This window comes from Scyliorhinus canicula, chromosome 10 (assembly GCF_902713615.1).
Source record: "Scyliorhinus canicula chromosome 10, sScyCan1.1, whole genome shotgun sequence".
NCBI lineage: Eukaryota > Metazoa > Chordata > Chondrichthyes > Carcharhiniformes > Scyliorhinidae > Scyliorhinus > Scyliorhinus canicula.
In genome coordinates this window covers 122,908,876-123,053,054 of record NC_052155.1, presented here as the reverse complement: position 1 = coordinate 123,053,054, position 144,179 = coordinate 122,908,876, and the positions used below count along the sequence as shown (strand labels likewise).

General features: G+C 45.6%; 1 protein-coding gene across 1 annotated transcript; it reads right to left on the bottom strand.

The window, feature by feature from the left end:
* Positions 1–44,721: 44,721 nt before the first annotated feature.
* On the bottom strand, positions 44,722–112,549 carry stmn2b (stathmin 2b). Its single transcript, XM_038809671.1, has 5 exons — positions 112,344–112,549; positions 60,169–60,264; positions 59,469–59,644; positions 55,114–55,305; positions 44,722–45,551 (listed from the first exon to the last, which is right to left on the bottom strand). Exons 1-5 carry the CDS (start codon positions 112,360–112,362, stop codon positions 45,492–45,494), a joined length of 543 nt encoding a protein of 180 aa, XP_038665599.1. The 5' UTR covers positions 112,363–112,549; the 3' UTR covers positions 44,722–45,491.
* Positions 112,550–144,179: the final 31,630 nt, after the last annotated feature.

Below are 144,179 nucleotides of genomic sequence, written 5' to 3'. Positions count from 1 at the left end.
TTGGAGGGCGGGTTGGCTGCAACGTGGCTAGTGATGGTGGCTTGGATCTACAACACCTGACAAAGTGATTTAATTTGCCACAGTTGTTGCAATGTTTATTAAATGTAAAGCACATGCACCTATTTGTGGATGCTAGCCACTTCAGTTCGGGCAGGATGTGTTCTGTACTGATAAAACTTCCGATTCTCTCCTCCTCTCTGACTGCTCATTTAGCATGATGATACTAATCATAGAATCATATAATTTACAGTGCAGAAGGAGGCCATTCAGCCCATCAGGTCTGCACGGCCCTTGGAAAGAGCACCCTACTTAAGCTCACACCTCCACCCTATCCCCGTAACCCTGTAACCCCACCTAACCTTTTTGGACACTAAGGGAAATTTAGCATGGCCAATCCACCTAACCTGCACCCGGAGGAAACCCACGCAGACACGGGGACAAATTTCACCTCTAATATGCACAGTCACCCAGGGCTGGAATTGAACCTGGGTCCTTGGAGCTGTGAGGTAGCAGTGCTAACCACTGTGCCACAGATTCTAACATGAGTTTTTTTTTCCCCTCTGAGAAACTACTTGCGCACAGAATTGCTGTGTATTCCACACACTATACGGTCTCTTAGGATTCCATCAGTGAGAGTACTGAACACTTCTCTGCCAGAATTTTCTAAATCACGGTATGTGATTATACCGATTAATCAGGTTTCTGGTTAGTGCAACTAAAAAAATGCCCGTCCGAGATGAGATTTTTTGACCAGTGTGCATATCTGTTTGAATTATTTTCACAGGGTCCTCTTGGTCTTGCTCCTTGTGCAAGACAAAGGATTCAATTTTTTGACCACCTCCGGGCCCGCGAGGTTCAGCAGCATGTATGCTTGCACCTTCTTCACTTTATCAGAGAGACTGGATAACAGTAGATGCCCCATTCTTTTCCAAACATCTTCCAGTTGTCGCCGATATTTTCGGCGTAGATGACAGGGTGGATGCAACAAAGCCCTTGTGCTGTCTCAGCCAACTCCTGACACCATGTAAACCTGCTGGGTTGTATGGAAATGATGACAAAGGACTAACAACTTAAATGGTTTACTCAGAGTTTGTTAGCAGCTCTTACAAACTGAGTGTGTGGCCATACCGGGTGAAGAACTCCCATGCTACCGACACAGCACTTCCCAATGTACACATAACCACTCAGTCTACATGCGTCATCAAACCATTTTTAAAGTTCAGAAAAGAAGGATGCCATCCAGTCTTGCAGGAAGGCAACTGGAAGTGCTATTGAATGAAACGAGGCAGTGGAAGTACAATCCAGGCTTCTGCAGTCTCTCAATTGCATCTTTGCCAGTCTCCATTGGAAGTCTGCCAGTGTGTTGGATGGGAAAACTGGCTTGCTGCAGTTTTTCACTGCAGTAGAATAAGACCTTCCAAAAAGGGGAAAGTCTCAGAATTGCAAAGACAGGAAAACTGATATATAGATCTCCTGGAATCCTCGTGCAAATAGTAATTGAGAGAAGGTTGGGAAGCAGCAGGAATAATCAGCAAATGCAAAACACAGCACAATGCCATCAGAAAGTGTCTATCATTCATATCCCCACCCACCATTGCAAAGCAAGTCTGAATACATCCTCGGTACCGGCACCTCAGGAGGTGGAGCTCAGCCGCCCATTCAAGTACATGGGGTGTGGGAGAAAATCCTGCCTTCCTTCTGTCATTTGCATGAAATAGGGCAAGCATGTGATACAGTGTGAACTGCTTCCTAGGTAAGGCTGGTGAACAGAAAAAATGATACAAGCCCATTTTCTGGCAATGACCACCGCCCAGTGCATTCAGGAAAGGAAGACGGAAAGGGAGAGAAGAGTAGAAACAATAAAGGGGAAGTTGAGAGGATAGACCAACCGTGTAGATCCATCTGTTCTGCAGTAAACATCCTTTCAGCATGTAACAGAGCTCTGATGGTGGTAGCTGGGGTGTCCTAATTGCTAAAGTCCATAGCAAGGTCTTGGAAAAGTCATGTGAGGAGAGAGACCTTCTGTTGCATTGAATAAAGCAAATAAGCCGTGGTAGTTTTATGATGCTATAACATCCCTTGTATTAACATTTTATAGGTTAAGGCTATCTGGCTTGTCATAACATATGCAGCGTGCAAAACAATTTGGAAAACCTAACTAGAGAATAGCAGGTCAATTTGGTAGATGAATACATTCAAAATAACCCATTAAAATGAACAGCAACCCTAAGACTTTAAAGCAAGTTAATACTTTAAAAGACTGATCCCATTTTCCCGCACTATTAGGGAGTAGAGATGTTTATAGAGAATGTAAGGCCCAAAACTGATAATTTTGTTGTCCATTGAGAAATGGATAGAAAGACTTGACCTGTTGATGTACTGCCATGCACTTCCTGTGGTGCAGACACTTCACACTGAGAACGCAGGAGCACAATTATCTCTTAAATGTAGAAATTTGAATCCGAGCTAAGGCAAAAGACTTGCACTGCAATCAGATTTTATTTAATCCAATAAGGCAAACTACACCAACTATTGCCAATGTTTTTGGACAATACTGGACTTTTGGTGGTGGCTATGAGGTGAGCAGTCACACAGGAGGTTACTCCCACCCAGGGACAGACCTTGTGTTCAACTCCAAGTTGCGGGGTGGCGGCGGCCATTTTGTTTTTGGCCCTTTCTGCCTGTGATTTTTTGTCCTGTGATTTTTAGGAAGAAATTGGTGCAGTGTGACAGAATTAGGTTCCCTCTGTCGGGTGATGTCTAAGCGGTGAAATACAAGGCACAAATCTTGCAAGGGATCTTCATCTGATTTGGAGGTTTCTTGAGCCTCAGAAGAGGAGAAACGGTGGAGGTCTCTGTGGCATCGCTGCCCCCTCAGTGGATGACTGAGAAATTGGTGGACCTCTTGTCGAGTGAATTTAAGAAACAGCGACAAGCGGTTGCTGAGGATCTGATGGAGGTGACCGTGGCACCTATTCGTGTGACCTTGGACAGGTTGGACCAGCGGGTGGAAGTACAGGGGACGATGATTAAGAAGGTGGAGGAGGTACTCAATGATCAAAGTGTTCAGGTGGAACATCAAGGGGTAAAATAGGTCGATTAAGAGGGTTTTTGCGCACCTGAGGGGTTTGAAGGCAGAGGTGATCTTTTTACAGGAGGCGCACCTCCGGATGAAGGACCAGGTTAGGTTGAGGAAGGGATGGGTGGGACAAATATTTCACCTTATGTTAGACTCCAAGTTGCGGGAGGGTGGCCATTTTGTTGAACAATAGAACGGGGATTTGTGGGGGCCAAAGAAGTGTGGGGGCCAAGGAAGTGTGGGACCTGGGGGGAAGATGTGATAGTGAGAGGGGTGCTTGAGAGGTTGCTGGTGGTGCTAGTTAATGTATATGCACCGAACTGGGATGATATGGGGTTTGTGAGGGGTTTGCTGTGAGAAATCCTAGACCTGTATAAGCAGCCATTGATTATGGATGGAGATTTTAACTGTGTGATGAAACCGAGGGTGGACAGATCGAGCCCCATGTCGATGGGAAGGGTGAGGATGGTGAAGGAGTTGGGAGGGTTTATGAAGCGTATGAGAATGGAAGATCCGTGGATGTTTAAGAACCGGTTGGGGGGGGGGGGGCAGTGGAGTACTCCTTCTCGCACGTGTATAAGATGTACTCGAGAATTGATTTCTTTGTGGTGAGTCGGGCAGTGTTGTTTGGGTGGATGGGCAGAGTATGCGGGTATTGTGATAGCCGACCGTGCGCCACATTGGCTGGAGGTGAGGCTTAGCGCGGGGCAGGTGCAGAGACCGGGATGGAGGTTAGATTTGGGTCTGTTGGTGGATAAGGGGTTTTGTGAAAAGGTGAGGTCAGTGATTGGGGAGTACGTGGAGATTAATCAGAACGGGGAGGTGTCCGCTGCCACATTCTGGGAGGCATTGAAGGTGATGGTCTGAGGGGAGATTATCTCATTCAAGGCACACAGGGACAGGAGGAGGAGGGAGGAATATGGATGGTTGTTGGATGAGATAGTTGTGGTGGACAGGAGATACACGGGGGCCCCACCAAAGAGTTGTTGGCAGAGAGGAAGAGTTTGCAGGGGCAGTTCAATAGGTTGATGGGAAGGGTGGTGGGGCGGCTATGGAGGGTGAGGGGAGTGCAATATGAATATGGAGAGAAGGTAAGCCCCATGTTGGCGCACCAGCTGTGGAGGCAGGCTGCGTCCAGGGAAATCTTAAAGGCGTGAACAGAGAAGAGGGAGGTAGTGTCAGAGCTGGGGAGGATAAATTAGGTCTTTAGGGGGTACTACGAAAAGCTGAACAGGGCAGAGCCAGGTGGAGAGGAAAGGTATATGGGACGGTTCGTGGATGGATTGGAGTTTCCAAGGTTGGAGGAAGAGAGGAGGCAGGCTTTAGAGGAGCCTTTGGGGCTGAGGGAGGTGATTTACAGCATTCAGGGTATAAAGTCAGGGAAGACTCCAGGGTCGTATGGTTTTCCGGTGGAGTTTATAAGGAGGTCGCGACAGAATTAGCGCCGCATTTGTTGGGGATGTTTAGTGAGGTGATGGAGAAGGGGGAGCTGCCAGAGACACTGCTGCAGGTGTCGACCACGCTAATCCCGAAGAAGAGAACGATCCACTGGAGTGTGGGTCATATAGGCCCATTTCGCTGTTGTGGGACCAAATTGGAAATGCTGCCATTTAAAGTAACTGGGGAAAGGTTCAGGTACTTGGGGATTCAGGTGACGAAGGGATGGACTATGATGCGTAGGTGGAATTTAACAATGTTGGTGGAGGAGATTAGGGGGGATTTTAACAGATGGGATACATTATAATAGCGACATGGTAGCACAGTGGTTAGCACTGTTGCTTCACAGCTCCAGGATCCCAGGTTCGATTCCTGGCTTGGGTCACTGTCTGCGGAGTCTGCACGTTCTCCCGGTATCTGTGTGGGTTTCCACCGGGTGCTCCGGTTTCCTCCCACAGTCCAAAGATGTGCAGATTAGGTGAATTGGCCGTGCTAAATTGCCCTTGGTGGGTTATGGGAATGCGGGTGGAGGTGTGGGCTTGGGTAGGGTGCTCTTTCCAAGGACTGGTGCAGACTTGATGGGCCGAATGGCCTCCTTCTGCACTGTAAATTCTGTGATCTGTGATTATACCTGACACTGGCAGGGAAGGTGCAGATTGTAAAAGTGAATATGCTGCCAAGGTTCCTGTTTGTTTTCCAGACGCTCCTGATTTTTCTCCCGAAGATCTCCTTCCAGATATTGGAGGCAGTGACTTTGGAGTTTATATGGCGGGGAAGGTGGCAAGGGTAAAGTGGACTCAGCTACAGAGGCAGACGCAGATAGTGGGGTTGGCACTCACGAACCTGCTGCACTACTATTGGGTAGCGAATGTGGAGAAGGCGAGGTGATGGTGGGGGGAGAGGGGATGGAGTGGGTCAAGGTGGAGGAGGAGTCCTGTAGGGGATCCAATCTGAGGGCGCTGGTGAAAACTCTGCTGCCATTAGCTCCGGGGAAGTAGATGCAGAGCCCAGTTGACGGTCAGGGTATGGAATCAGCTGCGGAGACTTTAAGTTGGAAGGGACACCACTGTGTGGGAAGCACAGGTTTAAGCCTGTGGGACATGGCTTAAGATGGATGGGACATACGGGAAGTAGAGGGAGGCGGGATTGGTGAGGGTGACGGACTTGTATCTGGAAGAGCAGTTTGGGGGTCTGGATGAGCTGCGGGAGAGGTTTGAGTTGCTGAAGAGGAATGAATTTAGATACATGCAGGCAAGGGACTTTGCACGAAAGGGGTGGAGGACATTTCCCAAGTTGCTGGGATACACCCAGTTGGAGCAACTGCTGCTCCCGGATGAGTCAGGAGAGGGTAGGATTGGGGACATATATGAGTGGTTAGGGGAGCAGGGGGTGGGAGGGATGCAAGTGGCGAGGATCAAGAACAAATGAGAAGAGGAGTTGGGGGGGGGGGAATAAACTGGGGACTGTGATGCGAGGCAATGGCGAGGATGAATTCAACCTCGTCCTGCACGAGGATAAGCTTGATTCAGTTCAGGGTGGTGTACAAGGTACATATGACTCAGGCGAGGATGAGTGGGTTCTTCCAGGGGATGGCCGATGAGTGCGAGAAGCGTGGGCGAAGGCCGGTGAATCATGCGCATATGTTCTGGAGTTGTTGGAAGCTGGAGAGTTACTGGGAAGGGGTGTTTGGGACGTTATCTAAAATTGTGGGTTGGAAGTCAGGCCGGGCCCAATGGTGGTGATCTTTCGGGTATCGGAAATGCCGGAGCTGCTGGACTGGGAAGGGGGCCGATGTTGTGGCCTTCACCTCTGTAATTGCCCGGCGAAGGATCTTGCTAAATTTGAGGTTGGATGTGCTGGCAGGAGTGGTGGTCTGGCTGGGGGACTTGTATGACTTTCTAAGGTTAGGAAAGATCAAAATAGAGTTCAGGGGGTCAGCCTAGGGCTTTGAGACGCAGTGGGGGTTGTTCATGACTATGTTTGAGCAATTATTCGGCGTGGGGGTTGGGGAGGGGGGGGGAGGGTAGGGGGTCAAAGAGAAAAAAATTAACAAACTGTGAACTGTGAGATTGTGGAGTGTGTTGTTGCATATGTTACTTTTTTTTTAACACATATTTCGAATACAATACATTTTATAAAATGATCACAGTAATCGGATTGTCTTTTTGGAGGCAGAGATGGTGTTTTTGATGGAGGAGTGAAAGGCGTTAAAGGCTAAAGTCGATTGTCTGGAAAATCGCTCCGAGCAACAGAATTTAAAGATTGCTGGGCTGCCGGAGAGCCTGGAAGGTTCAAGCGCCACTCACTATGTTTCTAAGATATTTGGGACGTTGGTGGGGGAGGGGCTCTTTTTGACTCCTCCTGAATTGGACCTGGCCTATTGGTCTCTGAGACAGAAGTCCAGAACGGGGGAGTCACCACAGGCGATTATTGTCCCGTTCCACAGGGACCTGGATAATGGGTGAATCCTGAGATGGGCGAGAGTGCAGATGGGAGGGTCATCTCATCAGAATTTATCAGACCATCGGGGCAGAGTTGGCAAGAAGGCGTGCAATGTTTAATAAGGCTAGGGTGGTGCTCTACAGGAGCAATGTGCATTTTGGGATGGTGTCCCTGGCTCATCTTCGTGTTACTTTCAGAGACTGATTATTATTTTCACGTCGGAGGAAGCGAATGACTTTGTTAATAAACATGGACTGGGGGGAACTGAAGCCATTGAGGACTATGATCCTTTTTTCTTTTGAACATTCTTTTGTTCTTCTGTATTTGTAATTTGGTTGCAAAGTGGGGAGGGCACGTTGCTGCAATGGGGCTTGTTGCTGGGTGTTGTTTCCTGTATTTTTGGGACTATTGGAGGGAGTGGTTTGGGTGCGGTTTTCTGTTTTCTTCCTATGTTTGATATCAAAGTTGGGTATGGGTGGAGGGCTGTTTATGGACCCATGGTGCAAAAGGTTTTGGGCTGGATTCACCATCATGGGATCCTCCATTTTGCTGGCAGCACATCCACGCCTGCGGGTTTCCTGATGGCGTGGGGATGCCCACAGTAGGAAACCCCATTGGCTGCTGCCAGGACAGAGAATCGGGCTGCCGGCGGGATCGTGCCTCGCCAGAAAATAGGGATGGCGGGACAGAGAACCTCGCCCTTTGTGTTTTACCCAAGGTGGGGTTCATCCTGCTAGCAGGTTTGCTAGTTAATTGAAGGGAGTGGGGGGGGGGGGGGGGGGGAGGGGGGCGGGGGTGGTTTGCTGCAGCTGGTTACCTGTGGGGGATTTTTCTTTCGTTTCTTCAGGTAAAGAATTTAGATTTTAGGAGTTTGTTTTGCTGGGGATGGGGAGGAGGGGGATTTTCGTTTCCAGTGGGTTGGGGGGGGGGGGGGTTAAATGTGCAAGTTGAAAGATCCCAGATATTTGCGCAGTTGAAAGGTCCTAGGGCTGTGGTTTTTCTACAGGTGGCCCATTTGAGGGTTAGGAATCAAACAAGGTGAGTCTTGCTTGGGTGTAAGTCCCCAGAGCTGCCTAAAGCTTCAGTTTGGTTCGGGGACCTGTGGATTTTCTGCACCTGGAGAACATAAAATATGCTGTGAGAGGGTCGGTGGTTGGGTTTCACTCAAAGTGGCAGCAGTTCATTACCTTGTTTTAGGAGCTGGTTAATGTCAGCTGTTGGAGGGAATGGATGGAGGGGGTGGGGGGTTGGTCAAATTGATAGGGCTTTCTGTGAGGAGGGATGCGGGGCCATTGGGAAATGAAAATGAAAATGAAATGAAATGAAAATTGCTTATTGTCACGAGTAGGCTTCAATGAAGTTACTGTGAAAAGCCCCTAGTTGCCACATTCCGGCGCCTGTCCGGGGAGGCTGGTACAGGAATCGAACCATGCTGCTGGCCTGCTTGGTCTGCTTTAAAAGCCAGTGATTTAGCCTGGTGAGCTAAGCCAAGAAGCTTTAATCTTGGTACAATGCTGGGTTAGGATGAATAGTGTTGTATTGGGGATATTTTGTTTTTGTAATAATGTAAAGTTTGTTTGAATGGTTTGAATATTTTGTATCTTATAAATGAAATTTTTTTAATTAAAATATTTATAAAAACAATTTTTGACGACATAAATAAAATGTTTCGTCCACAATGGCTGAGCGGGAGAAGGGTGATGATCTGAATGGCTTTTTCCTTTTCTCGGTTAAAAACGTCTCTAGAGCAGTCATTATAACAGGGAATCAATCAACTTCAGCTTGTAGTCCACAGCATGCTGTGGGAAAGGATTATAACGCTCAATCTTTGTGATCCTAGTTTGCTATAGGATGCTAACTATAATGGCGCAGGAATCATAATGCGCTGTTGTGAGAAGATCCTAAACTGTCTGGAGTCTCTGCAAGTAGCACAATGGTTAGCACTGTTGTTTCACAGCACCAGAGACTCTGGTTCGATTCCCAGCTTGAGTCATTCTACCCGAACAGGCGCCGTAGTGTGGCAACTAATGTAAGCCTACTTGTGACACTAATAACGATTGTTATTGAGTAAAAGCGAGGTCAGGTTATTTAAAAAAAAGTGAAATTTAGGTTAAACCAGAAAGGGACTGACAAAATAGGACTGAAAGTGCTAAAACTGCCTCGACTATAAAGGAGCCAATTTAAGGTGTTCAGGCACCAAGGCTGGCATTCTCTGACCTGGAGCCGGCCTCCCTATTCTCCGGCGCCGATTTTCGGGCGCCCACGGGATCACCACCACGTCGATCGGCCCCCCTGGGCAATTCTCCGCGTTTGGCCGAGTCCGCCGCCGTGGATTACTCAGCTCCCACACAGCGGGACATGGAAGGTGGGTATGCGGGGACTGTCCTGGGGGGGGGTGCGGGGGCCTGGCCCGTAATCGGGGCATACTGATTGGCAGGCGGGCTGGTTCCGTGGGGGCCTACTTTACTCCATGCTGGGCCCCTGTAGGGCTCCGCCATATTGCCCGGGGGCCGGCACGGAGAAGGGAATCCCTGCGGAAATACGCCGGCCGTTCCACGCATGTGTGAATTCGTGTGGGCTGTTCTGCGCCGGCTGGAGCTGCGGGGACGACTCCAGCGGCAACCTAGCCCCCTAGGAAGGGGAGAATTCTTCACTTTCAGGGGCCGTTGACACCGGAGTGGGTGGCACCGGTTTTCACACCGGCGTGGGGACATAGCCCCATTATTAGAGAATCCCGCCCCATTTGTCTGGAGTGTATTGTGCCATCACTCCTCCCCTGCAAGTATGATTTCCATTTCCCCTTTGTATTGGAGTCTTGCATCTTGGCTGTGCCCAATAAGATCCACACTTAGGACAAGGAAGCAGCAGGAAATCTGCTGAATGACTCAATCCTGCCATCCTTGGCTGGTTTAGCACACTGGGCTAAATCACTGTCTTTTAAAGCAGACCAAGCAGGCCAGCAGCACGGTTCAATTCCCGTACCAGCCTCCCCGAACAGGTGCCGGAATGTGGCGACTAGGGGCTTTTCACAGTAACTTCATTGAAGCCTACTCGTGACAATAATAATTTTCATTTTTTCATTTCATCTCAGTTCCATTTTTGATTGACGGATGACCAGACAGATATTGCTCCTTGCTGCTTTCCCCACCAGAAACCTGCATTGCCAGATGTTGCTGAGAATCAGAAAAGTATTGGCGCCCACGTTTTTACAAGAAGAACGGCCCCGATGCCTCGGTGGGTAGGTTTATTACCCGGTATGCAATTGAAACATTCAGGCTAGGAAGGTCTAATGTTTGATCTGTATTGAGCCAACCACACTTGGGTAGTTCCTTAATGACAGCACCATAATTTTTTTTATTCGTTCATTGGACGTGGTCATCGCAGGCTGTGCCAGCATTTATTGCCCATTCCCTAATTGCCCTTGAGGGGCAGTTAAGAGTCAACCACATTGCTGTGGATCTGGAGTCACATGTAGGCCAGACCAGCTAAGGACGGCAGATTTCCTTCCCTAAAGGACTGAGTGAACCAGATGGGTTTTAACGACAATCGACAATGGTTTCATTAGGCCATTATTAGACTTTTAATTCCAGATTTTAATTGAATTCAAATTTCACCACTGAACCTGGGTCCCCAGAGCATTACTCCAGGTCTCTGGTTTACTAATTCAGTGACAATACCACTAGGCCACTGAGTATTGGGCAACAATAACATTGGTTATGGTTTCCACTCCTGATTGTTGCTCAGTGACCTCTGCTGGAAAGTACATGAGTTAACGTGAGAGCCAACTGGATCAGATCTGCTTGTGGAATTCTCTGTCACTGAATAGACTGCTGTAATCACGTTATAAATCCCGTACCAGTGGGTAGGATATTAGAGGTTTGCTAGACCTCAACAGAGAAACAGTGGGAGGAATGTCGGGGGACAAATTGTTTATACAAATTGTTGTAAACATCTCTGCTTCAATTCTCAGGACAAGGTTGTTGAGCCAGGAAAAGTGACGGGACAAGAGGTGACCTTTGTATTTTGTTTGCTGTTCACCAGCACTTCTTCCATTATGTTATGACTGAAATAATAACTACCAATAGGAGTTTTGTAAGTGAATAGGTTACCGTTCCTTGGAACTAGGTTTAAAAAAAGGTGAAACACAATTAAGCAGAAAATATAAAATGGAAATACAATTTAAAGGAAGTGACAGGGGTGTGGGAACGTGTGAATGCCTGGTTCATGTAAACAGTCTCAGATTGTAACAGGAAGTTTAGTCCACTCCTGAATGTATTGTCTTCAATCTTTACAGTACGGTGCAGTGTACAACTCACAGCATTATTTTGTAGACCTTAACAAACGTCTAGATCTACACAAATGAAATGTTAGAACCTAAATTAAAAATGAAAAGAATAAACTTTCCCTTTGCCTGATACCTCCCTCGATGGGTGATTATGCTGCTAGGTTTCATGTTGAGCTATTTAGATCAGGGAAGTTTGGTCTCTGTTGACTTAGCTGATCTTGGCTCAGGTGCCAGTGGTCAGGTTACATTGGTGAGGAAGTGGCAGGGATTCTGGCATTTGATCATGGACCAGTAAGTCACAATGGAAAGGTATGTGTGTCCGTGTGTAGGAAAAGGACAGGATAGCAGTCAGGCCGTCTATGATCATTTATGTTGTCAAAACAGTCTGCACTTGTGCACAATGGGCAGCTGTGTGTATGAGGTACTGGATGGGGGCCACTGCTTCAGGCTAAACCAGATTGTTTGCAATTCTAACCTTCCACTTGACTGAGCTCAGCTTCAGAACTCATATTCTTATCATCACAAAGACCATTTCCACCTCCTTGAAATCATCCACTGCTGTTCTACCTCAGGCTATTTGCTACTGAATTCCTAATCTATGCCATTGTCACTGTCAGACTTGACTATTCCGATGCTTTCCTGGCCAGTGAACGTCCTCCATTCTCTGTAAATTTAAGATCCAAGTTCTATTCTTTGAATCTTACCCTACACTAAGTCCTGCTAAACCATCATCTCTGTTCTTGCTGATCTGTACTAGTTCTGTACCGGCAGCGCCAATTGTTTGAGAGCCTGCTCGACGAGGCATGCCATCGAAGCCTGCGGCTGAGCAGCGGAATATTGCGACGTATGTGCCAGATCACGGAGCACCTTGCACAACGGGGGTATAGGAGAGGACACCCGCTCCCGGTGGCCATTGAGGTGATGGTCTCCCTGAACCGTTACACCACGGAGTCCTGTCCGGAATCTTACAGACCTCGAGGCTCAGGTACATCCACGTCATAATGGAGGCCCTATATGCCCAGGCAGCTTAATACATCTATTTCAATGTGGACCCAGCCCACCAGAATGCCCAAGGTGAGTGTCGCTGGCATGGTGGAGGGTGCTAGAGACAGCTGTGACAGGAAGTCAATGTTGTCTCCGGACTGGTGCTCCGGGGTGCCTCGGGCTGTGGGACGAGGCTCTCATCGGTGTCCATGTCCTCCTCCTCCTACTTGCTCTCCTCCTTGGGTTGTGGTTGGTGTTGGGGACGGGGTGGGGGGGGGGGGGGGGGGACCAGAAGGGCCCACGTCATTGTCAGGCGATCCTGTAAGATACACAACAAGGTGCATGATTGGATTGCAGGTTGGGGTGGTGGGTGATGGAGGGGGCAGTGTGTGTGTGGGGGGATGTAGGGGTAGTGGGAGGATGTATGGGGGGGTGGAGGGGTGGTGATGTCTGTGGGTATGAGGGTGGAGACACAAGTGCCACGTGGAACCGCAACTCAGCGGGGTCTCACCCAATGCCAACGCTGCCTCAGTAACTGCCCTCTCCCCAGGCCCACTGATCAGGTTCAATGCCCGCTGCTCAGCTGTGGTGTGGGGCCCCTTGACTGGCGGCCCCCCCTCCGGTTTTCTCCCTCTCACGGCAGTTGAGGGCCAACTTCTCCTGGTGGGGTGGAGGAGAGCAGAAAACACACAGTGTTAGACAGTCAGTCGCATGCAGCACAGGGGGTGCGTTGCTGGTGGCCTTCGCGGCCAGGGTACCTGGCCATGCGGCTGGTATGCGTGATGACACGTGGAGCAGGGTGGGGGGTAAGTCGCTCCCATTGGGTGGGGAGAGGGTTAGTGCCAGGGGCACAGTGCTGCATACTCACACTGGCTGTCCTGAGGAGGTCACAGTAAGAAGTCTTACAACACCAGGTTAAAGTCCAACAGGTTTGTTTCAAACACTAGCTTTCGGAGCACAGCTCCTTCCTCAGGTGAATGAAGAGGTGGATTCCAGAAACATATATATCGACAAAGCCAAAAATGCAAGATGATACTTGGAATGCGAGCATTTGCAGGTAATTAAGTCTTTACAGATCCAGAGAGAGGGGTAACCCCAGGTTAAAGAGGTGTGAATTGTCTCAAGCCAGGACGGTTGGTAGGATTTTGCAAGCCCAGGCCAGATGGTGGGGGGTGAATGTAATGCGACATGAATCCCAGGTCTCAGTTGAGGCCGTACTCATATGTGCGGAACTTGGCTATAAGTTTCTCTCGGCGATTCTCCGTTGTCACGCGTCCTGAAGGCCGCCTTGGAGAACGCTTACCCGGAGATCAGAGGCTGAATGCCTTTGACTGCTGAAGTGTTCCCCGACTGGAAGGGAACATTCCTGCCTGACGATTGTCGCGCGATATCCGTTCATTCGTTGTCACAGCGTCTGCATGGTCTTGCCAATGTACCATGCTTCAGGACATCCTTTCCTGCAGCGTATGAGGTAGACAACATTGGCCGAGTCAAACGAGTATGTACCGCGTACCTGGTGGGTGATGTTCTGACTTGTAATGGTGGTATCCATGTCGATGATCTGGCACGTCTTGCAGAGATTGCCACGGCAGCATTGTGTGGTGTCGTGGTCTCTGTTCTGAAGGCTGGGTAGTTTGCTGCAAACAATGGTTTGTTTGAGGTTGCGCGGTTGTTTGAAGGCAAGTAGTGGGGGTGTGGGGATGACCTTGGCAAAGAGAGCTCTGAGAATGCCACCATTATAGTTGCGGAACAGCTGTCATCCCCACCAGCGCAGATACATGCACATCGGTGGGACATGTTAGTGGACAGGCTTTGGGCACAATCTGGTGAGCACCACACTGCTGCTGATTTATGGAAGGAGGAACCCCAGGCGAGAGAGTATCAGAGGGTTGCTGGATCCCAGGACCCAGCTGGGTCGCAGCCTAATGCTGAGCCTGTGGTACAGAGTTACCCGGGGCTGACAGAGATGATAAGGAGCAGCGGGGTGATGTCAGCGTCACTACGGCAGATCCATAGCTGCTTGGAGGAGTCCCAGAGGCTACGGGCACAGAGATGGTGCAGGCAATGCGTGCACCGAGGCCAACACTGCTCAGGCAGTGACCGTGATGGAGAGTCTGGATCACAATGTCGGCATGATGAAGGTGTCCAAGGCGTCACGCAGTCGGTGACGGCCATGGCTGAGGGTCTTGGCAGAATGTCTGCCTCACTGAGGGATGTCACCCAGTGCCAGGCTGACCTTGATGAGGTGCTGCAGGACAAATCCCACTCTGAGGCACTGCAGAGCATGTCCCAGTTACTGAAGAGCTTCACTGAGGGCGTTGACACGATGGTGCGGACCATAGGGAACTGCCAGTGCTGGCAGAGCCAGATGATGCAGGGGCAGCCGGGGTCCGGACCAGCTGCCCTTCCATCCCAAAGTAAACCCAAGGGCCCTATGGGCACCAAGTGGGAGGAGGGATAGGTGCTTTCTTCACCTGAGGAAGGAGCAGTGCTCCGAAAGCTAGTGATTCGAAACAAACCTGTTGGACTTTAACCTGGTGTTGTCAGACTTCTTACTGTGCTCACCCCAGTCCAACGCCGGCATCTCCACATCATCACAACCATTATGACGCCTCTGTCATTTTCTTCAATTTTCTTGTCAATGCGCGCTGACCTCCGATCTTTTGGCCCATCTGTCCAGGCATCTCCCCCTCCCCGTCATGCTCACCCACTCTCCAGCTTTGGCCATATCCCCGGAGTTGTGTGCCATCCCCTGGGTGTTCATATGTTGGCTGCTACGTGTGTTCTGTTACCTCCTGCAGTGTTCAAGCACATTGTCCAGGCATCAAGGTGTGATTCGAATGCTAAGCAATGAGGCCCACGTACAACATGGCCCACCCATCCACGGGAATCCACTTGGTTTGTGCAAAGTGAAATGAAATGAAATGAAAATCGCTTATTGTCACGAGTAGGCTTCAAATAAAGTTACTGTGAAAAGCCCCTAGTTACCACATTCCATCGCCTGTTCGGGGAGGCTGGTAAGGGAATTGAATTGTGCTGCTGGCCTGTCTTGGTCTGCTTTAAAAGCCAGCTATTTAGCCCAATGTTCTAAACCAGCCTCTAGAAGTCCTTACTGAACCACAATTGCCAATTCCCGATTCGCAATAGCGTTCAGCCGCATGGCCAGAGGCCTCGAGAGTCGACCGGGGTTATGGATGGTCATTGAAGCAGACTGGCAGAGACATGGGTTGCCCCCTGAATGGGTAACCACGATCCAGGGGTTGGCATGGTGGTTCTGCGAGTGGTTGTCCCCTGGTTTCCCCCCCCCCCCCAACGCCTCCCACGTACCCTCCTATGGCGGCTCACTGAAGAGGTTCTCCCACCCCCAGCTAAGGGTCCCCCACCCCCGGGCTATTTGGCTGTGATCAAAGATGGCTACTCACCCCCTCAGCTCCCCACAGAAGCTCTTCCGCCAGGTTGACGTTTTTCAAAAGGAGTACTAATAGGCACTAGCGTGACCACTTGCTGGGGAGGCCGCTGAATGAAAGAAGGCCGTTGAATCTGGGGTCGCTCTTGTTAATTGTATGAAAATAAGGTTTAAGTGGTGGTAATTGGTTTATCGCCACGTTACAGTGAGATCCCGATTTTGCCAAGGGGAATGGGCAGGTTACATTGCATACTGTTTGGCGCTTGCCGCGGTTCCCGTTTTTGGCCTTGCTATTCACTGGCCTCGCTTCGCTTGAGGGAGAGCGTAATGAGGCCGGAGAATCGCACCCCTAGTGTTAGAAATTTTAAGTAAAAGGCTTTTCGACCTCAAAAGCACCATCAACTTACAAAGGTGCCATATAAATGCAAATGATTGTTGTTGAAATGAACTACGAAGATTTCAGATGGTCTCTTTTTGTTTGGCAGTAGTTTGTTTCCTGCTACCCATCTTGCTACATGTTGCTGTTTCTCAGAAATCATTGAATGCTCCAGCACAGGAGATTTAATCCATCATTTGGTCCATCGACTCTGTGCATTTCTCTTTTCAAGCCACTATCTCATTTCTTTTAAAATAATTGATGGATTCTGCTTTTAACCTGAACCAGATGTTGTGGTATTTGCTTTCAGACCAAAACAGAAAGCATGACTGGCCTGGTCTCTGTGGTGACTGGGTAATTGTTAGTCTTGTTGCACGCTATGCCAGTTACAGAATGAAGAAATAGAGCTTGATTTGATAAAAGGAAGCCTTGATACGCAAATAAAACCCAACCAGCAGCGACGGTCTCCATTTGTCAGTGTCAATGCCAGCCATCTTCATATCTTACTTGCAGGTGTCCTTGTGTCGGGGGTAAGAACACCCAGGAGGTCGTGATCCTGTGGCCAATTCACCGTACAGAAGTTTTTGGGTCCACGGCCATTATCATTGTGATGAATGTGGCTGAACCAGTGCCGACATTGGCCAGAATTCTCCCATCGTTGTGATTTAATTTTCCTGCTGGCAGTACACACCCCCCAGTGGGTTTGACGATGGTGTGGGGTGTTTACAATCGGAACTCCCTTTGACTAGCGGCGGGAATATAGAATCCCGTCACCAGCGAACGACACGCGGCCGAGAAACAAGCAGCTGGTGGATTGAAGAATCCCGCCCACTGTTAGCTTCGCAATGAGTGTATGCTGATGGAATCTACATGCACTGCGCCCTCTGAGTTGATGACTTTGTCCTGCTAAGAGGTGCCACTAATATGCCAGTAATAGTGAAGGTGGAAATTGTTCAGCTTTTATCCTGCCTAGCAAATGTTGTTCAGATATCACCAAGTGTGCTGAGATAGAATCACAGTTTAGTGTTCTCTGTCCGGTTGCTGTTCAACACTCTCTTGCTCAGCTTGGACATAACAACTGCAGTTTTGTGATGCGTGTATTGATTTCAGCTTCAAATGACAGATTGCTGGTAAATGTAAAGCCTTGCTGTTGAAGCTATCAACAACCTCCAGTGTCACATTGTCAATGCTGATGCATAGTTTTATGGCAACATCCTGGACCATGACATTCGTCTTCCTGATGCTGATGATCAAACCAAACTCTTTACAGAGCTGAGAGAATCTGTCCATTTTGCTGTTGCAGGTGTTCCTCAGTATGGAATGTTAGTGCAGCATTGTCAGCATAGCGCAACTGATGAGGACTTGGTGGATTCTTGTACCCAGGCGAGACAGGGTGAACAGCTTCCTATCAGTTCTAGTATGAAAGTCGACTCCCACTGTAGATGACTTGGAAGGCAGCAAAGTCTATAACTTGCTCTTGTGTTTCCTCTGAATTCTTCCCCTGTTATATGAATGTGTAATGTTTCTCTTAGTGACCTGCTCTTGGCGAGCTTGAGCTCTTGTAGGGAAGCTATGCCAATGTTCATTCAGCCGATCAACTTCCATGTCGATCACAGCTGTTTTGTGTGCATCATCAACCAGCTGCAAGTCATCTATCATTCCAATACACATGGTCGTGTCGTTCCAGCTTGCCAATCGAAGAGTTTGGCATCGTTTTTCTTTCTACTTGTTTTGCTTGCTTGCCCTGTCTGATGGATTACCTCAGCACCTTACTAGAAAGGGGTCTGCCTGGCTTGAAGTGAATTCTGGCTGAGCAGTGGGACATGATGATCCCTCCCACCATCACAGGTACCCTGTGTCACCCATTCTCTACACCAATCGATTTGGATTTATCGCTCATAACGTCTTTCTAATGTGAACTACTGTATGCCTCTTGAAGCTGTCACTCCACCTTGGAAAGTGCCTGTCAAAGTGAGATTATTTTCTCCCTCCCAACAGGTGGTCTATTTGTGTGGCTACAAGTGGGGGTTCCTGAACACTTTATATAAACGTCCCTGACCTCAAGAATTTGACTGGTGTCAGGATTGTCTTGGGCTAATGAATCAAATTTACACTCACCCATCTCTCCAACTGTTTATTGCAGTCTGCTATCGTTTTGATCCTTTCATGCATTTCCCACGTCAAAGGACATCTGGATATTTTGGCACCAGTTGTAACTAGTCATCATTGGTGCACCACCTATCAGTTTGGCGAACTTTACTTCAAGTGGCTGTTAGTGCATTCAGAGTCTTTTTACTCTGATCTCGCTTGTATTCAATGAGGTCAAATTGCTTGACTTCAATGACAGATTCCATCACAATGATATTAGCCTTGAACCATGAGCATTTTTCAGCTCTTGTTCCTCGTCTGTTGAAAGTGCAGTACTGTATTGAGATGCTGTCTCAAAGTATGATCCATTTCATTTCTGCACTCTGTGTGGGAGAGAGCATCTGTTCAGTTGAAGATAGGAACTATGGGTGGTTATCTGGACAAGCCGTAAGGCTAATGTTGATCTGAGGTTGGCACTTCTGCTTTGAATGAAAAATTTTCAAGGGCCGCATCCTCACCCTGGTGCACTCCAGGGAGTGATCTGTGTCACAGTCAGCGCGATGGTACTGCATGTGTTGTGAATGCTGCTCAGAGAGTCACACCTGGTGACGATCAGATCCAGTTCGTGCCAATGCCCTGATCCTGCACATCTCCAGGACACCTTGTGGCATGGTTAGTTCTGAACAAGGTGTTAGTTACAAAAGCTCATAGTAGCAGCAAAACACAAGTAGTCTCAGTCTTCGCTCATTTATCTTTCCAGGCCATGTTGTCTGAGGCAGGAGGTCTCGGGGATCACACCCATTCTTTCATTGAAATTTCTCAGTTGGTAAAGATATTTTAACTTAGGAATTTTGTTGATAGTGTCAAGCTCCTAACAAAATTGGTCTTTCGCCTCTGTAGTGGAGCACAGGGTTGGAGCATAGATACTCATGAGGTTAACTGACCCTTTATGAGTTCAGATGGAAAGTGTGGTGAACGTATTATGGTAACCATTCACCACTGTATTACATTGTACTACAGTGTTGTTGCCCTTGTGGGCTCCACCTATGGACCATTGTACTGTATTACACCGCTTGTATCATGTTGGTGCCCTTGTGGGCTCCCCACTGGCTCCGCCCCCTTGAGGGGAGGTATATAGAGTAGCTGCCCCCCTGTAAGGCGGTTCTCAGTGCAGAGCAGTCGCAGGCAGGCACTGTTCTAGTTGATTAAAGCCACTGTTCACTTCAACTCTCTGTCTCGTGTGAATTGATGGTCGCATCAGAAAGTACATGTTCTGAACCATATGCAGGGTTTCTATCATCAATAATGAAGGGACAGTGACTTAATTCCACACAGGATAATGTGGGGGTTAGATGTGTGCTATTAGGAACAAAATTGTCAGTTCATCAATTTTATTCCACTCTGTACTCAGAGGAAATCCAATTGCACGATCACCCAGACAAGTTGAATATAAGGCATTCAGAGCAGTCAGTGTGGTGACATTGCTGCCAATTTTATATTGCTTAATGTCATCTCAATGTCAAAGGTGACACCGAACTCTGCTTGCCTTTAAATAGTTTAGTGCTTCAGTCTTGGAGAGGAGGGAACATTTTATTTTCATAATCACCTTTTAGACAAGATGTTAAACCATGTGCACCCTCTCAAATATACATAAAAGATTTCACAACACTCTCTTTTGAAGGAGTGAAGGAGGTGGGGGTTTCTCCCAGTGTCTTGGGGCTGGATTTTATGGGGCAAAGTATTCCCTGTCCCTTGATTGAAAAGCCAGTCATCAACCCATCCACCCAAAACCCAGCTGTAATATAACGTTAGGAGCGGTCTTAATTGTTACAGTGACAATTTCGCCCTCACCAGGGAGAAACGCCAGTTCTGGAGATCTACTAGCCAATCTGATTGGCCAGTAGGTCTTTACTCCCCGAAGTGCCAGAATTGAGTGGTGGCCATGACTGGGAATACCGACAGCCGCCGGACAGAAGTCTGCTAGAGCCCGGACCTAAAGGTAAGTCTAGGACTTTGGATGGGCCTGGCTGAAAGAGCCCAATGAGGGGGAGGGATTGAGGGGCAGGGTTTGAGATGTCGGGGGACGATTAAAAGAATTGGGTGCGATCTGGGGAAAGGGTGCTTCTTTTTAATAAAATTTAGAGTACCCAATTTATTTTTCCAATTAAGGGGCAATTTAGTGTGGCCAATCCACCTAGCCTGCACATCTTTGTGTTGTGGGGGCAAAACCCGCACAAACACGGGGAGAATGTGCAAACTCCACACGGACAGTGACCCAGAGTCGGGATCGAACCAGGGACCTCGACACCGTGAGGCTGCAGGGCTAACCCACTGCACCACCATGCTGCCCGGGAAGGGGTGCTTCTGAGGGACACAGGGGACCTGCCTTATTTCCCAACAGCAGCCCATGCAACAAAAGCTACCAGGCTGCCTTTCCCTTCCAAATATAAAATGGTGGAATGAGGCTCTTCGGCCTAAGGGCGGGTGGACAGTCTGACACCTTCCCCGGCCACTGTAATATGGGAAACAGGTTGAGGCCAGGCAGGAAGATAGTGAAAAAGCCACCAACTATATTTTACCAGGCCCACACCTGCCTTCAAATAAGGTGGCAGTAGGGTGTGGGAGTGTGTGTGTGGGCGGACGGGGGTTTAATAGACTTACAACTGAGCCTGCCTGCGACCAGAAGAACTGAGGGCAGACTCACAAGGCTGCAGCACTTTATACTTCCGGTAGTGGGAGGGGCCATGGGCGGAGCCCTGGGCAGATCCAAGGGTGGAGCCCTGTACAAGCTCCTCATCTCCCCCTGTGGGCAGAGCCGCGCAACGGCTCACAGACAGAGCCCACAAGGACACAATACTATACAGTGTGAATTACGCAATGTACATTCACCACAGAGGTGGGGTTGTTAAGTCCAGCCCCTGATCAGTGTAACTTCCTCAACCGTCATTAGGATATTATCTGATTATTATCACATTGTTGTTTGTGAGAGCTTTCTGTGTACAAATTGGCTTCTGCATTTCCTATAGAACAACATTATTACCCTTCAAAAAAGTACTTTGTTGGCTTAAAAACATTTTATTATATCCTGAGGTAGTGACAGGTGCTATGTAAATGCAAGTTTTTCTTTTCTTCTTATGATTCCACGAGCAAAGAATCTTTTTACTTTATGTTTGCTCTTAGCACCTAATGCATCTGCCACGAAGGATGCATTGGGTGCTGCATATATCAATTTATTTTATTATATGGACATGGGTCACATGTTTCATTCAATCACGGGCAACAACGTGGCTCAGTTCAGCACACCCTGTTCTCCTGTGTAAGGTTTTGGAAAAATGGAAGTGTTTCAGCCCAATAACTGTGTCTTCACTTTAATTTCCTCTTTGCAAATTAAAATTGGTTGCCAAAATAGTGCACAAAATCTTGTCACAAATGCAGGTTTGCGGAATAATATGGAAACAACGTGAAGGGAATGTTTTCTCTTTTATGGAACTCACTTTTTTTTAATGGAAACAGGCAGAACATCACTTGTTCAATTTTCCACTGGCTGAGTTAATTCTGAAGGGTTTTGTTCCCTGCCTGTAAGAAAGCTGGCCACTTAGGCCTGTCCTGAAATGTTGGCTGCATTTCTTTAAGTAGTTAAACAGTCACTTATCCAGTCAGAGGCGTTAATCCCACTCCAGACTGCAGGAAACTGCTGGAAATTAAGCAGAGCAGAGAAATTCAACAGTCTGATTCAGTGACAGCCATTTCCTGACCTTGAAAGCCTGAGTTATAGGATCGAGAGACATTTTTCTGTTAAGTGTGTAATTAACCTCCATGTTTGAAAGCAGTCTGGCCTAAGCTACAATTAAGATCTTTAACGTTGGCTGCATCCTCTGCTTATGTAACTTGTATTAAAAATAATCGCTTGGAATTTCCGTGGGGGAGGAGTTCTCCAGATCTCTGGCTGTAACTTTTGTGGGCGGTCAGGAGAACTCCGGTGGGGATTCTATCCCTTTATTTAAATTAAACTCATTTCATCGTGACTTTGGAAAATCTTTGTATTATGAATAACTTAGAAAAGAAAATCTTGAACTTTTCCATTCTCCAAAAACGTTACGCAGCACACAGAAAAACTTTGAGTTTGCCACTCATTTGTTTAAAGTGTCCGTTGATCAAGCATTATCTAGTTGATTAAATGGTTAGTGATTTAGTAAGCAGTTTGTAAACCGCCTGGTAGTTGTGGGGATGGAAGCATTGGATGAAATCTTGGGCCCTTCGAAACAATTGAGCGGTGGGGACGGGGGACCATTTTTGTGTCCCAATCCTCTCCAGGTCAGAGGTGCATTGACAATTGGAAAATCTGACAGCTGGCCAATAAACAGGCCACCTTGCACCTGCCATCCAATTATCATGTGAGCACTTGAAAACCGAGGCGCTAAATCCTGATGAAAATTTAAAATAAAGAATGCTCACATTGTCAGGCCCACCGGTGTGTAGGGGGATTACCCACCACAGGAATGCTTGTGGCTGAAACAGTGGCCTTCTCATCCCAAAAGCTCTGTGTTTGAGAAGAGGCATCCATGGGCCCAGCCTGCTGCTGGGAGGCCCCTCCTGGGAGTAACTGATTCTGGCCTCAGTGGCGGGTCCGTCCGAAGTCAGGAGAATGTTGGGTTCTGGAAATGGTACTTTGGTGGGACTTTAATTACCCTGATCAGCTGCCACCTTCCATGGAGCAGGCTGTCAATTCCAGCGTCCAGCAAGAGTGAATGGAGGCAGGAAGGTATTTGGGAGCTAACCCAATGCACAACGTAAAGGTTTCCTTGCCCTGATTCCCTTCAAAACCACCTCTGCTGCCTTGAAAATATTTCACCCTTTTGTTGGAATTTTCTGGCCCCGGAATCCCGCCATGATGGAACCCGAACCGAGGATGCTGCAGTCCAGCCACTGAACCTGTATATCCATAAACAACTGTTATGGAGCAGGGTTTGAGGGCGGAGGGGGAGGAGGGAGGAGAACCTGTTCCTGGGCCTGGTCAAGTTAGCCATTAAAGGCAACAGGTGGTCAAGGGGGTTGTCCGAGCCGACTGCAGCTACAATCAAGGCTGGGTGACCTTGGAGAGGGAGCACGTGGTGTCCACCGGCATGTTTCAGGCCTTTCGTGACCGATGGGTGTGGCGGGGGCTGAGGTACATCATCACCCCCAGGAATTATATTCTGGTTTGGTTGGTTAGGTTTCCTTTGACATTTTGTTTTAGTTGCAAAGCCCCACCCAGGGCTGTCATTTTTGTTTAAATTAATTTATTGATTATTGTTTTTCATGTTCATTTATTATCCCGCCGATGTTGCTGGGGACAGCTCCAATAGCAGCATAGCTCTGCAATATAAATGAGGCTGGCATGGTACTCCGGTGATTTGAAGTATATTTTTGGTTCTTTCGTGTCCTACTTTACTCAGATCCAACTCCCTAAGCTTCTAGTTTTTCCATTGAGTTATTAAACCGAAGTGCCATTGGCCCTCTCAAGTGGACAGAAAAGATCTCTTTTTTTCAAGAAGAGGAAGGGAGTTCTCTTTGGTGTCAGGCCAATATCCCCCCCCGTCCCGGCCCCACTTCATCTCACCCTCCTCCACTGTCAACATTGCCAAAGGCAGTTTATCTGCTTATTCATCTTATTACAGCACGTGTGACCAAGCTGTGCACAAATTTTGTGCCATGTTTCCTACTGTACAATCATGGTGACACTTCCAAAGCATTGAATTTGTTTAAGAGGTACACAGGAATACAAGAATCACGTGAGAAATAAAGACAGGATTGTCTTATTAATTTTCTGCTATCCTTCTATGATACAAAAACAATGCAAAAATAATGGAGATCGTGACTGATCATGGAAACCAATTTCTATCAATTAGGTTCAATCAGATTTAGACATGGGGCCAGCAAACTCCAGTGACGGAAAGCTTTAAGAGCCCCCAGGTCCAATGTCATCTTTTACTCCAAATGTTTATTATCTATCTTGGCCTGGAGATGCTGCTTGATTCTACTGGATTTTTCAGCTTCTCTCAATCAAGGAATTTTAAGTGAAAGTCTCACTGAATACAAATTGAGTTTCTGTGATCATCTACGTTAGTTTTAAAAATATTGCACTGAATCAGGCACTGCCCAGAAACCTGACCATACCTCCAGAAAAATTAATCATGATTTGGAGATCCTTCTCATTGTGCTTCCTTGCAGACCTTCAAGGGAGTTTTAAAAAATAAGCTGGATCTTTTAGGCATAAGGGACACTAATGGGTTCATTTTTAAAGATTTTTTAACAGCATGGTAGCATTGTGGATAGCACAATCGCTTCACAGCTCCAGGGTCCCAGGTTTGATTCCGGCTTGGGTCACTGTCTGTGCAGAGTCTGCACATACTCCCCGTGTTTGCGTGGGTTTCCTCTGGGTGCTCCGGTTTCCTCCCATAGTCACAAAGATGTGCAGGTTAGGTGGATTGGCCATGATAAATTGCCCTTAGTGTCCAAAATTGCCCTTAGTGTTGGGTGGGGTTACTGGGTTATGGGGATAGGGTGGAGGTGTTGACCTTTGGTAGGGTGCTCTTTCCAAGAGCTGGTGCAGACTCGATGGGCCGAATGGCCTCCTTCTGCACTGTAAATTCTATGATCAGTTGTATCCCAATATAACTGGAGAATTGTTTTACATATTTTTTAAATGTCATTTTCAGTCATTTAAAATTGGGTTACTGAAAGATTGATGCTACAATTAAAGTTCGTACTTTTTGTGATAAACTAATTTTCAGCTTTATTGATCAAATTTCACCAAGCTACCACTCTTAAATGTGGAAATCCTGTTTCCATGTCTTAAAACATTCATACATCTCATGCCATCAGAGATAAAGTGCTGCTGATGTAAATAGCCACCGGTAGTACAGTCATCAGTGCAGTCAACCTGAGAATTCAGCTGGCTTGTCCTGTCCAGCATTGGTAACTTATGACTTCCTGGTAGCTTTTGAACTTCCTTTGAAATGGAATAAGGACTGCAAAAGTGTAATCATATTTTTTAAGGAATTGTATTTGAGAAGCTTTATTTTGTTTTAAATCCCAAATTTTAATTACATTTCTCCTTTTCCTTTATCGTACTTCCCCAACGGTCCCAGCCAAAGAAACATGGCTTATTTAAAGGGAGACAAGGGTGGGTTGGTCTCACATTTTCCTTGTGACTGGATGGTTAGTGCAGGGATTGGAAATGTCAAACTGTTGCTAAAACGAGCCTCTTTTCTGAGGGAATACCTGCATCAGTTTTGGAGTACAACTTGGCTTAGGTGTTGCATATCGAACTGATGCTGCAGCTTAAACTAGCAGCACTAGATGCTGACACTTCCAATCTTGAGTACTGAGGGTTCTCACTTCAATGGACGAAATAGTCAGTGGAAAATAGATAAGCCAGCTGCTCTAAATAGAGGAATGATTTGTACTAGGCGAGCGGGGTGAGGGGTGGCGGAATGTCAACATACGGTTAGAAATATTCTTCAGAGCTGAAATGCTTTGAAAATTTTAAAATCTTGTTCAAGAGTGATAAGACAAACATTCAGCGATGGATGTTATGAGGCAAGCTGGCTCAGTGACAGAGTCATAAATGCTTTATCTTGGCCTACAGAGAACTTGCTGAAAAAAAATCTGTGCCACAGTTAGAATGCTGACTTCAGCATCTTGTTATAGCACAATAAGAACAAAGTCTTAAACACAGAGACCAACACTATTAATAGAATACTCTGAAGAAAATGGGAAACTTATTTTATGTCCTGTGTTATTTTTGGATGAGAAACAAAACAGCTACTATTCTCATTTTGATTTGGGGGAAAAACAAAGGTTGGGCACCCAAAAGTGTATTTCCGGATATATTTATAATATTTAGAATTAAATTCAGTGTTATAATATATTTCTTCATTAAATTAGATGGGTATATCAACATACTCACTACATGTGTACATATATCTAAAAGATGGAAATCTGTGGAAATCGCTTGTCATCACAATTATTACCTCGTTCAGGCATTATCTTCACATTAAATATTGACATGGTTACATCTACAGTGCAACTGAGTGGTTCACTCAAACAACAGCATTATTGTTTACAGCGAGTTGATGGGTATACTGGCCGGAATTTTCCGGTTGTTGCAACTCACCATGGGTTTCCCAAAGGCCGGCAATGTTTCGCTTGGAACCGTTCGCGTTCCACGTGGCGATGGTGCTAGCCCATTTAGAGTTGCTGAATTGGTGCACCTGTTGCGCCGTTTTTGCTGGAGTAAAACACCACTGTTTCCACGCCGGCGTCAGCACTTAATCTCAAAATCGGCAAATCCAGCCCTATGAGTTGGAAGCCATAGGGGGAAGGAATCCGGAGGAAATGAGGTGCGAACGGTGTTGTAGATAATGGCTTGATGTTCAGTGGGACTCCGCACAGACAGTGACCCAGGAATTGAACCTGGGACCCTGATGCGGTGAAGCAACAGTGCCAACCACTGTCAAATCTGAAAGCGAAACAAAAATAGGTCACAGAGCCACAACCCAGCTCCACCCACACAATGACATCAGTGAAGCCATGTGATAAGACAAAACCTTTCTTAAACGGTCACTCCCATGACAATATCATAGTCACCCTTCCCTAGAGGCTCCTTCACAATGAAATTAGAATGGAGCCTCTTTAATTCTCTAGTTGTAGAATTTCATTACCTCTTACATGTGATAAGACAAAACCATGTGATAAGACAAAACCTTTCTTAAACGCTCACTCCCATGACAATATCATAGTCACCCTTCCTAGAGGCTCCTTCACAATGAGATTAGAATGGAGCCTCTTTAATTCTCTAGTTGTAGAATTTCATTACCTCTTACATGCTGGCACATTCTTAAGTTTGTATTCTCTGCCCCTTTATGCTAATTCCCTTATTGCAAATTCTTCACTTGCCTTGTCCACCTTCTTTGATTCATCACTTGATCCCTCACCCCCACTATTTAATTTAAAACCCTTTCTACTATCCTAGTTATGTGGCTTGTGCATTAGTCCCAGTGCAGTTCAAGTGAAGACAATCCCAATGGTACAACTATGACCTTCGCACTGCCCCATGAATCAAAGCCCATTTCTCCCTCAACAATCTTTAAGCAACGCATTGAACCCTCTAATCTCCTTTACCCTACTCCAATTTGTTAATGCCATTGATACATTTGTGGCTGCACGTTTTTAATTTAGTTTAGCTGCTCATATTCTCTAGCAGAACCTCTTTCCTAGTCCTACCTCTGTCATTGGTTCCAATGTAGATCACAACAACTGGATCCTGACCCTCTCATTGCAAATTCCTCAGTAGCCTAAAGCAGATGTCCCAGATCCTGGCACTTTGCCACCTTTCAGAGATCAGTCAACACTGTGAACTTAGGGCCACGTGTCATATGGGTGCCCCCCCCCCCCCCCCCCAAGGCAACCCACCTAGATGCCCTCCGGCTTCAAGCCAACCCATCAGCTGTATGGGCACGCTCCAGCACAACCAGTGCCATCTTGTTGGCTGGGATGAGTGGAGATTGTAATGTGTATATGCGGCTGGAGCTTGTCAGCCTCCCGAGTGTCAGTCGCGGGCCGAGTGAATCCTGCACCATTTTCCATTGGAATCTATTGTGTTCCATGTGGCGCTAGTGTTAGCCACTACACAGACGCTGAATCGATCCAGGTTCGGCACCAGTTTTGCTGTCATGAAAGTCTACGAATCCTGTACCGGCGACAACAAGGAATGGAGAATCCAGCCCAATGGCTGCAATTTAATATCCTTGTTAGCTGTGGGCGCAAATCCCGTAATGGCCACTAAATCTCGCGAGATGCCAAAAAGCTGATGGTGAGATTATGGTTTGCGATCTTCCCAACCTCCCCTCTGATGACGCCCGCAGGTTATCACCCAGGAAGGGCGGGAACATGAGTTGCATGAATTCTCAACTCATTAGCGGGTGTCACAATGGAACATCCACCCTCATTGTAGCTTCCCACCCATATTAAACAACATAACGGGCTACAAAGCAAAGCCTAAACAACAGGGCATGGCCAATGACAGCAGTATGGAGGCCACAGACTGCAGTGGAGATTCATTATGATGAAGCACACACTGCGACCCGCTCAGTGATTGAGCAGACAAAAGGCATCCTGATGATGTGTTTCCACTGCATGCGCTGGTCAGCTGGCGCCCTCGGTCTCCGCATTATGATGGTGTGCTGAACCTTCTTCCACAACCTAGCCCTGCAGCGGGGTGAGGAGCATCCTCAAGAGGATATGGAGGATCGGAACATCTCTTTGAATGAGGAGAACATCGAGGAGGGTGCTGAGGATGACGTTCCAGAGGGAAGGTGTCCATGCAGGGGTCAGGACCCACATGGGCAGGAGAGCTAGAGATGCCTTCATCATGACACAGTTCCAGATGGTCCAGGATCTTGGGTGACCCTTGTGGATGTAGTCCCTACTATGCACCCTGGGGGCTTACGAGAGCTAACTCCAGGAGTCCCCGAATGCTAGATGTCCATTCACTGCAGCGGGGTGATGGTGACTTGCAGTAAGGAAAGTGCTGTGATGCTTCTCAGAGATACTGTGAATGTCTGACTGCCGTCTGGCTGATTGCAGCTCGCAGACTCTGGGCCATTTCAAAGCAATGCGCAGAATGACTAATCTCTCCTGATACTTGCTTGGGTGGTTGGGGGTTCGTTTAAAGGATTCCCTGTATCATTACTGAGTCCTGTCAGTGCATGGGAAACAGATACACTGACACAACACCACCGCAAAGAGGCACTGGAGGTGACACTATAAGTCCAAATGCTTTCCTGACGTGAGATATGCCATTGCTTTCACCAATCAGTGGAGATTGAAAGTGGTTAAAATGTGAGTTTCAATACAGCATAGTGGTTAGCTGTGTTGCTTCACAGCTCCAGGGTCCCAGGTTTGATTCTCGGCTTGGGTCACTGTGTGTGGAGTCTGCACACTCTCCCCGTGTCTGCATGAGTTTCCTCCGGGTGCTCCGGTTTCCTCCCACAAGTCCCGAAAGACGTACTATTAGGTAATTTGGATATTCAGATTTCTCCCTCAGTGTATCTGAACAGGCACCAGAATATGGCAACTAGGGGCTTTTCACAGTAACTTCATTACAGTGTTAATGTAAGCCTACTTCTGACAATAAAGATTATTATTATTGTGATATCAAATATATATGAAAGTCAATGCTCAACATCTCTGAGTACCTAACATCCCCCTTGCCCACATGGTGTGACTACAATTTTTTAATCTTCCTAACCCTACCACTATGTCTCGGTGTCTCCCCATAACTTAGGTTGAGCTGGCCTGCTGTCTGTCACACCCTGCTGCTGGAGATGACCTTGGCAGACGCCCCGGAGGGCCAGGACCTGGAGCATCCTGGCCTACATGCACAGGTGGCGCAGGTCTTGTGGTGCCACCCTGTTCTGTCTTCTGGGCCAGAGGTGCCTCAGCCTCTGGAGGGGGGGGGGGGGAAGTGAGATGGGCTGGACAAGCCCAAGGTCTCCTGGGCATAAGACCCAGACTATGCACTAGCGGACCCTCATTCTACTGGGTGCTCGTGGGCCTTGGGTCCCTCCATATAATAGAGGGGCAGCTATAGCGAGATCCAGAAACCCCACTATCTTCTTGCGCTGGCACTTGTAGATGCCCAGCAGTGTCTGGAACATGCTGTTGATGCCCTCAACCAATGAGCTCATGTCCTGAACCATCAAGTTCATGATCTGAACCATGGGGCTCATGATCTGAGCCATGTATTGGACACCTCCCAACATGGAGAGGATGTTAAACCCAAGGCTCTCCACTGCAATATCACCCTCGCAGTGATGGCACCATTTCCTGCAAGAGAAGGCTTTGGGACACATCCGGTTGACCTTGAAATCTCAGGATTGTCGCAGACAATCCTAGTATTCCCGACTCTGCCTTTGCATCTCCAGCAGCTGAGAATGAATGACACAAAAGGTACTACACCTGGCTGGGGCATAATTAAGTCCTGGGATCCAGCAGACCTCTGATTGTCTGATCCCTGGGTCATCCCTGCCTCCGCCTGATGTGGATCTGCTACAGTGAAGTGCTCACCAGATAGTGACCCAGAAGCCTGCCTGCTACGATCACCCACTGAAATGTGTGTCATAAGTTCATAAGATATAGGAGCAGAATTAGGCCATTTGGCTCAGTGGCTGATCTCATGTTGGCCTTAACTCCACCATCCTGCCCGTTTAGGCATAGTCATAGAACATACAGTGCTGAAGGAGGCCATTTGGCCCATCGAGTCTGCACCGACTAACTTAAACCCTCACTTCCATCCTATCCCTGTTCTCCATAACCCTTCAACCATTACCAATTAAAAATCTGTCTAACTCCTCCTTAAATGTAATCATTGTCCCAGCATCCACCACACTCTGGGGTAGCAAATTCAACAGATTCACAATCCTTTGATTGAAGTAGTTTCTCCTCAACTCCGTTTTAAATTTGCTATTCTTATCCTAAGACTACGGCCTCTCATTCTAGAATGCCCCACAAGAGAAGCATCAGCTCCACATCAACTTTATCCATTCCTTTTATCATCTTGTATATCTCAATTTGATCTCCCCTCATTCTTCTAAACTCTAGAGAACCTAGGCCTAAACTGTTCAATTTCTCTTCATACTTCAAACCCTCATCTCTCGAATCAACCGAGTGAACCTCCTCTGAACTGCCTCCAATGCCACTACATCTTTCCTCAAATGAGGGGACCAAAACTGTGCACAATACTCCAGGCGTGGCCTCACCAATAACTTGTACATTGGAACAGCACTTCCTTCCTTTATACTCCAATCCTTTAGCTATAAGTGCCAACGTTCCATTCGCTCTTTTAATATCTGCTGTACCTGCATGCTAGTTTTCGTTGACTCTTGCATGAGGACACCCAGATCCCTCTGCATCGGAGCACCCTGAAGTCTCTCCCCATTTAGATAATTTGCCTTCCCGTTTTTACGACTAAAATGGATAACCGTGCACTTATCCACGTTAACCTCCATCTGCCACATTTTGGCCCACTCTCCTAACCGATCTATATTCATTTGTAAGGTTCTAATTTCCCCATTGCAATCTACTGTCCCCACCTATTTTTGTATCGTCTGCAAATTTGGCGATACATTGGCAATAAGTCTCTGCGTTGGTGGAGGGTGCAGGTGACAGCTGTGATGCCTCTTCAGTGTCCTCCACCGACATCGCTTCTGAACAGATATCGCAGTTTCTAGCAGGATCCTAGCTAGTGGAGGGGCCAGGCTTCTAGGGTGATTTTCCTGCAAGGGAAGGGGCCCTTGTTAGTACATGGTAAGGGCAAAGGTCTGGGAGAGACAGAGCTGACGTGAGTTTGGGGAGATGGATGAAAATGCAGAGGCTCCTTGCTTTTCTCCTGCACACCTCACTCCCTGCACAAGCCCACTCCTGTTCCTCCCCTGTGAGCTCCAGTGCTCTCTCCTCATATGGAGTGAAGGTCCAGAGTTCCACCATTCCACCATTCATCTCTGCTCTCACGCAGTGATTATGAGCAAGCTTCTCCTGAAAGGAGACAGGTGGAGTGGTTGTAAAAAGGCCGCACCGGGTCAGATGGCACTGACACCTGGCATGTATGAGTACTGCGTGTGAGCAGGGATGAATGGTGAATTACCTTCCGGGAGCAGAGAGGAGCGGACCTGGGCGGGACACTGCTGCAGGGGAGAGGATAAAGGCAGCACCAGGCTTGAGGCCTTCACTTACCTACCGGGAGCAAAGGAGCGGGACTGCGCGGGACTCTGCTGCAGGGAGAGGATAAAGGTAGAGTCAGGCTCGGGGCTGAGCAAAGAGGAGCAGATCTGCGCAGGACACTGCTGCAGGGGAGAGGATAAAGGCAGCACCAGGCTTGAGGCCTTCACTTACCTACCGGGAGCAAAGGAGCGGGACTGCGCGGGACTCTGCTGCAGGGAGAGGATAAAGGCAGCGCTAGGCTCGGACTGAGCAAAGAGGAGCGGATCTGCATGGGACACTGCGCGGGACACTGCTGCCGGTAGGGCAGCTGCTTCTCTGTTAGTTTAAAATTGAAAAAACACCAATATACAGTAGTCCCCCTTTATAACGCGGGTGTTGGGGTCCAAGACAGCCACCCGCGTTGTATCCGAGCCGTGGATATCCATGATGGGGGTTTTAAATTTATTTAAAAATCTATGCTAGCGCTTCCCATTGTGAGTCTACGGGGGGCGGGGGGAGAGGTCAGACCCCCGTAGACTCACAATGGGAAGCGCTAGCATAGATTTTTAAATAAATTTAAAACCCCCATCGTGGATCCAATTAAAAGTGTCAATTTCAGCGGCCGGCTCACTTTGATCCGGAGAGGGAAGCTGCTCTCACTGAAACAATCAGCCGGTCGCTGAAATTGACACTGCCCGCTGCTCTCTCCCTCCAATCCAACTTTTAAGTTTTAATGTTTCTGATTGGAGGGAGAGAGCAGCCGGCAGTGTCAATTTCAGCGGACGGCTCACTTTGATCCAGAGAGGGAAGCTGCTCTCTCACTGAAGCAATCAGCCGGCCGCTGAAATTGACACTGCCCGCTGCTCTCTCCCTCCAATCAGAAACATTAAAACTTAAAAGTTGGATTGGAGGGAGAGAGCAGTGGGCAGTGTCAATTTCAGCGGCCGGCTGATTGCTTCAGCGAGAGCAGCTTCCCTCTCCGGATCAAAGTGAGCCGGCCGCTGAAATTGACACAACTGACAGTTGGGGTCCATAAGCCCCCCCGCGGTATATCGCGAACCGCGGTATTGCGGAGCACGGTATAACGGGGGACTACTGTAGTGACGTCACAGGAGACCATGACCTGATTGGCTGAAAGGCAGACTGGGCTAAATTTGAATATTTGTGGAGTTACTAGTTTTAATTTGATTTAAATTACTATTTGTTAAATTTGAATTAGATTACTATTTTTATGTTGATTTGAATTACTATTTTTTAATTTTTTAATCTCACTTTAATAACTTTTGGGTTGATTTTAAATTACTATTTTTAAGTTGATTTAAATAACTTTTAAAATTTTAATTAAATAACTTTTTAAATTTCAATTAAATAATTATTTAATTTGTTGTCAGATCAAACAAGATAAATACTCAGGGATAAAGCTAATTAAATAGTATACAGGAGATTGGATATAATCCGACACAAAAACATATTTCTAAAGTTTAATTTCAAAAGTTTTAATTAAAGGAATAAATCATGGCAGAACAGCTCCAAGGCGTGGTCTGCTCCTCTAGCTCCATGTGGCAGGCTGGGGACAGTTCCAGTCCCCAGGGTCTGCATTTGTGTAGTAAGTGTTACAGCTCCTGGAAGCTCGAGTTTCAGAGCTGGAGTGGTGGCTGGAGACCCTGTGGAGCATTCGTGAGTCCAAGAGCATCGTGGATAGCACATATAGAGAGGTGGTCACACCGCAGGCTCAGACTCCACAGGCAGGAAGGGAATGGGTGACCACCAGACAGAGCAAGAGAGCGAGGCAGGTAGTGCAGGAATCTCCTGTGCCATTCCCCTGCAGAACAGATATACTGCTTTGGATACTGTTGAGGGGAATGGCCTCTCAGGAGAAAACAGCAACAGCCAAACTCGTGGCACCATGGTTGGTTCTGCTGCAGAGGGGAGGGGTGGTAAGTGTGACAGTGCAATAGTTATAGGGGATTCAATTGTAAGGGGAATAGACAGCCGCAAACAAGACTCCAGGATGGTATGTTGCCTCCCTGGTGCTAGGGTCAAGGATGTCTTGGAGTGGGTACAGGACATTCTGGGGGGGGGGGGGGGGGGGGGGGGGGGGGGGGAGGGGGAGGGTGAACAGCCAGTGGTCGTGGTTCACAACGCTACAAACGACATAGGTAAAAAAAGGGATGAGGTCCGACAAGCAGAATACAGGGAGCTAGGAAGGAAGTTAAGAAATCAGACCTCGAAGGTAGTGATCTCAGGATTACTACCGGTGCCACGTGCTAGTCAGAGTAGAAATGGCAGGATATACAGGATGAATACGTGGCTGAAGGGATGATGTCAGGGGGAGGGTTTCAGATTCCTGGGGCATTGGGACTGGTTCTGGGGGAGGTGGGACGTGTACAAACTGGACTGGTTATACCTGGGCAGGACTGGAACTGATGTCCTCGGGGGGGGGGGGGGGGGGGGGGCTATTTGCTAGAGCGGTTGAGGAGTGTTTAAACTAATGTGTCAGGGGGTTGGGAACCGATGCAGGAAGTCAGAAGGTAGTAAAACAGGGACAGAAACAAAAGGCATTAAGGGAGAAAGTGTAAGGCAGAGAAGCCATAGTCAAAAATCAAAAAGGGTAACAGTACAAGGTACAGTGACTGAGGGGAGCTCAGTGAATAGGCTCAGTACTACTAAAAGGAATAAAATGGGAAGTAAAAACATAAATGGAAAGCAACGTAGCAGGTTGTTACATGAAGATATGGGTTCAACGACAAGGAAAATTAGGAGAAAAGTTAAGAGAAAAAATAACTTAGGAGAGGTTACTGATCAAGGTGTTAAGATTCAAAACAGAAGTATAAAAGCCAACATAAGTCTACTTTCCCTGAATGCTCGTAGTATTCAGAATAAGGTAAATGAGTTGATGGCGCAAATTATCGTGAATGACTCTGATTTAGTGGCCATTACTGAAACATGGTTTAAAGGATTGTCACGACTGGGAGTTAAATATCCAAGGGTATCAAACTATTCGGAAATACAGAGTGGATGGTAAGGGAGGTGGTGTAGCTCTGTTATTTAAGGATGACATCCGGGCAATAGTAAGGGATGACATCGGTGCTATGAAGGACAAGGTTAATCCATTTGGGTGGAAATCAGGAATAGTAAGGTGAAAAAGTCACTGATAGGAGTAATCTATAGGCCACCAAATAGTAACAATATGGTGGGGTAGGCAATAAAGAAAGAAATAACTGATGCACGTAGAAATGGTACAGCAGTTATCATGGGGGATTTTAATCTACATGTCGATTGGTTTAACCAGGTCGGTCAAGGCAGCCTTGAGGAGGAGTTTATAGAATGTATCCACGATAGTTTCCTAGAACACTATGTAATGGAACCTACGAGGGAATAAGCGGTCCTAGATCTGGTTCTGTGAAATGAGACAGGATTGATTAATGATCTCACAGTTAGGGATCTTCTCGGAAGGAGCAATCACAATATGGTGGAATTTAAAATACAGATGGAGGGTGAGAAGGTAAAATTAAACACTAGTGTTTTGTGCTTAAACAAAGTAGATTACAATGGGATGAGAGACAAGCTAGCGAAGGTAGACTGCGAGCAAAGACTTTATGGTGAAACAGTTGAGGAATAGTGAAGAACCCTCCAAGCGATTTTTCACAGTGCTCAGCAAAGGTTTATACCAACAAAAAGGAAGGACGGTAGAAAGAGGGAAAATCACCCGTGGATATCTAAGGAAATAAGGGAGAGTATCAAATTGAAGGAAAAAACATACAAAGTGGCAAAGATTAGTGGGAGACTAGAGGACTGGGAAATCTTTAAGGGGCAACAGAAAGCTACTAAAAAAGCAATAAGAAGAGTAAGGTAGATTATGAGAGTAAACTTGCTCAGAATATAAAAACAGATAGTAAAAAGTTTCTACAAATATATAAAACAAAAACGAGTGGCTAAGGTAAATATTGGTACTTGGGAGGATGAGAAGGGAGATTTAATAATGAGAGATGAGGAAATGGCTGAAGAACTGAACAGGTTTTTTGGTTCGGAAGACATAAATAACATGCCAGTGACTGATGGAAATGAAGCTATGACAGGTGAGGACCTTCAGATTATTGTTATCACTAAGGAGGTAGTGATGGGCAAGCTAATGGGGCTAAAGGTAGACAAGTCTCCTGGCCCTGATGGAATGCATCCCAGGATGCTGAAAGAGATGGCTAGGGAAATTGCAAATGCACTAGTGATAATTTACCAAAATTCACTGGACTCTGGGGTGGTCCCGGCGGATTGGAAATTAGCAAACGTGACACCACTGTTTAAAAAAGGAGATAGTCAGAAAACAGGTAATTATAGGCCAGTTAGCTTAACTTCGGTAGTAGGGAAGAGGCTGGAATCTATCATCAAGGAAGAAATAGCGAGGCATCTGGATGGAAATTGTCCTATTGGGCAGACGCAGCATGGGTTCATAAAGGGCAGGTCGTGCCTAACTAATTTAGTGGAATTTTTTGAGGACATTACCAGTGCAGTAGATAACGGGGAGCCAATGGATGTGGTATATCTGGATTTCCAGAAAGCCTTTGACAAGGTGCCACACAAAAGGTTGCTGCATGTCATTAAGAGTAAAGTAGTAGCATGGATAGAGGATTGGTTAATTAAAATAAAGCAAAGAGTGGAGATTAATGGGTGTTTCTCTGGTTGGCAATCAGTAGCTAGTGGTGTCCCTCAGGGATCAGTGTTGGGCCCACAATTGTTCACAATTTACATTGATGAGTTGGAGTTGGGGACCAAGTGCAATGTGTCCAAGTTTGCAGACGACACTAAGATGAGTGGTAAAGCAAAAAGTGCAGAGGATACCGGAAGTCTGCAGAGGGATTTGGATAGGTTAAGTGAATGGGCTAGAGTCTGGCAGATGGAATACAATGTTGACAAATGTGAGGTTATTATTTAAATGATAAAATATTAAAACATGCTGCTGTGTAGAGAGACCTGGGTGTGCTAGTGCATGAGTCGCAAAAAGTTGGTTTACGGGTGCAACAGGTGATTAAGAAGGCAAATGGAATTTTGTCCTTCATTGCTAGAGGGATGGAGTTTAAGACTAGGGAGGTTTTGCTGCAATTGTATTAGGTGTTAGTGAGGCCACACCTGGAGTATTGTGTTCAGTTTTGGTCTCCTCACCTGAGAAAGGATATACTGGCGCTGGAGGGTGTGCAGAGGAGATTCACTGAATTAATCCCAGAGTCGAAGGGGTTGTATTACGAGGAGAGGTTGATGCGGGGTGGGGGGGGGGGGGGATCTTATAGAAACATATTAAATTATGAAGGGAATAGATAGGATAGATGTGGGCAGGTTGTTTCCACTGGCGGGTGAAAGCAGAACTAGGGGGCATAGCCTCAAAATAAGTGGTAGAGTTTAGGAGGAACTTCTTCACCCAAAGGATTGTGAATCTATGGAATTTCTTGTCCAGTGAAGCAGTTGAGTCTCCTTCATTAAATGTTTTTAAGATAAAGATCGATAGTTTTTTGAAGAATAAAGGGATTAAGGGTTATGGTGGACGGGCCGAAAAGAGGAGCTGAGTCCACAAAAGATCAGCCATGATCTCATTGAATGGCGGAGCAGGCTCGAGGGCCAGATGGCCTACTCCTGCTCCTAGTTCTTATGTTCTTATGATGAGAGGAGTTTCAGGGAGGTTGACGAAGAGATTTTGAGTGGTGGGACCCAGCGAGGTGACAGAAAGTAGGGTCCAAGTGGCATAGTGAGGAGTGTGTGAGTGGGAGAATAGAGAGATAAAACAAAAGGCACTTACCCTGATACTTACCCTGACAGCACGGAGGAAGTCATTCATTTTTTTCCTGCACTTCACTCCCATCCGCTTTTGAAGAGTTCTGGCACTACCAGCATGGCCACCATTGCCTTGCAGGGTTGGTCACCTTAATGGAAGGTCTCCTACCCGCCTGCGGGTAGATGATTGCCCTCCTCTCCTCCTAAAATCCATGTCAGGGTACTCTTTGTGAACCTTGGAGCTGGCTTGAACTGTGGAACTGCTCAGAAGACCCCTTGGCAGGCAAATCAAATCAGACAGATCGCCATGAGCACGGCATTATTTGCATGAAAAATTGTCTAACAATTCCGGTCGAGACCATGCCAACGGGGCCAACAGGATACACATCGGTTTTTGCACCTAAAATGACATTCGCCAAATATTGGGAAGGTTCTGGCCATTGTGTTCATCTTCACGCAGGAAGATGCAAAATTACCTCCAAGGAATTGATAACCAAGGGCCCAGCAAGAATGAGGAACTGAAAGAATACAAATTTCGTAAAAAAGTAGTACTGGAGAAAACAATGGGATTTAAAGTTGACAAATCGCCAGGACCTGCCAATCTACATCCTAGATGTTGAAAGAAGTGGCTGTAGAGATTACGGATGCATTGGTGATCATCGAGCAAAATTTCATAGTTTCTGGAACAATTTCTGTCGAATGCGAGGTATCAAATGTAACCTCACTAGTTAAGAAAGGGGGGTGAGAGAAAATGGGGAATGATGGATCTGTAAATCTGATATCAATAGTACGGGAAATAACATCCTATAACTGGATACTTAGAAAATAATAGTAGAATTAGACAGAGTCACCGTGGAGTTATGAAAGGGAAATCATGTTTAACAAACTGGACAGCATTTTTTAAGGATGTGACTCGCAAAGTAGATAATGAGGAACCCTTGGATGTGGTACAATTTAATTTTCAGAAGTTTTTCAATAAGGTCCCAAAGAGGAAGCGCGGGATGCTCCGTCTCGCCACGCCACATTTCTGCTTCACCCCGCCAGCGGGATGCTCCGTCTCGCCACGCCACATTCCTGCTTCACCCCGCCAGTGGGATGCTCCGTCTCCCCACGCCACATTTGTGCTTCACCCCGCCAGCGGGATGCTCCGTCTCGCCACGCCACATTTCTGCTTCACCCCGCCAGCGGGATGCTCCATCTCGCCACGCCACATTTCTGCTTCACCCCGCCAGCGGGATGCTCCGTCTCGCCACGCCACATTTCTGCTTCACCCCGCCAGCGGGATGCTCCGTCTCGCCACGCCACATTTCTGCTTCACCCCGCCAGCGGGATGCTCCGTCTCGCCACGCCACATTTCTGCTTCACCCCGCCAGCGGGATGCTCCGTCTCGCCACGCCACATTTCTGCTTCACCCCGCCAGCGGGATGCTCCGTCTCGCCACGCCACATTTCTGCTTCACCCCGCCAGCGGGATGCTCCGTCTCGCCACGCCACATTTCTGATTCACTCTGCCAGCGGGATGCTCCGTCTCGCCACGCCACATTTCTGCTTCACCCCGCCAGCGGGATGCTCCGTCTCGCCACGCCACATTTCTGCTTCACCCCGCCAGCGGGGTGCTCCGTCTCCCCACGCCACATTTCTGCTTCACCCCGCCAGCGGGATGCTCCGTCTCCCCACGCCACATTTCTGCTTCACCCCGCCAGCGGGATGCTCCGTCTCCCCACGCCACATTTCTGCTTCACTCTGCCAGCGGGATGCTCCGTCTCGCCACGCCACATTTCTGCTTCACCCCGCCAGCGGGATGCTCCGTCTCGCCACGCCACATTTCTGCTTCACCCCGCCAGCGGGATGCTCCGTCTCCCCACGCCACATTTCTGCTTCACCCCGCCAGCGGGATGCTCCGTCTCCCCACGCCACATTTCTGCTTCACCCCGCCAGCGGGATGCTCCGTCTCGCCACGCCACATTTCTGCTTCACCCCGCCAGCGGGATGCTCCGTCTCCCCACGCCACATTTCTGCTTCACCCCGCCACGCCACATTTCTGCTTCACCCCGCCAGCGGGATGCTCTGTCTTGCCACGCCGCATTTCTGCTTCACCCCGCCGGCAGAATGCTCCGTCTCGCCACGCCACATTTCTGCTTCACCCCGCCAGCGGGATGCTCCGTCTCGCCACGCCACATTTCTGCTTCACCCTGCTGGCAGGATGCTCCGTCTCGCCACGCCACATTTCTGCTTCTCCCCGCCGGCGGGATGCTCCGTTATGCCGGCCGGTCAATGGGGTTTCCCGTTGTGGGGCAGCCCCACACCGTCGGGAAACCCCCTTGGCTGCCGGCAAAATGGAGCATCCCGCTGGCGGAGAATCCCGTCCAAGGTTTGCAAAATTAGAGTACATGGGATTGGGGGTAAATTTCTGGCAAGATAGAGATTTGGTTAATGGACTGAAAACAGAGAATAGAATGAAATGAGTCCTTCTCAGGTTAGCAGTATGTGGGTATTGCAAAGCTCAGTGCTTGGTCCTTGATAGTAATCGACTATTTCCTGATAGATCTGGTAGGTAAAAGAAGGCTACTTAGTGTAAATATTAAACCACAGTTTTAATACTCATTTAAAATGAGGATTTCAGCACTCAAATCCTCAGGTCATGATAAAACACAGAGCTTCAACAGAGACACAAAATGCCTGACACATGCATAAACTAATTGGAGATTAAAACAACATTTTCACTGAGCAAGATGAAAAAGCAATTGTTCTAATAAACATATTAGCACGTCTAGAACTGGGGACAGAAAAAGGGGTAGGCCATTTAGGACTGCGATGTAAGGGCATTTATTCAGTCAGAGGGATGTGAACCTTTGGAATTCTCTATTCTAGACGGCTGTGGATGTTCAATCATTGAGTATGTTCAAGACAAAGATTAATAGATTCTAGATATTAAAGATGTCAAGGGATACAATGGTAGTATGGGAAAATGACGTTGAAGTAGAAATCAGCCATGATTTAGCTGAATGATGGAGTAGGCTTTAGGGCCTAAATGGCTCACTCGTTCTTGTTTCCTATTTTCCTCGTGCTCCTCTTTCACCTTCTGAGAAGAGGACCTCCCTTCACTCCCCCTTAGCCTCCAGTATTTGATTGAGGAGGCATTGATGAAGTAGCCCCACCTCAGGTGCAAGGCCTCTGGCTTCCTTGTGATAACAAAGAACAAAGAACAAATAAAATTACAGCACAGGAACAGGCCCTTCGGCCCTCCCAGCCTGCGCCGATCCAGATCCCTTATCTAAACCTGTTGCCTATTTTCCAAGGTCTAAAAGAACAAAGATGTCTCACTTCATTCTGGTGCCTAGATATCATCAGATTTTTAATTTTAAAAAACAGTCAGCTGCCTGCATGTTGGCTGCCATAGGGAGTCAAAATCAATCCCACACGTCATCTGATCCACCTCGCTTCCTGCTCCCACTGGCTTTGCGTGGACAGCAAATCCATCTCCATATCAATTAAGAGCTTACCCTCATGAAAATCTTAACTTTAATCAGCTCCTCCCACCTCCCCCAGAGGTAGCTTCCTGACTCAAAATCAAACCCAGCTTCTGTTTCCCTTTAATTTGCAATTATTAAGTCAATACGGGGTTTTATTGGATGATAAATTGGGATTTCCACTGATATATTCGCAATCCAAAATATATTTATTTATTACCAGCAGACCTCCTTTGTGCCAACCATGACTCTGAACCATCGCTCTCATCGCTGTGTCAGAAAGTGAGGATGCAGAATTCAGTCGGAGGCCCAACAATTGGTTTTACGCTGGTGTGAGTTTCCCACGGGATTTTCAGCTGGTGTGAAACTGATCTGAATCCCGCTGATGGGGTGCAGATGAAGGCCCAACTGGAATCTTCCCCCCACCCCCGATTCTCTGAAAACACAGAACACTTCTGGAACAATGTTGTTTGCAGAAGTTGGACCTTACCTGAAGAACGGCTGGGGCTTCCTCCACGGTTCAGGATGGAGACTGCCAGTGATACTGGAGCCTGGGACACCACAGCAGTGGGTGGGGAGAACATCTATCAGGTGGATCTTCCAGCCTCAGTGTCATCAAGGAGGCCCATCTTTCAGCCTCAGAGCATTCTTGGAGATTGGTCCCCCTTTTCAGGTGGTCCATCTTTTTCCTTCAACAGTTTGGCAGTGATGATGAGCACCTTTTAAATTTGGCGTCCAGATATGATGGAAGGGCGTGCGCAAGGAAGCTTGCCCGTAATGGAATATGGTGTGAAACCACCGGATGCGTATTTCATGAGGTCATTGTCATAGAATTTACAGTGCAGAAGGAGGCCATTCGGCCCATCGAGTCTGCACCGGCTCTTGGAAAGAGCACCCTACCCAAGGTTAACACCTCCACCCTATCCCCATAACCCAGTAATCCCACCCAACACTAAGGGCAATTTTGGACACTAATGGCAATTTATCATGGCCAATCCACCTAACCTGCACATCTTTGGACTGTGGGAGGAAACCGGAGCACCCAGAGGAAACCCACGCACACACGGGGAGGATGTGCAGACTCCACACAGACAGTGGCCCAAGCCGGAATCGAACCTGGGACCCTGGAGCTGTGAAGCGATTGTGCTATCCACAATGCTACCGTGCCGCACGGCCAGAAGATAGGGCATTGTTTCCCATTGACCTCCATAGGGGGAAACACTCCCTGTTCCGGACACGGGACCTTGTCCCAGATTGGAGAATTCCCCCTCTTTTGTCAGGTTGGAATTAACCATGGGCCAAGGAGTTTGGAGACCGTGCAAGGCTCTTTGGCTTTTGCAGCTTCAGGAGAGGGAGGGACGTGGAGCAAGGGTGAACTGAGGAGGAAACCTAGATTAGTCAGCATTGTGGTGGGGTTGATCATAGTTTAGTTTGAAAAATGTTTGCTCAATGAGGGCATTAAGTTTTTGACCTGAAAGTAGGAACATCATAATTAGCCATGTATTTCTGAAACACTTACCTGAAAAACTTTCAGAATGTTTATTGCTTTGATTCATCAAGGACTTGCATTTATATAACATTCACCACCACAAGGCGTCCTAAAGTGCAGCCAGTAATGTATTTGTCAGGTATTTGTAAGGTGTAGCTACTTTTGTATTGTAAGAAATGTGGCAACCAATTTGCTCACAGCAAGCTGCCAGTACGATGCTGACTAGATAATCTTTTCTACAATCTTGATTGAGTGATAAAGATTCCTTATTTTTGATTTGTTCCTGAATTATTTTGAATCAATCACCAAAACTATAACTCCAGAGCACCATATGTGGGGGATGATTGTCCATTCCAGAGACTCAGTGATGATGCCGGGCCTGAATCGTGTGGGTTCTACGGCCCCGAACGTGGTGCCGGTCCCGGAGCGATTCAGGACATAGAACAGCATAGAACATACAATGCAGAAGGAGGCCATTCGGCCCATTGAGTCTGCACCGACCCACTTCAGCCCTCACTTTCACCCTATCCTTGTAACCTAATAATCCATCCTAACCTTTTTGGTCACTAAGTGCAATTTATCATGGCCAGTCCACCTAACTTGCACGTCTTTGGACTGTGGAAGGAAACCGGACCGGCACCCGGAGGAAACCCACGCAGACACGGAGAGAAAGTGCAAACTCCACAAAGACAGTGACCCAGCAGGGAATCGAACCTGGGATCCTCGCGCTGTGAAGCCACAGTGCTAGTCACTTGTGCTACCATGCTGCCCATGTCCTAATGGGCTAGCACAGGCGCCATGTGGAACTAGTGCAATTCCAACGAACGCTAGGGTGTGATTCGCCAGGGTCAGGATTGGCATTCGAGAACCTGACAAGCAGAAGCTGCATGTAGTCACTCCGCTCCCCACATTCCCTCATCCCTTCCAAGAAAATGGCACTGGTTGGGCTGGAGCACGCCCATCTTATTGACGGGTTGGCTGGAGCCAGAGGGTTCAGGAGCCTTAAGGGGTGCTCAAAATGCTTCTATTTTCTATGTTTAAGTTCACTGTGGGCAATAAACGGCATGCGCAGGCTGCGACAAAGGTGTTCCATGCCCATCCACCCCGACCACACTGCCTACCTCCTGGCCGGACCCCTCTACTCCCCCAGGCCTTGGCCGAAGCCCCCCAGCCACCGGCTCAATTGTTAGCACACTATAATGATGTTGGACATTTTTTTTCTACCACATCACTCTCCCTCAGCAGCCACAGCGCCAGTTTCCTGATTTTATATACCACAAGTGAACCTCACCATCAGTAGTTCCTCTTGGTGGAGTTGGAGGCCTGGAAATTGATTGGTCGGGCCCGTTAATGATATGCCAATGGCGTTTATTGTACAATTTGTATGCCTACTCCAGTGTGTGGCGTGGAATACATTCGCACCATTGTTAAGGCACTGGAGCACGGCATTGCATGGGCACCTCGATTTGCGGCTGATGCCCGATTTTCCGCCCGATCGCGTTTCCTGATTCTAGCATCGCTGGCGGAGAATCCTGCCTGCTAAGATTGGAAGTGCAAGAAGGTGAACCAGTTTTATATGGGTTGAGGAGGGTTTGAATAGGTGAAAATGTGTGGTTGAATATAAAAAATAAAAATACTGTTAGATCAGAAACCGACTAACTGCCCTGACTTGAAACAATTGACACCTCGATTACCTGTGATTATCACTCGCCCACCATGTGGACTGTGGTGATTGACGGCAGTTCAGCATCATCATCTCAAGGGTAATTAGGGATGGGACACAAAAATGGTGGTTTTGTCAGTGATGTTTGGATCCCATGAATGAATTCAATAAATTGAGAAACCACAGCACCTTTGAATATGGTAGTCCTTTGGTGCTTTCTCCATCAACCATTTTTCACAATCTTCAAGAGATGTGGGGCAAAGGCAGGTTCATAGGGTTGTGGTATAGAACAGGCCTGCTCTGAAAGGCGGAGCAGCCAGGGGATGAATAGTTTACATCTGTTCCTAATGTCTTGGTACCACAGTCTGAACCACTGGGGAATGCTTTGCTGATGCACTTTGAACAACCAGATTCCTTTACAATGATCATGCACAAGTTTGTCATTGTGGAATGAAAACAACAGTGTTCAGAGGAGAATAAAGCAATGAACAGACTGTACATTTTACAGTTCACAGAACTCCATTCTTTATTATCACAGCTTGCTCACAATGACATACATGAAAATACCACTAATGAAGATTAGAATAAGCAGGCAGCAACCTTCTTAGGTAATAACTTTAACAGATGGAACCAATTGCTAGGGTCTTGGGTGCTCTTCGTGACCTGACTTGGCACAATCCCCCCTCCCTCAAAACGACCAGTACAACGCCCTGCTCACAGATCAACGGGATTTGAACAAATAAAAAACAGACCAAGTTGCTTGAGAGTGAAGGGTCAAGGCCAGCGTGTGTTGTGGAATACAGAACATGGCAATCCTGGGTTGACGTGTACGCAGAAATCACTAGCACCATTGACTATCTGACCTTGATATTCCTCAGGTTCTCCCTATATACTGATGAGTACAGAGCTTCCAAAGAACAGATCGAGCAAAGTTGAGTCAGTGAAAAGAGACAACATAAAGAACCTGTTGCAGGACGCAGTTAGATATGAAACAGCTTGTATCACGCCAGACTCAGATTGTTAACAAAAGAGTTGGTATTTACAAAACAAAGACCCAAGTTGTGTTTCCACATCAAGCAAATCATTTTGCAAATTGATTGGTTCACTTTTCTTTGTGTAATTTTTTTTAAACTAAAATTTTGATTATATTAATTGACTTATTGATTTTTCTTAAACCATGTCTTATGACACCCATACTAATGTATCACTATCCAGAATATACGGGCGGAAGGCTTTGTTCAGGATGATGAAACGCATCAGACATCAGCTCTCAGCCGGAGATCTCCTCCCGAAGTTCCTTGTTCCTGCGGACCTCTGTGGCATGCCTCTCCTGTGAGGGTAATGAGACATGTTTACAAAGTGCAACGCAAACCTGTATTAATGATAATAGTGCAACATGGCCTTCGCCTGTCGAATGGTGCAGAGCAGCAGACGTTACATCACCCTCCGCCGCACTTATTATAAGGCAAATTGCATCCCAGGTGTAAGTAATATAATTACATGGAAAAACAAGGCACAAACAAATTCAATATCAGATAAAAATAAATAACCCGAAGCAAAGAATGATCAATGAAGCTATTTCAAAGGAAGCTTCAATACATTCAGTCATATTTAAGAAGCTATTTAGCTTAATTATTTTATTGTCAGTGGGATTGCTAATATAGCCAGTTTGTAGATCTATTAAATATTTAAAATAATAGGTGGATCACAATATTCCATTTCAGAAGTCTGGGGCGGGATTCTCCGTAGCCCTTCGTAACGCGGGTTGCCTGCGAGAAAAAATCGGTGTTAATGACTCCGGCGTCGGGGCCTTCTTTAAGGCCGCTATTCTCCGTTCCCGGAGGGGCTAGCAGCTGACTGACGCGATACGCGTCAGTTTCACCAGCTGCGGAAGTGGTGAGACCCGGCGTTTTTTGGAGGATAAGGAGGAGAGAGACAGACCCGGCTTTTGGGGGGGTGGTGGTGTGTTCCGGCATTTGGGGGGGGGTGGTGTGTTCCGGCATTTGGGGGGGGGGGGTGGTGTGTTCCGGCATTTGGGGGGGGGGGTGGTGTGTTCCGGCATTTGGGGGGGGGGGTGGTGTGTTCCGGCCATTTGGGAGGGGGGGGGGGTGGTGTGTTCCGGCATTTGGGGGGGGGGGTGGTGTGTTCCGGCATTTGGGGGGGGGGGGGTGGTGTGTTCCGGCATTTGGGGGGGGGGGGGTGGTGTGTTCCGGCAATTTGGGGGGGGGGGTGGTGTGTTCCGGCATTTGGGGGGGGGGTGGTGTGTTCCGGCATTTGGGGGGGGGGTGGTGTGTTCCGGCATTTGGGGGGGGGGGTGGGGTGGTGTGTTCCGGCATTTGGGGGGGGGTGGTGTGTTCCGGCATTTGGGGGGGGGGTGGTGTGTTCCGGCATTTGGGGGGGGGTGTTCCGGCATTTGGGGGGGGGGGTGGTGTGTTCCGGCATTTGGGGGGGGGGGTGGTGTGTTCCGGCATTTGGGGGGGGGTGGGGTGGTGTGTTCCGGCATTTGGGGGGGGGGGGGTGGTGTGTTCCGGCATTTGGGGGGGGGGGGGGTGGTGTGTTCCGGCATTTGGGGGGGGGGTGTTCCGGCATTTGGGGGGGGGGGTGGTGTGTTCCGGCATTTGGGGGGGGGGGGTAGTGTGTTCCGGCATTTGGGGGGGGGTGGTGTGGTGTGTTCTTTGGGGGGGGGGTGGTGTGTTCCGGCATTTGGGGGGGGGGTGGTGTGTTCCGGCATTTAGGGGGGGGGTGATGTGTTCCGGCATTTGGGGGGGGTGGTGTGTTCCGGCATTTGGGGGGGGGGGGGGTGGTGTGTTCCGGCATTTGGGGGGGGGGGGGTGGTGTGTTCCGGCATTTGGGGGGGGGTGGTGTGTTCCGGCATTTGGGGGGGGGGTGGGTGTGTTCCGGCATTTGGGGGGGGGGGGGTGGTGTGTTCCGGCATTTGGGGGGGGGTGGTGTGTTCGGCATTTGGGGGGGGGGGGGGTGCGGCGTTAGTGGGGGTGTGGGGGTGCGGCGTTGGAGGGGGGTGCGGCGTTGGAGGGGGATAGGGGTGGTGAAGGGGGTAGGAGTGGTGAAGGGAGGGGGTTGGGGTAGGGGCAGCTGCGTGCAGAGGGGGGCGACGGTGCGTTGGCCCCGGGCATCCGTCGCCCCCCTCCTCTGCACCCCGCTGCCCCTACCCCAACCCCCTCCCCTCACCACCCCTACCCCCTTCACCACCCCTACCCCACTCCAACGCCGCACCCACCCCCCACTAACGCCGCACCCCCCCCCCCACTAACGGAGGAAGGAAGGGGGGGATGGAGGAAGGAAGGGGGGGAGGAGGAGAGAGGGGGGGTGTGGGTACCGGCCTTCAGAGGGAGGGGGACGGGGTGTGGGTTGCGGCGTTGAGGGTGGGGGGGACCCGGCGTTGGGGGGGGGGGGACCCGGCGTTGAGGGGGGGGGGACCCGGCGTTGAGGGGGGGGGGACCCGGCGTTGAGGGGGGGGGGTTGCGGCGTTGCGAGAGATGGTGGGCGGCGTTGGAGGGGGGTAGGGGTGGTGGGGAGGGGGGTAGGGGCGTTGGAGGGAGGTAGGGGTGGTGAGGGGGGGGTGGTTAGGGTAGGGGGCAGCGGCGTACAGAGGGGGGGGGGGGCGACGGATGCCCGGGGCCAACGCACCGTCGCCCCCCCCCTCTCTGCCCGCCGCTGCCCCCAAACCCCCCCGATGCCGCAACCCACCCCCCCGATGGCCGCAACCCACCCCCCCCCGATGGCCGCAACCCACCCCCCCCCGATGGCCGCAACCCACCCCCCCGATGGCCGCAACCCACTCCCCCGATGCTGCAACCCACTCCCCCGATGGCCGCAACCCACCCCCCGATGGCCGCAACCCACTCCCCCGATGCTGCAACCCACTCCCCCGATGGCCGCTACCCACTCCCCCGATGCTGCAACCCACTCCCCCGATGGCCGCAACCCACTCCCCCGATGCTGCAACCCACTCCCCCGATGGCCGCAACCCACTCCCCCGATGGCCGCAACCCACTCCCCCGATGCTGCAACCCACTCCCCCGATGGCCGCTACCCACTCCCCCGATGCTGCAACCCACTCCCCCGATGGCCGCAACCACTCCCCCGATGCTGCAACCCACTCCCCCGATGGCCGCTACCCACTCCCCCGATGCTGCAACCCACTCCCCCGATGCTGCAACCCACTCCCCCGATGCTGCAACCCACTTTCCCGATGGCCGCAACCCCCCCCCCCCCCCCCCCAATGCCTCAACCCACCCCCGACACTGAACGGCGTCAACCATCATCAATGGTTGACGCCGTTTCAAATCAACTCTGATTTGCGCCGACGTGACCCGTGGCCACGTCGGCGGGACTTCGGCCCATCCGGGCCGGAGATTTCAGGTCAGTGCAAATAAAATGAAATCCCGCCGGCGCCAGCTGTTTTCACAGGCTGCCGACGGGATTTGCACAACGCCGGTTTTTTACCGGCGGGAGAATTACGAAACCTGCGGGAGCGGAAATGACGCCGCTTCCCGCCAATTCTCCGACCCTGCGTGGGGTCGGAGAATCCCGCCCCTGATGTGAACCTAGTCCATTCAACATTTCAATGTAAAAGTGGCCCTGATTTAACTGCAATATGCACTCTACCTGTAGATGGCACTGTGATGGGGGTTTTGATGGGTTTTGTCAGTAAAACTGATTCCTTGGCCATGATTTAATGGCTTCGTCTCGTCAGACTTGCTGAGGCCTCTTGCGAGACTCACAATGTTCAAAACGTCTCGTGAGATTTAATGGAATCTCATGAGACATCGGGATCTGGATCTCACTCTCACTGGGTATATGGAATTGGGAACGGAATTAGAATGGGATCATCTTCTGAAGAATTTTGTCTCTTTCATCTCTTAGAACATCTCGTTTTTTTGTGTTCCAGGAGAGGGAAGAGATGCACCAGGAACAAGACCAACTGTGAGCCTGTTAGGCAGTATGGTGACAGTAACACAGGTTCAACTCATTATTCAACTTCTGTCTGCCACTTCAGCTAATATTAGAACATAGAACATAGAACATAGAACAGTACAGCACAGAACAGAACAGGCCCTTCGGCCCTCAATGTTGTGCCGAGCCATGATCACCCTACTCAAACCCACGTATCCACCTTATACCCGTAACCCCCCCCTTAACCTTACTTTTATTAGGACACTACGGGCAATTTAGCATGGCCAATCCACCTAACCCGCACATCTTTGGACTGTGGGAGGAAACCGGAGCACCCGGAGGAAACCCACGCACACACGGGGAGGACGTGCAGACTCCACACAGACAGTGACCCAGCCGGGAATCGAACCTGGGACCCTGGAGCTGTGAAGCATTTATGCTAACCACCATGCTACCCTGCTGCCCCGATTGAAGGAGGTGGATTGGCTTTGTCACCGATAGACTGCAGAGATAAAAATAGTTTGCAGAAGAACGAGAGCATAATCACAAGAGTTCTTTTAAAGAAAAGCCTTAAAGTGACACATCACCCCTGCCTGAGCCACAAAGACAGGCACAGAATCAGTTTTATATTCAGTTCTCCATTCTTTCTCTGAGTAGTGGCTTACTATTGTATCATGCTCCACCTAGTGGTGTGTTGTAAAGTAACACTGACCTTTAATAGTGTCCTAATAAAAGTAACATTCACCTGAAGAAGGAGCCGTGCTCCGAAAGCTCGTGTTTGAAACAAACCTGTTGGACTTTAACCTGGTGTTGTAAGACTTCTTACTGTAAAGTAACACCACAGCCAAACAGGTTGAGAGATAGCAGACATTAAGAATATAAGGACAGAATAAATAACAACAGGAGTAGGTTATTCAAGCCTCGAGCCTGCTCCATTTCATCATAGCTGATTTGATCTTGGCCTCAACTCTACTTTCCTGCTGGCTTCCCACAATTCCGACACAAACAGATTGGACAGATAGGAAGATTTATGGTTCACAAATCTGTTTATCTCAGCCTTGAATTATTCAATGATTCAGCCTTTACAGCTCTCTGGGGAACAGAATTCCAGAGAGTCATAAGCTCCGGAGGAAAAAACCCTCCTAACCTCTATTTTAAAAATGGGAGATCCCAGATTTTGAAACTGTGCTCTATGATCCTAAACTCCCCCAGGAGGGGAAACATCCTCTCAGCGGCCATCTTGTGAAGTGCCCTCATGGTCTTGTATATTGCAATTGGATCACCTTTCATTCTTCTAAACTCCAAGAGTATAGGCCAAATCTGCTTAAACCTTTCCTCATAAGACAGACCCCTTCATCCCAGCTTCTCTGAACTGCTTCCAATGCAAGTATACCCATCCTTGAGTAAAGAGAACAAAACTGTACTGTAGGTGTGGAGTCACCAATGCCGTCTGCAGTTGTAGCAAGACTTTCCTATTTTTACATTACATCATCTTGCAATAAAGGCTAACAGGCAATTTGTCTTCCTAATTATTTATTGTCCCTGCAGGCTAACCTTTTGTGATTCATGTATGCGAACACCCAAATCCCTCCATATTACAGAATTTGGCACTCTTCAGTTAAATAACACTCTGCTTTTCTATTCTCCCCACCAAAGTGAATAACCTCTCAGTTATCCACACCATGCTCTGCCAATTTTCTGCCCTGTGACTTAAAACGATCTCTGTCCCTTTGCAGACTCTTTGCCTGGATTTTCATTCTCAAGGTGGGTTGTGTGCATTGGGGGAAATTCCCAGCTTCACACACTCGTCTCAGGGGAAAATGTCTCTGGAAACACAATCTTCATTGCTGGGGAGGAAGGGGGTACAGGTTTGGGCTTCAGTCAGGCCAGCTGACCAGGGAAAGAGTTTGGAGGCAACCACAGATGCTGCCGGCTGCCGAGGTGGGTTGTTTAAAAGACCAAACTCGGTGCTGGGGACTTTGCCCCAGTTCTAATAAGACAAAAGTAAGGCCCTCGAGCCACACTCCTCTGTCAATGAAGAATGCAGAATGAGGTTTGGCTGAGAGCCCAGACAACCATTAAACTTTGAAACAGTTGAGGGAAAACATTGCTTGATTGGCAGCTAGGGGTGTCTAATACGTGCTGTCATTTGCAGAATGTTTAGTTACAGAAGATAAAACAGTTTCAAGTGCTTGTAGTTTCTGGTATTGATATTTTAAAGGATCTAGATGATTGACAATTTTATTGGCCTGCAGCGAATGGAGTTTTATTTTTAAGGAAGTAAAAGGTAATGAATGAATTACTTTTAAAGCTTTATTTTCAAATACTTTCTTTCAGGTTCATTTGTTCTATACAGTGTATAGTGGTGAATGGTTATAGAAGTGCCAAAGGTTGACATGAGGGGCCATGGGCGGTGGGTAAAAGGCATAGCTTGCGATGGAGGTCATGGGGAGGCCCTTTTGAAATTACCTTTCAAAAACTTCCCTCATCCAGACTATGGTTCATGGCCTCTTGAGGTGCTGTGAACAACTCTGAAAAGCTGGCCTAGCTCCATAAAAATTGCAGGGAACTAGGACATGTCCACTTCTGCTGTGGAGCTGGCCAAGTTGGGAGCAAGGTGCAGGCTTGCAGCCTGAACCAGCACAAACCCATAAAAGGGCACTGGTGAAATCAGAAACCCCAAGAATGGGGCCAGGAATCCTTCCAAAGAGTCTCCCTGACTCCATGAAAATCCAAGCCTTTGTGTCTTCCTCCAACTTGTTTTCCAACCTATCGTTGTATAATCAGAAAGTTTGGTTATAATTCACTCGGTCCGTTCAACCAAGTCATTATCATGAATTGTAAATAGTTAAGATTCCAGCACTGATTCGTGTGGCACATCACTAGCTTTTCAAAGAGTCATAATGTGGAAATGCCGGCGCTGGAGTGGGGTGGGCATAGTACAAAGTCTTACATCACCAGGTTAAAGTCCAACAGGTTTATTTGGAATCATGAGCTTTTGGTGTGCAGCTCCTTCATCAGGTGACTCACCGAATTGTGATTTGAACATGTCCTCTATAACCTGTCTGGTGAATCCTGTTTTTTGATGTGGAGAAGTGTGACCAGCTGCTTTGGGCATCCAATCAATCACGCCTAAAACTGTGCTCCTGCTCAGCAATGCTGATATAATTATTGAACAAAAGCATCAGGCCAGCTCTCTGCATCTCATACAGGATTGTGTGGTTTGATTCCTGCATTAATTGTATATTATATCAATACCTCTTTCTATAGATGGCATTTAAGGAGAGTTCTAATATGGGCAATGCCTGGGGAATTTTGATATATTCTGTTGGATGACTGCTCATTGTTGTTGCTTTTCAAAGAGAAGGATATAAGTTGGAATGGCTGCCTGGATAGAATACCTGAATATAGTGGTATCCTGTGAAATGACTATGCACTGGGAATGGCATGGCCACAAAGGGGCAAGTTTAAACTACCCTGCCCAATGGGAGGTAACCGGATCGATCGGATGCAATGCTGGACTTAAACCCAGATTGATGTAACTCTTCATTGGCCTCCATGCAATGCAATATTGGGAGGGCTGTAAAACCTGCCTGGCAATTTAGGTTAAGACTGCCCCCAAGGTTCTGCGCAGTGATCACATTAACAACCGATCAGACCTTGCTCCTTGTAGAAATGGGCTTCTCATCTGTCGTCAGCATTCTGATGAATTGCTTCATGGAAAAACATATAAACCAAATGAAATGGACACAACTGTATTGAAAACAAACATTTTCACAGATGCAGGGAGAGAGATTACCATTGGGAATTCATCTCCATTCTAAAGTTTTAATTTCTCCACAATGCATTGTAATTGACAGGTGACCTTTTCAGTGCAGCTCCCGAGAGCCACAGCCAAAAGTCACCATCTGAATAAATTGGCAGAAGCAGGGCGGTATGGTAGCACAGTGGATAGCACGGTTGCTTCACAGCGGCAGGGTCCCAGGTTCGATTCCCGGCTTGAGTCACTGTCTGTGCGGAGTCTGCATGCTCTCCCTGTGTCTGCGTGGGTTTCTTCCGGGTGCTCCGGTTTCCTCCCACGAGTCCCGAAAGACGTGCTGTTAGCTGAATCTGACATTCTGAACTCTCCCTCTGTGTACCTGAACAGGCATCGGAATGTGGCGACTAGGGGCTTTTCACAGTAACTTCATTGCAGTGTTAATGTAAGCCTACTTTTGACAGATTATTATTAGAGGTGAGAAAGATTTTGAACAATGGCTTCCTCAATGTGATAGCCACTAGGACTGTTCTTACTGTCGCGTATATTGTTGCAGTATTTCTGATCCTGGTTTTGGTTGTGAAATGGGGCAAATTGTGAGGAAAGCCTATCCACATCCACCAATTTCCTTCCATTACAGTTAATGGTAATGATGAATGGTGATGTTTCTGGCTGACAGATTTTGATGGCCATATGACTGAGGCTGAATTGCATTGGATATTGCAGTAGTAATGATGCAAAACTGTCAACATTTGCTTTCATTAGACCACTGAAATGGGCAGCAACATCTGGAGACTGCATATGCGCAGAAAAAGAAGAAAATCCAGAAGGTGCTGTCAGTCATTTTACACTTTCCAGAGAAGGTGCTGCAAACTGCAATTAATGGGATTGATGAGAACTTCCACTGTTGCAACAAAGAGATGAAGATTTGGCAAAAACCCTTGAAAAAGTTACAGCTAGTTGAATGAACTATATCTGGGTTTTTAAACTGTGTACTCATTTCATAATTACTGATAAACACATTCACTGGCCCTGGAAAGCTAATATTGTATTTGTGCAATGTTAAGTTATTCCATCATTACAAAAGAATAATTTTTCTCAGTTTTAAAAATTGTTTATCTTCATTTCGGCTGCCGTCTTAATCCAATCATAATCATTTATTTTGTATGAACTAAAATTGAAGGATTTTAAGTGCTTTAACTGCTTGGTTAGTTGTGTGCGTTAGTTCTTGGTATGATTGGTATGATTATCGTTGTTGTCGATATGATTGGTTGCCTACCTGTTTGCTGTCATCACTGCCGCTGCATCCCCTTGACTCAGTGCTAGATATAACTGCCATCAGACAAGGGGAAATAAATCACATCACAGAGACAACCCAATCATTGTGGGCAGCTTTCTTTCGGGTCAATGGCAAGTGTCCATGTTTCACCACTCTGCAAAAACCCTTTGTCTTCTCTCTTCAGCACCACACAACCAGCCATTAAATAGGCAATTTAGAAAAAGAAAATCCATACCTAGGTAATCTCCTTGAGCCCTATCTTCTAGATAATACCTTGCTTACTTCTGTGACATGCTCCCCCTCCATCCTTTCTTCTGCTCTGCCATTAATGGAAAAACCTTCAGCTCCTATAGCCCTGTACTCTTTAAAAAAAAAAATCAATCTATCTTATCTCCTTCTATCCCACCTACAAATCCTTGTCAAAATTTTCCTCTTCTGTCATGACTGTGATCAGCTTCCATAATGGCTGCACTGCTCTGTTTCTTCCACTTTTCTGTAAAGTGGTTTGAAAGGTACTGTATAATGTAAATTGTTGGGCAAATGTGAATTGCCTGAGGACGCAATTGTGGGATGAATGACCTCCTGAAATTTATGAATATGTGCTATCAGTGCTAATAATAAAAGCATTATACTGTTGTTTGAGATTGCAAAGTTTCAAAAAAAAATTTTTTGAGAAGCATTTGAATTTAGACGTGAGCAAAATTAATATCAGGCAGAGTATGTGATACAGACAGGTAACTTTCAACTTCAGCAGCTGGGCTGTAATGTGGAAGAGGTTGATTGCCTTTTCACAATGGGATGAAGATTAGATGAGGTTGACAACAAGTGGTCGATGTATTCTGCCACACTCCCTCCTAGGCAATGCAGCTGAACATGGCCCCACCATAAATGAAAGTACAGATGTAGATAGCATTAAACAATTTTCTGCTCAATATTTACCCTCTCGCGGAGACGTTCCATAAGAGCAGCTAAATGAGCCTCGCGGTTTTCCTTGTTCAGTTCCATCTTTATGATCAGTTTTTCCTCTGCAGTCCTGCTGAAATTATTATTCTCTTCCAAGGCCTTTTGCAAGACCTCTCGCTCATGCTCTCTCTTTTCTGCAAGCTGCTTAAGAACCTGGGCCTCCTGGGACTGCAGACAACAGAAAAGATACAAAAATATAGCCACTCTGTTTGATCGCTTGCGCATGTGTGCATGTGATTGAAACGATACTGCAAAGTGCCAAAATTCTACTTTCCTTTTAAAATGATCACACCCATCTTCTGTGTGCTGTGATTCACTGAGTGAGCGATTTATTAAGTATTCTGATTATATAGCTTTATTTTGCAGAAACATAAGTGTACAGATGAAACAGTGTTAATTTCAACAGTTAATAGTAAGTGCAGGACACTATCATAGAGATGTTGCCACATTTATTTGGAAAAATGCAGCAAGCAAAAGAAGTCTCAATACAACAACTGTTCTCTTAAAAATAAGCAAAAACAGAAAGTAATAAACGAGCAAATCCACCCCCAAGTAAACGGATTCAACATAATTACATGCTCATTAAAGAAAGGTGTTTGGCAAAAATCTTTATCACCATTTTATGAAGGCAGCATGATGAGAGATCTTTTTAAATCAAAATACACCATTTCATCCCTTGGGATGCAGTGATTACAATATAATTAGATTCTTTGTGAGAACAGAAAAATAAAATGTCAAAGACTTTGATTTGTAAAAAGCAAATTATACAGCAATTAAAAAATAACCTTCCTCAGATTAGAGGGTAGGAAAATTGGTAAACAGGGCAGCAAAATGAGGTATCTAAAAGAGCAACTGGAAAGAGTGAAAATCAAGATTATTCAAACAAGAAATGAAAAGGAATGTGGTGAAGGGGCTGGTGAGTAAGATGCTTATTGGGTAATAAAATGGCAGGAAGGATGAAGTATATGAAACTGTAAAAAGGAAATCTCTAAAGACAGAGAAAAACCTAGAGGACAATAAAACTGCCCTTTATAGGAACATTAATAATAAAAGAGTGGTCAAGATAAAGCTAGGACTGTTAAAAATAAAGTGGGAAAGTTGTAACAGAGAGTGAGGGCAGTAGCAGTAAAACTAAATAAATACTGGGGGTGAATTTCCCCAGGGATTCTTTATCTGGATGAAGCGGGGAACTCTAGAAAAACAGCAGAAACACCATTACATTTAATACTCTCTTCAAAAAAGAAGCCAGGGAAAATTGGGAAATTATAAGCCAGCTTTTACTTCATTGCTCCGGAGAGGAAAACCATCGACTGGGGGTACATTCCCTATATGCTATATTTTACTAATGCTAGCTTTGACATGGAAGTACTTGACGAAGCAGAATTGAAGAGAGGGAACTTTATTTTCTACCTAATTTGTGTCACATGGTGTTTGGGGCATCTGATGCAAGTTGTAATGCTGTCGAATTGATAGTTTGTCAGTAGGAATACCCAAACATTCTGGTTCTCTAAGACTAGTCGATCTCCTGTGGTGTTCCTCATGTAAGTAGAATTAGCAGGTTAATGGGGAAGGGGGGGGGGGGGGGGGGGTTGGGATGGGTGGGAACTGTTTTAAATTAAGTTATGGAATGTGGATATCGCTGACCTAGGCCAGAATTTATTGCCCATCCCTAATTTCCCTTTGCCCTTGAGAGGGCATTTAAGAGTCAGCTGTGTGTCAGGGGGTAACATGCAGCCAGACCAGGTAAGGATGGCAGATTTCCTTCCCTAAAGGATATTAGTCAACCAGATGGGTTTTGACGACAATGGTTTCATGGTCATCATGAGATTTTAATTCCAAATTTTTTTTTGAATTCAAATTCCACCACCTGCAGTGGTGGGATTCAAAACCTATACTCCCCAGAGCATCAGCATGGGTCTCTGGTTTACTAGTCCATCAATCGTGCGACATCACCACCTCCCAGAACTGTTTCATGATAAACATTATGATACAATGAGGGGGTATAGAATCCTTATTAACTATGTGTCACATTGAGCACCCTCTGCATTCTTATGAACAATATGCTAACCTTCAATCACTGAAACTTAAAGTTAGTCAGACTGGCAAAATATGGCAGCATGTGTGTAGCTGCCGATTTCTCGTCACTTACATAATAAATGTAGCGTCATATTCCCAATGGTCGAATCTATTTATTTTCAAGTATTCATGAAGGCTAATTATGACAAAAGCAGTCATTAAACATGTACTTACCTAATGTGCCAAATTGGAACAAAACATTGTGAACCTAACCTAATAAGGTATTGAAGCTGTAATGTTCTACCAGTGTGCTATTCATCCTACTTAACATTTGGTGCACAGCTTCTTTTTATGGATACAAATCAAGCAAGTGAAAACACTGTCGATGTGAAATTCTCAGAAATTTGTTTTAGAAACCTTCCTGAAGGTTAATATAATTCTGCATATTTCAGACAACTGGCTGAGCAAAAATAAATTAAATTGTACATGACATGGGATTCAGGGTAGGAGGAACGGAGCCAAAACCATGTTATAGTGAGGGATATGTTGCAAATAAAGTGTTTATGTTTTGCATTAAAGAGATAATTATGACAAACATGTTGTGAAGGAGTCAGGATATGAATTGGTCTCATCTTCTTTGGCCTGAGGAGAATCGTCTTGACCGCTGGAAACAAGGTCCTCAAGGAAGAGGGAAGAACAAGATAGAAATAGTTGGCAATGCCCCCATTATCGAGTTTACTTCCAAAACTCATTATTCAGGCACATAGATGAATAAAAAGGACCTTGCGCATTTTTCTTATCAGTAAGTCTTCAAAGTAAAATTATTTTGGATAGCAACATGGGAAACACAGATACACAGCAGAAACCATGTTGGATTTGGCAGTAATTGGTACAAATTGTGCAGCTTCACTCAAGACATCTACAGGGTAGTTTAAATCTAACCAACCCAGTGGAACCAGGGAGAGTTTCAGTCAGATGCCTGTTTTTTTTTTACCTTGCCTGATTGTATGTTTCATGGAGTTTGGAATAAGGAGGTCCATTTTACAATAGCGCTACAATAGGTAAATTGAATATTGGCTTCAATAGCATTCTACTGTCCTTGATGGCTTGCATCAAAATTGTTGCCATTTTGACTTCTTTGAAAAAAAATTGATTTATGATTTTAATTAACAATGAGCTGGCATTAAATATTACATAGAAATATTGAACGTTTGGCCGCCTCACTTTGGGAATATAAAAGCATTGCTTTGCTATCAAAACAAATAAAGCATTGAGAATCATGGCTGTGTAGCACAGGCCCTTTCTTGTTACTGCATTGGACCTTCAGCGCCAAACTTTAATTTATGACTTTGTTTCATTTTTTTCATTATGTGTGATGCATGGTCTAATAACGCATATCTCTCAGTCAAAACATTAATCTGGAACTATGATATGCAATGTGATTCCCAAAACTGTGTTATATATTGATGCACAATGGCAACTGGCATTTTTCTTCCTAAATTCACTATGATCGTAAACATCATTCAATGATGAATGGACCTGATATCTTCATAAATAGATTATGGGTACAGTTAAAGGCAAGCTCAGATCGGTTGAGAACTCATTTTACCGAGACTCAGGATTTTTCCCCTTTGTTGTGTTAAAGTTGCATTTGACTGAGCAGCCTTAAGCACCAAAAGGAATTGAATATTAACATTTTAATGAAGATTTAAATGACAAACTGAAAGTACTATAGGTGGCAGTCATCAACTGGAAGGTGTGCAATTGGTACAGGCTTGCTTTATACACAGCACACTGTCTTTCAACTTGTCTTTCAGTACCTGAATCATGAGATTTAAATGAATTCTGTAGACTTTATAGATTAAATATAGAGTCTGATTGTTCCTGATTGGTGGCTCTTGCTAAGTTATATGATTAAATTTGAATTTGAGTTAACACAAAATATCATTTTTCTTAAATCCTTACTTCCCTCTCCCCATTCTCCTGAAGGCACAACCTCAGTATAGAGACTGTTTCAAATTTCCAATGGTTGTCCTATATCTCACTCAAATAGTCATTTTGGAATCTGGATAGTGGGCATTGGTGAACTTTCAAGCATGGGAATCATGTTAGGTCATGCACATCCTGACATCCACATATGTATACGGGCAATTGCAACAACCACATTGCTAGCTGGCCGGGATAAACTAACCCCGCACAGACTAGGGATTGAATTCTCAATCGTACGGCTACATGCAGTCACCAAAAGAGGCCCTTCATTTTGTTTTGCAAGTTGAATTGTATTTGCTCTGATCCAAAGCATTATTTTTTTTTACCTTCCTCCTGTCTTCAGCAGCCTCAAGCTTCTTCTGGATCTCATCCAAAGAGAGATCCTTCTTTGGAGGTGACAGAGGGCGATCCAGTGCTGGCGCTGCTTCTGGAGAAGGCGGCTTTAAGATCACCTCAAAGGACTGACCCGAGGCACGCTTGTTGATTTGTTTAACTTGCATGTCTGAAGAATATTTAATGTAACGTAAACATGTGCATTTCACAATAATTATTTTGCATCAACTGCTAACGCTTAGAAAAAATAGGCCCTGATGATTCCCGAGCACAGCCATAATGAATAGCAGCCAACAAAATGTCACCTTCTGAATTAAGCGAAACATCAATTTATTTCTTACCTTGTCCTAATGAGCCCATTTTATTTTTATACAATTTAGTTGACTTTAATGTGCATATTTACCTTACACAATAACATTTTCCAGGCTTTATCACATTATTATACTGACAAGAGAAAGTGCTCTTTTTAGGAATGTTGTTATCTTTACTGAATGATTACTTCTGAGAGCAAGTTAATTAGCAGAGGAACAATAACTTTAAAGGAAGTCAAAATGGCTCCATCTGAACTATCGTTAGAAACATAAAATGCATGTTACTGTAATTGGCTCAGTCATCTCTTTATAGCTGTTAGGAGTAACCGCTTCCTGTTACATTGATCAAACTAGAGATTTCAAATCATGAAGAAAGACTCACCATCATAGTTATAGAATGTGGCAGCATGTGGTTCAGAGTAGAAGCAGGAACATATCAGAGAGAGCATAGAGAGCTCCTTCATTTTCTCCTTGTATGCTGCAAGAAAACAAAAGCAGTCATGATTACTTTGCGGTTTCTGTACATAATGTTACATAGATGGCTGGCAGAAGTTAAATGGGCTGGAATTCTCCGGCCGTTGGGATTCCCGCGTGTTTCCTGGTGGTGTGGGGTGGCTTAAATGGGAAATCCCATTGTCGAGCGGTGGGAAGATAGAATCACGCCACCAAAAACAGCACGCCGCTAAGAAATACGCTGCTGGGGGCCCGGAGAATCCCGCCCATGGTTAAACACAATGGAACTCAGTTAGAAAGGACAGACTAAAATACAATTGTATATCAGAATTACATATGTGGCTTTTTAAAAATTCATTCATGGAATGTGGGCAGCGCTAGCTGGGCCAGCATTTATTGCCATTCTTGATTGCCCTCTGCTGTGGATCTGAATGCACATGAAAGTCAGACCAGATAGGATGGCCGATTTCCTTCTGTAAAGGGACATTTGTGAATCAACAATGGTTTCACGGTCATCATTAGATTTTTAATACCAGTTTATTTCAAATTCCACCATCTGCTGTGGTTGCATTTGAAGATGTTCAGAGAATTACCCTGGGTCTCTGAACTAAGGGCTCGCAAAAACACTACTGCAATACAGCCTTCCTCCTGTTATGACAACTGTAACAGACTTAAGATTTGGTTCATTAAGAGCTTTTGTACTACATGTCACTTAAACATTGATATAGGGAAATATCTCATGCTTATCATACAATCACAGAATCCCTACAGTGCAGAAGGAGGCCATTCAGCCCATTATGTCTACACCGACCCACTGAAAGAGCGTCCTACCTAGTCCCATTCGCCCGCCCTATAGCTGTAAATCCACCTAAACGTTTTGGATACTAAGGGGTAATTTAGCATGACCAATCCACCTAACCTGTACATCTTTGGACTGTGGGAGGAAACCGGAGCACTTGGAGGAAATCTACACAGACACGGGGAGAAAGTTCAAATTCCACACAGTCTCCCAAGGCCAGAATTGAACCTAGGTCCCTGGCGCTTTGATGCAGCAGTGCTAACCACTGTGTCACCATGCCACCCCATATTTATTTAAAATCAACTTAGGCAGGATACTTCAACTGAAATTGTCACTTTATAATCAATACTGGGTGAGATATTATGACCTCATCATGGCGTGTTTCTTGGCAACGGGGGGCAGCTCACCATTGGCCAGCTGGTCTTGCCGCTTTTAATGGGATTTTGCATTGAATCAACCCCATGCCAACGGGAAACCCAGAGTGGGGGTGCACCGTTAGTGGGACCGGAAGATCCCGCTGGTGTGAACAGCCGGAAAATCGTGCCCAATATCTAAAAAAAAAGTGAAGACCCAGGCCCTCCTCATTGTGGCAAAAATATGGATGGGTTCGGAATCAGGCTGTGATATTCACACATGCACAGTTTATGGAGGCAGCTGGCCATTTAAATCACCACCTTTCTTCACTGAAGTCAAATTTTGATAGGCTGGGAGTGTGAAACCTGTGTGCAGATTACATCAGGTAAGAGCTGGTCTGAATTTGGTGGGTTCATCTGGTAGCTTGGAAACTACCTCACCCTCTTCAACATTCAGTTTCAATGCTAGTGGAGATGAGTTTTGATACCAAAGTTTGCAGGATCAATTTTTCATTCCATAAAAGGATGCACCCAACAGGTCATAAAGCTTTGCAAAATGAAAGGGCCCATAATGCCAAATTTATGATGAGGGGCTTCAGTAGCCATTCTCTCCTGTTTCTAGCCTAATGGTTATATAAAGCTAATTTCTATGGATATTTTGCTCTACAATTAGAGAGGTTCTGTTCTATGTTTAATAATCTAGCTTCATCCTGCAGTACTGCACTGATAAACATCTACTATTTTTAACAAAATAAGTTTCCTTTCCTCACTGTCAGTTTGGGAGGTGTTAAGTTTCTCTGTAAGACTCTCTACCACCTATAAGATCAGTCGGGATAACAAGCATAGAGTGATATACAGTGCGGACTTAGATATAAATCTAATTAGCATACACAAGTAATAAAGTTCCCCCTTATTTAAAAGTGTACAGAGTTTTGGAAAGATTACCTAAACCTCACAACCTGGAGCAGAAAATGAATGTGGTTGTTCAAATTCTCTTTCCAATAAAAACAGGGGGCTGAATTCTCCACCGAATGGATGCTCCGTTTTGCCGGCAGCCCGGGGGATTCCCGACGGCGTGGGCTGCCCCACAATGGGAAACCCCATTGACTAGCCCGGAGCATCCCGCCGGCGTGCTGAACCAGAAATCTGGTGCGACAGGACGGAGAAACCCATCCAAGGTATTATCAGGGCCAGCCTGTTATAGGACTATTCTGTTGCAGAGCTGAGACAGTAGAGGGTGCTGTTCAATTCATGATAATCAGGTGGTGAGTACAACTGGCGTCTAACCTTTATGCACTTCTAAATTGTTATTTACAGAGACGTATATCACAAACATGCACCTCCAAACCCAACCACCACAGTTTCAATAATCTGATCCTGAAAAAAGGAACACAAGTGAATTCCCAGTTAATCACCAAAGGCTGAATACAATCAAATGTTCAATTCATATACAATCAATGGATTTTAATTAAAATTAGACTTTCTATGGTACAATCAAAAATTAAAAACAAAATCAGTTCTCTCCAGCATTTGTTTAAAGTTAGCAAGATCAAACTGTAACCTTTTCTCACTTACATTTTGCAGAGTGTACATTATCCCATAATGAACAATTATCTACACAGCATTCAATGGATCTTCAGTGTGCCCGTTTTACAGAATATTACTTCAAATATTTGACAAATAGAATCTCAAATTTAGTGCCTGTGCTTCAGCAGCCAGAGTACGCTCAACGACCCTTTTTACTTTCTGAACTTAACAAGCTAAAGACCTTTTACTCATCTGTCAGAAATACCAGAGGCAGAATTCCCCCGTGCTAGGATAGGTCCGGTAGTGGGATCGGCAGGGCTGGCTGGGAGACTCCCAACGGGTTTCACGTTTTTGGCCTGACACACAATTCACCGGACCATTGGGATTCCCTTCACTGACAAGTGATCCCGGGGAATCCCGGCCATGGTCATAAAGTGGCCATGGCTTGGTCCTAAATATTAAAGGATACTTGACATCTCAGGAGGGCAGGAAGGAAGGAGAAGGAGGTGGCAATAAAGGATGAGGTCAGTAGTGAGAAATAATTGTGCTTTGGAGAAGGGTGGAGATATGAAATAGCAAAGGAAAGAAGTCACTGGTGCGAGTGATTTATAGGCTCCCTGACATTATAGCTACACTATAGGATGGAATATAAATCTAGAAATAAAAGGCCACTTATAAAAAATGTATTGAATAATTATGGGAAGTACTAATCTTCATATAGATTGGACGAATATATTGGCAAAGAGGATGAGTTCATAGAGTATATTCAGAACGGGCTCTTGAAATAATACATCCTGTAGACAACCAGGGAAAAGATTATGTTAGACCTGATAATATATAATGAGTAAAAATTAATTAATGATCTCATAGCAAAGGATATTCTAGGTGAGAGAATTTCATATTCTGTTTGAGGGTGAGAAACATGGATCTGAAACTAGTGCTTTAAACCTAAATAAATAAAGCTAAAAGGGTGAGAAAACAGAGTTGACTAAAGTGGAATAGGAAAATAGGTTAAAGCTAAGATGGAATGGTTCTACAATCATGCCTTTAACTGGTAGTTTGATCCCTCTCAGGCCTATAATGGTGTGTTGGTTGTCCTCAGCCAAAGGTTGGCTAGCCACGGTTCTCTATTGGTCAGGACTGCCACACTTGCTCCTGTGCCTAATTAAAAATTTATGTGCTCATTGACGCATAAGTTTGAATTCCAGAAAGCATATCTGGGATCTTTAACCTTGCCTCGGAAAGGTTCTTCTTCTTCATCTTGGTGCGACTCTTTTACTTTGTTGATGGATTTTTGTGCAAAGATTTCCTGGTGATCCTCTGTACGTTAGAGGTTTTTGATCTGCACATTTCCCCAAATGTCCCAGTATTTACAGGGAAGCATTGTGCTGTGCTTGCAGGATATGGTTCACGCCTGTGTTTAGCTGTTTAGTTTACCGCCATCTGAGTTTTAATTGCATACGGTCTTCTTTTCCCTGGAGTGTCTTTCACATTTAGTTGTTTAATGAGCTGTATATCTTCCACTCTTAATAAGGATCTATTTTGCTGACAGACCTCAGATTGTCAGAAAATCTGTATCCTCTCCCCCAAAGTTAGATCTTCTTTGGATTGAAGCAGGTCAGGAAGGGTATTGTCAGTTTTGAATCTACTGCTGCTTTCATCCGAGGAAAAGCTTGCGTGAAATGTTTTGAATGGTGCTTGCAGTAATCAAATTTTCTTGCACTGATCTGGGTTTTTCAGATACCCACCACGGTTAGTGAGTCATTTCAAAAAATGTGATAAAAGCCTGTCTCCCTGTGTGTAAACCATTCAAATGTGCAGAAACAATAAACTAATTGTAGGAACTTCTAGAACTGGAGGACTATCACACAACACAGAAGGTAACTTGGGATTTCGCCCAGAAGAATAATTGATGAAGACTATATCCTTAAATCATCTGTAGTAAATCCTTTGCAAGAATTGCCCATGCCAGAGCTGTTGTCAGTCTATAGTCTAGTTGATGAGCTAAAATGTTTGGCACCATTACATCGATCACAGCATGAATCCTTTCAGAAAGCGAAAGATGAAATCACTCTCAGTTTTTGTATTCAAAACGATATATTTGTTTTCATATGTATCTCTGAACTTATCGCTAGCATTCACCTCCATTATCAGTCAGAACGTTTGATGGTGACCGAAGTCCAGTCTCTGTCAATTTATTCATTATTTTGTCTGTACCATCCCTCTATATATTATTGTAGAAAAACAAAATCTTATAATCAAGCCAGCAAAATATAGGATGAAAATATTTCTTGGGTCTATACCTTCAAATCCAAGGCAACCACTTGTTGAAGTCACACACAAATGGAAAGCTCACAAGAGGACATGGCCTCTGTAAGGGCTTTTCTTGTTTATTCCCTTATTTATTTAACTTTGTTGTTATTGTTTATGGATCTTCAATCGAGAAGCACCTTTAAGTCGAGCAGGGTAAGTGAGGAACTCAAAAGTCGCAAATAGGTACACTGTGCTATGAAGATTTAGATTAGAAGAACTCAGACTTTATGGCACCTGGGAGATTGGAGGGATTCAGTTCAATTGGTTGATTGGTGACCAGTGGATTTTCCAGGGACCATATTCTTAGAACTTAGAACAGTACAGCAAAGAACAGGCCCTTCGGCCCTTGATGTTGTGCCGAGCAATGATCACCTTACCCAAACCCACGTATCCACCTTATACCCGTAACCCAACAACCCCCCTCCCTTAACCTTATTTTGTTTTAGGACACTACGGGCAATTTAGCATGGCCAATCCACCTAACCCGCACATCTTTCGACTGTGGGGGGAAACCGGTGCACCCGGAGGAAACCCACGCACACACGGGGAAGACGTGCAGACTCCGCACAGACAGTGACCCAGCCGGGAACTGAACCTGGGACCATGGAGCTGTGAAGCATTTACGCTAACCACCATGCTACCGTGCTGCCCCCTTTTTTTCCCCCGGAACAGCCAATCAGAAGCTCGGCTCTGCTGCCCTCTGCTGGATGCTTGCCTTCACTCGAACTCCTCAGGTCACTTGCGCAAGTACACCTTCAACTTACGCTGACTGCACTGCACGTCTGCAAATCTCCCCGGAACAGCCAATCATAAGCTCGGCTCTGCTGCCCTCTGCTGGATGGCAACAGACAGCGATTGGGTTCTGCCAGGTTGGGCTTTATCAGAGGACCCAGCAGAAAGCTTCTGGACGTTGAGAGGTGAAGCTGTGTGTTGTTCTCTCTCCGCTCTTTCTCCCAAATGTTTCCTGCCTGTTGTTTCAGAGTCTGCAGCGAAGTCTCGAGACCCTGGTGAGTCGACGGTGAAAATCATTACATACGGAAAGCAAAGACACCCAACTGGAGGCCTAGACTGGAAGAATCTAACTGGAAGATGTCTATCTGAAACAGAGACTCTTATACTTTTACTTTTAGTATTATTTCCACCCCTCTTTCCCCTCTGTGTTTGTCTGTCTTGTATGGGTGTGTGTGTGTGTGTGTGTATATACAGGATGGGGTGAGTCAATGAGGGGTGGTTAGAAACTATATAATAGTAAACTAATTGTATTTGCTGCCTATTTAATTGTAGTTACTGTTATTAATAAAAGTTAATTGTGTTTAAATTTACAAAGCTGGTGACTGCAGTTAATTGTCAGCCAAAACCCAAAGACTGGGGGCGCAATTCTCCGCACTCACGACGGTGCGGAGAATAGCGTGGCTCGTAAAATTTTACGGCCACGCTCGTCCGACGCCCTCCCGCTATTCTCCCCCCCCCCCACGCCCGACTCCCGATACGAATCGCTGCCGCCGTTTTTTTACGGCCAGCAGCGATTCTCAGCTGTCCGATGGGCCGAGTTCCCAGCCCTTTACGGCTGTTTTTACGAACGGCAAACACACCTGGTCTGGCCGTTCGTAAAAACGGCCGTAAAGTCCCGATTTTTAAAACCATGGCACCGATTGGCACAGCAGTACCACGGCTGTGCCAAGGGTACCATGGGCCCGCGATCGGTGGGCACTGATCGCGGGCAGCGGGTCCGATGCCCGCGCACTCTTTGTCCCTCCGCCGCCCCGCTGTATCACTTCGCGGGGCGGCTGAGGGGCATCCCGGCCCGCGCATGCGTGGGTTTCGCGCAAATGCGCGATGATGTCATCCGCGCATGCGCGGGTTGGAGTCGTCCAATCCGCGCATGTGCGGCTGACGTCATATGATGCGTCAGCCGGCGCAAACTCTGGCAAGCGGGCTTAACGAAATTTGTTAAGCCGGAGTTTACGGCGGCGGCATGCTAGCCCCGACCGGGGACCAGAATCGGTTCCCGGTCGGGGAGGGGGGGCTGGCGTCAAACCCGCCCGGATTTGACGCCAGCCTTACGATTTCTCCCCCTCTGGGAGAATCGCGCCCTGGGTATTTTTAAAATGAAAAGGGGTGGGAGGTGTAAACTCAAAGGTGATTTAAAAAGCAACAGTTTAAATATTACGCTAAATTGGCATAAAGGACACATGACCCATAACAGAGTCAAAATGGTTTACTGGTTTGAGATCGGCCAAATGTATTGCAAAAGCAGAGGATGCTAATCTCCATGGCTGGTGGCGACAGCCTCCTTAGAATGGTTTACTGGACCCGGATCAGACAAATGGATGGTTGAAGCTGATCTCTACAGCTGGTGGTGGCAGCCCCTTCTGCTTCTAGTCTTCCTGAGCTGACCAAAGCTGAAATGCAGCTCTTACTCGATTTCCTTCTGTCCGAAATAGACTAAGTCAGTCCCTCCCAGACACTTGTTTATTTGCTTTATTTCTACAGGTTGGTGGGTATCCCCCATCAATTAGTTGTTCAATCCCATTTATCCAATCACTGAGGGATAGGCATTCAAAGTAAACCCCTCCTCTGCCCATGAAGTCATCTTGTGACTTGCTGCTTACAAACCTCGACTCCGACGCGGAGCAGAATCCTCAGTCCATTGGGATTCTCTTTACCTGCTGGCAGTGCATTCCCCCCCTCCCCCCGCCCCCCCAAGCCATGCCATGGGTTTCCCGGAAGCATGGGGTGGCTTCAGTGGGAAACCCCATTGACAAATGGCGGGAGGAGAGAATCCCACCGCAAAAAGCGGAGTGCCGCCAAGAAACACATGGCTGTGGGACCAGATTCCTGCCCTTGGTTTAAATATGGATCATGAGATCCAACCTTATCGAGTTGAGGGATGTTTTATTTCAGAGCCTGTGCTAGAGTCATATCCTTGAGAGATACATTGTCCTTTGCTTGTCAGCCCAGCAGGCTGGTCACTCTCACTCCACTCACCTCTTTCAAAATGATAATTCTGTACCCCCTTCCCAAGTACAGTAAAAAATTTAACAGCAAGATATCTTCATTGCTTTCCTCCTTCAGCCTCTGCGTCAAATGACTTCTTGTCCTTGTGAGGTCAATCTCCATCTTAACTCATCAGGCGTTCTGTCCTCTGTGTTCACTGCCCTTGTTTCCTCCCTAAAATCTCTTTCCTAATTAACTTACAATTGCCCTATGTAACTTTTAGCGTTAGAATAGAATTTACAGTGCAGAAGGAGGCCATTCAGCCCATCGAGTCTGCCCCAGCCCTTACAAAGAGCACCCTACTCAAGCCCACCTTATCCCCATAACCCAGTAACCCCCACTTACTCTTTTTGAACACTAAGGGCAATTTAGCACGGCCAATCTACCTAACCCGCACATCTTTGGACTGTGGGAAGAAACCGGAGCACCCAGAGGAAACCCACGCAGACACGGGGAGAGCCTGCAGATTCCACACAGACAGTGACCCAGCAGGGAATCAAACCTGGGACCCTGGAGCTGTGAAGCAACTGTGCTAATCACTGTGCTAACGTGCTGCCCCGCCATAACATTTCTGCAGCTACTGATTTATTCAACCACATCCTCATCTTCACCTTTGATGTCCTAGTCCCTAATAAAACCATTACTCTCTCTCAGCTGGGCTTTTTGTCCTGGTACGGCCATCATCTCTGCTCCCTTAATTCGAGGGAATGCAAACTTGAAAGAACATGCTGGACGACTGGTTTAGCCATCGACCACCTGATATTGCCAGTTCATTCAATACACTAACGTGTCTCACTCTTGTCTGTTAAAACTATTCACTATTCCAGGATGATCCTAGTGCCTTCTTTTCTCAACTACAAATTGTCTTCGTAAACCCCTCTCTCCTCTACCAATAAGTGTGAGGAAGTAATGATCCTCTTAATCGTTAAGATTGAATTAATATGATTATCCGCCTCCTTTCCAGGAACTACCTAGTCAAACCTCCTTTCATGCTCCTCCAGTCCGAGCCCTGAACTCACATCTTTCTATTGTTTCTCCACTTTCTCCCTTCTTGCCCTCTCTGAGCTCATCTTGTCCATAAGACCTATCTCCTGCTCTCTTGATCGTATTACCACTAAACTGCTTATCACTCTGCTGCCCCTCATGGCCCTAATGTTTGAAGACATTGTAAAAAGTTCTCTCTCTTCAGGTATTGTCCCTCTCCCCTTTAAATCTGCCATCATCACTCCTCTCCTCAAAAGGACAGTCCTTGACTCCATCAAGTTGAAATTACATTCCATTTCCAATCTCCCTTTCCTCTCCATAATTGTTGAATGTGTTAACATTCCAAATCCATTCCCATCTGTCCTGGAGAGCCATATTTGAAATCCTCCAATCAAGTTTTTACTTCTGCCACACTCCTGAAACAGCTCTTATCAAAGTCACAACTGACATCCTATGTGACTGTGACAAAGATTAATTTTCCCTCTATGTCCTTCTCAACCTGCCTGCAGCCTTTGACATGGTTCACCACACCCTCCTCCTCTAATATCTCTCCACTCTTGTCCAGCTGGATAAGACTGCTCTCACCTGGTTCCATTCTTGTCTACCTAATTGTATTCGGAGAATCATTTGCTTCTCCCTCTGCTCCTGCACCGTTACCTCTGGTGTCTCCCAAGGATTGATCTGTAGCTCCCTCCTATTTCTCATCTCCATGCTGCCCTTGGCAGCATCAGCTGAAGCCACAGTGTTAGTTTTCACATGTGTGGTGACAACACCCAACTGTATCTCATCTCTCTCTCTTTTGACTCCTCCACTGTTGATAAATTATCAGACTGTTTATCTGACACCTATTGATGGATGAGCCGAAATTTCTTCCAATTTAACTTTGAGAAGACTGAAGCCATTGTCTTCAGACCCCCCTCCAAACTCTGTTCCCTAGCTACTGACTCCATCCCTTCTCCTGACACCAGTCTGAAATTAAACAAGTCTGTTCTCATCTGTGATGTTACATTTGATTTGTGAGACATTTGATACTTCCGACCTCCTATTCAGATCATCGCCAAGATTGCCTCTGTCTACCTTTAACATTGCCTGACTTCAACCCTATCTCCGCTTATTTGCTGCCGGAACCCTCAATTTTGCTTTTGTTACCTCTAGTCTGTTATACACTGCATTCCATTCTGTCTCCATTCTCATTCCATTCATTACAAGTTTACCCTCTATAAACTTGATGTCATCCAAAACTCTGCTGCCATATCTTACCTCACAGCAAGTCCCTTAACATCTCTTCTAAGTCTGGGTGTTCCAGTTCTAAGGACATCGTCAAGGTATACTACAACTCATGGTAACCGCTATAGCAAACTCTCCATCGTCCTTTGAATATTGCACATGCCGAAGACACGGCAAAAAGGTAGGCACGTGTACTGGAATAGGCCTTTGTATGTGATTATTGTGGCATTCCGCTGGGAAGCATCATCTAATTTGAGTTGCTGGTCGACGTGACTCATATCCAGCTTTGTGCAAGATTGCCATCTTGGCAGATTTGCATGCAGATCTTCAATTTTTGGGATTGGAGATTTATCCAGCTTGGTGACCTGATTAACTGTTATCTGATAATGACTGCAAATGTGGATGGTCTTGTACGGTTTCATTACAGAGACTATGGGCGCTGCCCATTCCGAGAACTGAACCAAATGGATGATGCCCAGTTCTTCCAACCTCTTTAACTTTCTTTGTATCCACTTTCTCTCGTGAAGCTAATGGCAGCGATCTTGACCCCCAAAAATTGGGGAGTTGCTTCTGGATCAATGCATATCTTAGCTTCTAACCCTTTGATATTTTTTTTCTACTTTGTCACTGTTAAGAACCCCACTGATGTTAAATGCAAGGGTATTCGAAAACCCAGAATGGTAACTTGGAATACTGGTTCTTCGTGGTGTATATTTTCAATTTGGTATAATATGAGGAAAGATATGCAAACCAGTGAGGAACAGTCCAGTCTTGTTGTATCAATTAATAAAGAATATTTATTAACTTACAAGAAAGAATACAATACACTACTGCAATATACTTAACTCCACTAATGGCTATATGCACACAGTATTCCATGAAGGTAACCCTTGTTCCCAACTGCCTATGTTTCCTGAACTCTGAGAAATGCCCTTTTTCCCCAAACAACATCCAATTTTATAGAACTCTATGAGCTAAATTCAGCAGATAGTTACCACCCACAAGTTCCCAGCCTGGGAAACCTTTCTTCAGTTCAGTGTAGCGTTTGGTCTCTTTGAGAGTTTTTAAAACAGCAGCTTTTAGAAATGATTTTTTTTTTGGTAGAGCATGTGTTCTCCAGCTAGGTATAGCTATGGTAGTAGCTGCCCCTCTGCCTCTGTATTTAGTTGTTCTGGTATAGAAATACAATTTCTCTCCTTTGATGTTACCCTATTCAGATACCCATTGATCAACCTTTTAGCAAAAAGATGCAAGTTATTTCCTTATCTCTCCACTTTGAACTAATCTCTTCTACAGTTCTAAACCTATTTCTATACACTATTGTTAACCCCCTAGTCACTTAGGTGAACAATTGTTTTCCCACTGCTACGCTAAAACGCATATCAAAAACACCCCTTCAGACAGCTGCACACATTGGTTCCCTTTCTATCCAATTCTTTGCTTTATTTTACCTAATTTTATTTTTAACCTCAATTTTACAAAGATGTACAGGTTAGGTGTATTGGCTGTGCTAAAATTGCCCCTTAGTGTTCAAAGTTTAGATGGGGTTACAGGAATAGGGTGGAGGAGTATGCCTAGATAGAGCGCTCTTTAGTCCTTTTCCCATCACTCTTATCACTGGAAGCAGGGTAGACTGCTGTCATAACTTACAGGTACCATTGTGATGCCTATTATTTATATTACTTCTCCTGTGTAATTCTTCAATTTGGCAGAAGTGCTCTCCAAGTGCAATGGTTGGGCTCCCTGTCCTAGGTACTGAAATGAGCCACAGTGGCTGATGTCCCTGAATCCACTCCTAACTTATGAACTTCCCACTTACCCAGAGCATTGCAGTAATAAGATATGGCTTGCCTGTTTTAGATTAAAAAGAGTGAATACCAGAATCACTGGTGCTAGGTTCTTTCACGCATCTTGGTTGATCGATTACTCAGCGGATTTCACTTAGCTCTGCACTGCTTTACCAAATGCCCTCTTTTGTGACAAAACTCAGCTGCCTTAAATGACATGATTCAGGAGCATGCTTATCTTCACATTGGTAACAGTCCACTTCAAGCATTTCTATCTGATTGCCTGCACTGTAGATTTTTGTTTGTTGGCGGCTGAAATTGTTTCCTGCTTTGTGGCTGCTTCAGGGGTTTGGCAGCTACAGCTGCCTCCAGATCCCTGCCCTAACTGGTAAACAGTGCTATTGTGTGCGCTCTGCAGCTCTTGTACACCATTTTCAACGCTTTCCATGGCCAATGCTATCTCTGTTGCTCGTTTAAAGATTATGTCAACTTTGACTTACCGATCCCATAACATGTTGTTTAGAGTCACTCCAAAATCACAATGCTCCGATAACTGCTTCAGTTTCACAATGGAAGTTGTGATCAATTCACCCGGGGCTTTCACCCTTGAATTAAATTTTAATCTCTGGAGTATGACTGATGGTTGAGTTTGCAATTGAGCCTTCTCCAAATCCAAAAGCTCACTGAATGATTTGGAATCGGGTGCGCTTGGGGCTGTAAGACTGCGAATAGGGCTAAAGATCTGACTCCCACAAACACTTAGGAGAATTGCTTTGCATTTTTCCTCCTCCCTATTTTGTTTGCTTGGAACTACTATCCGAGGTGTCCGACGTATTGCGTCCTGTCTTCCATGGAGGGGTCAAATGAGTCTATTCGGCCAAGCAAAGGCATTCTGGTGAGTATACTTCTTTATTTTTCTCAATACTTCATTTAAAACGGATACTCGCAATTTATCCTCATTGCTAGATGTAATGATGCACTTTCAGAGACTTCATTAGTAAAGAAAAAGGGATTTATTTACAAAGATCTTCAAGGGCAGCATGTTTGTCGCTAATTCTAAAATACCTCAATACCTCTGCCCCAGGAGAACTCCTCCCACAGAGGTGATTCCTAATTCCAAGTCCCAATTGGTCATCCAGGTCAGGTTACCCTTACTCTGCTGTGTTGCCCTTTTACAGACAATCACTGATCTCACTTTTCCTTTGTGACTTGGTAAAATGTTTTGTTTTGCAATGCACTTGTGAAGTACCTTGGGATGTTTCACTTTGTTAGAGGTGCTATAGAAAGATAAGTTGTTGTTATTGTTGTTGGGTGCTCTCATAAATTTATAGACAAGTATAAGTGCAGCTCAGTACTTAAATACCTCTAACTGATATTAAGGTGGTGCTGCATGAGATGCTCAGGAGGAATGTTTTCCTCAGTGTCATGCCACACCACAATTGCACGGGCCTGCACTGCAGCAGGTCTGCAAGAAAGTTCATCCAGGTTTTAGGCCATTGGTAGCCATTATTGTTCCTGCACAAAAGTGCAGGCACAGTATAAGGCATTTTAGTGGCAGATGTCTTTGCAGGCAGAAGGCAAAACTTAGCATCTTCCCAAAAGTTGATTCTGACTCCAAGAAGGTGGTCACCGGTCACCGTCTGTGGCAAAAAGGAAATTATAGGGAGGGATGGGGGTGGGGGGGGGGGGGGGGGGGGGGGGGTCACTGGGTGGGAAAATAAAAAAAACAAGAAAATGCCTAATGTAGTTACCATATTAGTTGATGGGCCTTTGAAAGATCTGAGATGTTGTTTTCACTAGGTTTCACTGGGGATTGTGGATAATGTGCCTCCAGAAGAACATGCACCAAAAATAGTGTGGCACTCATTTCTGTATTGTTTCACACATCCTGTAAGAAGCTCCCATATGGATGAGAATTTCACACTCCTGACCCAGGACTGATTGTAAGATAAAGCTGGGCCTTAAACTAGAAGCAATCTGGTGGGGAAAAATTCAGCTAGATTTTTAGTTCTCTGCTGTTTCACCAGCTCCTCAGATGGAACACCAGGAAGAGAAAAAATGCCCCCCTATTATCTAACTATCAAAGCAAACAATTCTTTCCGAAATTTTAATATCCTATCTGAAGGTACTTTCCAAATGTTAATTACTCTTTGAATGAACAGCTGGTTCCTGATCTCAGTCCTGCTCTTGCCATTTGCCAATATGCCTTGGCTTTCAGCAGTGATTTATCTTACAGAAAATCTGCAGCACAGGAATAGCTCATCATCCCAATATGGGCCATGCCTATTTTTCTACCTTAAGAGCATTTCCAATTTAATTGATTCTCCTGCTCTTCCTTGGTATCCCTCTATTCCATTCTTATTCATGTGTGCATTCAACCACTCTTTAAATGCAGCAGCGGAATTTGCTTCAGACATTCAATGTGCCAGTAAATTCCAGAATCCCATTGCTCTCTGTGTAAAGAAATCCATCTCAAATTCTTCATCTGATCTGTTAATGGCTATCTTTTATTTCAGCCTTTGGTTCTGGACTCACCCACAAATGGAACCTTGGGAAGTTGCACAACACAGAAAATAGTGAGATTCCACCCCATTTTGCATCTGTCCTGATTTTTACTCCCATTGAATAAATTAGCATCTGAGTTATGTTGCACCCATTTAATAATATAACTCAGTATTCTGTTTGGTTTCAATTGTGGCTCTACGGTATCACAAGTTGATCACTGGTTTACTATCATTGCAGCAACCCTTCCAGTCAATTTCTGAGTTAGCTTGATATAATTGTGTCCTTAATGTTTAACATATGACCTTGCATTTAACTGGTATTAAATTAATCCAGTTTCTTCGGCAGCTTCTTCGTCACTTCATCAGACTGAACTGCTTGCTAATTTAATGGTACCTGTGAATTCAGCCAGCATACATGGGTGCCTGGATCCAGATTCTTTAGAAATAGTAGAGGATCACGCTCTCTTACTGAGGAACTTTATTTTGTCCGTTCCCTTTCTGCTCCCTTGCTTCATCTCTTTGAACCACATCACTGTCCATGTCAGAGATCTCCTCAAGGAGGTAAAAGAGGTTCCCGTTTCTATCTTCAGTTGAGACATCTCTTGGCAGGCAGTCCTAACACCTTCAGAAATTGATTATTCTCAATGATGAGTTCAGTACTGGAAGTTTAGAAGTAACTGGATACTGAGCTGTTTCACGGACTCCTCTTCTGCTTGCTTTTTCTGTCTCACAGTAAGGTTTGTTTCATTGAGGGTATTATTTGTTTTTAGTCATTGGTGTGTACGTGAACAGGTTAGCAGTTTTTCTGGTGGGTCTGATCCTAGGTCTGGTCAAATTCATCACCAGCAGGTCCAATATGTGAAGAATTACTGGTTTTATTCAACTGTCCTGTCCCTTAACTGGGTTAGATGCTTGCTTATAGCTAGTGTACGGATTAAAGAGATACAGCATTCCAATTGTTTCAACAACTGAAGTGAGACACGTGATTAACAGGCACCATCTTGTGGGGGCCATGAGATTCAGGAGGAACCAGCAATATAAATGAAGTAACATAAATTCAATAAATCTTTTACAATGTGGCATCTTATTTCTGATCGTCTTTTGTGGGTCAGGCTGGCACATTGTCACATGCAGACACTTGTTATTGTGGTCTGCTCACCCACTGATAAAGTTACAGACACCAATAAAGAGAAATTCTATCAGCAGTTAAAAGAGTTGATACAAGATCAATGTTTTGTTTGAGTTTGTATTTCTGGGAAGATGCCAGCAGGGATAAATATCTGACTCTATAAGGGAAAGGTTCATGCACTGAATGCAGCAGTTTTAGATCAATTGCCCTCCCATCTGTTCCTGAAAAGGTCTATACACATGTCCTACTTGCTTGGTTTTAGCCACTTTTCATACAGAGTAATTGGGTTTCTCCAATATGTGATCTACAATGGATTGCCATAGGTGCTGTCCATCTATTGTCTAAGATTCAGCATTAATTGAATTGTCTTCTATGGAAGGTTCCACAAAACATCAGCATTCCTGACTTTCTTCTGAGGCTAATTCAAGATTAATATATTGACCCAGGAGAACAAGTCTGACTGGGGAAACACAAGCTTGATTGATGCTACACCAGATTTGGAGTAAGGCAGTGATATATCCTGACTTCAGTCCAGTTCTATTGTGCAATTGACTGGAACTGCACCACACCTATGCAAATATTGGCATTACCATTGATTAGGTCTCCTATTTCTAACCTGAACTACGCAGATGATGTCTCTCTCTCTCTTTCTTCTGTCAGGAAGTGAATGATCTCAGCGATGCATTAGAGAGATATCAATGTGAGGTAGTCATCTGTGGACAACTGGTTCCTTAGCAAAGACAAAATTTCAAGAGTATTGGGACAAAACTATTCAAGTTGATTGGAATGGACCACTTGTACTACTTTTTAACTGTCAGTCAATGCATGTAGCAAGCCAGGCAAATTAAGGACAATTGGTTTAACAGCTTCATCAATGAAGGGTCTGCACAAAGTTTGGAGTTAAAAGATGAAAATCCATACAAAACTACCAATGTATGAGAACTGCATCTTTCCAATACTTTTGCATTATTGTGAAACACGAATGTCACAACCCTGTAAGAACTTCATATGAACTGTTAGATGTGACTACTGAGAATCAGCTGGTTTACCTTTGACTACAGTACAGATGTCATGACAAGAATAGGAGTTAAGAAGGCTGAAATTGTGGTTAATCAATTCTGCTGAGTGCTCTTTGTTTTTACAACCCTATCTCGTAGATAAAGGGGTAAAAATTTGTTAAGGCCCATTTTTGGGCACGAGTGTTGCGAATCATGATTTGCCCATGTCCTCCAGTTGAGGCAGGCAGCATGCACACTTGGTGCTGCGTCTGTGTACATATTAATAATGTTGGCCTGAGTGGGCTCTGCATTGTTGACTGCCTGCACACTCAGCAGGGTACCAAGTAGTGTATGCTAATATCACATGGTGCAGACAGCCTGGTCCTCTCAAAGGCTGTCTGCCCCAAGAGAAAAGGGAGCTGGTGCTGCTTGCCTCTACTGACACTAGTTGAATAAAAGAGTGAACAAATGAGTCCCCAGGATGAGTGGGCTCCTAGGCTTATGGATGCAGTGGTGGAGGCCTTTCTGGTGCAGGTTGACAGCAGGAGAAAAATCATGTATTCTACCAGAGGCCCTCAAGGCAAACCCTAAGAAAGAAATGGAAGCGGATGGCTAGGATCAGTTCCTAGAGTCTGGCCCTGTTAACCTGGGAGCAGTGCCACAAGATGTCCAATGGCTTCACTGGGATGGTCAAGGCCAGTGAATATATCTTCATATGACATCTCCTCCCCCAGACCACCAAACTCTCAAATTGCTCAATGTGTCACTCCCTCATTACTCACCCATTAGCTCGACAATGTGGAAAACTTCCCAAATATATCCTGTCCAGTAAAAGCAGCACAAATCAAATCTGGCCAATTACAGCTCCATTTGTCTACTCTCAATCATCGACAAAGGAATGGAAGTTGCCATTGGCAGTGCTGAGCCACACTTACTCAGGCCGAACATGTAGGCACTCCACCTCACACTCACATAAATTCCAAAATGTCCCCAGATAACCTGAATGATATCAGATCATTAATGATCCAGGTCAGAATGAAGTGTGTTCATAGATGGTTTATGCCCAGGAAATCTGTTGTCCTAGTGTAATTGATTGGTTGCTCTCCAACTGCTTGAGACATTGCAAGCTACATTTTTGCCTTCACTGCACTTGGGAGCTAAATTGCTCTTCTGACTTTATTACATCAAAATCAATGGAGTGAAAAGCGACAGGTTTTGTCATGAGTGGATGCTCTGCTACTTCACATTACTGACCATGCAAAATGATGAAACCTGATTGCAATAGATTTGAAGATCAGGTTCCGTGTATAACCAGTATCTGATCCATACTAACCATTTAATGCCACTGCCCTAACCCAATCTCTACCAAAAGTGTCTCCTGGGTGGTTAGCTGCCTTTTGCCACCAGTTTCTGTTGCCACTTTATCATATTATGCAATGTTGGTTCAATTTGCTTTAAATTTTGCTTCAAAATATCAGCTTGGATAGCCCTATCCTTCCCCTTTTAAAGGGAGCTTGTATTTATGCCCTTGTGGTGCCAAGCTTATCAGGTTGGCACCAGGCTTACATCTGTGTAAAATGCATGTTCACTGTTTTAGGTTTGAATAGAAACCTTTCATTTAAGACTTTCTTGACAATTATCCTCAAATCTAGATATAATACAAAAGGCACTATGTCATCTAATTGTAATTTCAGTTGCTCAAAAATACTGAAGAATTTGGTCAGGCGAAACTGGTCCCTTTGGAAACTATATTGACTGCCATTTACTAGGGTCTCAAAAACAGAATCAATTATAATTGAATCCAGACCTTATAATGTACTCAACAAGGTCCTGTTCATTATCTGTTGTGTATAACACATCTCTACTTGTGAGTTTGAGAATTATACTTTGTTTGTTCCCATGAAATTCAATTTGCAGAGAGCTACAGTTTTCTCTTTTTAGCCTCTTTAATGTTAGTCATTGTCCCCTTTTACCATTATGTCTCATGCACAATGTTAGCCATCTTTTCTATTCAGCAACATCCCGGCAGGAGTTCCTTAGTGTACTGTTCTGAACCCAACCATCTTCTGCTGCTTTATCAATGACTTTTCATCCATTGTAAGGTCAGAAGTGGAGTTGTTTGCTAATGATTTCACAATGTTCAGCACAATTCGAGACCCCTCACATTTGAAGTGGTCTGTGTCCATATGCAGCAAGACCTTGTCAACATTCAGACTTGGGCTGATAAGTAGCAAATAAAATTTGTACCATACAAATGTCAAGCAATGACAATCTCTAACAGGAGTGAATCTAACCCTCTCTCTTTAATGCTCAACGGCATTACCACTGCTGAATCCTCACCATTAACATCCTGGGGGTGGGGTCACCATTGACCAGAAATGGAATTAGACCAGCCATATAAATACTGTGGCTATAAGAGCAGGTCAGAACCTGAGAATTCTGCAGCAAGTAACTGACTCCCATCCTAACTCCCCAAAGCCTGTCCACTATCTATCTACAAGGCACAAGTCAGGGTTATGCTAGAATGCTCTCCTACTTGCCTGGATGAGTGCGGCTCCAACAGCATTCAAGAAGCTCAGCATCATCCAGGACAAAGCCGCCCAATTGATCAGCACTCCATCCAGCACCTTAAATACTCACTCTCTCCCACCACATGGACTGAACGGTTCGAGAGGTTGGCCCATCCATCTTCTCAAGGGCAGTACAAATGTTGGCCTTGCAAATGATCCTCACACCCCATGAATGATTAAAAAGAAGAATTTAAAACTGCATTTAGCACCATTGTCCCTTAAGTCCTCGCTTCATAAATAAAGGTATAGGTAAAATGTTATATGAAACCTTTGTAGAACTCTGGTTAGACATCCAGAGAGAACTGTGGTACAAAACCTCATTGTCACATATATACCTGCACACACTCTGGACTGTATAAATGCACTGCCACACAATAATGTAGATAATTTTTGTTGTGCAGTTTTCCTTTTTTCTTGGCTTTAAACATGGAGAAGCTATAAATAGCTTTGAATTTCAATTCAAGTGTGTTAGTGCTGCACACTCAAGCCTTTTTCTTATGAGAAATTCTGGAAGCAGATGTGGCCATCTCATGTTGTGCAATTGAGCAATAAATGAAACATAAAACTGCCTGTATCTGCTGCCTTGAGGAAGGACAGATTCGCTGATCAAAACGCAGGCTTTCCCAGAAGAATAATCAAACGTATGATTTCATTCCAAGGTCTAATGGGAGTTAAAATACATCTCAGTCTTGACAAATGGAATGCCAAATCACTAAAACACGCAATTATGTTTAGTTATTTATTATCTAAATGCTGCACTGACGTGTGTAATGCTTTTGTAGATCAGAAATCCTCATAACAATTCACTTCCTGAGAATTATTTTAATCACCTGCAGAAGAGACCTGAGAGATTTGAAAACTCTGAATAGACTAAGAAGATTTTACATTTAGAGCTTTGTATATGATTAATGGTGCCATAATTTAATGATTACATCACATTACCTTCTGCTATATAATTGTTTATGATGTACATGTAAAATCATTCAGCGCCATAGCTGAAGCTCCACTTTTACTCAAGGAAGGTTACCAGCATAATGATGTAAAAAACGCAAACAACAGGTTTGACCGAAAGTACACGTATGTATGCAGACAATTTACAAATGGAATTGCTTGTAATGGTTAAAAAAACTATTTTCAGTTATCCTTTAATGGCCCAAATTGTATTTGGAAAATAATAGCAATTTTAATGTGCTTGCCGTTATTAGGGTATAAACTGTCCAGCAATTTATAGTGAAGAAAAAATATCTTGTGATTTGCAAATTGCAATAAATTGCTGGGTGATTTGTGCCACTGCGCTGTTAGCTTCACAGAACTTCTCTTTTGGCAATATCTTTTCTCTCTTTAGTCTTTTTCCCCCAATTCCCATATCTTCTTCTGTGCTTAATTTGCCTCTAATTCACCCCATTTCTTTCTCTGCTTCTTTCTTTATTTCCAAATTTCACAGTTTATGGAGATAGACTGTTGATTCTGTTGTTCACCAAGATCCCTGATTCCCTGCTGCAATTGACACACCTTTGGAAATTCATACTTACAGCAGTTTATGATGCAAAGAATCTTCAAGCTATAGGATGAGGAATAAAGTCTAAATGTCAGGCATGCAGAGATGCCTTATGCCAGGAAACTCTGGATCAATCTATATCAGTGAAAGTCCATTTTATAATCTGTACCCTGCTTAAAGCTTTTGAACAAACCTGTGATTTAAAAAGAAGTTTCTCACACAATTTCATTTTTTCTTTATTGACGCTGCATTTTAATGTTGGCTTTTCAAAAAAGAATTCTGAAATCAAAATAAATTTGAGGCAGTGACTGCATCCCCCAGTGCAAATGTCAGAGGCAAGCCCATCTCTGTTGGACAATGACCCATTTTACAGCTGCCTCGCCTTTAAATGAATTTAGACAGTACTTCTGCCAGAAATGGCTGACAGCTCTCTTGTCCCAGCAGCGCCACCAGAAGCAGTGGCCACTGCTGGGACTTCAATCTGCCCATAAAGAAGAGTCGATGGAACCTGGATTTAGTCACGTCCTGCTTGGCAGGCCCCCAGTGAGGGGTTAAGGAGGCCGGGTCGGCAGGGGGGGAGGGAGGGGGGGGGGCTGTAAACTCAAAGGAACACAGGAACATAAGAAAGAGGAGCTGGAGGAGGCCACTTGGCCCCGAAAGCCTTCTCTGCCATTCGAGACGACCATGATTGATCTGATTGTGACCTTAACTATACTTTCCTGCCTGGCCCCCAACACCTTTGACATTTTGGTAGATCAAACATCTGTCTAAATCCGCCATGAATATATTCAATGACCCAACCTCCAGTGCCCTCTGGGGTTGTGAGTACCAAAGAGTGAAGAAATTCAACCGCATCTCTGACTTAAATAAGAGACTCCGTTATATTGAAATTGGGGGAATGGGGGTAATACTTTGCCCTGGGGTGGGGTGGCATCCAACTGAACACTGGGTCACATCAAGTCCCCAGCTCTGAATCCTGAACTGTTGCTGCCAGCCTCCCATCCACCCCGGGCAAATTCCTAGTTGTAGTGGGAGGGATCCTGGATAAGCAACAGGCATGTATCGCCATCATGGAACCCAATTTTACCCTCCCCATTGCCAACCTAACCCCCTCCCCAGAAATCCCTGGCCATTATGCCCATTTCTTCTTTGTTTGTTGATTAAATTTTTTACAAATATTTTTATTGCCATTTTTCAGTTTTTAAACAGCTCAACCTATGATGCACCTGGTATTTAAATATAGAGTCGCTTCTTATTTCTAGAGATTTTTTTGGACACGTGGTCTCCCCCCCCCCCCCCCCCGCCCTGTTGATAATCTGTTTTTCCGCCATCTCTACCCTGCTGCCACACACTATGCTCTGCTCCTTTCTGTTGCAGTTTTAGTAGTTGTTCTTGCGGGATGGGGGGGGGGGGGGGTCTTCCTGACCCCTCTCCTCCTCCTTTCTCCTCCTTGTTTCATTCTGTGACTCCCTTGGGTTTTGTTTTCTCCCCTTCCCCCTCTACTCCTCTCCATTGTGTGTGCTCGTTTGTTTTTCTCCATCCCTCCTCCCTCTCCCCCCCTCCCACCCCCCCACCCCCGTTCTCTTCCTAGTTACAATTGGCCTCGAACAGGTCTTGGAACAGGCTGATGAATAGCCCCCCCAGCTTTGTGGAAGCCCTCATCTGACGCTCGGAGGGTGTACTTGATCTTTTCCAGATGGAGAAATTCCGCCAGGTCTGCCAACCAGTCTGCAGTTGTGGGTGGTGCTGCTGATTGCCAGATAAGCAGGATTATCCGGCATGCGATTAAGGAAGCAAAAGCAAGGGCATTGGCTCTCTTCCCTATATGTAGTTTTGGCTGGTACGATACACAGAAGACTGCCACTCTCGGGCACAGCTCCACCCTCACCACCACAACCTTGGACATCGTCTCAAAGAAGACTGTCCAAAACCTAAGTCTGGGGTAGGCCCAGAACATGTGGGCATGGTTGGCTGGGCTTCCCTGACACCGTTCGCATTTATCCTCCACCTCCGGGAAGAACCTGTCATTCGGGTTCTAGTTAGGTGTGCTCTATGCACTATTTTAAACTGCATAAGGCTTAGCCTAGTGCAAAAGGAGGTGGAGTTGGCCCTACTCAGTGCTTTGCTCCAGAACCCGAACCCACTTCTGTCCCCAGTTCATCCTCCCATTTTCGCCTGACTCTGTCCAGTGTTATTCTTGCCCTTTCCAGCAACCATCGGGAGATGTTCCCACAGTTCCCTCCCCCTCCTTACTCTCCATGTTTATTAGCTCCTCCAGTAATGTGTCTCTTGGGGCCCAAGGTACCTTGCTGTCTCCTTGCACAGAAGATGTTTAATTTGAAGGCACCTGATGTTATGTTCTTGTCGGATGGCCTGATTTATATTGCAAGAACACTAACCACTATGCCACTGTGCTGCCAGACTTGGTCACTCAACAAGGCCGTTGAATCTCACGAGAGGCCTCGTGTGAGCTTCGCAATGCTTGAATTGCCTTGCGAGATTTAATGGAACTCACGAGACATCTGGATCTCGCCTAAGGAGATCTCCTGGGGCCTGGAACTAACGGCCTTGCCTCGGAGACCTCACCAGGGTGCTGTTTAGTACTGGTCCCCACAAACTTGGACAAGGCTAATGGCACCTGTGGAGGATCATCTAGGCCACTAGAGAGCCCCAGGTGGTTTGGCATTGGTCAGTGTGTTACCCTGGCACTCCCGCTGATACCTCTGCACCTTGGCTCTGCCATCCTAGCACCATGGTGCCAGGCTGGCAGTGCCTGGGTAGCAGGTTGTCCGTGCCAGGGATTGGGCCCGAGTGTGCCTTGCCCTTAAGAGATGGAGTGAGGGGGGCTCAAGGACTCCGTAAGAGGTAAGTTGGGGCAGTGGGGTGATCTGGAGGCTGCGGTGAGGGGGCTGAGGGGGGATCAAAAGATTGGGGCGAATACTCTTCCTGTGTGGCGAGCTGAGTTCCCCAGCAGGAAATTACTATAATTGCGACCTTGGCAGGTCACTCCTCGTTGAGGCAATAAAAAATGCAACGTGTCATTAAAGAGCGGTGTCATTTGCATCGAGAAACACCCCACTAAACATGGGGGCTCTGTTTCTATCCCATTAAATCGAGCCCACAATATGGCAAAAGTTAATGGCAAGCTACAGGATTGAGAAAGTTCTAAAAACCAACAAAAATTGACCAAAAATAATTTAAAAACTGGAGAAGATAAACTATGAGCGTAAACTAGCAAGTAATATTAAAATGGACAGTGAGAGTTTCTTTAAGTATATAAAATGAAGAGCAAGGCCGAAGTGAACATTAGCCCCTGAAGATAATGAGACTGGGGAAACAATAAGGGGGAACCAGCAGTTGGCAGAGGAGTTCAATAAATACTTTGCATCTGTCTTCATAATAGAATAGCATTCCAAAACTACTAAACAACCAAGGGGGGGCGGGGTAAGGACATAAATACCAAAGCTATCACTAGAAAAAATGTACTAGAGAAACTAATATATATTAATGACTTGGTCAAGGGAAGTGAATGACTATTGCCAACTTTGTTTTATTGAGGGACAATTTAGCGTGGTCAATCCACCCAGCCTGCACATCTTTGGGTTGTGGGGGCAAAACCCATGCAAACACGGGGAGAATGTGCAAATTCCACACGGACAGTGACCCAGTGCCGGGATCGAACCTGGGACCTCGGTGCTGTGAGGCAGCAGTGCTATCCACTGCGCCACCATGCTGTCCTCCAATTTTGACTGTTGGCAAGTTGATGACACATTGGGCAGGATTCTCCGGTCACCGCGCCGAAATCGTGTTCGGCGATCGGCCGGAGAATCCCCGTTTGCGCCAAAATCGGGGGCAGCTCTACCCCGTCAAAAATGGCATACTCAAAGAGTAGGCTTCACGCCGATGAGGCGGCCTCAGGATGTCACCTTGTGGTTTTTTTCCGGGAACATCGCATGGCGGCTGCGGACTGAGTCCAGCGCCGCCACGGTCGTGGTTGGGTGGGGGGCGTTTTTCTGGCAGGGGGCCCTTCATTGGGGACTGTGGAGACTGATGTGGGGTGGTCTGGGGGTGGCAAGGCTGGTTAGTGGGAGGCAGCTTTTGGCAGGCCAGGTCCACGCACGGCTGGGGCAATGTTGCAAGGCGCGGCCACCGCAAGCCGCCGCCGTGCGCATGCGCAGCCATGGACCCGGAAATTCTCCAGCCGTATTTGCAGGTGCTTTATGCTGCGCGGCTGTTAGCCCCCCACCAGGCGGAGGATTGATGCAGCTTTTGTGCTGTAAAATGCCACTGTTCCCACACTGCATCAGCACTTAGTCTGCAAATCGGAGAATCCAGCCCAAAGAGTCAACAGAGGAATATAGACAGGTTAAGTGAATGGGCAAACAATTGGCAGATGGAAAATAATTTAGGAAAATGTGAATCATAGAATTTACAGTGCAGAAGGAGGCCATTCAGCCCATCGATTCTGCACCGGCTCTTGGAAAGAGCACCCTACCTAAGGTCAACAACTCCACCCTATCCCCATAACCAAGTAACCCCACCCAACACTAAGGGCAATTTTGGACACTAAGGGCAATTTATCATGGCCAATCCACCTAACCTGCACATCTTTGGACAATGGGAGGAAACCGGAGCACCCGGAGGAAACCTACGCACACACGGGGAGGATGTTCAGACTCCGCACAGACAGTGACCCAAGCCGGAATCGAACCTGGGACCCTGGAGCTGTGAAGCGATTGTGCTATCCACAATGCTACCGTGCTGAAGTTATGCACTTGCTGGAAGAATAAAAGCTGAATATTATTAAATGGAGAAAGACGGCAGAAAGCTTTTACACAGAGGGGTTTGGAGATCCTTGTGCATAAATCACAAAGCTAGCATGCAAGTTCAGCAGGTAATAGGGAAGATAAATGGAACTTTGGCCTTTATTTCAAAGGGAATGGAATATAAAAATAAGGAAGTCTTGCTAAACCTATACAAGGCACTAGTTAGACTGCATCTGGCATACTGTGAACAGTTTTGGTCTCCTATCTAAGGAAAGATATACTGGCATTGGATGCAATCCAGTAAAGGTTCACTAGGTTGATCCCAGGTAAGAAAGGATTTTCTGATGAGGAGATTAAGTAGGTTGGGCCTATACTCAATGGAGTTTAGATAAATGAGAGGCAATCTTTTTGAGATATATAGGATTCTCAGGGTAGATGCTAAGAAGATGTTTCCCCTTGTGGGAGAGTCCAGGACCAGAGTGCATCATCTCAAAGTCAGGGGTCACCCTCTTAAGGCAAAGGTGAGGAGGAATTTCTTCTCTCAGATGGTAGTGAATCTGTGGAGGTTTTGTTGTTAAGCATGTTCAATGCTGAGATAGACAGCTTTTTAATCAGTAACGGAATCAAGGGTTGTGGGGATAAGGCAGGAAATTGTAGTTGAGGATTATCACATCAGATCAATAATGATCTCATTAAATGGCGGAGCAGACACAAATGGCCGAATGGCCTACTTCTCCCTCTATGTCTTCTGGTCTAACAGTAGATATGCCATGGGCGGAATTGTCTGGTCCCCCAGCCGTGTGTTTCTCACTGGCGGGCCATTCACAGGTGGCAGGATTCTATCTTCCCGCCGCTTGCCAATGGGATTTCCCATTGAAACCACCCCGTGCCGCCACGAAACCGGTTGGCGGGGGTAAGCTGCCAGCGGGAAAAGTAAATCCTGACGGGCGGAGAATTCCGGCCTTTGTGTAAAGCGAGAACAGTAGCACTAAGAAAAATGATAAAAGCAATCACAATTAAATTTGTTTATTTACATCTTTGTGTTTATATTTTTAAAGAATGCATTTCCTGCTGGCTAAAGTTAATGTCTCATGCCTGGTGAGTTTGATGTGGAAGACGTTTATGTTCACATAAGGAAGAGGAGAGCGGATACCAGTTTGTGATTAATGGGCGGCCTGTTGGAGAGATCTGTTAACTCCAATAATGTGCGTCTCAAAGGTTCTGGACCTTGGATTAACAATGAATTGTCTTTAATGTATTGTTAACAGAACTAAAATAGAGAGTAGCACCATAAAACATAAAATCTAACAACGATATTCCAGCTACAACTGGATATTGGGATGGATTTTCAATCTGTGGTTGGGACCCGATACCTGGAATATTTCCCAGGTTCTATGTTCCCTCTAATTTTTTCCATCCAAGTACAGAATTCATTTTGTTGTGTGCACCAATATCAAGGGAATGTGCACTTTAGGAAGTGGGAAGTAGGGAGAGAAAAGCTGCATACGTTTTTACAAAGTTACCAGAGGTATGGAAGAAGAAGAATACCACTTCCAGCCATTGACTAGGTAACGTGCTGGTCTACAAATGACCAGGTTTACTGAATTCAATCTTACATTTACTATGGTGGCATTTCAGCTCATGACCTCTTAGGTTTTAGGTTCAGGAGCATAACCACTGCAACAACCGTATTTGAGAGGTTCATTTGTTAGTTTTTATATTGTAGCTTGTATTTCAGTCATCTGACAGAAGGAAAGTTGAACTGGTGGTGATAGCCCAAGATGTTTCAATTTGACAAACTCAAAATAGAGAGAGCTAAGGAGGCTTGTCTTTTGAGTTGATAGAAAATGTGGAACAGACAATTTTTGTTCTTTCTGCTGACTTGAGCATTTTTTTAAACTTAAAACTGCTATGAATAGTGAAGAAAATAGCTCAGCAATTTCTTCACATCAATAAATATAATCAGACCGAGGTAAAGTGTCTCTTGTGAACTGGAGGGTGAAGGTCAGAGAGAAACACCATCCAGGTAAATTCAGTGAACATTGGAGGAGATTGGGAAGTGCGGAAGAGAACATTGTGGTCAAGACAGAATGGAATCTTCCCCCGGGGGAAGAATGACAGTTGACGTTGTTTTGGGGGAAGTAGTGGCATTTATTCCACTTCAGATTTTTCTAGATTTAAAATCTATGAATTGTGAAGTAATTTCACGATTTTGAAAGTAAACTGTCCCTCACAATGGAAACAGAAGTGAATTGGGGTTGGGGGGGGGGGGGGGGGGGAGGGGGGATAGTATTTGAAAGTATGCATGTTTTGAAATGTCTAATATGATAACCTCACAAGAACAATTGCATTATTATTTGGAGATCTGGGTTAGGAATCCAAAACTTTTCACGTACCCCCCTCGTTTTTTCAATGTGTTGCATGTCTTCGGATTGAATCTTTCCTTAATAGGTTAGGGGAAGTCTAGATGGGTGGTATCAAATAGCTTAGAAATCCTCTAGTTTACTTTCTACTTTCTCTTCTTGGCGGCCTGTCTTCCCCTCACCACCTCCCTTCTTGGGCCCTCCCCTTCACTGGCTCAGCACCCCCCCCCCCCCCCCCCCCCCCCCCCCCTCCCGCCGTGTGGGTGCTTAAGACTTCAGGGGATGTTTGCTGGCTGTTTAATTTCAGGGAATCGGTTGGTGTGCATTAGTCAGTCAGGCTGAGTGATAGCTGCAGGTTCCAGGAACTGACATGAGTGAATTCTGCCTGTTCATTCAACCTGATTAAACAGTCATGTCAGACTTGGCTCATATCCATTAACTTCCTGCTATGGGAGCGTTTACCAGATCTTTGCTCATGGACTAGAGTGGCTGTAAATCTTATTTAAACATCAGGTTGTGTGTGGCTGCAATAATTAAGTGCACGGCCCTTAAATGGACAGTTGCATGACCGTTCAGGCATGCAATCCAGAGGGAACACTGGTCCTGGTCCCGTGTCATGTCACTGTGGCAACATAATTTCCAACTGTAATGTGTCTAATTGACCTGTGGGATGTCCATTAGCTCAGGAGATGGCACAGGAGGCCAACATTGGCATGGGCAGGTGTTCACACTGGCCCCAAGGACCACTGATGAATCAAGGCAGCTGTTGAGATGTGAGAGGTATTGTATTGAGTATCAGATAGAAGAAATCTGCCAGCAACATGATGGAGGTGCTTACATAAATCAGCCATAGAGGTATGACCAGGAGGACATGGATACAATGTTGTGAAAGGTTCACCGATCTGATAAATGGAAAGGTAGCAAGCAACTGACACCTGGGTGACAGCTGTCCAGCTCTATATAAACTAGCATGCACACGAGCTGAGCAGTGCCCATTGATCTCCCTGATACTGACTCAGCAAGTGGACAGTTGCATCTCTGAAAGAGTCAGCCACGCTCATATATGGGATGTAATTGAGCAGGAGGCATCGCTGAGGAGTACGACAGATCATGCCGATGACAAGCTGCAATAAGTGAGGGAGGCCAGGCTACTCCAACTTGATTCTGCTGGAAGAAGTGGGCGCACGATAGTCGTGAGGTGTCTCAAAGTAGTGGGGGTGCGGCAGACATGGATAACCTGATGTTGATGATGGGGGTCAGCGTTGGACATTGAGGCATGTCGTCGGCAATGACAGGATTAGAGGCTGCAGAAAGCAGGATGAAGGACATGGAGAAATCTCCGGCCAAGTGCAATGCTGTAGCTCTTTGACTGCTGTCATCCATTGGGTTGGTTGAGCTGAGGCATCTGCTGGGTAGCCTGAGCTCTCATCACCACCTTCTTGTTTTTCTCAAAGGGCGAGCAAAAAGGATGGAGCTGAATGTCTCACCACTTTATTGCTGAGCACTGTGGGTGGGAGACTCCACAGAGACTGTACTGCCACATCATACGTCTCTACCGAGCACCAGCGCAGGCATCCTCAGCTCAGTTGTGCTTAAATCTACCTCAGAACGAGGAGCACTGAGAAAGCAGCATATCAGAAAATGAGTTGGAGGAGAAGAGTGGGATTGGCGCAATTTTATGGCTGCACTGCGCCTGAAAAGCAGCTCACTGCAGTGCAGTGTGGCCAACAGAAGCCTGGAGACCCTGCTCTGGGGTCAACGTGGTTTGCAACACCTCGCAAGATCTAACGCGATCTTGCAAGACGTCACGATGTCAATCCCATTGTGGGCGGGATCACTTTTGAGCAAATATGCATATTACGGTGAGACAGCTAGTCTCACTGTAATTTGCAGTTTTCCAAGGTATCTGATACATTAGGATCAAATCCCTTTGCCTCAGAGGCCTTGGGTGAGTGCCGTTCAGTAATGGTCTCCACAAACATGACCAGATGAATGGTACTCGTGGGGGACCCCCAGGCGATTAGAGTCACCCAGGTGCTTGCCCTTTGGGCAGGGTGGTACCCCTGGCACTGCTGGTGCCACCTGGGAGCCCTGGCATTGCCAGCCTTGCACCATGACAGTGCCACCTGGGTGACAGCATGGCACTACCAGGTCCAGTGCCAGACAGCAGAGGCACTGCCACTATGCTATGCTTGCATCTTTTGCACGGTGGTGATTGAGTGGGGTGTGTCCTGTGTGGGTGGTGGTGGTGGTGGGGGGGGGGGGGACCCTCCCATTGAGCATTGGGGCTTGGGGGGGGGTAGGAGGTCACGTGTCTAATTGACCCGTGGACTGTCCATTAGCTCAGGAGGTGGCACAGTGGCGTCCTGATCTCTCATTGCACAAAATGGGGCTATGTGTTGCCTCGGCTGCGTATTCTCCGCTGAGGCTCCTTACCTAATGCAAGTGCCATTTTATAGCATTGTGTTTCGGGGCGCTGCGAGCACAGGGAAAGACGCGACTAAACGCGCTCGCTATGGGACTTTGTTCCCATTTAGTTAAATATTGCCAGAGTCAGCAGTGGGTCATCCCCTTCAAAGGACGGTGGACTGACACAGCCATGCTTCACTGGGCAAAGAAGCTGGCTTTGGTTTTCACTCACAATTAGGGTCTACCTGGAGCAAGGCAGATGAGTTCCTGAATGTCAAAGATCCTGGCTGGCGGCAATGCAAGGCCGTGGGCAGACAATGGTGGAATCCATGCAGTGCTTGTGTACCTTAAATGACTTCATGATTTGAGTGCATGAACTCCTCCATTGAGAGAGTGGCCAATCTCTTGGAGAGCCACCACTCTGTGTGAATGCAGGAGCAGCATGCTGAACTGCAAAGAAAGAGTAAGAATCTCTGTAACTTTGGTTGCTGAGTATCATTGATGGCACAAAGATGTTTGGAGTGGAAGCCAGCTATGTCCCAGCCATTGACCTCATCCAGCATGTAGGGGCTGAGACAGTCAAAGAGGCTGATGAGGTGACCACTCCTCATGGTGACCCTGCAATGATACAGTATAGAAGCCTTTTGAGGACTTCATCCTCAGCTACAGTGGGAGCACAGCTTGGAAGTAGGTGAGTGTGCAAGGAACCATGCTGTTAGTTACAATTAATAATCACCTGAATTAAGCTCTCTATATTTGTTGGGCCATTCATTTCGCCAATAGTAATTATAATTGATGATGAAATCAAATCAGGTCTATGTGTTATTGGGGCCTGAGATTAAAAGTGAGATGAGGATTGAGGGATGGTGGAGGTGGAGTAGGGGGAGGGTTCCTGGGCTTGATGTAGTTTCATGTTCTGTGATGTGAAACAATTGTGGCAGTGGAAACTCCAATCTCAAAGTTTTTGGGTGGCCTCGGAATTATTTGAATGTTATATGCTTGTTGGAGGTTCTCTTCCTGATGGATGCGGAGTGACAGGATCATCTCTCATAAGTGCTGAGAGCCGTTCTCAAGTGAAAATTTGCTGAATCATTGTGGCCCTTGTGGCCATGCCAGCCGTCTGGTCACTGTGAGGCTTGGGAGAGCCACGGTTGTTTCCCTCCAGTGTCTGGCACTGGACTATTCAACAGCAATAACTTTATCTTCCTCTTTCGCTTCTTTTCCTTGGAGGAAGTTAGGGAGCAGGAAGGAGTGGTGTTGAGGTCCTATCCTCATCCAGCTCCAGGCCTCTTTGCACATACAAAGAGACCACAGAGCGCAGGTGACCACAATACATGACACACTGGAGTGCACCACACAACCAGTGAAAGCAACGTAAGCGTATCCTCAAGATGCCAATTGTCTGTTCAGTGTCGGCCCTGTTAGTAGATGGCTTTAGTTGTCACTGTATCAGTACTGGATGGGTGTCAACAGCCACCCAGAGTCTGGATGTTGGCAGAAAGTGTTGAGAAACCTGGGACTCCTGCAGGGAAGCATCATCATGACAACTGCCTGGGAACGGAGCACAGACCAGCGATGTGACCTTCTTATCATCACAGACCAGTGCAGGCCAGCAATGCTGTCTTCTTATAGTCACAGACCAGCACAGGCCAGCAATGCCGTCTTCTTATAGTCACAGACCAGCGGCCAATTCACTGAGTGGAAGTGGTTTTGTTCACAAGTCTGTCTGGCTGGTCTGTTGCCAACTTGATGGCTACGTGGGTGCAACTGATGTCCCCCTGTATCTGAGGGAATCCATAGATGGTGGCAACATCTATTGCCCTCTGTGCCTTTTCTGACCCTTCAGCTTCAAAATGGATGCTGTCCCCCGCTGTCAAGTATAAGGCAATCGTGACATGCCTGAGGATGTGATGATCTGCTAACTGCAAGATGTCACCCAAAAATGACCCAGGAGCACAAGAATTCGGTACCATGGTGATATTGATGGCTTCAGGCAGGAAGCTGCCCTGTGGCGGCTACCAGGTCATTGTACACCACAGCACAAATGTCCTAGACTAACTGCTTGGACAAGCACAGCCTCCAATGGCACCGGGGTTCAGCTGCCGTTAGCTAATGATTTGGTGGTGTATCCGATGTCTTGGTTAATGTCATTTTTCACTTTCAGCCCCTCACTGTATTCCTCTGGTCCTCCCCTGACGAGTAGGATGCCCCCAATGAAGCTCCTCACTTCTCTGTCATAGTAACATGCTGCCATTTGCACTCTCTCAGCTGTTGGCCATTTATTCACCAGGGATTCGTATACCACCCCTGCTGCCCAAGTGGTGCTGGTAACCTCATGTGGTAGTCACCACTGTTTGTATATATTACGTATATGAGAAGTATTACGGTAAGGCTCCTGTACTACAGGTACGGGGGTAGATCCCTGCCTGCTGGCTCCGCCCAGTAGGCGGAGTATATTGTGCTCACCGAGCTGCAGCCATTTCGGCAGCAGCTGCAGGAGGTAACACATTTCTGCTTAATAAAACCTTGATTACTCTCTACTCTCGTCTCGTAATTGATAGTGCATCACCTCACCTCACAGGGGCCTCACGGTAGCATAGTGGTTAGCATCAATGCTTCACAGCTCCAGGGTCCCAGGTTCGATTCCCGGCTGGGTCACTGTCTGTGTGGAGTCTGCACGTCCTCCCCGTGTGTGCGTGGGTTTCCTCCGGGTGCTCCGGTTTCCTCCCACAGTCCAAAGATGTGCGGGTTAGGTGGATTGGCCATGCTAAATTGCCCGTAGTGTAAGGTTAATGGGGGGATTGTTGGGTTACGGCTATACGGGTTACGTGGGTTTAAGTAGGGTGATCATTGCTCGGCACAACATCGAGGGCCGAAGGGCCTGTTCTGTGCTGTACTGTTCTATGTCATCTCTTTCAGGAGCCCCACTAATTACTGTTCAGAAACACAAGCCTCTCAGTACCAGCAATGGGACTTCTCTGCCACTGACTGAGCAGCTCAACATTATTCCCTGCTTCTTAAATACGCTGACCGACAAATACATTAAGCCTCATGGCTCCCCTCTGCATCCATGACGTTGCACTATTATGCATCCCGGACCCTCCATTTTCTTGCACCTCCTGATTAAAAATGAAAAGGCCTCAGGACATCCAAGTCAAAAGAGATTGTCAACGAGTTTGCCAGCCAGCTAATTAGAGTCGTGCAGATGGCTGGCTGTCCCCCTTCCGACATCAAGACATTGACCTGAAATGTTAACTGTGGCCAGAATGTTCTGTCCCCACCATGGCAGGCTCCCCCGTGGAGGATGTGGCCAACATTCAAATGCGAGAAGCTGGAAAATTCAGTCGATGTTACTCTTTCCGCAGACACGATGGGCTGAACGGCCCCCTTCTGCACGATAAAGATTCTGTGATTCAGAGGCTGCGAAAACTGCTGAGTATGCTTTTAATTCAGATTTCTAGCATCTGCAGTACTTTGTTGTTGTACGAAGGAGGTTTTGGAACGGGGGAGTGGTCAAAGAGTTTTAAAGGTTTCAAGTAAAACAAAAGAAAAGGCAGGAGGTGGAGTGCAGACAGACTTGGAAGAGATGCAAAGCGGGTGCAGAATGATACACAACACAATGGGGGCCTCTCACCTTTAGCCAAAGGCATGTATGGTCTTCAGCATGTGTAAGTGGAGCAGTGAAATTTGTCCAGAAAGTTTCCATGGTATTTATTCCCTCGGAGCACAGGATAATTAATTTAACTCACTTCACTCAAAACTCAGGTTTTTAAACACACAGGCCTACTATTGGAAGCTTAGTTCCCGTACCAGCCTCCCCGGACAGGCGCCGGAATGTGGCGACTAGGGGCTTTTCACAGTAACTTCATTGAAGCCTACTCGTGACAATAAGCGATTTTCATTTCATTATGGGTGCGATTTAACGAAAAAAGAGTCCCGTTTTGGGCAGTATTAGCGGGGTTTTGCCCAGCGCAAACAACCTCGCTATTGAACAGGACTCGTTAGTTTTTTGGGCCTCAGCAGGTCGCATTTCCTGCACTGAGGATCTCTGATCGCCAGTGCAGGAAGAGATTGAGGCGCCATTTTATAATGGCGGCCTGATCTCTCGACCCTCTGATCTTTCCCCACGCCCAACGCCCCTGTTGTGGGGGGGGGGGGGGGTCTTCGAGCCTGCCCGCATCCACCTCAGATTGGCAGGGCACCCCCGAGCCTGATCCACAGCATGGGCAAATTTCCACCTGAGCACCTTGGCACTGTCAGGCAGGCATATGGGTGGCACTGTCAGGGTGTCCAGGTGGCTCTGCCAGGGTGCCAGGCTGGCAGTGTCACCGTGCCTAGTTGGAATCAGCAGTGCCAGGGTACCACCCTTCACAGAGGCCAACCAACCTGGTACCTCTGATTGCCTGGGAGCCCCCCCCCCCCCCTCCCCTCCCCCGCACCCCACCAATGCTGTTCTGAATGATCCCTGTTTGTGGAAACAAGTGTGAAACGCCGCCCATCTGAGGTTTCCTCGGTGAGGTCGATAGATCCCGGGGGCTGGATAGTTCTGGCGTAGGCATAGTTAACCGAGCACTGAACTATGCACGTCTGGATCCTGCAACATCTCGTGGGATCTCATTAGATCTCACGGGGCGTAATGACCATCAGGAGTCCTGGAAGAGGCCTCTCAAGGGATTTACCCTGCCGCGGCCCGTCTCGATTCCGGCGGGAAATCATACTGGTCTCAGCTTGAATGTGGATGTGGGAGTGCCACACAGTTATGAATTAAATAGATATTTTTGTTGCAATGTGTTTTCTTTGCTGCACAGTGGTTGGATAGAATTTTTTAATGCAATGCATTCGGAGAGAAAATTGAAGGAAAAAAAAATTACGTGTGAGTAATGAAAGCCGAAAATCACCAATTAGAAAGGGGAAAATCGGGGAGCTAACCATTGAAGTAGAACATTGACTGCCACTTGATGTAGGCAACATACTCAGTCGCTCAGTAGCTGTGATATATATATATGACACACTCAATATAGATGATGACTCTAGGCATGTTATAAAGGTATTAGGAACAGGCTGAGAAATCGAAGCTAACTCATTCATTTGATTAATGCAAAGTTAGGAAAACATATCAGCTGAACTAGCGATAAATATATTTGATAGCATTTCACATTTAGTTTGATTGTTTTTCCAATAAGCAGTAGCTAGCAGAAAAAGAACTACATATGGCAGCTAGTCAGTCTTTGATCCCAAAATGATGAAATCAATATTTTTCAATGGGAGATTATGTGGGAAATTTGTCATGGTGGACATCTGTGGTTTCACAATTTACCAACATTGGGCATATTTCACACAACATGGAAAAAATTCCGACCTTTTTAATGCAAGCACAAATTACCCCAGTCTTTAAAATGTTTAACTGCCACTAATACGATAAAGCTCACCATAATTCAATTGAATTCCTTATCTAAGCAGTTTGTAATTTTTGTAAAAGCATATATAGATTTTTCAGAGTAGATAAATTGTCACAGTAAGCAATAAAACGTCCTAGTGTGAGCTTTTGGAATGGGAGTTTATTTATTTAGGTACAATGTTGTTACGTACAGAGATTGGTAAAAAAATATTCCTTCGCTTAAACCAGATAGGTCAGCTCAAATCCTGCCATTTTATAAGCATAACCGTCTATGTAGCTATAAATGTCTTTAATAAAAAAACTGTTGCCTTTAATTAACAGGATGAATAAGCAAGGGGGAGACTGTAGCAGTTATCTAAAAAAGACACAAGTACGCACAATATTTATTTTTTGAGTTGAGTACAAATTAGATTCTGGAAAAGTTGTACATCATTCAGTGCATTTAAATGATTTATGCATCCTTTTGAGAATGTAATATTGTTTAATTCTTTCCAATCAAAATTTGAAAGCAGTCCATTTATCTTCTCAATAGAAGTTAGATTCCTTTAGTCAAGTGCCGGAAGGCTTTTTTTGATTTGCTGGTACAACAAGTTTTATGTTGAAGATTTATATCCTATACAGTGGCATGCTCATTTTGAGAAGGGTCATAAACTCTATTATGCTGAAAGATTGCAAAAGAATGCTTTTCAAATATTAACATGTCAATACAGAAAATGGTCAGGTAGAGCAAAGAAAATTTATTTGCAAAATTCTGAGGAAGGAAAATATAAGTCAATGACTGGCCTCTGACAGGATGGCTGAATGGCTCTGGTCGCTATTTTTAAGTTTATTTTATTCATAACATATGCAATAATGTTCCCACATCTGAAAACCCAGTTTACTATTTAGGACATGGGGACAAAGATCTTTTCTGATTTTTTTTAATGTGGAATTACTGGTGAAGTGGGTAGTATTCCATTATGTAAGTTCAAGTTAGAGAATCCAGTGAAAAGTGGAGAAGTGGTGGTATGAGTAATAGAGAAATTATCTTTTTCAGGGATACAGTTAGTCCTGGGTAATGATATACCTGTACCATAGGTGGGAGTGATGCCTACTGTGGTTGAAAAGCTGGTGGAAAGTCAAAGCATTGAGGTGTTCCAATAAGCATATCCTGGGGTATTTCCAGATCGTGTGGTAACAAGATCACAAAACCACAGGTTGAGACAGGAGGAGAAGAAATCAAAGAGAAAAGATAGGGAGGCTGAGGTTCAGTTATCAGAAAAAAATCTTTGACCAGATGGTTGATAAAAAACAAGAGCTGATTATCTTTAGTTTAGGAAAACTGGTAGAATTATAACATAAGGATTCAGAGATAAAACAGTTGTATCAGAAAGCATACACAGAAGTAGAATCTGAGTGTAACCGGAGTGTTATTACATTAGGAATAATATATTAATGATGAAGTGGAGACCTTTACATATTCAAGCAAATGAGAAATGGGACAAAGTTCATCAAGTTGTATTGCCTTATAGAAAGGAGATTTTGCGGGTAGTGCATGAGGTTCCAGTAGGGGATCATTGAGGAGTAAGGAAAATTCAAGCAAAAATATAAAAGCATTTTTATTGGCCTGGCTTGCATAAGGGTGTAGTTGAATTTTGCCGTACATGTCACACATGCTAGGCAATAGGAAAACCTCAAGCAGCAATCGAGCCAGCACCTTTAACACCTATTCTGATAGTTGAGTAACCATTTACTGGGGTCCTAATAGGGACCCCTTCCTCAGACAAAAAGTGGAAATCAGTATTTGTTAGCCATAATGGATGTGCCTACTAGATTTCATTCTACTAGAGGCCATTCCATTGCAAAATATTACAGCTAAGAGGGTTGCAGAGGAGTTAACTATTTTGTTTACCAGATATGGACTACCTAAAGAAATCCAATCACATCAGGGATCCAATTTTATGTTGAAGCCATTCAGGGAAGTTATGGATAGCTGAGGATTAAAGCGATTTAAATCAACTGTGTGTCATCTACAATCACAGGGAGCATTAGAAAGGTAGCATCAATCTTTAAAGACCATGTTGAGGGCCTATAGTCAGGATTATCCAAAGGATTTGGATAAAGATATTCCATTTGTATTATTTACAATTAAGGATGTACCTAATAAATCAACTAAATTTAATCTGTTTGAATTAATTTTTGGTCAAGAGATAAGAGGACCACTTGAATTAATTAAGGAGAAATTGGCGAGTCAGCATTTTGAGACTACCTTGTTGGACTAAGTTGCACGCGAGCAAGAGCGCAACATGGCCGGTGAATCCCGGAGAGCCCTCCTACGGGCTTCCCGGCAGCCTCCATCCTTCACGGAATTCACCTAAGTCCCGCGAGGTGTCAGAATCGGAACGCCGCTCAAAAGGGGCGGGACTAAACAGTGCCAGCAGAAGTAGGTCTTAAATCTACTTAAGACCCACCTCAATTCACTGGCCTACCCAGGGAGGCTGCAGCCAGGTGCCGATCAATGATGGTCCATCAGCCGGGACGGCATCTGGGGGGGTCTCCCGGGCTATCGGAGACCCCTGGGCGGTCAAGGTCAGTGCAGAGTGGCCTCCCGACCCTTTTCCTGGAATGTCGGTATCTTCATACTGCCAAGCTGGCAGCGGTACTGCCTAATACCAGGCTGGCTGTGCAAGCGTTCCCAGATGCCAGGCTGGCATTGCCAGGGGTCCAGCCTGCGAGGGGCCATGCCCATGAAGGGAGGGTGGAGGGGGAGCTTGAAGGTTGGGGGGGGAGAGTGCAGGGCATGTAAGCAGAGGCCTCCAGGAGGTTGGGGAGGTGACGGGTGGGGGTCCTGGAAGGGGGAGTGATGTTGTGCCTGAAGAAGGGAGCCCCCTGGTGCCCCATAGATAGCTGTCCTCACTTGGGGGGTGAGGGGTAGCCCCCATGCGTATGGGTGATAGCACTGCCCATGGGTGGGGGGTGTGGGGCTCCCACAAGCTCACTTAGAAATCAGGGAACCCTTTCAAAATGGCAGCCCAAACTCTGAGTTCAGCTCCCAGTGCTCAAAAAAATTGTAAGTGTAGGTTAAACTGGTGAGAAACTCCCCAGGGCCCAAAAAAGTGATTAAGTGTCATTGGATAGGGGTGGGGAACTCACCAGTAGAGCTTGCGGGAAACTCCCTGAAAAACCCATCACAGATGAACTTTGAAATGTTTTCGAAGAATCGCACCCGAAGTGCCAACCTTTAGGGAGAGATTAAATAGCGCTGGTGAGTTGGCTAGAAAGCATTTAAAATTGTCACAGCATGTGATAAAAAAGAGGCAGTTAAGAAATCAAAAACTCACAGGCCTCGATTCTCCGCAACCACGATTGGTGGGAGAATAGCGGGAGGTCCGCTCCCGCACCTCCCACTATTCTCCCACCCCGTCAAAATGGTGTATCTGGTTTTCCGACACGCCGCTCGGAGAAATGCGGGCCGCCGTTTTTCACGGCGGCCCGCGATTCTCCAACCCGGATGGGCCGAGCAGCCTGCCGTTCCCGACCTGTTCACGATGGCGGCAACCACACCTGGTCGTTGCCGTCGTGAACATGGCGCGCCAGGTAAGTGTGGGGCATAGGGGGGCGGATCGGGGATCGAGCACCACGACCGTGCTCGGGAGGGGACTGGCCCTCGATCGGTGCCCACCGATCGTCGGGCCGGCGTCTCAAGGGGGCGCACTCTTTCCCCTCCGCTGCCCCGCAAGATCAAGCTGCCACGTCTTGCGGGGGGGCTGAGGGGAAAGACGGCAACCGTGCATGCGCGGGTTGGAGCTGTCCAACCCGCGCATGCGCGGCTGACGTCATTAGGCTCTGCCGCAGCATCATTCTTGGCGCGCTGGGCCTTGAAGCCAGGGACAAGGCCCGGCAGCCGAGTTTCCCGGTACGGCCCGTCTATCCCCCCCGGGTAGGGGAGAATAGGGGGCCGGGAGAGGCTTCCGACGCCGTCGTGAACCTCTCCAGTTTTCACAACGGCGTCGGGCCTTGCGGAGAATTCTGCCCACAGTTTTGTTAGTGGTGAGAAAGTACCAGTATTGTTACCACTGGTAGGTGAACCATTAAAAGCAAGATTTAGTGGGCCTCATCAAATGGAAAGGAAATTGAGTGAGGTAAATTATTTGATAAGAACGGCAGATAGAAGGAACGCTCACAGAGTGTGTCATATCAATATGCACAAAAGGTATTTTGATAGGGAAGGAAAGAAAGAGGATATGTTTGTGGTTATAACTCAGAGAGAGAAAAAATTCCAGATGACTCTGAATGTTAAATTCCTCAAATTAGATTGGAAAATTAAGAAGTAATAAGAAATTTGGATAAATTACTGACTACCTTCTGGAGGAAAATCAGAGTGACCTAAAAGAGTTATTATAGTCACACAGAACTATATGGAAACAAATTAAGCAGCACAAAAGTAATTAAACATGATGTTGATGGAGGAAATTCTATTCTAATTAGCAACATCAATATAGAATCAATACAAAATTGGAAGTCACAAAAGGAGATCGAAAGCATGCTTGAGAATTATATAATTGAAGTGAGTTGCAACAATTGGAGCCCACCTACTGTGATGGTACCAAAACCAGCTAGAACACAATGATTGGGTGTGGACTAAAGGAAAGTCAATGCAGTTACAAAGTACATTCATATCCTAATCCTCGCTTGGAAGACTATTGAAAAGGTGGGACAGATAATGTTTATTACCAAATTGACTGACATAAAGGATACTGGCAAGTACCTTAAATAGAAAGGGTGAAGGAAGTTTCAGCTTTTGTAACACCAAATGGTCTGTCCCAGTTTAAAGTTGTGTCATTTGGAATGAAGAATGCGACCAAAGACTAACCAACAAGGCCATTAATGGACTAATGAATTGTGCAGTGTACACAAACAATCTGGTGGTGTTCAGTTGAACATGGAAGGAGCATTTGGACATTTAACAGAATTGTTCATTCAACTACAGGAGGCTGGCTCAGTGAAAAACTTGACTAATAGTGACTTTCAGAATTTTTCTATTGCTGGTTTATTTTTCTGAAGAGGGAGCTGTGATGAATGTAAGAAATTGAAATATATTAATATTTCATATTCATGGCAATAATGTTATTTAAAACCCTGGTTTAAAATACTACAGTAGTATATCTGCTCAACCTGTAATTAAAGAGTCATAAAAGGTGGGCTAACTGCTTGGTTGCATACAAAGGGTTAATGAAATCATAATTTGATTGTTTGAGATTCCCTGGAGTGTAAATAATTTATGAGGGAGTGGTGTTTAGTCCTAGTTAAGCAGGTCATGGAACTGAGTGGAATACACATAATGTAATTAATGGGAGGAGCCAGGTCTGTCTGTAGTTTTGCAGTCTGCTATACGTTCTTTAATGTTGAACAGCAGTTTTTCCAAATGCTGTTAGGTTGAGGAGAGGTGTACTGGATCTGTTCTCGAAAGGAACTATTTCCATATGTCTGCATAGCTAAGCAGGTAACCTGTTTTGTTAACTTTGTTTATAAGTGGCATTTGAACTACACTGGGTTGCTTAATTGGAGTTAGTAGCATGTGTAGATAGTAAGTTCAAACTTTTCCTTTTATTAATAACTTTAACTGATAATTGAGAAGCTTTTTCTTTGATATTACGTAATGTGGTTAATTCTATGTGTAAATTTGTTTTAACATAAAAGATACCTCTGGTCAGAGACATCACTCCTGGTGTGATGTATATGTTCCTCATAGTTTTATAAATAGAAAAATTGTTCAGGGTTACCATCCGGCATCCTAACAAACATTGGGATCTGATCCGGTATCCTAACAAAGTTAAATCATAAATGCTCTATGTTATTGCTTTCTCTTTTACATTTGGAGAGACTGTTTACGTATTGTGGGACCTAGTGTGCAAAACAGCTGCCACATTTGCCGAAATAGGAACAATCTTCACTTCAAGGTAGATCACAACATGTGAAGGGCTCACAGATGTTTTTACTAGACAAGGTAGACAAGGTACTCCGTGAAAATGAGTGTGTCTTTCTTTAAAACCTATCAATTCAAATGACATAGTTGATGGGTAGCTAGAAGTCTTAAAATCATCAGATGATCAATCGGAGCAGCAGTTGATTTCTGAAACTTTTTACACAATTTCTTTGTAGTCAAAGAAACAGAGGGATACTATAGAGATCTCACGAAGAAGAACGATGACAACTTCAGGAAGGATAATAATGGCAGTGTCAAGAAGGATAAATATTGCACATTCACGTAAAAGAAATGATGGCAGATTTCAGCAGGATGATAATAGCAGCCTCAATAATGATAAACAGAAAAGTTCCCGAGCGATATTGACTAAAGGCTGTAGGAAGATAGAATCAACATCTCGGGGCAGATGTTGATGGGAATCTACAGAAATAATTGCTGCAGTTGTCTGCAAAAAGGAAAGAACAGATTGGAGATGGGATCAGGTATGCCAGAAATGGTCAGAAATTTTAGAATCAAGATAGGAGAATGTTATGGTGAAAGTAATTATAATGGCTTAAACTAGAATTCAGAGCATTTTTCAGTGTCCTTAAGTCACAACATAAAATATACTACTTCCAAAGACAGCTTCCTTCTTGGTGCTTACATTGGTGAATCACCATTATCATATTGTATCCCCACTTCAGTACGGGTTTTTAAATGAAAATATTCAGAGAGAATCATTATGACTCTGAGTAGCTGTGGGTTCCATGGGGATGAGCTTTTTCAATATATCAGACCAGCAAGATGTGACTTATCTGTTGAGCAGGTACTAATCCATAATAAAGTTCCTGCATACTATGAACATAACTAAAAGTTCAAAAACATATAGAAGAGAAATATGAAGGGATTTTGTAGTCTGAATTGTAATAAACAACATATAGGAAAACATATCAAGTTGTATAGAAATATTAAATAATGCCAGGTGTATCCCCTTGTGTGTTAATTAGATTTATGCTCTCTATTCCAACATGGAATCTGTGCTTCCCAAGATTGTACCTAGATCAAACAGGATTCTAAACCAAACATTTTAAGAGGAGTTCTGGAACAACATTCTGAAATCTATATGCCATTATTTTTCATAGTAACTATTAATTCTTGTCAAATACAATAATCTTTTTGACCACACTCCTACTCTGAAACAGGATCCTGTATAATATATGGGTAAGAATCTCCACCATGCTAACAAATTTCTGTCTGGATTTCTGATAAATCTTGTCAATATTGTGAGAACCTTCAATTTTCTTTTTTTTAAGCAATGCACATTTATTGATTTCTCTCTCGTCTTGAAAGCATCAGATGATGAGAATAAAATGGGATACTGTTAGTTATCAGTCAAAGATCATTGCAGTTTTCGATTGCCTTATTCCAGTGGACTCTTCTAGAAGATCAGCAAACTATTACTTGTGTAACAGCAATTGACAACATACAGAAACAAGTATTTTTTGCATCAATTCCCCCCACCCCCTCCAACCCACTGTTTTCCTCACTGTGGACAGTTTAATTATTTGATGTTTAAAATCACTGAATTTAATGCTGACAACAAAACTTGAATTGACAGAACTCTTCAAACCGTTTTGTCCAATTACCCTCCATGTTGAGTATTTTCTTTGCTGATAAAGGGTGCCTGCAGAACGGAATGATGTTAAATGAAAACGGTGCGTAATGGAAAACAAATTGCTGTTTTCAGGGCTTGGCAGCGCCACTCATAATCTGTTGATTCAGGGAGACGCAGCTGAGTTGACTTTACTTTTCCATTTCTTTCCTTGATGTGAAATACTGTAGAAATGTGATTTGTGAACTTACCTCATGGGGAATCTCAGGTGCAAGGATAAATCCTGGCACCCTGAGGCACAGCGCATTTGAGCAGTGACTTGCTGTTCCACAGGCCTGCTCCTTTTGTGCTTGCTTCCAAATAAATGCAGAAAGAAGAACTGCAGTTTTAGGAAAAATACAGTATTGGACACATTAAAAAGACCTGTTCCTGCCTGCCCCCAGCCACTTCCAGCCATTGTCTTTCCTGCTGTTCTGAGGGTAGTGATTCGTGATTATATTCTGGATGCTGGGTAAGCCTAGGAGCCTGCCAATCTCAGCATGCCATTTAACCATTGGCAATCTCATATCTGAACACACCTCTGTCCAATTGGTCACACATATGCATTTCCCGACAGGTGATCACAATAGGATTGTCAACTTTGGTTAGACACAGTCCAAGAGGTTTCATCACATAACCTCCTACTTCCCGTTGCCTCCCCATCTACCTATGCCAGATAAACATTTGTGGTAAATGTAGTGGAATTACCTGACTATTGCAAGTCCCATCCCAAACATAGCACATTCCATTTTCATGGGGGTGGGAATGGTGCAGGGGGGAAGGGGGGAAGGGGGGGGGGGGGTGGTGGCGGTGGTTGGTGTGGTGCACAAACACAATTTACGGGGCAGGTGGCTATTTCAAACACCAGCTGCCTCCACTGGAGTAGATTTTGTTAGCCTAGGAGTGTAAAGCCCCAAGTGTTCAGATTAGACCAGGTGAAAGCAGACCTGAACTGTGTGGATTCGTTTGGATAGCCAGGGTACTCATTTGCGGAGGTGAGGTATCCCTTTTGGATCATCTCCCAGGATACCTTTGGTGGAGGTCAGATGCCCTTTTGGTAGGTAAGGTGATCTTTGGAATTGTTAAATGTTGGCATAAAAGTGCGTAAAATTGCATAAACCAATTATTGTCAACCTCATTGGAACTGTCAACCAACTGTCAAAACCAACTGTCAAAACCATCAGGGACACTTAAAGTGTGAAAAGGACCTGGGAGAAACACCTGTAAAAGGGAACTCTCAGAATGTTTAAAAGTCCTGCCCTTTAAATCTTTGCAAAAATATCTGGATTGTTAAAATACATGGTTGCCATTTCACTATGTTGACATAAGCTGGTTTCCATTACAGAATTAGTGCTGCATGATTGATATCACAACCATCCATTATCACAGTTGGGTGCCTGCCATTTCATAGTTTGGTTGACAGCTCCAAGGGGTGTGGCTATGAATTCCAATGCTTGTTGTTATAACTGATTGTGCACTTGAATTAAATGTTTGTTGTTATAAGGCTTTATTGAGCTGAAGGAATGTTAATGTAAATGAGTTTTTATGGAAGAAATTTTTTTCAGAATAGTGAAGTCTGCAATAGACAGTTAGAACTTTATTCTATCTCACCCCTGCATGGGCCATGAGGTCTGCCAAGATGGATACCAGCTGAGGTGGCACAGTCTGTGTAAGGAAATATTGGTGGCACAAGCTGGCAAAATGTAAAGGGCCATAGGTGGGTTGAATGCCATGGGGGGGGGGGGGGGGGGGTAAAAGGCCATGGATGGGCTGGGAGGAGGGGCATAGTTTAGCTTTGGGACTGTAAAGAATCATGGGGAAGGTTGGTATGAGGGACCCGAGGAGGAATTGGGATTGTTTAGGGTGCATAACTTGGTAGCTTGTGTTGGGGCCACAGGAGTTGTTTGCAGGGCACACCTTGGAATGGGGGATATGACAGACCATAAGGGGTACATGAGGGCATAGCTTGACATAGGGGCAATAAAGGACCATGGGAGTGGAGGTGGAGGGTATAGCTCGGCAGAGAGGTTATGAGGACCAATGGGGGTTGGTGGGGGTGCATAGCTTGGCTTGGAACATGAGTGCCATAGGATTGTTTGGGGGGCATAGCTTGGTGTGGGGGCATGAGATTGGGTTGGGTACATAGCTTGGCAAAGGGCCATGAGGTGAAATGGATTGGCATACATAGATAGAAGATAGGAGCAGGAGGAGGCCTTTTGGCCCTTCGAGCCTGCTCCGCCATTCTTCACGATCATGGGGGATCATCCAACTCAATAACCTAATCCTGCTTTCTCCCCATAGCTTAGGTATGGATAGGTTGGGGCGAGTGTGAGGGATGAGAGCTGTTTTACTTCTGTAAATTACATTTTAGATATAGTGCTGGATCTCTGAGGCAGGCCTTCCACCCAGCCGGAATTCTCCTCAGTTCTTCTGGGATCGTCTGCCCTAACTTCCAACCTAGCCCCTTCCCCGGCCCGAAAATCCAATGTCTTGGCAGCCATTTTTAAATGCCAGGTGTCAGGAATTCTCCCTTCTCTGTACAGCTGACCCGCAAGCGGAAAACGGAAAGTCTTTGTTACCCACACATGATTGCATGTCAGTCTTTTTGCACCCTCCCCACCCACCATTTAGAAACAAATAAATTAAAATGTTAAAAGAAAAAGAAAAAACACGGTATTCCTTAATGTCACTTTCGTTTCTCCTGGGATTTTTGCAGCAGTTTACCAGGAGCTTCATTTTGAATTTTTGAAAGCTTCAGGATAAACCTGGCGATTTCCCAACCTGAGGTCACAAGCAGGAACACTGCTTCATTTGTTACGGCTCTACTGCAGTAATCCTACTATCATACTTGCTGAACTGTGTTATCACAGCACAGACCAGGGATTAGCACTTGGATCTTCCTGGACAGTATGATATTGCATCACACTGTGCTATACACAAGCTATAACACACGGCTATATTTTACTGTAATCATTTTAATGACAAAGAAGGTGAAAGTGGCAAATAGAGAACAATATAATTGAAAATCATTTTAAATGTAAAATAAACAACTCTATGTATTATAATGTAAACATACTTCACGTTTGTATCAAATATCAGTGATTTTCCCGATAGTTGTGATAACTCACCCTGTACTGGTAAGATCGGGTCCTACATTCTCTGTTCAGGAGCTCAGATCAATTTTGATGAGGGGAAAATGGCAGGTAATTGATTTAAAATTTCCCCATATACATTCTTTGTGAGAACCTCACCCTCCAAGGAAAATGAAAATGAAATGAAAATCGCTTATTGTCATAAGTAGGCTTCAAAGGAAGTTACTGTGAAAAGCCCCTAGTCGCCACATTCCAGCGCCTGTTCGGGGAGACTGGTACGGGAACAGGCGCCGGAATGTGGCGACTAGGGGTTTTTCACAGTAACTTCATTTGAAGGAATGGCAGACCACAGAATTGAGCCTGGATTTGAATGGTTTATTTACAATTTACATGTTTTAATCATTACAACTAACCTTTACTATTTGGTTTCCAAGGTTAGATCTATTGGATTGCCACATAATTGTAATTTCTATAAATGTCGTTACTGAACTCTCTCAGTCATCCCTGTATGTAAGTAGATGTTTTGTGTAGAATACCTTCTATGTGACCCAATGAAATTCCACTCCAGATTATATTCCTGGCCACAGTCCCGCCATGGCATCAATGGAAAAGAACTTCCAGGATGTCATACAAGATGGAAGTCGTTATGAAAAGATAATTTTTTTAATGCATGCTTCGAGCACAGAGCATAGCAACATTAGGAAGTCATAGATATACCTCCTGTGTGGTTGGACATTTGTGGGAAGTGCATCCTTCTAACTTATATCTAGAAAACCTCAGCAAGCAGCATGAATATAGAGTTGAAAGAGCCAGTCCTAAAATGTCTGTCTCCAGGCTAGCTCCAACTAGAAGTTCGAATGCAGAAAAGAGAATTATGAAGGTGGGCTGGTTAACAGTCAGGTTTATGGGGCAATCAGAATTGACTACACGTCTGTAATTTGTTGAACTGAACGTAATTCTGTTCAGTTTCCATCATAGAAGTCCATATAATCCCTACAGTGCAGAAGGAGGCCATTCGGCCCATCAAGTCTGTTCCGACCCTCTGAAAGAGCACCCTACCTAGGCCCACTCTCCTGACGTTGCCCCATAAACCTACCTGACCTGCACATCTTTGGACACGATGGGGAATTTGTTAGCATGGCCAATCTGCCTAACCTGCATACCTTTGGACTGTGGGAGGAAACTGGAGCATCCGGAGGAATCCTATGCAAACATGGGGAGAACATGTAATCTCAACACAGACGGTTACCCAAGGTCTGAATTGAACCCAGGTCCCTGGTGCTGTGAGGTAGCAGTTCTAACCACTGTGCCACCGTGCCACCCTATATACACTATACTAGATACACTATACTCTTGACTCCAATCACAGACCCCTTCCTGAAAGTTAGCTCAAACTCAATCTGATGAACTACAGTATCTTGTTCAGCTCCTAGCTGTACTTTCTTTCCTCACCTCCATTTCAATTGAAACTCTTAGTTATGTCTTAGTTACCTCCAGTCTTGACTTTTCCAATCTCTTTCTCATCAACCTCACAAAGCTCCATCCTGCATAAACTTGGCATTTTGCCATTCACCTTCCTGTCTCTCGTACTCCTCACTCATCGTCCTTGCTGACCTCCATTGGTGTCCCATTCCTCAGCATATTCCTCAGCATACTGATTTCAAATTTTTCCTTCTCGTTTAGAAACAGCCCTTTGGTTCAATCCACCTCCATTTGTCACCCCTTCCAGCTCTCCATTCTTACTTTACTCGATCATTGGTGGAAATGCCTACAGCCTTCTTCTCCCCACATTTCAGAACTTTTTGCTAAAGCTACTTGCCGTATACATCCCTTGCTACTTTAAAAAGCCACCTTAATACATACCTACTGCTTCAGCCATGCTGCCTACCATCTTCCCCCTCCCCCCACCTGCCCCATAGTTTCTTGCTGTTCTTGCTGGAGGTGGACCTACAGCAGGGAAGCATCTTGGAACATTTTGTCAAGATAAAGCCACCCAAGAACTGATGAAGTAATTGACCTGATACATTCCCTCTCCACAGATGCTGCCTGATCTGCTAGGTATTTCCAGCAGTTCTTGTTTTTATTTCAGATTTCCAGCATCCAGAGCATTTTGCTTTTGTTCTACATAATGTAGTTACTTATTGATTTTGTCATGAAACATCATTTTTACCATTTTTTTTTCTTTCAGTCATAACATTTTTAAAAATATATCAATGCTTTACTTCCTACTCTGTAATTTCCTTTGGTAAAATTAGTGACAGAATTATCTTCACGGAGAACATCAAATAAATTAAAAACTTGCTTTCATTAAGGCAGAAATATTCTGCTAATTCTGTTAATATTTAATTTCTCTTAATGTTGCACATCACTATGTTCCATCTAAATGACTCTTGCCTTATTCATGAGAACTAAACTCGTTGCTTCCTATATATATTTACTTACAAAATGCCTCAGAAGAGAATTGTGTCTATGTCAATTGCTATATGCTCCTGAATCCCATCATAAGAATGATTTCATCCCTATATTTTAATTCATGATGTCACTGAGGAGGAGTTTGTAATAAGATATCAGTTTCATTGCTATTATGGAGCTGCAGGTAATCAGGGAAGACAGAGGCAAGGCACTTCAAAATGTCTGAGATTATGTGGCAATTTAACTGAATCCAGTTCTCTGTTAAGGTTTGATGACTAAAATAAGGACTTGAAATGTTGTTTTAAATTCATTCTCACGGTTTGGGCATTGTTAGCAAGGTGAACAGCTATTGCTCATCCCTCATTGTTCTGAGAATGTAATGGAATCACCCACAGAAGTTTGATGCATTTGATTGACTAAATCACTAAATTTTCAGGGCAATAAAGAGTCAACCATATTGGAAGGGAAGTATTTGGCACAAAAATGCAGCATGGGAGCACATTGATATGTATACATATACAGATTAATGTCCCAACAACAAAATGGCAAGCGCATTGATCAATCCGTGGCAAACTACAGGTGGCCCTCAAGTTTTACATCAGCTGATGTGTTTAGGCATTGACGTATCAATGGTATTCCTGAAACATTCTATGATATTTCATTATTTAAGTTCCAGCAGAGATAGCGATTTCTGGAGCAATATTTCTGAATTGCAGTCCAATAAATCTGGCCTTCTTTTTCTGAATTACCATGAATAATCTCATTTTGTACCTGAAATGAGTGCAATGCAGATGGGATCCTATCCCTCCCCTATCATTTTAGTATTCATGACATGCAAATAACTAAAATAAATTACCCCACATTGATTGTTTTGAGTAAACATAAATGAATGTGTTGACAACATTGTGATAATAGAGAAAATGGGAACTTGGGAGGTGAGGACTAAACTGTGAAATGGCGTCAGATTTGAATTATGCGCTTAAACACGACGACCTCTTTTCAAGGTCATACCAATGAATAAGAAAATGTCAAATGTGCAAGAATTGATGTAGAAATCTGCTTTTTAACACACTGATCAAAATTAGATTCCAATTTATACTCGTCCAGGAATTGATTTACAGCCAAAATATGAGCGTTTCAGTCCATGGGGAGGCCTACCATTTGAAATCACCCTCCTCAATTAGATGAATTTTGCCCACCAGCAGCCAGTGCTGAAGAGTGAACACCATGTGGAAGGCTGGTGTCCTGTCTTGAACGAGGGGAGGGTTCATTTGAGTCTGTACTGCTTATCAGGCTTAAATTGCACTGCCTGGTGGATGGCCATGGAAAGACATGGCAGTGATATTTTAAAAGTCAATATCCCAGTTCACTTTGCCCTCCTAGTTAAATGAGGGTCTAAGGTTTGTAAGGAAAGGTAAATAAATGAAGGATGGTATATTTAAATTGTGTAAATTGCATTTAATGTACAACATTGTTAATAGGATATATTCTTCTACTCCATGCCAGGAAGCAATCTAATATAAAGACTTGTATGTTTTAAATTAGTATGATTACAATATTATATGTTTTGGATTTATATATTGTATTCTTGGAAATTAAACTGGTATATACAGAATATGGTAATAACACAGGTAGGAGGAATATAATTAACTATTTTCCAGAAATTAAAATCTTCAGAATGCCTGCAATGTTGTTACACTAATGAGTTGGCAAAAATTATAGTTGAATGAAAAGATTAAAGTCCAACTGAGCCAAAGGTATTACATTGAGGGAAGTGGGAGGAAGATTTCATTCCTGTCAAACTGTACCTATAATAGCGATGTAAACAATATACAAAGTGATAATGATGGGGTTATATAACCCTGTAACATCTTTGCTCCTAGACACCACCTGAGGCTTGTTGTGGCTATCAAAATACAAAACATGTCTGGTGTTTCTGTTGCTTTGAACTTTGATTCACATTGGTGGCCTTCTTTTGTTACTGGTCCCAGCAGCCTTGTCTTTAGCCAAAACGTATGTTTGTCACGTATGAATTGCTCATTAATCAATCGAAGGAGGGCTTTCCATGGCAACAGTATTCTTAATAGGGCTTTCTGCAGTGATCAGGCTTTCAACACCCAAAAATTATCAATACTGGTTACTAGATTGGCGCAGTGTATGTGTGTGTGGGGGGGTTGTTGTTGTAAGCACTGCAGGGCTGGCCGGTCTCCCAGAGTTTAGTCTCTATGTATTTGCATGCAGCTTCATTTTAGATTAAGCACCCCACCCTTTCCACCTTGTTCTTTGCTATTCACTGTATACTTGATTCCCTCCTTCCCGCATCCACATTCACTTAACAAGCTTAGATGGAGACATCTGTCTCTAAAGAGGGAACTAATTCCAGAGATGAGTTCATATTATTGAAAATCCCAGATGGTAGTATTTAATAATAGCAGAGAACCTTCTCATTAGCATCTGGTAGTTTTCTAACACAATGTCTCTCTGCATCTTTCGCCCTTTGAGTTCCAAGCCATTGCTAATTTGAATAACAAGAGATTGCAGCATTTGGATAATTTGATCTTTGTCTTTCATACAGTTTCTCACTTATTAAATGGTGGTCCACTAATTTTATAGACACTTGTTCACCTTTATTAATCTGAAATTTCATGTTGCTCGGACCTCATAACTTATTTTTATTTTGGTAAAATCTGCAATGTCTATAATATTGGTCCTCATCCCTCCCACATGAAACCTCAGCCAGGTAGCATTAAAGCTGATGAATTTTTAAATGGTACCTCAACGCTGAAAGAATAGCCACATGGGTGGGGTCTGCCTGCATTGTGCTGTGTTCTGTCAAAAAAAACGTAGCAAGCACACAACTGCAAATGCCCAAATGTACTTTTATTCTCTGAAGACGTGAGGATTTTACAACCATTAAGGAATGAAACATAAACCAATCTCACAAATGAATAAGACAGATATTGCATAAGGTTGATCTTTTGTTAGACTCATCTCTTACATCCAATTGAGCCTTTACAACCTCAAAAGGTTTTCTTTATGGGTGATAGAAATATATTTTTAATATTTACAACTACAACAGTTACCACAAATTACAAATAATAGAACTAATTGCAATAATTTTCAAGGTGCTACTCTCATGCCTTGTCTGGGTAATTTTGAATGCACTTTACTACGAGAACAGATATTTCAAAAGATAAACTGAAAATAGATTCATTTAACCAGTGGTAGATTTAATAAGTTACATAATCTTTATCAAAATAATATAAGCCCACCATAAAGGTAGAGATTTGATTATTTTTTTAAAAATGGATATATTTTGAATACACTACATTTTCTGCTGAGAAAAAAAATCGCCGTGTATTACAAAAGTAAGGAATTCTTACCGATTGCTGTTTTAGACATGGTGGAGGATGCAAATGCTCGGAAGCTGGGAGGGAAAGGGGTCCAGCTACAGCAGCGTAGAGAGAGATGACTGAATAAGGCACTGAGTCAGCAGTGTGGAGCTCTGGAAAGGAAAGAATACAGGCGACTTCTATGAATAATAATCACCTGCCACGCAAAGCAGATTGGCTGAAGAGGTCCCTTGACATGACTGGTGCATTCTCTGGATCTCCAGGCGTTAAATATTGATCCACCAATGATGCTAAAGCACAAAGTGCCAGTATGCAGTTTGAAATGCAAATCGATATTGAGCCACCCCTCTTTATCTAGTGGCACATTCCATGCAAAATGTTAAATGTCTGATTTCAATAATTGATGTTTTGGAAGCAGCAAATTTTATAATACCTGAGAATTCTTCTAAGTGTTTTGTCCCCATAAGCGCTGACCTTGGTGCTGAACGGCAATTGTCGAAAATCGGACATTTTCAATCGGTTTGCTGCAATGTTCCAGCTCACAGGGGGAGAGGGGGGGGGGAGGGGGAGCGACAGCCGCGCCCTTAGTTACATGCATTAGATTCTGCCTTAAATCAAAGTCCAAAGAAACACTTCGATTTTCAGTGAATCCATTGTGAGTACAGCTATTAATTGTAATTGCATTCATTGTAATAATGGCTTGGTTCTGCAGGTCAACCTGAAACACTGGCAGATGCTTCAATCGAGACTTTCATTCAGCTAATTTACTTTTATCATTAAAAGAAAGTGGCGTCAGCAGATTGAAAGCACAGAGAAATGAACAAGAAAGCCTCATGGGTGCTGGCAGGTGGCAAATGGAAAGCCCTGGCAAATTCTAAGCAGCAATGTTGTGCTGTAATGACTGGTAACTGTATGTGGAGACACTTCCTCTTAGTTTCAGCTAATTTGCTTCACTGCCTCCAGCTTTCAAATATTAATGGAGCCAGGAGGCTCAAACCTAGGTCCACCTATCTTTGAGCTGCTTATCAACTATTTAATGGAAAGCTTCCATCTATTACAAACTGTACATTTTAACTATTTAACCCTGGGTTTGAAAGTGTGTCCAAGAATCTCACAGGATGACTGAACTCACCATCACCACCACTTTCATCATCACCATCAGTCGTTTGCTCTCTTACCACAGAAACTGCTTGCATTGCCACAGTAAATACTGTTGAATATGATTATTCAAAAAGCACTTGCCTCCCTATTGCAGTTGACACAGCATAAAAGCAGATAATGTCATTCGTCTAGTCTAACCAAAACCAATTTGAACTGGATTCCTAGAAATCCCATACATATTTTACAAAATATGAATGTAACCTTAATAGATTCAAATACTGGTCTGCATTTATTTCTTTACACTCTCACCTTAATGTAAAAATAAATTGGTACTTTCACCCTTCTGGGATCTGACTACTCTAATCTAACTGAACTGCAGTTAGAGGAACATGTCTTGCCATTATGCTCAAGTCTTTTTATTGATCCAGTTGGTTTAGACATTAAGTGAGTATCATTTATTCCTAAAATTAACATGAGTATTAGTATTTGAGAGAAAAGTTACCACAGTGTAACTCAGTTAATCATGGCGCTGGTAGAGGTAATATGAAGTGCTAAGATTTTAAAACTGGGTTTTAGCTGCAGTGCTGCTGTTTGTGGGTGGAGTAGTGTGATTGCAGTCTTGACTCGGAGAAGCTGGAGCAGTTGATGTTGCTTTTAGTGTCTCTGAGGTGCCTGTGAATCTGTGCTTCAGGGGCTTCATCATCCTTAGTTCTGGTATAGGGAATGATTTCCCACCTGTCACAGCATAAAGCTAGCTTTAGGATTTAATCATAACTGAAAATTTGAGTTGAATTAAATACAGAAACAAAATTGCTCTGCAATACCGAATATACAAAAGCAAAAATAAATCTACATGACAACAATACATTTGTGCACCACAACTTTCATTAAATCAATGGATATTGATTTTTGTTTGACTCCTTATCCCACTGCAAGCTTGACTAACATAATATAATCATTATCATATTGAGGCTACGAACTTCTACACGGCATATATTTATTTAACATTTCCCTCAGAACTGCATTCCTCCAGCCATTTATAAACGAGCTCAAGTCTGAAATGGTGTTTTAAATCAATTGTCAATTTGAATCATATTTCGCCAGGAACTGTTTGTAATATATCATGATCCATTAATAAAATATTTATTATTTGCTCAAATGAAGAGCTAAATGTATGAATTGTCTTCAGTAAAACAATTATATCCTATCATAATTTACAGCTAAAGTCACACATATAAGCTTGGCAAAAATGGTGTTTGTCATTGTTTTTGATATAATTGGGAAAACAATGCAAATGTTGGCAATTTGTAACAAAATCTGAAATATCTGGAATGTTTGGATGTGACCCTTCCAGGAAAATGTTGGATATCATTTAAATTGGATTTCTTTGTGTTAAATGAGTAGTTAGTTGTACCACTGTCCATTTCACAGTATTTTGAAATGGTAGGTCCTAATATTTTTTTAAATTACAGTAAAAACATTAAATTCTCAATATGTGCTGGTTAAGGTATTGATGCAATTGTATTGTACCACAATATATATTATAAAAAATTGGAATGCATCAAGAATGAAGGTAAACGCCAGTGAGCAAGAAAATACGATCATTTGCACTCAATTTTGTTTGGGTTCTATGATTGCCCTCAGAACATCACAATTTCAAATGGAGGGTGAATATATATATTATTTTGGTAAATCACACTGCTGGTGATTGTGTTAATGTGTGCAATGTGAAAACTCCCTGGAAATATGCAAAGTGGACGGATCATGATGTCAAGCAGTGTGCAACACTGATTTGACACCAGCAGTGCTGTTTTAGCACCAGCTAACACCCTCTCTTAGCCTCACACAGCTGAACATGCATTCAGCAGCAGGAGGAAACCAGCCCCAATAATATGTAACGGAATCATCAACTGCTTGCAGGTTAGTTGCTGATTGATTTCTTCTGCTTGGTGCTTTGATTATACAAATAATTGTTGCTTTACATCTTTGTTTAAAGTTACAAAATTTCACAGGGAGTAGTGTGTCAGATGTTCCAGGAGATTTCGTTGATATCAAAGATTCTACATCCGCTGGGTGCTCCCAGACATGGTTGCACTATTAGGCATTAACCTTGGATACAGCATGACTTGTAAATCAACAGAAAGCACGCAGAGCAGGGCAGTCTGCTGAAAGAAGGAGGAGGAAGAGGGGAGGAAGATTCTCCATGGGAGGCCACATCCATTTAAAGTATCAGGGAACAATTCTCTCAGATAAAGCTCAGCAGGGTGGAATCTATGAGCTTAGCAAAGATGGCCACATTGAAGTCGACCAACTGCTGCAGCTGCCAGTAGAACTCCAAAGTAGGACATGAACTGCATTGCCAGTGGCTGTGAGGTGACTCTGACAATAGACTTTTATGTGCCTGAGTTCTCCCAGGTTGCAGTTGGAGATATTTTCAACACCTGACGCTCTGCCGTCACTGAGGCTACGGACTCAGTTAGTTATATTTCATTGTCTCTTGCCAGAAAGCAGCAGGTAGAGCAAGCATATGGATTTTCTAGGAATAGAGGCCTCCCAAAGGTGCAGAGTGTCACAGATTGCACACATTGTAAACTCCGCCTTATACTGGGACCAAAAGAGATTCCACTCCTTCAATGTCCCTTTGGTGTGTGACCATATCCAGTGAACCATTCAGGTTAATGCCACATATCCTTCATTTTGTGGCGGTACACTGTAGCAGCTTCCTTTGCGCCATCATGGCAAAATAGAAAATGGCTGCTCGGTAACAAAGGCTATCAGATGACTGATGGCTCTGGTGCACAAACTGCGCTCATGTGCACAACGTGCATACCAGAAAGCCAACCTGGCACATCAACTGTGAAAGGGCAGACCAATGGTGTTCTAAAATAATGTTTCCACTGCTTGGACTGTTCTGGGTATGCAATATTCCACAGAGTGGGTGTCAAGATTTGTTACCTGCTGTATACTATACAACCTTGCCTGTGTGAGTTGATAGCTCTTGCCATCAATTATAGGCCAGGAGAAGGAGGACGAGTGGAGGCATCCAAGCCAGCCCCTTTCTGGCTTCCCCTGAAGAACTCATCTGAGTGCTGTAACAGTAACTGAAGGCTCAATTTACCCATTCTCCAAAAGTTGCGCACCTTAGCTCCTGCCTGTCACTGACCATCACAGCATCGACTTGGACACAATACAAAATTGAAAACCAGCACAAATAAACATTCCCACCAAATTTATGACTGAAATCATGCCATATTGCATACAAAAGTCAACAATTACACTTGTCAATTTATCTAGTACCTGTAACAGGCCTTTGCCTGTCCCAGTACTCCTATATCGTGCTAATCCAGTTCCGCAGCTTGGGGTGGAAGGGCACTAATTTTCAGTGGGAAGCTACAGATAGATTTGAAGGACAGCCTCGAGCAGCTTTGGGCCTGGAAGGCCCAGATGTGGACTGCACAATCTCAGCACAGGTAGCAGCAGTCTGGGCTGGCTGGTGACCTGCAACAGTAAGCGCACAGGTGGAGTGGCAAAGGTGGAAGAATGAGCGCTATTTTTCTGAGAGAAAACCTCAGGTACATGCTCCTTGGAATCACTGCTACTGTCCCAGGGTGTGCCTCAGCGATCCAAGTAATCTGTTGGAACATATATTGCAAGTCTGTTCGTACATTCTAATCCACAGCTAGGATGGCAACAATCTGAGTTTTCCAGGCTGCAAACTGACCTAGAGGGTGGCATGGTGGCACAGTGGTTAGCACTGTTGCCTCACAATGCCAGGGACCCAGGTTTGATTCCAGCCTTGGGTGACTGTCTGTGTAAACTTTACATGTTCTCCCCTTGTCTGCGTGGGTTTCCTCTGAGTCCAAAGATGTGCAGGTTAGGTGGATTGGCCATGATAAATTGCTCTTTTGTGTCCAAAGATGTGCAGATTAGGTGGGGTTGTGGAGATAGGGTGAGGGAGTGGACCTAGGTAGAGTGCTCTTTTGGGGGGTTGGGTGCAGACTTGATGGACTGGGTGGTCTCCTTCTGCACTATAGGGATTCTCTGGATAGTTGTCTGAGTTTCCATTGCAGTATGTGGAGGAGGTATCTTGGGCGTGATTCAATGGGCAAAAGTTAAAGTCCGGTTTTGGGCGCCAGATCGTGGCCTGTATTCAACGGCAATTAGTGCCAAAAACTAGCCTCTGCAAGAATCCAAACATTACTGGCTCCCACGCCGCCTGATATACCTCTGAGTCGCCCGCTGGCACCCACCAGCACAGCCCCTTCATGTTTAGGTGGGGTGCCCACACATGCCACCTGTTATAGACCCCCCTGACCTCTCTTTGTCCCCACAGGAGAAGATAGCCCATAATAAGCAGGAAAGGGCCAAGACGGGGGAGGAGTCCCAGAGATTCGAGTCCTCACCCTCTGTGTGGAAAGGGCCCTGGAAATTGTGGGGTTGCCCGAAGAAAGATCAGTCACTGTTAGTGAGGTTGGCCTGTGCTAGAAAGGTGAAGATCCATTGACCCTTCACCCAAACGAGCTGTCTTTAGTTGTTCACGTCTGACAAAATGATCCTTCCCTCTCACTGACTACATGTCCATGGTCTTGCAAGATCACCACCTGATTTTTAAAAAAATTCGGTAAGAAGTCTTAAAGTCCAACAGGTTTGTTTCAAACACTAGCTTTCGGAGCACTGCTCCTTCCTCAGGTGAATCCTGAAATGTTTTATTCGTTCATGGGATGTGGGCGCCGCAGGCTCAGCCAGCATTTATTGCCCATCCTAACTGCTCTTGAGGAGGCAGTTAAACGTCAACCACATTGTTGTGGATCTGGAGTCACATGTAGGCCAGACCAGGCAGATTTCCTTCCCGAAAGGACACAAGTGAACCCGATGGATTTTTACGACAATGTTTTCATAGTCATCATTAGATGTTTAATTCCAGATATTTATTAAATTCAAATTTCGCTATCTGCAGTGGCGGATTTGAACCTGGGTCCACAGAATATTACCCTGGGTCTCTGGCCTATTAGTCTAATACCACTATGCCACCGCCTCCCCATAAGAGGAGAGCTCTGAGAAAACCACAGGCGATGCGTCACAGCTTTCACCTGCACTTTCCACCAGCGCAGAGGCACACACCTCGATGGGTGACATTAATGGGCAGGCTTCAGGGGCACAATCCGGTGAGCACCACACAGCTGCTGATGCACATCAGGTGGAGGTAGCAACATCCAAGGGAGACAGCAGTCTGTGATGACTGAGGGCCTCAACATCATGTCCCAGTCGATGAAAGACATGTCCCAGATGCAGGAGGACATTGGTGAGGCACTTGAGAGCACAGCCCAGTCACTGAGGAACATTACCGAGGGCGTCAACACCATGATGCAGACAATGGGGCGCCTCTAGGACTGGCAGGGCCAGATGACTTAGAGGCTTCTGAAGCTGACTCCAGCTGTCCTTCTGTCCCATGGAGTTCTCCAAGGGCTCTACGTGGTGGGGGAGGAAGTCCTGGAGGCCAACACGGGGACTGCCACCAAGGAGACTACAGCAGTCTCCAGTTCTTCTGATTCCCCCCCTCCTGACACCGACGCAACTCAAGGGCAGCGAGCAAAACAGTGTGGCATGGCGATGCCAGCAGCACCGGTAAGTCAGCCAGGGCCCTCCAGCTCCTGGCCTGCAGAGGACGTTCGGCAAGGACATCAAAGGCAATGGGGTATGGAAAATAATAGGCTGCCTCCACCTCTGAAGTGCATCCTTGGAATCACGGAAGGTCAAGAAGAGTGAGGAGCACTGAGTGGGCACTGGTGGGAGGTCCTGAGGAGCACCAGAGCTTTCCTCACAGCGAGTGATCATCATTCTCCTGCCTTCTATAGGGACCCGCTGACAGTGCCAACACAGGCCCATCACCCTGGAATGATGTTACACAGACCTTCACATGGGGGAACAGGGTGGTCAGGAAGCGGGCGATGTGATGCTGATGGATGCGTACTCGTCCTAGTAGAATCTGGAGACCATGAGGACCTCGCTGGTCCACCCCACATGTCTGCAGTCTGGCCTCTGCACCAGCACCATCAGCCATGTCCTCAGTGAGTGCCCCTTATTCCCAAGAGCCAACCTATCATCTTGGGGTGGTTCTTGAAGACACTGGGGATCCCCAGGCTGTAGCTGCCATGCACACTCCCAGGGCAGCGAATACATGTGCATGATCCCGAGGCGGTGGTCGCACACAATCTGAACATTCAGGGAGTAGAACCCCTGTTAATATAGGGAACGTCCTGATGCCCCCGTACTCGCAGGGTGGCATGTGTGCCATCGATCGGCCCCTGGATCTGGGGCAACCGGGCAATGGCGGCAAAGCCTGCAGCCCGGGCATCCTGGTGGGCCTGGTTCCGATCAAAGTTAATATATTCTGATGCCTGGGCATACAGGGCATCCATCACCTCCCGGATGCACCACTGGGCAGAAGATTGGGATATACTGCACAGGTCCCTGCTCGAGCAGTTTTTCTGAATGGAAGGTTGTGACCAATGGTGTTCCACAGGGATCTGTGCTGTTGTTTGTAGTACACATAAATCATTTGCAGGAAAATGTAGCTGCTCTGATTAGAAAGTTTGTGGATGACACCAAGGTTGGTGGAGTGGCAGATAGCGTTGAGGATTGTCAGAGGATACCGCAGGACTTAGACAGGTTAGAGACTTGGTCAGAGAAATGGCAAATGGAGTTTAATCCAGGCAAATGTGAGGTAATGCATTTTGGTAGGTCTAACATAACGGGGAAATATACGGTAAATGGCAAAACGCTGAGGAATATAGAAAGTCAGAGAGATCTGGCGTGTAGGTCCACAGATCTTTGAAAGTGGCAACACAAGTGGACAAGGTAGATAAGGAAGCATTCGGAATGCTTGCCTTCATTGGACATGGCAACAAGTATAAAAACTGACAAGTCATGTTGCAGTTACATAGAACCTTGGCAAGGCCGAACTTGGAATATTGCGCACAATTCTAGTCGCCACACTACCAGAAGGACGTGGAGGCTTTGGAGAGGGTGCAGAGGAGGTTTACCAGGATGTTGCCTGGCCTGGAGGTGTTAGCCATGCGGAGAGGCTGAATAGACTCGGACTGGTTTCATTAGAACAACAGAAGTTGAGGGGTGAGCTGATAGAGGTCTGCAGGATTATGAGGGGTATGGTTAGAGTGGATGTGCTGGCACTCTTTCCTGTGGTGGAGGGGTCAGTCACCAGGGGCCACAGGTTTAAGGTCTGTGGGGCAAAATTTAGAGGAGATGTGTGAGGCAGCTTTTTTACACAGAGGGTGGTGAGTGCCTGGAACGCGTTGCCAGGGGAGGTTGTGGAAGAGGATACATTAATGCCGTTCAAAAGGTATCTTGACCAATACATGGATAGGATGGGTATAGAGGGATATGGCACAAGGAAGTGCTGAGGGTTTTGGCCAAGGTTAGTATCATGACCGGTACAGGCTTGGAGGGCCAAGGGCCTGTTCTTGTGCTGTATTGTTCTTTGTTCATCAAGCCCTAGAATAACCCAGTGGCATCGATGTTTAGGGCTGCAGTGGCTTTCATGGCCACCGGGAGTGGGTGTCCTCCTCCTCCACCATGTGCCATGTAGAGGGGCTGGTTTAGCTCCCTCGGCTAAATCGCTGGCTTTTAAAGCAGACCAAGCAGGCCAGTGCACGGTTCGATTCCCGTACCAGCCTTCCCAGACAGGCGCCGGAATGTGGCGACTAGGGGCTTTTCACAGTAACTTCATTGAAGCCTGCTCGTGACAATAAGTGATTTTCATTTTCATTTTTTTTTTTCATTTTCATGTCCACAAAGACATGGAATAGGTGCTGCACTGTCTCTCTGCTGGAATGCAGTCTTCTGCAGCATATGCTGTCTGTCAGCTCATGAAATGACCAACGATACCTGTACACAATGGGCCATGGCTGGCCTCCCCTTCTGGCTCCCTCCTCAGCCTAATGGGCGGCTAGGTATTCAGGATGTGTGGCGGCCCCCTGCACATGGGGTGCCGCCTCCAGCCTCTGTTGGTATTGCTGCTGTCTCTGGCATCTGCCCACCTCGGCTGCCACAAGCACAGCGTGGGCGACCTCCGTGGGATCCACACCAGAAAACTTTGTTGATCAGGAAAGAATTGGAGAAGGAGAGGAACCGACAATCAGATAGGGCTTCCATCCCGGGATCTTCAAACCCCCCCAAGCCTCCCCCACTCTTACCATGATTGTCCCACCTTCTCTCAGATTGCCAGCCAGCGAGCCAGTTATGCTGGCAAACCTTGACCTGCACACTCACCCCTGACCACATCAATAGTCCCTGGACCCCAGATCTCTGCTGGGAAATTTAGGGAGGCCATGTTCAGCTGTCTTCCGCTCATCTTCACACTTATCCTTTGGCCGTAAGAGGGTCCTCAGTGGTGAAGCCCAGCTCTTTACTGTTTGATTGTTGGCAGCTGACTTTATGGTGCTGACACTCCTAGAGTCCAGGCTCACTGTTCAGTCATAAAAGGTTGCAGGACATGGAGTGCAGTCATCATCCTCTGAGACATGCCTTTAAGGAGACACTTGAGAGTTGAGAATATTTTGTTTATTAAACATTTAACAGCAACAAAGATTTGAAAATCAACAACGTAAGATTCCACATATCACTCTAACCAGTAAACAATGAGGAAACATCACTATTCCATATTGCTACCAATACAAAGCTTTATCAGCTCATTTTCCCCCAAATAGCAAACACACGACATCACCCCTCACAGTTTCTTCAACAGAAACAGAGAATATGTTATCATGTCCAGAACCTAGTCGTAAAAATGATCTGTCCAGCAATGTGTGACATGTTACAGTGCAATTTTCCATCCAGAAACTGCGACTGTGCTGGCCCTTCCACACAGCCCAATCTCACCGGAACCAAATCCTGGCATCCACATATTCTACTGGCACTCAGGATGCAGATGAATATCCTTGACTTCCACTTTGTTTAACCCGCGGTGGCGTGCTTGTTACATGCAGCATTCAAAACACCAGCAACAAAAGCATTAACAATCTTTAATAACATTTCTTCAGCGCATCATCAGCTGGTCCATTTGGATCAATGTTACGCACCAGGTCCCGCAGCGTCATCTTGGTTCAAATTGGGTTGTCTTCTGGACTCACACATCCTGCTGTTCCAGGACCCGGGTACCTTAAAAAAATGTTGACCTTCTTTCCGGCTACAGAAAAGGAGTGAAACAGCAACAGCAGCCTCCAGGCATCTGCCACCACCAGCAGGAGCAGCAGCAAACACAACCTGCATCTGTGAAGTGCCCTGCCAACTAACAAGGCCAATTCCTCATTTGAAATGGCCTTCAGCTGTGAAGCTAGAGGCTGCTCACAGTCAAAGGGGATCAAATTGATTTTCAGGAGAGAAGCAGCAGGGCTCTGTCTGGAAGAGTTTAGTAGGACAGACAGGCTGCAGCTATGGATCCTAATGACCCATTTGCATCTATTCAGCAGGCCCGGCGCCCTATGCTCTGGCCTCCCATGATTCTTCGGTCCCCACTGCCAGGAATCACGTGGGTGGGGCACCTTGTGGTTTTTACCAGCATGGCCCCCGTATGGTTGACCTCGCGGTGAACCTCACGGTGTCGTTGGCTGAAGTGCGGTCCCTGGGCCAAGCCCACCCTTGCACCCTTCTGACAGAGCACCGAGGCAGATTGTGACATTGTACACAGGTTTTTAATGTGAAAACATATATACAGATTTGTGCTCTAGCCCCTATCACTACACTGTGCTCTGTACCCGTGCCAACTTAACTAATATCTAATTTTCTGGCCTCAGGGGCCCGAACGTTATGGCTAGGTGGATCCCCAGATGGTACATCAGGAGTGGAGGTGGCCTGCTATGATTCCTGCCCTGTGACCTGGGTCCTCTGAGGCGGCCGTCTTCTAGGGTGACCGGGCCTGGATGGGTGTGGCAGCTGTTTGGGTGTCCCAGGTGGCGGGCTGCTGCCCTGATTTAAAAAAAAAAATTTAGCGTACCCAATCCTTTTTTTTTCCAATTAAGGGGCTATTTAGCATGCCCAATTCACCTATCCTGCACAGCTTTGGGTTGTGGAGGTGAAACCCACGCAGGCACGGGGAGAATGTGCAAACTCCGCACGGACCAGGACCCAGGGCCAGGATTCGAACTCGGGTCCTGTGGTAGTCGGTATTAGGGGTATTACAGTACCTAGGTTGAGGCTGTAAGATCATTGGTATGGGAGGTACCTGAGACAGGAAGATCATTGGTGAAGCCTGCCTGCTGGTTCCGCCCAGTAAGGTGGAGTATAAGAGTCTGTGTCTCCCTAGCAGCTGCATTCTGTACCTGCGCTGCTGGGGGAAACATCTAGTCCAATAAAGCCTTCAATTGTCATCCAATCTCGCTTCCAGAGTCATTGATCAAGCATCAGGTCCTCAGCGCCGGAGGCAGCAATGCTAACCACTGTGCCACGTGCTGTCCCATGCTGCCCTGATCTGCCCACTGCCCATCTGATGCACCAGGGACAGGAGTGGGGGAATCCGAGGTGCTGCGGTGTCCTGGCATCTCCCCTCTGAGAGTCACCGGCACAGACCCCATTACCTCCTCCTCCATGGGGATACCCGATGGCCCCGGGCTACTCCATGGGATGGGGTTGCCAGCGGAGCTATTCTATTCCCTGAGTGACCTCCACCACCTGGTGCTGCCGGTTTTGGAGGCCCACTGCTTTCTTGACCAGGATCTGTGTGCTCGCGGCCATGTAGCATAGGGAGTGGACCACCTCTGTCTGGGACTGCGCCACCTCACGCTATGACTTTGCCCCCACCTTCTGGGTCTGTGCCACATGAGCCAGTGACTGCGCCATCTCCCTCTGGGCCTAGTGATCCATGCCATTGGGAAGTTGGCCCATCGGGGGCGGACCATCGGGGGAGGGCCTTCAGGCCTACTCAGTGATGACGCCGTTTTGAAGGTGCTGCCCCCAATTTCGGAGTCAAAGGGGATTCTCCAGTCAATCGCCGAATGCGATATCGGCATCAGCCATTGGAGAATCCCGCCCGTAGTCTTGGAAACGGAGAATCTGGCCCATCGTCTCCCAAATCGAGAATCCAGCCTGAGGCCTTTTCTTTTCTCGGCGGGATGTGAGAATTTGGATCTCTCTTCTTTAAAAGGTGGTTGAGCAGAGACTTTGAAAAACTTTAAGGCAGAAGTAGATAGATTATTGATAAGTAAGGGGGGGGAAAGTTTATCAGGGATCGGCAGCAATGTGAATTTGAAGTTATAATTAGATCAGTCATGATCTTACTGAATGGTGAAGCAGGCCCGAGGGGCTGAGTGACCTCCTCTTCCTCCTAGCTCGTATGTTCGTAGTAACAACAAAATGATCTAAACACAAAACAAGACATCTGTGATTTAAATATATCATAGATAATTGAATCATTCAATAAAATTGCTTTTTTTCAGTGATAAAATGTTAAAAGCGATAAGTTCCTTAAACAAATGACTATTTGGTATCAGAATGTTCAAGCAGTTTGGTTGACCATAATTATGATGCAATTAACCATGGTCAGGTGTCATGGCACCAACACACTAATTTCTTCATTGATAGCTAAACAGACTGCTTTATCGTTCTTCTAACCAGAAGCACATTAACCATTGTTGTTTGAAAAATAATTTTTTGCAATTTTATTCAATGATTGAAAGTAACTGAAAGGTAAACCACACAGCCTGGGGAGTGCACACCAAAATAACCACAGGAAGAGCAATTCTGATACCAAATATTCACTTGTTTAAGGAACTTATCGCTTTTAACATTTTATCACTGAAAAAAAAGCACTTTTATTGAATGATCCAATTGTCTGTGATATATTTAAATCGCAATCGTCAGCTGTCACTAAATGTATTGACCTACTACATTTCATTTAATTGTACCAAATCATAAACATTTAGACAGTGTCGTACTTTTCTTTCCATAATTAATCTTTTCGGAGTGTAAGTTATTCCTTTTTGACGTATAGATAGCGATAAAGCTACAATATACATTTCTGGATTGTAGCACCATGTCTATGGTCTGAGAAGTGTATTTGTGAAGAGCACTAATCTATTAGAAATGATATAATCACCGTCTACAAAAGCATCCTCTCATAGAGCCTCTACAGTGCAAAAGTAGTCCATTCGGCCCATCGGTTCTGCACTGGCCCTTGGAAAGAGCACCCTACTTAAGCCCGGGCCTCCACCCTATCCCCATACATTAACACCATGCCTGTAATTTCTTTGTCCTGACATATTTCCCATCTGCCATGCTACGTTGGGCCCTACTCTGCCTTCAGTGCAAGTTTGAATGTGTATATCTGAGAAGCAGTACGACAGCACTGGAATGCATTCTACAAAATGTTGTTCATTTTACTGGTTCTTTCTGTGACTACCACAGCGTAAAATCTGTAGACTCTAATCAAAGCAAAATAATACGTCAATACTTACTGCTGGTCTGTTTTTGATTTTTGCTGTGAATACACTCCTTTCTTTTCCCAGATTTTCCCCCCTTTCAAGCCCTCCTAGGATTTATAAATTCTGGTTTAGGGAGGGGGAGGCATTGAACATGCATTTAGCAGCTAACAGAAGAACTATTAAATTGGCCCAGTAGGACACCTCCACCTCTGCATTGCCCACACGGTTTATTTTTCCATGTTGCATAATTTCATAAATTTCTATCACTGACTCCCAGTAAGTCAGATGTTCCAAAAAGCTTCAGTAAGTTGTTTTTCTGCCCCGTTTTAGTTCTGTACTGTGTGCTGATTATCTTTTGCTTCTAGTGGATGGGAAGAAATCACCGTTCTGTTTTTCCTCACACACCGTGTGACCACATTGTTCTCTGTGACAAGTTAAATTGTGGAACAGCAATGCTAAAGCATGTCAGAAATAAGTTGGAGTTTATTTGGTGGCAGGAACCGATGCTTCGACTGAATAACACGTCATTTCCACAGCACAGATGGGCTAAAACACACAAAAAGCCGATTTAGCCCTTAAAATGATTGAGTCTGCAGCTATCTAGTACATTGCATGTGGGCTTCGTTAATGTATTGAAAAGTACATGAATAGATTCCTGATTTAATAGGACACAGGGAATGGGAGTTGTGCCAAGGCAACAAGGATATGCAAATGGATCCAATAGATTGTCTACAAAGAGCTGACTGATTAAATGGTTGGTTAAGCGACTATCCTCTTACATTTTCCATTTCACTCAGGCACCAATTTCCATCCAGTTCTATCTTATTTCCCTCCTATTCTTCCCAACTTCTCACTCTCCATCCTGCTTGAGTAGCAACCTTTCCCTTGCCAGTTAGACATTGGCTTTCATCTTCCCTTCTCTGTCTGATCTCTTTGGTCCACCCTGCAATATCTATCATCAGTTCTCTTTCTTTCTGTCCTCCTTATCTATATTCTGACTTGCAGTTCTTCAGGATTAATTCCTCTTCATGTTATGTCCCTGTGCCTCCCATCTTTTCTCCATGACAATGAAAACTGAGACCAAGGTCTGATGACAGCTGTACTACAGAACTGCACGGTCACATTAAGTCTGCATTAATCCGTTACGTTTCAACGAATTGACACAACGTGTAGGATAAAATATATGGGCCGGAATTCTCCGACACTGCGGTCGGAGAATTCCCGGGAGGAGGCACAATTCCCGCCCCGCCGCCAGCTTCCCTATTCTTCGGTGGCGTTTTTTGGGGGCCGGCGGGATTCCCGCCATGTCGGTCGGGGGCCGTTGACAATGGCCCCTCCAGCGATTCTCCGGGCCCCAATGGGTCGAGTGGCCGTCAAGTTCTGCGCATACGTGGAAATAAGCCGGCCGGTCCGTGCATGTGCGAGATCACGCCGGCCCTTCGCCGCAGGCTGGAGCTGCTGGAACCACTCCGGTGGCAACCTAGCCCCCGGGATAGTGGAGAGTTCCTCACTTTCGGAAGCTGTTGACGCCGGAGTGGTTGGCGCCGGTTTTCACGGCGGGGTGAGGACATAGCCCCATTTTTGCAGAATCCCACCCATGATTTCAATGTCAAGAAAGTATTCACATAGGACTGAATTTTCATTCCCAGGTCGGGAAAATTTCTAACTCCGCAAGTTGGGAAGAACGTATCCTGAATCTTTGGATTTTGTCCTGGAGTGTGAACAGGGGTTTGGTCCAGCGACCGGGAAAGAGTTTGGAAGCAGCCACAAGGGCTGCTGGCTGCTGAGGTGGGCTGTTTAAAAATCCCACTTTGGTGTGCTGGGACTTTGTTCTAATTAGAATAAAAACAACAAAACAAAATCAAAACTCTAGCCTCACCCCTCGCATCCTCTCACCCCCCCCCCCCCCCCCCCACCCCACACACACACTCCCCATGCTCCATCCAAGCCAATTAATGACACCTCATGATCCCATCCACCCCATGGTCCCTCATAACTTCCATGCTAACCTATACTATACACTCATCTTCGTGTCCCTCAATAATCGCTATGCTACCTTAGTGCCAACTCATACCAACCCATTCTCCCCATTGTCATCCTTTGCTCTTACACCTGCCATGCCAACTCACCCATCGGGAAACCCACAGGCGTGAGTGCGCTGCTAGTGGACCGGAGGGTCCCGTCGATGGAGAATTCCACTGCATATTTATCAATAACATTTAAATCTTTTTATGTATTTAATCCTTTTTGAAAACACACATTTATATTCATAGCCCCAAATAAAAGACAGTTAATCTCTTTATAACTTCTTGGACCAGGTGGCATTTCCAGGCTTGGAGGGACACTGCCAGGGTACCAGGCTGGCAGTGCCAATGTGGCCAGGTGGCATCATGCTCGCGCTGGGGATCGGGTCCTGGGCTGCCCGTATGAGGTGTGACCCCCTTATTGGTGAGTTGGGATGTTGGGGGCTGAGGAGGAGGGGTAGAGAGATTGGCGCATCATTTAAAAATGGTGCCCAATCTCTTCCTGCACTGGCGAGCGGAGCTACATTTTGGCCCCCTATCCGTAGGTAGGAAGGGAAGAGCTTAAGATCTTGGCAGCTGAAGGCATGACCATCAAAAGCGAAGCGATTAAAATCAGGGATTCTCAAGAGGCTGGGAATGGGGGAGTGCAGATATCTTGGAGGGAGGTAGAGCTGGAAGAAATTCCAAAAAAAGGGAGGAGCGAGGTCTTGGAGAGATTTGAGAAGAGAGTTGTGGAGGAAGTCACCACAAAGAGTGTAAATTACATCATCTACTCACCCTTTGGATCACCACATTTTGTGGCTCACTGTTCTCTTCATGTTCCTTGTTCCATAAATCATTGCTTCTCTCTCATTTATCCTCTGTTTTACGATGTATTCCTCCTCATTCAATTTAATTGGAGCTTTTATCATGCATTGTTTGAAAACTAATTTTTTGCAAGGTTGAGATACCACAAAAGCTTTTAGATTTGATAGTTCTAATTGTCCAGGGAGCAATAAAACATATTCTCTTTAATTCTTCACTCGAGGTGGGGCAATTTTGACATGAGGTTTCAGGACGGCCTTGGGGGTTCGCTGCACAATTAGGAAAAACAGAGGAGAATATAACTGGCTGTAAAAGAAAGTAACATCTATTGAAGGCTTCCACATATATCATGTATTTAGGCAATTACAACATTGCACAAAACTGTGGCAAAGAGGTAGAACTAAAAAGCAGAGACATTGTTGCACTTTGATTAGTTGATATTTCAGGGTGCTGTGAATATTCTGGTCTCCATATAATCGGAAAGATATGAAGAAGGTGCAAAACATAGGAACAGGAGTAGGCCATTCAGCCCCTTGAGCCTGCACCGCCATTCAATGAGATCATGGCTAATCTGTGGTCTAACTTCATATACCTGCCTTTAGCCCATATCCCTTAATAATTTGCTTGACAAAAATCTATCTATCCCTGATTTAAAATTAACAATTGATCTTGCATCATTTGCCAGTTGTGGAAGAGGGGCAGCAAAGTAGTACAGTGGTTAGCGCTGTTGCTTCACAGTGCCAGGGTCCCAGGTTCGATTCCTGGCTTGGGTTACTGTCTGTGCGGAGTTTGCACATTCTCCCCGTGTCTGCGTGGGTTTCCTCTGGGTGCTCCGGTTTCCTCCCACAGTCCAAAGATGTGCGATTAAGTGTATTGGCCATGCTAAATTGCCTTTAGTGTCCAAAAAGATTAGGTAGGGTTACAGGGATAGGGTGATGGTGTGGGCTTGGGTAGGGTACTTTTTCCTAGGGCCGGTGCAAACTCAATGGGCCGAATGGCCTCCTTCTTCACTGTAGATTCTATGATTGGCCAGGAGTCTCCAGGATTTGAAGGTCAATCATTCTCCAGGGCACTGCCGTGTGCGATCCTGGAGAAAGAATCATCAAAGAGAGTTCCAAACCTCTACCACCCTTTGTGTGTGAAGTGCTTCCTAACATATCTCCTGAATGGTCAGGCTCTAATTTTTAGACTATGCCCTTAGTTCTAGAACCTTCGACCAGTTAAAGACTTCAATGAGATCACCTATTAACCCTCTAAATTCAAGAAAAAAGAGGCCTGATTTGTATAATCTCTCCTCATACCTTAACCCCTGACGTCCAGGTATCATTCTTGTAAACCTTCGTCGCACTCCCTTCAAGACCAAAATATCCTTCCTAAAGTATGGTGCCCAGATTTGCTCACAGTACTTCAAGTGGAGTCTAACCAAGGTTTTGAAAAGCTGCAGCATAACATCTGTGTCCTCATACTTCATCTCTCGAGATATAAAGGCCAGCATTCCATTAGCCTTCTTGATTACTTTCTGCACTTATTCTTGGCATTTTACAGATCTATGCACCTGAACCCCTCTTTGGATATCCATTGTATTTAGCTTAATACCATCTAGAAAGTCCTCTGATTTATCCTTTTTTGGTCCAAAATGAATAACCTTACACTTGGTTATATTGAAATCCATCTGTCACAGTTTTGCCCATTCACCTTGTCTATCAATATCTCTATAATTTTATGCTGTCATTTACGCTATCTACAAATTTGCATCAGCAAATTTGTACATATGACTTTCAATGCCATTATCCAAGTTTTTCATGAATAATGTGAACAATTGAGGCCCTAACACAGATCCTGTGGGACACCACGAGTCACATCCTGCCAATTTGAGAACCTACCCATTACCCCTACTTTCTGTTGCCTGTCACTCAACCAATTTCCCTGCCATGTCAGTAATTTACCCTCAATTCTGTAGGTTTCTACCTTATTTAACAGTCCCTTATGTGGGATTTTATTAAATACCCTCCGGAAATCCATATGAACAACATCCATAGACATTCCCCTGTCCACTACCTTAGGCACCTCTTCAAAACATTCAATGAAGTTTGTCAGGCATGACCTACCTGTCATGGATTCATGCTGGCATATCCCTGATTAACTGAAAATTTCCTAAGTGTTCAGTTACCCTATACTTGATTATAAACTCCAACAATTTCCCAAGCACAAATGTTAGGCTAACTGGTCTGTAATTCCCTGGTTTTCCTCTTTTGCCCTTCATATAAAGTGGAGTGACTTGAGAAATTTTCCAATCCAGAGAGATTGCTCCAGAATCTAAGCAACTCTGAAAGATTACAGTTCGGGCACCTACAATGTGCTCCCCTACTTCCTTTAACACCCTCAGTTGGTAACTGTCAGGACCTAGGAATTTGTCAATTTCTTCTAAATTATGAGAGGGCATTACAGGATAAATGGAAAGTAGATGTATCCACTGGTGGGCGAGACGAGAGCTAGGGGGCAATAACTTTAAGGTATTCACTAAGACATCCAATTGGAAAATTAGGAAAACCTTGTTTACTCAGAGGGGGGTTAGAACTCGGCACTCATGTTGTCAGAGTGGTTCAGGCGAATAACACATAAGCATTTAAAAGGATGTTAGATAATAGAAAATAGAAATAGAAAATCGCTTATTGTCACGAGTAGGCTTCAATGAAGTTACTGTGAAAAGTCCCTAGTCGCCACATTCCGGCGCCTGTCCGGGGAGGCTGGTATGGGAATTGAACCGTGCTGCTGGCCTGCTTGAAAAGCCAGCGATTTAGCTGAGTGAGCTAAACCAGCCCCTGGTTGTACGTAAGTACCTAAGGGAAAAAAGGATAGAAGGCAGGATGATAGAGTAAGATAATGAGCAGGGGGAGTCTCATGTGGAGCATCAGGATCATAGATTTGTTGGGCTGAATGGCCTGTTTCTGTGCTGTAAATACATACTTTATAGTACAATGGAGTCCTGTCATTAAATTTGGTAGGATGTCTGTACTTCTGGCCTTGGCATGTTTCCTGGTCATTTTTGCCCTCGCTGCTACCCTGTCATTCTTGGGCCCAAGAATTTGTTTTGCCTTGCGCTACTCAAGGAAACTTTTGACTTCACTTAGAGGGCTGTGTTTCCTTTTATGCTCCATTTTACTGACTGGGGCATCTGCGATGGGCACCCTATTCAAAAGTCCCTTAAAAGTCCCTTTGGGCAGCACAGTAGCACAAGTGGATAGCACTGTGGCTTCACAGCACCAGGGTCCCAGGTTCAATTCCCCACTGGGTCACTGTCTGTGCGGAGTCTGCACGTTCTCCCGTGTCTGCATAGCTTTCCTCCGGGTGCTCCGGTTTCATCCCACAGTCCAAAGACGTGCAGGTTGGGTGGATTGGCCATGATAAATTGCCCTTAGTGTCCAAAAAGGTAAGGAGGGGTTATTGGGCTATGGGGATAGGGTGGAAGTGAGGGCTCAAAGTGGGTTGGTGCAGACTCGATGGGCTGAATGGCCTCCTTCTGCACTGTATGCTCTATGTTCTATGTGTTCTATGTTCTAAAATGCCACCATGATCCTAATGGCATCCAAAGTACCTAATTGGAATGTATAAATGAGCTTGCTATCTGATTCAGGTAGATCAGCTACAAACGCCACAGTCCCAATTTAGATAGCGGCAGTCAGGAATCTAGTCTTCACAATAAGTGACAGGCACGGTAGAAGTGACAGAATACGGGCAGCATGGTAGCACAAGAGCCTAGCACTGTGGCTACACAGCGTCAGGGCCTCAGGTTCGATTACCTGCTGGGTCACCTGTCTGTGCGGAGTCTGCACGTTCTGCCTATGTCTGCGTGGGTTTCCTCTGGGTGCCCTGGTTTCCTCCCACAGTCCAAAGACGTGCAGGTTAGGGGGATTGGCCATGCTAAATTGCCCTTAGTGTCCAAAAGGTTAAACCAATGGACCTCAGCTGCTGTGTTTCAGATCTAGCTGTTAGTCCAGGAGTTATTGGGTTACGGGGATAGGGTGGAAGAGAGGCCTTAAGTGAGTGCAGACTTAATGGGCCGAATGGCCTCCTTCTGCACTGTATGTTCTATGTCCTAAAAGTCTTCACAAAGAAATTTACTCATTGAAAATCCTATTCTTATCCCTGGTCACCATAGTGTAACAAAGAACAGTACTGCACAGGAACAGGCCCTTCGGTCCTCCAAGCCTGCGCCGTGCAAGTGTCCTATCTAGACCAACTGCCTATATCCTTCTATACCTCGTCAGTTCATGTGTCTATCTTGATAAGTCTTAAAGGTCACTAATGGAACTGCCTCAACCACCTCTCTCGACAGTGCATTCCAGGACACCACCACCCGTTGTGTAAAAAACTTACCCCGCACATCTCCACTGAACCTTTCCCCCCTCACCTTGAACTTGTGCCTCTTATAATTGTAATTTCCGCCCTGGGAAAAAACCTCCAACTGTTTACCCTATCTAATATACCCCTCATAATTTTATAAATTTCTATCAGGTCACCCCTCAGCCTCTGTCTCTCTAGGGAGAACAATCTCAGTTTATTCAGTCTCTCCTCATAGCTAATACCCTCCATACCAGGCACGAGCCTGGTAAATCTTTTCTGTACTCGCTCCAAAGCCTCCACGTTCTTCTGGTAGTTTGGTGATCAGAATTGGACACCTAACCAACGTTCTATATAACTGTAACATAATTTGCAAGCTTTTGTACTCGGTACCCCATCCGATGAAGGCAAGCATGCCATATGCTTTCTTTACCACCATTTTTGCCTGTGCTTCCACTTTAAAGTAATAGGTAAATAGTTAAAAGTTTTTCCCGGCGACCAGCGATTCACCGGCCCGGATGGGCCGAGCGGCCTGCCGACCTCGACGGGTTCACGCCGGCGGCAACCACACCTGGTCACTGCCAGCGTGAATATCGCGCGACAGGTAAGTGTGGGGCTGTGGGGGGCGGAGAGAGGATCGAGCACCACGGGCGTGCTCGTCAGATGTCTGGCCCGCGATTGGTGCCTACCGATCGCGGGCCGGCGTCTCTAAGAGACGCACTCTATTCCCTCCGCCGCCCGGGAAGATCAAGCCGTCATGTCTTTCGGGGCAGCGGAGGGCAAGACGGCAACTGCGCATGCGCGGGTTGGCGCCGGCCAACCTGCGCATGTGCGGCTGACGTCACTTAGGCGCCGCCGGCCGCGTCATTCTCGGCGCGCCGCTTTGACGCAAGTGTCAAGGCCCGGCGGCCGAGTTTCTCGCAGCGCCGCTCCTAGCCCCCCCCCCCCCCCCCCCCCCCAACCCGGGGGGGGGGGGGGGGGGGGGATAGGGTGCGAGGAGCGGCCGCCGACGCCGGAGTGAAAAACTCAGGGTTTCACTCCGGCGTCGGCCGTTGCGGAGAGTCGTGCCCAATGTGTGCCTCTCATTTGTGAAAACTGATGCAAAATTCTCATTAGCGATCTTCCTTACTTCCTTTGGCTCTACGCATAATTTCCCTCCTTTGTCATGAAGTGGACCCACTCTTTCTCTAGCTACCCTCTTATTCCTAATATATGTATAAAATGCCTTGGGATTCTGCTTAATCCTGTCTGCCAAGGACATTTCGTGACCCCTTTTTGCCCTCCTAACTCCTTGCTTGATATTCTTGTATTCTTCAAGTGCTTCATCTGCTTTTAGTTGGTTATACCTCACGTATGCATCCTTTTTCTTTTTGACTAGACTCGCAATTTTCCTGGTCATCCACGGTTCCTGAATCCTGCCTTTCCTGTCTTTCCTTTTCATCGGCACATGCCTGTCCTGTACTCCCATCAACTGCTCCTTAAAAGACTCCCACATGCCAAATGTGGATTTACCCTCAAACAGCCTCTCCCAAACAACAGCCTCCAAATCCTGCCTAATCTGGTTGTAGTTAGCCTTCTCCCAATTTAGCACCTTAACCCGAGGACAACACTCGCCTTTCCCATGAGTATCCGAAAGCTTTCGGAATTGTGGTCTCTGTTTGCCACATGTTCACCCACTGCAACCTTGATGACCTGGCTGGGCTCTTTCCCTAGTACAAGGTCCAATATAGCCCCCTCTCTAGTTGGACTATCCACACATTGTTCCAAAAAACTTTCCTGGACACACTTAACAAATTCCTCACCATCCAGACCCCTAGCCCTAAGGGATTTCCAGTCAAAATGAGGAAAATTAAAGTCTCCCACTACAACACCCCTATTATTTTTACATCTATCCAGAATGTGCTTCCATATTTGTTCATCAACTTCGCATGTTATCTTAATTTCATTTTGCCTTGTGTGGGATCTATTTAGATTAGTTCAGTAGCAAGTAGATGTGGGTGTCCTGTCACCATTTTCTTAAGCTTTAAGGCAATTGGCATTTGCACTTATTTCTTAAGTTCCCTGATATCTGAGTTTCACAGCTGTTAGAAATGTGAGATTCACTTGTACTATATATCTATTCATTACAACCACTGTGTCAACCCATTACATCCAGAACTCACGAGTAAATCTCATAAAGGAGAAGTGCAGCTGGTTTCAAAGCAGCGTCATCTTTCCTCCTCCTCCTTTCTTTGACAATCAGCGTACTGTACCATACAAAGAGAAAACCACAGATTCCTGACATGCACGGAAACCCATCATCAATCTCAAGGGTCACCAAACCTTCCAAACTACTGAGAAATTCACTTATGGAGATGTTCCATTTGCCTGGTATACACATTCTATTGTCTATGCTGCAATATTCTTAGCTGCAGGTTGTTAAGAGATAAATCTAAGCAAATTCAAAGATTGCTGAGGGGTATTGTTGGAATTTGACTTGCTAAAACTGGGCAGTGACATGCTAACCGCTACATTCTCTCTAGAATCACCCTATCTATTATTACATCGGCCTCCAGAGTTACCTTGAGCCAAAAGAGAAGAATCACAGTCCCAATTATTACTTCAACCTCACAGGTTCAACCAATATGGCAAACTGCCTGATCAATCATCAAACTCACCCACGTATCCTATGGACTTGTTTGGCTAAGGTATCATTGAGGCTGCCCCAGAATATTGATCCAGCTACATATTCCCATAGTTGTGTCAGCCATGGCCCAGTTGGTAACAATCTCAGCTTTGATTCGGAAGGTTGTTAGTTCAAGTCTCAGTTGTCCAGGGCTTCAGCACACGATAATCAAGGTTAGCACTCCAGTGCGGTACGAAGGAATTGCTGCATTCTTGGAGGCACTGGCCTGCAACTTCCTGCTGGCGGCGGGAAGCCAAGGGCCACTGATTTTAACAGTGAAATCTGCACACTTAACTGTGCTCCGATGATGCATCCAACCTTCCTTTCACTTCGGCAGCCTGGGACTTCCGGTGCCTCGGTCAGCACAAGCTCCAATGCAGCACAGGAGAAGTGCAGCCCTGCACTCCTATGGCGTGGCCAGCTTGGGAAAGCCCATTGAGGGCAGGTATTTAAATAGTAGATTTAGATAGCAAACAACAGGCAACAGGGCAGCACGGTAGCATGGTGGTTAGCATAAATGCTTCACAGCTCCAGGGTCCCAGGTTCGATTCCCGGCTGGGTCACTGTCTGTGCGGACTCTACATGTTCTCCCCGTGTGTGTGTGGGTTTCCTCCGGGTGCTCCGGTTTCCTCCCACAGTCCAAAGATGTGCGGGTTAGGTGGATTGGCCATGATAAATTGCCCGTAGTGTCCTAAAAAGTAAGGGTAAGGGGTGGGGGGTTGTTGGGTTACGGGTATAGGGTGGATACGTGGGTTTGAGTAGGGTGATCATGGCTCGGCACAACATCGAGGGCCGAAGGGCCTGTACTGTTCTATGTTCTATATTTAACAAGTGTTTTAAAGGTATCTGGACTTTTAAAAAAGTTTTTTTTGCTCTTTCTTTTAAACAGGCATTATTATTGTTGTTGATTCTTTTAAAATAATTTTTTAAAATGTTACGATTAAAGATAATGATTTATAAGAGACCATTGGTTTGGTTATTTGTTTTAAATCTGTGAAACTATATTATTATATAATTTTACACGTGGCATGATTAAAAATGTTCGTTTGTTTTAATTTAGATTATGGTTCTAAGATTTTAAAAGTGCCTCAGGGCTTCTTGCTATCACTGTCCTTGTAACATCTGATTTTTTGAAAATTAGCGTTTGTAGAAGAAAGTCATTCGGCCCATCAACTCTGCACTGACTCTCTGAAAGTGTACCCTATCCAGGCCCATGCCCCTGCCCTATCCCCAAAACCTAAACTGTACATCCCTGGACACTAAGGGGCAATTTAGCAAGGCTAATGCACCTAACCTGCACATCCACAGTCCAAAGATGTGCAGGTTAGGTGGGCTGGCCATGTTAAATTGTCCCTTAGTGTCCAGGGATATACAGGTTAGGTTTTGGGGATAGGGTGGGGGAGTGGACGCAGGTAGGGTAATCTTTCAGAGGTTCGATGCAGACTTGATGAACTGAACGGTTTCCTTCTGCACTGTAGGAATTCTATGGTTCTATTCCATGGTTCTAGGAAACCCATACAGACACGGGGAGAATGTACAAACACCACACAGTGACCTTCACCCCCCCCCCCATTCCCCCCTCACCACAACCCGCCCACCACTCCAATCCTCCCTTCACACCAGCACCCTCCCTACTGCTGTGAACCGCACATGTGGCTAATGATGCCCTCTCTGTGTCCCCGCAGCAGAAGCTCTCCCACAATCGTCAGGAGAGAGCCCAGACTGGCTGAGGGCTGCCAGACGTAGGAATCCTCATGACCTTCGAGGAACAGGCCCTGGAGGTTACGAGGGTGGCCGAGGACAGAGCGGTCACCAATGCAGAGGTCGGCACACACCGCAGAGGTGAGGATCTACCAAGCCAAACCGGATGGACTGTCACACGTGAGTTGTTATTGCCACACAGACTGATCCATCCCTCCCACTGACCAAGCGTTCATTCCCCTGCAGGTCCACCAGCCGACGGTGCAGGCCCATTCATGGTGACCCCCTCCTCTGCCTCCCATGAGACCACCTCAGAGGAGAGCTCCAATGATGTGTCACATCTGTTATCCCCACCCTCCACCAGCGCAGAAACATGCACCTCGGTGAGCAATGTTAGTGAACAGGCTTATGGGGCACAATCTAGTGAGCACCACACAGTCATTGATATACATCAAGTAGAGGCAGTAATGCCCAGGCATGCCAGCAGTCAGAAGGCTGCTGGATCCCAGGACCAATCTGAGTCCCAGCCTGATGCTGAGCCTGTGGAGGAGGTCACCCAGAGCTGATGGAGATGTTAGCGTGCAACCTGGACATTCAGAGGGCGATGTCAGCGACACTCCAGCAGGTCCATAACCAATTGAAGGAACCCCAGAGGTACAGGTGCAGGATGTGTCACCGGCAATGCGTGGCATCGAGGCCAACACTGCTCGGGTAGTGACTGCACTGGAGAGCCTGGTGCACAACGTCGGCAGCATGAGTGAAGATGTCCATGGTGTTGTGCAGTCGGTGACGGCCATGGCAGAGTAAACTGTCCAACTCAATGGGGGATGTCTCCCAGTACCAAGCTAACCTTGATAAGGTGCTGCGGGACATGTCCTGGTCTCAGATGGGAATGGCCGAGGCACTGCGGAGCTTGTCCCAGTCGCAGGTTGACATTGTCGAGTCTCTGCAAAGCATGACCCAATCACTGAGGAGCATCGACGAGGGCCTTGACACCATAGTGCAGACATTGGGGAGCCGCCAGGGCTGGCAGAGCCAGATGATGCAGAGGCAGCCAGGGCTCGAACCAGTTGCCTCTCCATCCCGAGGTGAACCCCAGGGCCCTATAGGCACCGATCGGGAGATGGGGGTGCTGGATGGCAACCGGGACCCATCCTATGGCCTGGCAACAGTGGCCACCAGCGCTCTTGAGTTCCACCCCTCTGATGATGCCGCGCCTCGCAGCCAGCACATGGAACTGGGCGGAATGGTGTGCCCATGGCGTGTAAATCTGAGAAACTATTTCCTCAGGCGGGGAATCAAGAATGAGAGGCAATAACCTTAGGATTAGAGCTAGGCTATGATGTGTTGGGTACTCTGGAAATGTGGAAACTGCGTTTACCTTAGCAGTAACATATACAGGCTACCAACACTTGTAATAGTACAACACTATTTTATTAAGCTAGGAACTGTTGAACATGCTTTCACTGTGGGTCGACACTATGTTAGATTAAACTGAAGACCTATGCCTATCCCGACCAGTCTAAACTGTTAGCACATGGTGAAGATCTGTGCTACAAGCTGTGAGCTCTGTCCTTCTCAGAGGCTGCATCCCGAATGAGCGGGAAAACTAGTGCCCTCTGGCTTTATAGTGAGCGTGCCCTAACTGGTGATTGGCTGCTGTGTTGTGTGTGTTGATTGGCCTTGCAGTGTGTCAGTCAGTGTGTGTTTGCACCATTATATACTGATGTGTATATTATGACGTCCCATGCAGGAGCAAAATCAGGATGCACGTTCTCACACAATGAGAACTGGAAACTTGAAGATATCTCCTTAAAAAAACTATTGACCCATGGATAACTGGAGCTTTCAAGTCAGAGACTGAACAGATTTTTGTTGGGCAAGGGTTTCAAGGAATATGGGGCAAATGTGGATGAATGGAGTTGAGTTAAAGATCTGTCATGATCTGGCTGGTTTAGCACAGTGGGCTAAACAGCTGTCTTGTAATGCAGAACAATGCCAGCAGCGTAGGTTCAATTTCTGTACCGGCCTCCCCAAACAGGCGCCGGATTGTGGTGACTAGGGGCTTCTCACAGTAACTTCATTGAAGCCTACTTGTGACAATAAGCGATTATTATTGTTATTATTAATTGAATAGTGGAGCAGACGTGGAGGGCTGAATAGCTTTCTCCTGTTCCTATGTTGTCATGAGAGTATTACTGTGTGCAAATTGTTTTCAGCATTTCCTACATTACCACAATGGCTACACTTCAAAAATACTTAAGTGTCTAAAAAGCATTTTGGGTCATCCTGAGTTCGTGATAAGTGCAATGTGAATACAATTCTTTATTTCTATTTTCTTATATGAAGTAAAATATACACTAGATGACAAACAATACAGCAAATGTTCTATCAAACACAACTTTGCGTAGGTTGCAGGAGTTGCTCTGTACAAAAGCTACAATTAGACTAAGCTTTAAATCCACTTTTGGATGGCTTAAATTCTTTTCTGTACCATTACAAGCAGCCATGTCTGGGCTGTATGTGCCAATTGGATTGGCAGTGAAAGCAAAATAGCAACTGAACCTATAATCGCTAGAGACAAAATAATATTTTCCAAAATGAGTTACTTTATAGCAAAGCAATTGGCTGTGTTAAAATACTGACTGTATCTGTCTCTCTAATGCTAAACGTAATTAGCTCTGATGTGCATCTACCCAGAAGGTACTGTATACAGTGTGACAGAGTTCCTGACATGAAGATCTTTTGCATACAGGAATTGTTAACATCATTTCTGCATTCCATCAGCTTATAGATCGTCTTGGCAGGAATCCGAATTGATATTGCCTTGGTTTCATGCACTCCACGAGGGAAACAGGTCTGGGAGATCATTTTGCATAACCATTAGGATATCAATGATGTGTGTGGGGGGAGGGGGGGGGGGTAGCAGGGTGGCATGGCTTGCTCTTTCAATAAGTAATCAATTTTAGAAGCAAAAACCTTTTATTGCACAGGAGATAAATGCAATTTATGGCTTTCACAAAGATTGTGTCAGAGGATTGGGTGTGCAATATTTCAGAAGCTTGTTGTCTCACCTCTGGGACTTGGGTTCAGATGCGACAAGGATCTTGTTTCTCTGATCACACTCAAGGCTTCTCGGATGAATCTGGTCAATTTTAATGCAATTCCCTGCGGATATATCTATGGCGCAAAGCTATCTTCATCACTTATACTAATTGGTAAGAAGCGCAGCCACACAGACAAACAGACGTATCCAAAATAGTTGGGCGTGATCAGTTCAGAGAAAATGCTAAGATTTTTGCTCATTTAATTTGGAATAAAATACATTTAGGATTTATTTTGGAGAGTAGCAGAAGATTTGATTTTTCAATATAAAATTGCTTTCTCATTAAAGTTGGTGAAGTGCATTGAGGAATACATGAGATTTAGGCTTTATTTACATTGGGCAAGTTAGTAACATATGTAACCTTGTATGGTTTAATTCTTTTGGTTAAACCTTCATATAAACACATCTGATTGTGCCTGAAGATAGACCATTGAGAGAAATGATCTCTAATTGCTTATAAGCAATTGAGTTCTATTCAGCTTTGTGTTTGAAGCCCTGGCCTTTTTTTCATACACAGTGTGCTGAATGTGCTAATTTCTGTAACTTACAGGGCTCTTTTCCAAGCTGTTTTCTCTTCCTTAGTTAAAAGGACACTGGGCACTGGGGACTACACTATGAAGTGTAGGATGGGCAATGCTGTAAATCAAGTTCCTGGTCTCCACTGTGCCAGAAGAGTACACACCAAGGGTTACAGAGACTACTGCATCAAGAAAATGAGAATGTTTTGAGATAAATCACCTTCACTGGGTAGCTATTGTGCAGCTCCGAATGCTTAGTTAGAGCTGTATTAATAAAGGCTTGGGAACAAAATTCATTCCATTATTTGACATGATTTTGAAGTAAAACTAATACATCTGCAGTTTCCTGTTTCACATGTGTCACCTCTTATGAAACAGAGCACCAAATCAGCCTGTTTCCAATCAAATGATTAGTGACAACATTATAATGACACTCAATGCCTTACAAATCTCATCTTTCTGTACTAGAATAAATGCTGCCTATCCCACGACTGTTTAACCCTTTTAGCCTGTAAAGATTTTCATCTTGAGATGATCAATCTGAGGAAAATACATCTCACACTCCATAAACATGGCTGTCAGCTGCGATAAAAAGTTTTTTTTTAAGATAATGAAGTGACTAGAATCTGTGTGCGTGGATTGTCTATTTGAATTAGGTATGTTGGGGAAAATTAGAGGCGTTGTGAATAAATTACTTAAGTAGAGAACTAGGTTAGATTCAGGAGATATTTTGTTTTTGTAGAGAGTCATTGACCTTTGGAACAGGTTGCCATGAGCGTGGATTTATTGCCAGTGTCCAAAAGGGAGTTGGATGGGTTCCTAACTACAGCTAACATCGCACAGAACAAATGCTAGTGGATATTGCGTGATGTTTGGGTTTTGAAATGTAAATAGTCTAACTGACATCTCAGGCTTTCGGTCGTCATGTGACCATGCCATGAGTCTGCCTCTGGAGGCAGACATCTTAAGCTCAGTTCAATAAAAGCCTGTCACAGAAACACACTAATGAAGACTGCTGTCCTTATACTTGTGACACGGTGTCAGACAGTGGACAAAAATAGATTTTTAAACTCTGCGAAAGGAGCAGAGCAGACACTGAGAACCCAGAAACACAGGAAGGTTCAAAATCTGCAAAAAAGCTCTTAAAAAGAATAAAGGAAAACAAACAAAGGCTGCAATAGACAAAAGAAAAACACACATATGCTGCAAATGAAGTTACTGTCTGCAGAGAAAAAGCCATGATGTGGAGATGCCGGCGTTGGACTGGGGTGAGCACAGTAAGAAGTCTTACAACACCAGGTTAAAGTCCAACAGGTTTGTTTCAAACACGAGCTTTCGGAGCACGGCTCCTTCTTCAGGTGAATGGAAAGGCTTGTTCCAGAAATGTTTATATAGACACAGTCAGAGATGCCCCGGAATGCGAGCACCTGCAGGCAATCAAATCATCAAAGATGCAGAGAGAGAGGTAACTCCAGGTTAAAGAGGTGTGAATTGTCCCAAGCCAGTTCAGTCGGTAGGCCTCTGCAAGTCCAGGCTTGTTGGTGGGGGCCGAATGTAATGCGACATGAATCCCAGATCCCGGTTGAGTCCGCATTCATGCGTGCGGAACTTAGCTGTAAGTTTTTGCTCAGCAATTTTGCGTTGTCGCGTCTCCTGAAGGCCTCCTTGTAGAATGCTGACCCGGAGATCAGAGGCTGAATGTCCTTGACTGCTGAAGTGTTCCCCAACTGGAAGGGAACAGTCCTGCCTGTTGATAGTCGCACGATGCCCGTTTATTCGTTGTCGCAGTGTCTGCATGGTCTCGCCAATGTACCGCGCTTCGGGACATCCTTTCCTGCAGCGTATGAGGTAGACTACATTGGTCGAGTCGCACGAGTATGCGCCGCGTACCTGGTGGGTGGTGTTTCCACGTGTAATGGTGGTGTCCATGTCGATGATCTGGCATGTCTTGCAGAGATTGCCCTGGCAGGGTTTTGTGGTGTTGTGGTTGCTGTTCTGAACAGCAACCACAACACCACAAAACCCTGCCAGGGTAATCTCTGCAAGACATGCCAGATCATCGACATGGACACCACCATTACACGTGGAAACACCACCCACCAGGTACGCGGCGCATACTCGTGCGACTCGACCAATGTAGTCTACCTCATACGCTGCAGGAAAGGATGTCCCGAAGCGTGGTACATTGGCGAGACCATGCAGACACTGCGACAACGAATAAACGGGCATCGTGCGACTATCAACAGGCAGGACTGTTCCCTTCCAGTTGGGGAACACTTCAGCAGTCAAGGACATTCAGCCTCTGATCTCCGGGTCAGCATTCTACAAGGAGGCCTTCAGGAGACGCGACAACGCAAAATTGCTGAGCAAAAACTTATAGCTAAGTTCCGCACGCATGAATGCGGACTCAACCGGGATCTGGGATTCATGTCGCATTACATTCGGCCCCCACCAACAAGCCTGGACTTGCAGAGGCCTACCGACTGAACTGGCTTGGGACAATTCACACCTCTTTAACCTGGAGTTACCTCTCTCTCTGCATCTTTGATGATTTGATTGCCTGCAGGTGCTCGCATTCCGGGGCATCTCTGACTGTGTCTATATAAACATTTCTGGAACAAGCCTTTCCATTCACCTGAAGAAGGAGCCGTGCTCCGAAAGCTCGTGTTTGAAACAAACCTGTTGGACTTTAACCTGGTGTTGTAAGACTTCTTACTGTGCAGAGAAAAAGGCAACATAGGTAAAGGTTGCAAGTAAATTACTGAGTGATTAAAAATGACTGCAATAAATTTTCCAATACCATCTCCAGTAACATTGGATGGTGATGCATGGTAAATCTCACTGTTTTTACATTTACAATGGCAAAAGTAGAAGATTGCAGTAGACTTAATGAACAAGCCTGAACCGATGAGGAGCCATGTTGTCAACATTGCTGGGGAGGGACAACTACAAAGTGTATACCAATCTAAATCTTACAGACGAGCAAAGAAAAAAGATGACAGAGATTTTTGAAAGCCTTGAATGCGCATTTTGAACCCTGAATTAATGTTAAATGTGGAAAATATGTATTCAACACTAAAGTTCAGAGTGAAAACAAGACAATTAAATGGTACGTCACAGTGGCAATGCAGCTAGCAGAATCATGTGAATTTGGACAAGCTTAAATATAAAA

What these genes read in the sequence shown, in the direction of transcription:
- stmn2b (XM_038809671.1), bottom strand. An exon ending in CACATTCTATAACTATGATG is followed by an intron (nt 59,645 to 60,168) that starts GTGAGTCTTTCT and finishes AATATTCTTCAG; the next exon opens with ACATGCAAGTTAAACAAATC. An exon ending in CTGCTGAAGACAGGAGGAAG is followed by an intron (nt 55,306 to 59,468) that starts GTAAAAAAAAAT and finishes TGTTGTCTGCAG; the next exon opens with TCCCAGGAGGCCCAGGTTCT.